Source organism: Diabrotica virgifera, chromosome 3, assembly GCF_917563875.1.
Source record: "Diabrotica virgifera virgifera chromosome 3, PGI_DIABVI_V3a".
NCBI lineage: Eukaryota > Metazoa > Arthropoda > Insecta > Coleoptera > Chrysomelidae > Diabrotica > Diabrotica virgifera.
In genome coordinates this window covers 101,785,569-101,929,747 of record NC_065445.1, presented here as the reverse complement: position 1 = coordinate 101,929,747, position 144,179 = coordinate 101,785,569, and the positions used below count along the sequence as shown (strand labels likewise).

Sequence of the window (144,179 nt, the reverse complement as noted above, 5' to 3'; positions counted from 1 at the left end):
CGCTCAGTTAAGTGCCTTTATAGCTCACAATATTTACATAGTAGGATATAATTGCACATTAAACATAATTTTTAATTCTAAACAACTTTTCATAATAGCAATTTTCCATATTCGGAATTTAAATACATAAAAAACAAAGTTTTCGTTATAATAATGCTCCCATTTTTAACTTGTTATATTTAAATTGTAATAAAACGAACTTGATAATAAATTATAATCCTAACTTCATTCCCGAAATTCCTTTAAAAATTATTCTGTTAACAAATTTCAAAATAAATACCGGGTGTCCACTTATATTTTCCCCCATTTTAACTGCCTATAACTTCTAAACGGTTCAAGATAGAAATATACGGTTTTCGCTGAAATGTTTTATTTTAGTAAAAGTTTTGTCTGAATGGATTGATTTTTTTATGTCGCTTTCAAATACAAAATAAAAAATGGCGGATTTTTGAAAAAAACTTTGTTGAGTTTTTTTTAATGGAACACCCAGTATATTTTTTTTTGTAAATTGAAAGAAAGGTCATTCACCTATCCAGCGATATAAAGTTTTTCAAAATCGGTTGTCAAATCACTGAGTAATTAATTTTTAAAATGAGGGGTGCAACGTGGATATCACATACCTAAATAACATAACTGAGCAAAATGATATTATGTTATGTGATTTCCACATTGCATCTCTCATTTTAAAAATTAATTGCTCAGTTATTTGGCAACCGATTTTAAAAAATTTTATATCGCTGGATAGGTAAATGACCGTTTTTTCAAAACACAAAAAATATACTGGGTGTTTTAATAAAAAAAGTCAACGTTTTTTTTTCAAAAATCCGCCATTTTTTATTTAAAAGCGATATAAAAATGGTCATTTACCTAAAAACTTGAAAAAACGGTCATTTATCTATCCAGCGATATAAAATTTTTTAAAATCGGTTGTCAAATGACTGAGCAATTAATTTTTAAAATGAGAGATGCATTGTGGAAATCACATAACTTGCTTAGTTATGTTATTTAGGTATGTGATATCCACGTTGCACTTCTCATTTTAAAAATTTGAAACTCAGTGATTTGAAAACCGATTTTGAAAAACTTTATATCACTAAATAGGTGAATGACCTTTCTTTCAATTTACAAAAGAATATACTGGGTGTTCCATTAAAAAAAGTCAACAAAGTTTTTTTCAAAAATCCGCCATTTTTTATTTCATATTTGAAAGCGATATAAAAAAATTCCATCCATTCAGACAAAACTTTTACTAAAATAAAACATTTCAGTGAAAACCGCACATTTCTATCTTGAGCCGTTTAGAAGTTATAGGCAGTTAAAATGGGGGAAAATATAAGTGGACACCCGGTATATAAATAGCGTATGTTTTAATTTTCACTTTTTCCTAAAAACTCGAAAGGGTTTGGTAAGAGGAGGATGGTGGATCGAATTAATCAACGGCTTTAGTTACAACTTACTTTATTGCCTACAAACTACATATCTAACTTCCCTATCTAACTACGCTACATTGTTACACGACGCTTCTCCATTGCTTGCAATGTTCTCTTCATCAAGTCTCTCATCCTACTACTTGTTACGCCTGCGCGACCCTAACACTGCGCGCTAGACACTATACACTGTACACACTACCAAACGCTACACACAAACCTAAATCATATACAATATAAGATGTAATTCCTAACAGGGTTCTCTTATTGTTAAGTTGGAGTCAGAGTTCGGTGCTAGCCACCGAAGGAGCAACACGTACGAGCGGAGCGGAGCAGAGCAGCGACAACGCCAAAGAAGTGGGAGTGGCTTGACTGGGGACTTATTAGTTCTGCCCTGAATGTAAGCAGGGTAAACAGTTGAGCGCTTCTTACTCTCTGAGGCGAGAAGAGTACGAGGAGCCAAACGGTGGACGAAGTGTACGATTAGCAGGAATTTTCATTCCAACCACGAATGTAAGCGTGGTAGCGAAATCGTGCACTTCTAAGCCCTAGGCTAGAAGCAGAGACAAAGGCCGTTCTACTGGATGTGGTGAACTTAGGGAATTTGATTTTATTGGATTCTCTGAGACGCCACAGCTAGAGTTCGGTCAGCAGAAGAAGAAATAGTGGGCTCGACGTGAGCCCACTACGGGATACCTACTGTGCCTCCGTAAGGGATGGGTGCAATTTAAAACATTGCACCTCGACACTGCATAGGTGTTGTTTATTTATCAACACTGTTGCAGCCCCGGCCCCTAGGTCAGTAGGTTGAGAACAGCAAGCGGAACCCGTACCTAGTTCTGTCTGGGTACGTGAACAACCGAGCGTGGTGCAGGGAGCCAACCCTGAAGTCGAGCTGGCGTCGGGCCAGTCGGCAGAAAAAAAGGCTTCGTCAAAACTAGGACAGTTCGCCCCCCAACCCCACAAGATTGATAGAGCTAGGTCTCAATCATTGCCCCGTTCTATGGCACATTCCCTGCCAATATATGAGGGCTCACGCAAAGTGGGCCCAAACCCTTTTCAGGAAATCAGCTCTGACACTGAGGGATACTCATCCGTGGATGACGCGAAAAGCGAGAAAGATGGCTTCAAACTCCCCAGGAGCGAGAGGAAAAAGGAGAAATCCAAAAAGAAGAGAGAGGAGACTAAGAAGGGCGGCGAAGAACCCAAGAAAGACGGTAAAAAACCAGAAGTAGAGCCCATGGTAGAAGACGAGGCCGTGCAGGCAAACAGAGGCACTACCAAACGTGCCAAAGAGAGTGACAGCGAAGATAAAGAAGACAAGAAAGAGAAGATAAAAAAGAAGAATGGCAATGAAGACACTTCAACCTTGATAGAGATGCTGAAAAAGATGTTGGCAGATCAAGAAGTAAAAAACGAGCAACTCACAATCGAAAACGAGAGACTAAAATACCAAATGATGGAAATGTCAAAAAAGATGGACGCCATGATGGAGCTCATGAAGCAGTCAAAACAACCGACGCCAGCCCCCGAAACCACTAAGCAAAAGCTACAGCCACTCCCTGAAGCATTAAAGCCAAAACCATCCGCAGGTGAGAGACTGACGAACATCCGAGGTGCAAAACCAAAAACCAAAGAAGATTTCCCAAAATTGAAATCCCAAATTTCAAAAGAAGATGCGACGTCATGGGAAAACCTAGCAAAAAATGCCATGAGGGCTGCTTCCCCCCCAGCACAAGATACCTACAACCTGCCCCGAGGTCAAATCCCACCAATCCATCCAGCCACGAGCGCAGGTGGAGGTGCGCCTCCGCCAAGACGTCCCAGTGTCTCAGAGTCGGAACAGATGGTAACAAACCAAGAAGAAGAAGCTGCCGTGTTGCCTGAAAAACAGGCAACATACCAACGTAAGCCGCCTGTAATAAAATTACAGAGCGTAAGCGAGACAGGGGCAATCCTAAATATAGCCCAAAAGCAAAATGTGGTCACGGTAAACAGGATCTCCAAGAGTGGTAGGGAAACCCTCATCCAGGCGAAAAGCCCGGAAGATTACCGCAAAATGACCCACATAATAGAGGAATATGCGAAGTCCATGAAAGACAGAAGATTACAGTGGATAGCCTTCCCATTTGAGGAAGAAGTAAAACCCAAAGTGGTAATAAGAGGGCTACCCACAAATACCACAGAGGCAGACATAAAGAACGAAATGGCAGCTCAATACAACATTGACTGCCAAGCAGCCAAAAATATGTCCTCAAGAACCGGACCAAGAAGACAATTGCCGATGTTTGTTGTGACTCTGAGCCAGGGGGACGTCGAGGCGGCGAGGCGTATAACCAACCTGTGCCACATGAAGGTCGTGGTAGAGGACCTACGCAAGGCAACAGGACCCACGCAGTGCTTCAACTGCCAAGGATTCCACCATGCCCAGAACGCGTGCCATAAGGATCCCAGGTGCGTCAAATGCGGCGAAGACCATTCCACAAAGCAGTGCCAACGTGCCAGAAAAGACAAAGCGACATGCGCCAACTGCAAAGGCAGCCATCCAGCCAGCTACAGAGGATGCCCTAGGTGCCCAACATGGGGAAGACCACCACCAAAGAGGCCACAGCAACCAACACAGCAAAGACGACCACAAGCAACCGGCGTCTCCTACGCCCAAGCCACCCAGAGTACGCAGAACAACATAGCGATCCCCCACGACGAAGACTACCTAGTCAACTTGGTCACCAACATAGTGACTAAGGTAGTCAAAGAAGTGATACTGGGCACCAGGGAGGCACAGAAGTAATGCTGGCAGACAAGGGATACTTGCGGATAGGCTCCTGGAACCCGGGCAGCATAGCAACAAATCAAAACATCATGGATGAACTCGCCAACAGATACGAGATGGACATCGTAGCAATCCAGGAGACCAAACTGACAAACAACTTCAGTCTAAAGTTCCCTGGGTACGATGTATATAGGAACGACCTCACAAGAAGATCAGGAGGAACGGCCATCCTAGTCAAGAAGGGAATCAAACACACCAGATTCACGACCCCACCACTGGTAAACATGGAGGCAACAACAATAGAAGTGAAAATGAGGCAAGGCGCAGTCAGAATAACATCAGCCTATGTAAGACCGCAAGACCCACTAATGGACGACGACCTCGATGCGTTCCTAAACATCGCTGAGACATCCATAATAATAGGAGACCTAAATGCAAGATCCCCCAACTGGAACGATAGAGCTACGAACAGAAACGGACGACTACTAAATAGCTACATAGAAAATAACGAAGATACACTGGCAATGGGCCCAGAAGAACCAACACACTTCCCAGGAAATGGACTTCCCACCCATATCGACATCGTTGTGGCCAAAAACCTAGGACTACAAGCAGAACTAATCACGCTGAACGAAGGTACAACAGATCACAACCCCATTCTACTGGAAATAGGAACATGGGAAGAAACAAACCCGCCGAAAAGAATAAAAAAGAAAATAAAGTGGACAAATTATAAAAGATTAGTGAGTGAAGGAATAAATATAGTGCCAGTTATAAATGACCCGCAACAAATAGAAGAAAAAGTCCTAGAACTAGAAAACATCATCCAAGAAGCAATCAGAAACAGCACAACAGAGGAAGAAGTCGAGATCCACACGGGAAGGTTCAAAGACATACCACAAGAAATACAAGACCTGATAAGGGAAAAAAATAGAGCGAAGCAAATAGCCAGAAGAACAAGAAACCGAGTAGACAAAACCTGGGCAAATACACTAAACAGAGAGGTCAAAACGGCTCTGCAACACCACCGCAGCGAAAAATGGGACAACTACGTACAAGAGATGGAAGAACTAGACTCAAACATGAAAAATGTTTGGAAGCTCCAGAAAATGATGAGAAGCGACAGAAAACCCATCCCACCACTCCATGGAGAAAACGGCATGGTATATAAAATTGAGGAAAAAGCAGAGGTGATGAGGTCCACGCTCGAAAGAGAATGCAGGTTAAATTTCCACCAAGACGAAGACGCAGACTTCCTGGAAGAAGTCGAAGAACAAGAAGAAAGACCAGAAGACCCAGAAGACATCATTCCACCAACATCACCGGAAGAAATTAACGAACATATTAGAAACTGTTCACCGAGAAAAGCGCCTGGTCTAGACAAAATAACAAATAGAGCCCTAAAGTATTTGCCCAGGAGAGCCATAGTGTACTTTACAAATATAGTGAACGCGATATTAAGATATAAAATATTCCCAAACAGATGGAAAGAGGCCCATGTCATCATGATCCCAAAGCCTGGCAAGAACCACACATTCCCGCAGAACTACAGGCCAATCAGCTTACTTCCAGCGATCAGCAAGATAGTGGAAAGAATCATTCTCAGCAGACTGAAAGCGGAAACAACCAGATTAGATATAATCCCAGAAGCTCAATTTGGATTCAGGGCAGAGCATTCCAGCGAGCTACAAGTACTCAGACTAACTGAGTACATAGCAGCTGGATTCAACGACAAGCAGTACACTGGAGCAGCATTCCTGGACGTAAGCAAGGCTTTCGACAGAGTATGGCACAAGGGGCTATTATACAAAATGCGGGATTATGGGTACAGCGGAGCGATGACGAGGCTAATCTCGTCGTACTTAGGCGACCGGTGCTTCAGGGTTCGGATAGGACAAGTCCTGTCCGACCTCGGAAGCCCGGAAGCTGGAGTACCCCAGGGAGCGGTCCTGTCACCTCTGCTGTACACAATATACACCGCCGATGTACCTAGAACACCAGGAACCCTTATGAGCCTCTACGCCGACGATACAGCGATAGCGGCCAAACACAGAAATGTAGACATAGCAGTGACCAACCTGCAAACAGCGCTAGAAGACATCGAGGAATGGAGCATAAAATGGAAGATAGCCATCAACTCAGAAAAGACGCAAGCGGTACTATACAAGAAGGGAAGACAACAGCCAGAAGAACAGCTAACGGTACAGGACACCCCCATCGAGTGGAAAAATGAAGCAAAATACCTAGGAGTTATCATGGACAAAGGATTAACCTTCCAAAAACACGTAGAAGCCACAGTCCAGAAGGCCAACTTCGCGAGAGCAACATTAAGAGGACTCACAGGCAGAAAAAGTAAATTAAGACTAAAAACAAGGTTAAGACTAATAAACAGCATAATATTACCGGTATTAACATACGCATCTCTCGCATGGGGACAAGTATGTAAAACCCACAAAAAGAAGATACAAGCAGTCCATAACAACAGCCTAAGAGAAGCAGCCAGAGTCCCAAGATACGTAGCAGAACGATTCCTGTTTAGAGAACTGCAACAGGTGAGAGTCACCGAAGTGATGACAGACAAGGCAAGGGTCAAATTCGCGGATCTGGAGCACCACCCAAGCCACATACTGCGAGAGATGCTAGGGTATGACGCGTTCCACCGATGGAAGCACAGACGTCCTAAACAACAAATAGTGAACTAAAGCGATAAAGTGAAAAATAAAGTAAAAGTGATAGTAGTCAGTTCGTAGCTCGAAACTCCAAGTGCCGAAGAAAACACGAAACCCAAGCGTAGGTCCAACATCACGATCAGGTAAGTAAACCAGTAGAAAATTAGAGGAAAAGGCGCAAGCCAAACAAAAAAACACAAAAAAAATAACAAAAAAGGCGTAAGCCAACAAAAAAATCACACAAAAAACAAAAAAAACCCAAAAAGATCTTGGGCTCCGAGCCATTGTACCGAGCCCAGTTGGGCCTGGTGCAATGGCTTGGGCCCCAAGCAACCAAGCAATTTTAGTTCCCGCGGATAAGTAAATAAGAGGATAAAGGCATAGAGCGCATCACGCTGGGCCTAGTTTTTGCATTCGATTAGGGCACCACAATGGAATCTTATTACCCAGGGTTCCATTGTGAAGAGCATTTGGCTACGATAGTTGTGCCCCCATCGCGCATCAGCGTGCTATGGGGGGGAAAGGGATGGCCTGGGGCATTGGAGCGAGGTGGGGTGATCCCTGTTTTACACTCGGGTCAAAACACCTCGCCCCAATGAATTGTTACACCCGAATGTACTTTTTCGATAGGGTGGACATCTCCCACAGGTCGGGTTTAATCAAATTGCTTGCTTGCTTGCTTGGGTTCTCTTATTTTCATCATCATTTGCTTAGCTTTGATGTTATAAACTTCATCTGGAGCTCACTTGATAGGTATCCTTGAGTACTTTGACAAGTGTTCAGTAAATATATTTTATAAAATGCACCGTTTTCCTGTTATTTGAGCTTGAATACTTAGATTTGGGTACTAGCCGAAAAAAATATACATTCCATCACCTATAACTCACTTTTTATTAATTCTCAAAGGTTTTTCGAATAACAAATCTCTTTTATTTTTTATTATCTTCAATTTTGGTAATCATAACTATTTTGATAAAACTTACAGTTTTTGAATTATTCACGAAAAACCGCTTTACATCATGCATTTATTTCACGAAAAATTCAAATCTTTGATCTTTAATAACTCAAAAAGTATTGATTTATTTTAATAATTAGAAGTAACAAATTTTGCTTAAAATTTGTCCCTCTATCAATTAGTGGGGTTATTTTTAATAAAATAGTTTTCACCACCGAGAAGGGGTGGCATCCACCCCCAGGGTGAAAGCGCACGTTGGCACCAAATCAGTTTTGTTTCTTGAGTTATGCTCTAACTGCTCACCAATTTTCATGCAAATCGATGGAGGTTTAACAAAATAGAAGGTGAAAACATTTAATGACTGCACCAACTTTCCCCTTTCATCCCTTATTGCTACTTCCTGTATCCACTGAGGTGTCAGCCTGAAAGGGGTCATAGTTATCAATATACAATATACCCTATTCCACGAACATACGCCTGTTTTGGATTACTTCGACAACGAATACTTTACTGTGCAAAATAAGAAGAACAAAAGTAAATTGCAAATTACATTGTTGTTTATTGGAATAATTATTAGCGCCATGTACTTTCGTACTTCTTATGTTGCACAGTAAAATATTCGTTGTCGAAGTAATCCAAAGCAGGCGTATGTTCGTGGAATGGCCCATAGACCAAAGAATACATTTCTCCCAAGAACCGACACAAACGGATTATCTATTAACTAAATTTTTATGCGCATGTGCCAGATCGGCCATTTCTCAATTTGTATGAATAGCAAATAATTTTGGTGACATTTGTCTTGTACAGGATCGGCGTTTGTTGTCACAGTTGTTTGTTTGGCTTGGCTTGGCGTTAGTATTTTGTTTTTGTATCAGTTTGTAGCTCATAATATTTTGTATAGACTTATTTTATATATATATATATTTTCTTATATAGCCTACAACTATTAATTGTTATTTTCCAACATTTATACAATTTAATTATTTTTGAGATATCTTGATTATATGAATTAATTATTTTAAGCTTTTTCATGAACTATAAACTATCGTATAAAAAATTAATTTTGTATTTATTGGGATTTCACAAAGAATTTGAATCTAAAATATCATACAAATTCTCTAACCTGTCTTTGACCTCTACTGTACCAAATGCATCTGCAGGAAGAGCACAAAGTCATATTTTATATGTGTTCATTCCACAAGCCACGTGCTGTGTTTAAAAAGTTGAGAATCCAATAGAGTCGAACCCGCTTATTAGAATCCCTGTTATAGGAATATCCCGGTTTATGGAATATAAATTCAAGTTCCAGAAACATTTCCATTTACTCCTTAATAAATTTATCTGTTTATTGGAATAGGATCTAACTAGATAATACCGCTTATTAGCATATTTTGCAGGTCAAAGAATATTTTTTTTTACAATTTACTAAAAATTTAAATTATGTTTGGTATTATGGTTTGTCGTCAACGGCCTGTAGTGCTGGATTAGATATTATTAGGGTAATAAATATTTATTACTTTGTTACGAATACCAATTCGATCTTTAGCATGGCCGACAAATGCATGGGTCATAAAAGCATGTCTACACAAAGGCACTGTTGCCTGTTATAAAATTGTTAGAAGCAGTTTATTTAGAATTCACTCAGAGAGTACCTATTTGTTTGCAAGATGCGAATTATGGCTTTGTTAAATTCGAAAAGAAGGAAAAAGAACAAGAATGTAACAATCCATTTCTTGACGCCAATAAAACTTCTATTCAACCAATGGATTAAGGATTAAGGATGACCACACGGATTAACAACGAAAAAGCTATAATTACCGATAATTTCTCAAGAAAAAAAAAGTAATTTTGTATATATGCATTTTAATAAGAAAATATTTACATATCTACATATTGCATACATTTTATATTAATTACCTAATGTATTCATTCACATACATGTAATGTAATTTGGTATTTAACACATACATAGATAAGTACTAGTTACACTACTGTATTATTGACGTAAAAAGACCTAAAACAATTTACATACACTGATTATGTAGGTACATATATTATGATATACATATTGGCATAGTATGTAATAAAACTACATATTGGCATAGTATGTAAAACTACACATTGGCATAGTATGTAAATAATATTATTACGTATATTCGGAAACACTTATTTCGACTAGCCACCAATGATCGGTTGTTAGAATATCCCGGTTATAAGAATAATTTTGCCTTGCACAAGGCTATTCCAATAAGCGGGTTCGACTGTACTCACAAAATCTTCCATAAAGTACTTTTATCAGCAAACCTAAATTAAATTTAATAAACTATGTTTCATTAAATTGTTTCTGTAGTTTGTATAAAACAATAACTTAGGTTAAATATATAAAACAATTTATGACTGACTACTTGAAATTCAGGATATTCAGGAGCAACATTATATAATTTAGCTAATTCAAAAAGTTTGATCCAATATCACTTGAAATTGTTTCAACATTCAAGTTAATGCTTGATAATTGACAATACACTCTTCATAATAGGTTTGCATTCTCTTGACTATACTTGCGTTCCAACAAAAAAAGCTAAAGGCTGCTTTCATATGGAATATAAGCTTCTGGCGATAATGATCAAAACGTTTCCATATATATATTAATTAATATATTAATTAAAAAAATTACTTTTTCTCTTTTCTCGATTGCTTATTAGTTTTTATTGTATACAGTCAAACCCGCTTATTAGAATACCTCTTAAAGGAATATCCCGGTTTAAGGAATAAAAATTTTAGGTCCCGAAACGTTTCTAGTAGCGATCAATGATCGGTTATTAGAATATCCCGGTTATAGGAATACTTTTAATCGGCACGAAGGCTATTCCAATAAGCGGGTTCGACTGTACTATATATACAAGAATAAAAAACCGCTAAACGCCGTAAAAATGAGTGGCGCATAAAATATTCCAGCTACAAAAGATCTGATATGAATATTACGTGGCGCGAAAATGGATTTTCGTTTGATGCAAAACAAAATTCTAGTTTTATTTTAAAATATTTTTCCATAATATTTGCTAAATTTGAAGTAAACGCGCCACAAAAGAGTAACTTTGATACAGTTTGAATTTTGAAACTCTTTTGTGGCGCGTTTACTTCAAATTTAGCAAATATTATGGAAAAATCTTTTAAAATAAAACTAGAATTTTGTTTTGCATCAAACGAAAATCCATTTTCGCGCCACGTAATATTCATATCAGATCTTTTGTAGCTGGAATATTTTATGCGCCACTCATTTTTACGGCGTTTAGCGGTTTTTTATTCTTGTATCAGGAGTTTTTCAAAGTTATTTATAAATTAAATGTATGAAGTTGAATACAATGTTCCTCTATTACACGTCAAGCTTTATAAATGGTCACCTTTGTTGCATTATCTCCCAAATGATCTAGTGTCCATCGAATGTACACTAGATTTTTTTTATTCGAAATAGATTGAAAAAAAAATATTGAGATGGCCGGTAAATGAAGTCGGACTGCCCGTTGCCAGATCAAATTTAGCGTCGTAACCACTACAACTACATAAACCATTTCGGGAATAATCGTTAATTGGATTATACTTTTGTAGCTTAATAACTTCTAAACGGCTTAACCGATTTTGATTAGTAAACATGAGTTTGAAACGTATTGACCAGTAATATCTGATGGATCTAAGGTCAAGTATGATAACTGAAGCTATTACAGGAATTATTGAGCTTGAGAAACCGTTTTTCCCACAGGAAATAGGTTTTATGATACTTATGAAGCCTATAACCTAAAAATTTCAAATTTTCCGGGATATGAGGTATACACCGTTAAATTCGTCTTGAGTCCTTCTACAAACGCTAAGTTATTGGCGCAATTCGTAGGTTGAAATGTTGAGTAATTGTCGAAAAACCAAAATTTTCAAAGTTTAGTTTTTCAGTTTTTCAGCTATACTGAGCCGTGTGTATGTCTGATCCTGACGGCTTAAACACCATTTGAAAGCTTAAGTCAACACTATTAATTTGATGTATTTGCGGTTCTCCTGGCTCTTCTTGATCCGAATATATATACCCCCAAAACATATGCCGTTTTGTACCTACTAAGTCCTATAGCTGGCTTATGGGTGGTCAAAAGTCACAAACTACACCGGTTCTAAATCGGCCCTGACCCCCTCTTCAAACACAGAGGAAAAATATCAAATCGGTTTAACTTTCAAACACACATACATATACAGAGTGGGCCAAATAAAAGGAGCCACCCCGATATTTGGCAGTATTTATTAGATTTTAAGAAAATAAAAAAACAGGTCAATTTTTGATCTAAGGGGGACACATTTTTACGATACAAACATCTGTCATTTGTCAACTCCCTCCTTTCCACTTCCCCCACCCCTTATTTTTAAATAGGGAATAGGGGTCGTGTGCTAGCTCATTTGAAAGGTTATTTAATTCTCTATTCAGTAATATCAACATCGACTTAAAAATGTATACAGGGTGTCCAAGAAAAATTATTTTGAATTAAATTAATTGACACAAAAAGAAGAATGTATGTAATTTATTTTACTCAGAACACATTCTACTGCTGACATAAAATAGAAAAAAATGATTTTTGATAAATAGACACTGCTTTTTGTTTAATTTTAATGTTCAAGCTTCCACCCATCTGCCTCTTGGTAGGTTGAATATTGAATTTAAGCAACAAACAGTGTTTATTTATTAAATAAACATTGTTTTCTGTTTTTTATCAGCAGTAGAATGTATTCTGAGTTAAATAAATTACATACATTCTTCTTTTTGTGTCAATTAATTCAATTTAAAATAATTTTTCTTGGACACCCTGTATAAATTTTTATGTCGATGTTAATATTACTGAATAGAGAATTGAATAACCTTTCAAATGAGCTAGCACACGACCCCTATTCCCTATTTAAAAATAAAGGGTGGGGGAAGTGGAAGGGAGGGAGTTGACAAATGACAGATGTTTGTACCGTAAAAATGTGTCCTCCTTAGATCAAAAATTGACCTGTTTTTTTATTTTCTTAAAATCTAATAAATACTGCCAAATATCGGGGTGGCTCCTTTTATTTGGCCCACTCTGTATATCCACAAACATTTTCCCTTTTTTAAATAAAAATTAAGTCACATTTCTAAGCTCTATAACTTTTGAATGGTATAACCGATTTTCAAAATTAGACATGCGTTGGAAAGGTAATGATCAGTTTTATTAGAAGCCGCAAAGGTTGGATTTAAATTTTTAAAGTTTTTGGGAGTTGTGGGGACGAGAACGAAAAACAGACCCTAAAGAGGAAGGGCCGTAAAATCTACACTCTTTGACCAAAATCGATGGTTGACATATAAATGGGTGACTTTTTTTCTGAACTTTAAGATGGGAGTTGGCCCAATTTTCAATTCAGTCAGATTTAGAAAATCGAAAATTTCGTGTATATATAGTGTTACGTGTAGGGGGTGTGGGTGTGCGCTACTGGCGAGAACTGCCGTTCTCTGGTAATGTTCAAAATTAGACATGCGTTGGAAAGGTAATGATCAGTACTGTTAGAAGCCGCAAAGGTCGGACTTAAATTTTCGAAGTTTTTGGGAGTTTTGGGGACCAGAACGAAAAACAGACCCTAAATAGGAAGGGCCGTAAAATCGACACCCTTGGACCAAAATGGATGGTTGACATATGAATAGGTGAGTCTTTTTCTGAACTTGAAGATGGGAATTGGCACAATTTTCAATTCAGTCAGATTTAGAAAATTGAAAATTTCGTGTATATAATAGTGTCGCGTGTAGGGGGGTGTATTTCTGCGCCACTGGCGAGAACTGCCGTTCTCTGGTAATTTTTTCGATATAAAACTAACAGCTTCGATAACCAATAAATCGAAAACTATTAATTTTATCAAAAAAGTGTATAATGAACATTTTTTGCTTATAATTAATATTTTTACCAGCATTTGCGGTCAAAATATAATAAAAAATTTCCACCCTCGAGATGAGGTGGCAACCACCCCATGGTAAAAGCGTCTTTCGGCATCATATAGATTTTGATCCTTGGACTATCCACTACTTGTTGTCAAATTTTCAAGCAAATCTATCCATTCTGTAAAAATTGCGAAGTGAAAAATTTCAGTTCCTGGACTAATTATACTTTTGGAGCTCTATAACTTCTGAACGGTTTACCTGATGTTGATCACTAAACATGAATTTGAAACGTATTGACAAGTAGTATCTGACGCATCCAAGATCGAGTATGATAACTGAACGTATTACAGGAATTATTGAGCTTGAAAAACCGTTTTTCCCATAAGAAATAGATTTGATTATACTTATGAAGCCTATAACTTAAAAATTCGAATTTTCCCAGATATGAGGTATACACCGTTAGACGCGTCCTGAGTTCTTCTATGAACGCTCAGTTATTGGCGCAATTCGTAGGTTGAAATTTTGAGTAATTGTCGAAAAGCCAAAATTTTCAAAGTTTAATTTTTCAGTTTTTTGGCTCTGGTGAGCAGTGTGTATGTCTCAGCTTGATCGATTAGGCGCCATTTGAAAGCTTAACTCAACCCTATTGATTTGGTGTATTTGCGGTTTTCCTGTCTTTCCTTGAACCTAAGATATATACGCCCAAAAAATATGCTATTTTGTATCTACCTAGTCCTCTAGCTGGCTTACGGGTAGTCAGAAGTCAAAAATTAGACCGGTTCTGAATCGGCCCTCACACCTTCTTGAAACACAGAAAAAAAAATTCAGATCGGTTTAACTTTTCCACACACATACATACATACATACATACATATCCACAAACATTTTCCATTTTTTAAATAAAAATTAAGTCATATTTCTGAGCTCGATAACTTTTGAATGGATTAACCGATTTTCAAAATTAAACATGCATTGGAAAAGAAATGATCTGTGCTATCAGAAGCCGTAAAGATCGGGCTTAAATTTTTGAAATTTTTGGGAGTTTTGGGGACGAGAACGAAAAACAGGCTTTAAATGGGAAGGGCCGTAAAATCCACACCCTTGGACCAAAATGGAGAGGTAACATATAGATGGACGAGTCTTTTCCTAAACTTTAAGATGGGATTTGGCCCAATTTTCAATTCAGTCAGGTTTAGAAAATCGAAACTTTCGTGTATATTGTTATATTTCTATGTGATATGAAAATTAAAATTTGATAATTATAAACAGAATTCAATTTAATATAAAATATTTTCAATTTTCTCAACCACGGGCATATAAATTTAGAACAACCTGTATACAACAAATTGTTATATTTAATTTTAAGAAGTGATTAAATAAGACTCAAGTGAAATCGTTAATAGGTCATTATCGTTGTTCGCGGAAGGATCGATCATTAGCCGATGCTAAATAAGACTAAGTGGAAATAGAGAATAGGTCATTAAAATTTGTATATAGTAGAAAGTAATTTTAGAATGGGAATTAACTATTTTCTTTGAAATCCATTAAGCATATTTAGAAAGTTTAAAAATTGGTTTTGAGGAATACTGCGAATGAGAGTTGGTGGTGGAATTTTGATTTGTGAATCTGGAAGGGATATTTAGAAAGTAGGGGAATGAATGACAAATAGAGAGCGGAATGTTTTGAGCTGTCGAGAAGTGAAGTCGAGTAGTAGACGGTAGTGTACGGAGAGTGAGAAAGCCGGTAGTTCCGTGAGTGTGGAGTATCTATCGTGGAACGAGAAGTAGGCCAGGTCGAGAGTAAAAGAACCTCCTTGAGCCAAGAGTGTCCCGGTAGCTGATAGCAGTTTCGAGAAAGGTAGAACACATCATCACGACAGACGCAGGAACGAGAGCTATTCGAGCTAGTTTTTCAAAGGAGAACATTACTGGAAGCCAGGACGAGGTTTGATCGCAGCCAAGGATAGCAGGAAACGGGTCTTGTGTGAGGACATTTTCAGTTCACCAGGAAAAGGTCAGTCTCATTTGTTTGGACATGAATGTATGGGTTTTTCGTATTAAATTCCACATAAAAAAATTGAATAACATAATCAGTAATATCAGAAAAGCTTCATCAAACTTAAATAGAGTTGTTCCTAATAACTCCTAATAGTTAAATGTTAATAAAAACTTTCAATTGAAAACCAAAAGGAAATAAGATTCCCATTTGTAAATGTTATGTTTAAGAATAATAATAAATAGCAAATATTAAGCATTGATTGCCTTTTAAATAAAATAAAAAAATATTTTGATTATAATTGTAACCCATTTGTGTATTTTTTTTACTCTTTTCTTTTCTATCCCGATTAGGAACCATTAAGAAATATTTAGAAGCCACGAAAGTAAGTAATTAATTTATAATTCGCCCTGAGATTGAAAACATATTGATATGTGATCTGGTTAATTAATTAGATTAGTATTAATACATTGATTAAATTAAGTGACATATAAGAATATTATCTCATATCAATAATCAAGATCACAACAACTGTCGTCCAACGTGGAGGGCATTGTAAAGTATTTCTAGTGGCAAATTTGAAGGATAGAAACAGTAAAGCCGGTATTTGAAAATTTATATGCCTGTGGTAAAAAGTGAGATACTTACATTTGATAACATAAAATTTTAGATCTCTTTAGGTACAAATTTTACATAACTGATTTAATATTTTATTTTTACGATATTTACATTTGATATATTTATTGACAATTTATAATATTTGGGTGAGAAAAAGTCGTCTTGGTAACATACTAGTAAAATTTTATATTTGGCGGGGACAGTACTTCTTGAAAACAAATGTCTGTGACAAGAAGCCAAAGCAAAGACAACAAAAAACAAAAAGAACATTCAGACCAAGAAGATATTTTAGACACGACAATCATGGCATCAGAACAGCAAGAATTATCAGGAATAGATAAAATATTACAAATGATGCAACTCCAGTCACAAAGAATAGAACAGAAAATGGATGAAACACAACAAAAATTGGATCAGAAAATGGATGAAACACAGAAAAAAATGGATGAAAATCAACAGGAAACAAAACAAGCCATAGAAGAAAACAACAGAAATATAGAGAGTATTAAGAAGGAAATGGTTAAAAAAATAGAAGAGATTGCAGAAAAGAGCGAGAAACAGGAGTTAGAGATTAAAGAAATCAAAATCAAAATAAAGGAGGTAACGAATTGCCAGAAAAAGGAAATAGAAAATTTGGAAAATAAGTTGGAAAATGCTATTCAAGTAGACAGAGAAGAAGTGGAAAAAAGAATCACAGAAATAGAAAAACAAGTCACCGAAAACAGGACGCAACAGAATGTCGGAGAAAGAAGAGAAATGGTTATACATAGCACAGATGACGTGAAGATAAGGTTTGGCGGGGATGTAAGAAGATTACACCCAGTGCCGTTCATAAATAGCCTGAAAAAGAAAATACAGCACATCGGAAATTTCGAAACAGCAAAAGAAACTATCAGAAACCATCTCAAATATGAAGCAAGCCTATGGTTCGATAGCAAAGAAGAAGAATTCGGCAATTGGCAACAATTTGAACAAAAATTTTTGAATTATTTCTGGGGAAAGGTCCAACAATTGGAAATTAACAAGGAACTGCAAAATGGGAAATACAATGATAGGATGGGTGTATCAGAAAGGACATATGCTTTGCAAATTTACAATAATGCAAAACATTTACAATATAATTACTCATCGGAACAATTAGTCGAACTGATTGCAAGACATTTCGAGGAAACGCTGGAAGACCATATCACATTGCAAAACTACAAAGACATAGATAGTTTATGCCAATTCCTACAAATAAGAGAATCACGTCTAAGAGAAAGAAAATCAAGAAAGTCGCGAGAAGATTACAGGCCCCGAGAAACACAAGATTACAGAGATAGAAATCAAAATAGGAGGGACTATACAAGACGAGATTTTAATCCCAGAAGGGAAAACGAAAATAGAGACAACGGAAGAGGAAATTATGAACAAAGAAATAGGCAATGGAATGAGGATAGAAATCGAGAATACCAGAATAGAAACACCACACGCTCAAATCAAGAAAACAGAAATAATGGTAGACAAAATGAACAGGGATATCGAGAAAACCGAAACAGATCCGACAGACCAAGAGAAAATAGAAGAGAAGTAAATAATACCCAGACAGATGAATATGACGGAGAGAGACAGTATGACGAAAATATAAACAACGATGAGCAACCGGCGTCTTTTCACGACGGCGCTCACTAAAAACAAAAAAACAAACAGGAATCTTTTGTCACCCCAAGGAGTTTATTAAATTGGCAGGAAACAACGAAAAGAAAAATGGAATTAATTTAAAATTTGTGGATGGATTTATCAACGAGACACCAATTAAAATTATGATAGATACTGGATCGGAAATAACATTGGTCAACAGAAAACTAATAGAAGAAGTTAACTTAACAAATTTAATTTACAAAATACCTAGGGTAAATTTAGTGGGCGCAAACAAACGGACATTGGCAACTATAAATGAAGGCATACGAGTAATGGTACGACTGGGTAAGAATATGTATGCACTACAATGTGTAATAATGCCAAATATGTCACATGACATGATAGTAGGAGTTGACGAATTGGCAGAAAAACACGTAGTGATAGATTTTAAAAATAATACGATGAAACTAACAGAAGAAAAAGAAAAGGAACAGAACAAGGAACAGGAGAAACAAAATACGGACGAATCAGGTAAAGAACAAACAGTGGAAATGAATTTGGCAACGAAGCAAGGACAAAGAAGAAAAGGGAGAAAAAGTCAGAAAAGGATAAAAGAAAATGAAACCTGTGGCTCCTCAAAAGAAGAGTTGAGCCCAGAAGAAGAAAATTTGAGAGTATCAGAAACAAAGGAAACCTGGGATTCCTCAAAAGAAGAGACGAGCTCAGGAGAAGAAGAAATAAAGCTAAAAAATGAAAGTGAAAAGAATATGATTGAAACAGTGGTATTTGAAGAGGAGGTATATGCAAACGAGGATGCGGAATGCACGGTAAACATGTGTGAAGAATCTGAAAAAAAAGACAGAAAATTGATATGTGGAGAAGGGAAAGAAAAAGAATTGCGGTTGATGTTAAGAAACTACGAAAATTTGATCAATGAGGAAAACAGAGTGGCTAAAAAGTACGAACATTCATTTGAGGTGAAAAACTTGGGAAATTTTCGATCAAAGACTTACCCGATTCCATACAAGTATCGACAAGAGGTGAAAGAAGAAATAAATAGAATGTTGGAAGATCAAATCATCGAAAGATGTGATTCACCGTATGTTAACCCGATTGTGATAGTAAAGAAAAGCAATGGAGAATTGAGATTATGTTTAGATGCCAGGAATATCAACCAGCACACTGTATCACAATATGAATCACCTCTAACCATCGAGGCCATTTTTGGAAGAATCACCGGGTCACACATATTTTCGAAAATTGACTTAAAACACAGTTTTTGGTTGATACCGTTAGCTGAAGGTGTAGAAACTACACCGCTTTTTCTATTGATGGTATTGTCTACCGGTTTAAGGTAGTGCCATTTGGATTGCAGAGTGCTTGTGCTGCACTCGTCCGAGCTCTACATACCATTTTGAATCGCCATGAAGATTTCATAGTTCATTATATCGATGATTTATTAATTTTTTCACAAGATACTCAGAGTCATCTGGAACACATAGAAATAATTCTGAAAGAATTGGACACAGCGGGATTGAAATTAAACATTGAAAAATGTCAATTTTTTCAAAAAGAAGTCATTTATTTGGGTTTTCAATTGGACACCAAAACAGTAAGATTAGCCGAAGACAGAGTCAAGCTCATAGATGAATACCCAAGACCAACGAATTTGAAAACATTGAGAGGTTTTCTTGGCACGATAAATTATTTTAAAAAGCTGATTCCCGATTTGAGCCAAAAGGAAATCCCTCTGATAAAATTGCTTAAAAAAGGAATAAAATGGAATTGGAAAGAAGAACAGGAAGAAGCTTTCGAAACATTAAAACGAGAATTCGCAAAAGGAACGAAAATATACCACCCCATTTACAATTTACCTTTTATACTCCGAACTGATGCGTCCATACAAAAATTTGCAGGAGTTCTGTCTCAAATACAAAACGACCAAGAAGTGCCGATATGTTTTATATCTCGAGTGACTAAAACACATGAGAGAAAATATAGTGTTACAGAATTGGAGTTTGCCAGTGTACTATATTGCGTAAACAAATTGAGGTTTTACTTATTGGGAGCAAAATTCACAATCGAAACAGACCATGCAGCTTTAGTACATATCATGAAGAATAGATTAGTAAATAATAGAATACATAGAGGCATTCTATTATTACAGGAGTATGATTTTGAGTTCCGATATATAAAAGGGAAAGACAACATAATAGCCGACGCTCTAACACGGGATAAGGACACTGAAAAAAAGGAAACAATTACTCTACAGGTGGGACTAATTAGAGTAATACAAGAAGAAGGGGTATAAGACGTAGATTAAAGTAAGGAAATATACAGGGAGTTGGTTTTGCCTCGAGAAAATTTATTTAAAAATGCAGATAAATTTTATCGAATACAAGGCGGGGATTTGTTATATTTCTATGTGATATGAAAATTAAAATTTGATAATTATAAACAGAATTCAATTTAATATAAAATATTTTCAATTTTCTCAACCACGGGCATATAAATTTAGAACAACCTGTATACAACAAATTGTTATATTTAATTTTAAGAAGTGATTAAATAAGACTCAAGTGAAATCGTTAATAGGTCATTATCGTTGTTCGCGGAAGGATCGATCATTAGCCGATGCTAAATAAGACTAAGTGGAAATAGAGAATAGGTCATTAAAATTTGTATATAGTAGAAAGTAATTTTAGAATGGGAATTAACTATTTTCTTTGAAATCCATTAAGCATATTTAGAAAGTTTAAAAATTGGTTTTGAGGAATACTGCGAATGAGAGTTGGTGGTGGAATTTTGATTTGTGAATCTGGAAGGGATATTTAGAAAGTAGGGGAATGAATGACAAATAGAGAGCGGAATGTTTTGAGCTGTCGAGAAGTGAAGTCGAGTAGTAGACGGTAGTGTACGGAGAGTGAGAAAGCCGGTAGTTCCGTGAGTGTGGAGTATCTATCGTGGAACGAGAAGTAGGCCAGGTCGAGAGTAAAAGAACCTCCTTGAGCCAAGAGTGTCCCGGTAGCTGATAGCAGTTTCGAGAAAGGTAGAACACAGCATCACGACAGACGCAGGAACGAGAGCTATTCGAGCTAGTTTTTCAAAGGAGAACATTACTGGAAGCCAGGACGAGGTTTGATCGCAGCCAAGGATAGCAGGAAACGGGTCTTGTGTGAGGACATTTTCAGTTCACCAGGAAAAGGTCAGTCTCATTTGTTTGGACATGAATGTATGGGTTTTTCGTATTAAATTCCACATAAAAAAATTGAATAACATAATCAATAATATCAGAAAAGCTTCATCAAACTTAAATAGAGTTGTTCCTAATAACTCCTAATAGTTAAATGTTAATAAAAACTTTCAATTGAAAACCAAAAGGAAATAAGATTCCCATTTGTAAATGTTATGTTTAAGAATAATAAGAAATAGCAAATATTAAGCATTGATTGCCTTTTAAATAAAATAAAAAAATATTTTGATTATAATTGTAACCCATTTGTGTATTTTTTTTACTCTTTTCTTTTCTATCCCGATTAGGAACCATTAAGAAATATTTAGAAGCCACGAAAGTAAGTAATTAATTTATAATTCGCCCTGAGATTGAAAACATATTGATATGTGATCTGGTTAATTAATTAGATTAGTATTAATACATTGATTAAATTAAGTGACATATAAGAATATTATCTCATATCAATAATCAAGATCACAACAATATATAGTGTCGCTTGTAGGGGTGTTGTGCGCCACTGGTGAGAACTGTCGTTCTCTGTGGATTTTTTCAGTTATTACATCTTTATATTTATAGAAATAAAATAGTACATTACTTACCCCCGGTCTTTTCACCTCCGAATAATTATTCATTAGGAAGTTTATCCGGCAGATTACATGTAAATCTGTCAAATAAACCTCCGAATAACTTTTATTCGGATGTGAAAAGACCGGGCCTTATTGGTTTTTTATTTATTTACCCCGATATTCGACTTTAAAGAATGTACTGGCTGGTTTTGGCTGGAATGTACGGAATGTTTTGGCTGGTTTCCAAGACAATAAAAATTGAAAATATTGACATTCGATTTTAACATACAGTTTCTTGTTGTTGATCACGAACATTTGTCATCCAAAAAGAATTGGATTCCGTGACGGTTACAACGGCTGTTATTTTTCGATTATTTTACGAAATAACGAATATAATGAATTAGGAAATACCTCGACAAACAAGTAATTGGTCCTAGGTTTTCACCCAAATTAATCGAAAGTAGAACTGGAAGTCGATATTGGAACTCTTCGTGTAACTTTGCGTCGATTGATCTACGATTTTACTAATTTTGTCATCTTGTTTTACATTCATATCATATTTTGAGTGACTTTAAAGCAGTACCTACGGTTGTAACTCTAAAACCGAAGTCCGATGTCAAATTTCTCATCTTTAATACCATCCATGGGTTATAAGCTTTCATGCGACACCTCATTTGTCATTCTATCTGTATTAGTAATTGAGGAGTTGTATTCGCGGTCGGACGGACAGACAGTCATGAAACCAGAAGTATATATTTGTTCTCGTCTTGCGAATGCGCGTCGAATAATATATCACTTGTGCTATTGCGGTGACTTTAAAAGAGTACTTTCGGTCGCATTTCTAAAACCGGAAGTCCTAGGTCAAATTTCCCACCTTTAGTACCATCCATGTATTATGAGCTTTCATTCGACACCTCATTTGTGATTCTACCTGGTATAGTGACGGAGGAGTTACATTTCCGGTTGGATGGACAGACAGTCTAGGTCAAATGTCTCACCTTGAGTACCATCCATTGATTATAAGCTTTCATTTGACACCTCATTTGTCATTCTACCTGGTATAGTGACTGAAGGAGTTATATTCGCGGTCGGACGGACAGACAGCTTATTAGGTCACACCAAGTCGTTCAAATTCTCACCAACTTGTTCACACTTTTTCAAAATTGGTGAAAACAACAAATTATATTTTGTATCGTTGTATCAATATAAGCCAAAAAGAATAATTAGTGAATGTCACGCCACTATAATATATTTTTTTATTGGTCTTTCAATGCTAAAATCAGGATAAAAAAGGTATTTTATCCATGGTTTTAATCAATATAATTCTCACCATTCCTTTGTGTTGTATTTGCATGCAACCTTTTGTAAATCAAAAATAATTCCACCATATTAAGAATGTCAACAAAAGCCGGCCCTGCATGCAACCTTTCTCTCAGTGCAACTAAAATTTTATTGATACACGCCAGAAATGTGCGAGACTTTTCTCAGTGTACTCGCGTGTACACTTGCCAACTCGATACTAAAATTAAGTACATGCTAACAACAAAAGAATCGCCGTCCGTGTCGGTTCTTGTGAGAGATATGTATTCTTTGCCCATAGACACATTTCACATGCCAAACTCCATATTACTTATGACGATGATTTCTCGCCTCTAGCTCTCCGTCTATTTCTACTCTCCTCTTTAAAATTCCGGCCGGAATAGGAACACTAGTCAACCGTTAGATGGCTATAGCAGCCATACCAGCGAAACTCACAGAGTATAGGCAACACTTTTTTCTTTCCAGAAAATTTCCGGTAAAAGTTATACTAGTAATCCTGTAGGTAGGTGGCGATACCAGCGAAGCTCGGAGCGGATACGACATATGGCAGAAGCTCGAAACCAGTGATGTGGGCCACATCACTGCTCCAAACAAATCACTGTGAATGAAAAGTCCTCTTCTTACATTTTTCCGACTGATAAGAAAATCTGGCCGGATGGCTCTGGCAGCAAAGGCCATTCAAATGAAGAGAAGAAGAAATATGAAAACATAACCATGACCAATCCATAGAGTTATATATTAGCATAGAGAGAGTGTGATTCAGACCGAAGTGACGACACCATCTTTTTTATTTGGATTAGTGCTGTTTCACTCTTACGCATAGTAAAGCTGCTACGGTTGTCCTCCTCTTCCGTGCCTATGTTCACACTGAATGTCATCATAGATTTTCGATACAATGTGTTAGAAAGAGATGCAGCAAACCAGTCCATGAGTTCTTGTCGTCAGGAAGCGCGGAAGGTAGGCTCTCTCTATGTTAATATATACCTCTATGGACCAATCATAACAATAACAATGTTTTCAAGGTCAACAACAACAACAGTACTGTTATTATTGTTTTTGTCTTGCGTCTTGCTCTGTATTAAAAAATATAAAATACGAAAAGACCAAGAGTTATTTCTAAGGAGATTGAGGCTTATTAAACTGTATATTTATTCATTAATTAATTGTGACTACAATTACAATGTCTGCATATATTTTATGTGGTACTTCCAGTGGAGGACTTCCAATATTATCCAGAAAAAAAGGAAATTCTGAGCCGGTAGGTAATTTTTGAATATTTTTTGCATTTCATTACTAAAAAGTACTATTTTAGCTTCCATTTTCTATAACAGGATCATTAAACGGAATCCACATGTTCGGAAAACCATTTGGCATAGAAGTTTTAGAAACCTTAACTGATGATTATGCTGTTAGTTGGAAGGAATTTGAAGACAGGTAATCTTATAAATAAAAATGCATTACTAAGTTTCTATCTAATCAGCCCTAAACATCCGTCCTAGCATATAGGCATCCTCTTCCGTCTTCCACGCCTCTATCTATCTATCTAATCAGCCCTAAACATCCATCTTTGGATATGATAGGCCTCCTCTTCCTTCTTTACCGCCTTTCTATCTTGGGTAATTTGCATCTATTTTGACCCAGCGTATTTCCTCAGGCCATCTGACCATCGCATGTGTGGCTTTCCCCTTTTTCATTTGTGGTTCCACGGTCTCTAGTGTATGTATGGCTTAGACCAGTGTTTCCCAACCGGTGGGTCACGACCCACTAGTGGGTCGCGGACAGGTTTCAGGTGGGTCGCGGCTTGGCTTTTACAGTAGCTGAATAACTTAGATATAAATATCATCATGGGTGAGGGATGGGTCGTGAATATGAAAAAATATAAGAAGGTGGGTCGCCAGACATAAAAGGTTGGAAACCACTGGCTTAGACCATCTTTTTTTTTATCCTTCTGCTGTAGGGTGTGTCCGGCGAACTTCCCTTTAAGCTTTGCTACTAGGCTTGAGACATCTTTCACTTTTGTTTTGTTACAGATCCATTCATTTCTTTTCCTGTCTGATAGTTTAATGTCCAAGATTTGTTTTTCCGTTTTCACAATTTTTCTGTCTTTGCTATTTTTTCCATATTTTCCTTAGTAAACATTCATTACAGCTGTGTATGAGGACAGGGAGTATAGGTTTTAGGTATTGCTGGTATTTTCTATTCTTTAGATTATAAGACAATTTTCTGAATGACGCCCAAGCCAATCTTATTCTTCTCTTTGTTTCTTTGGTCTGATTTTCTTTATTTAATCTAGTGATTTGTCCTAGATATATATACTCTTTTACTTGTTCTATTCTTTAGACCAGGGTTGATCTGTGAAAAACATCTATTTTTGGATGTGAGAGGTGGCATTCAGATTTTTGCAGATAAAGTTAGGTGACACCTTCAATAATAATAATTGACTTATTCCTTCTTAAATATGCCTGGAACATTAATAAAAAAATTAAAATATTTAAAAATTTTGATTTTTTTTCTACTTTCTTTACTTATAACTTTAAAACGATTCGTTTTGGAACAAAGTCTTAAAGAAATAAAATAAAGACAATTGAATTTTGTATGATATACCCTTTAAAAATGTCTGACCCTTTCTGCAATTTGACAATAAATACAAAATAAGCCTGTTGTTATTCAATTCAATGTTTTTAACCACTTTGGTGGCACTTAGTACCTTAGTAATTCGCTTAGAAAATTCTTATAACCTACTTAAACCGTCTACCAAATTTCATTAAAATCGACCTAATAGATTTCGCATAATAAATTTGCAATCTAAATTTTTTTTAAAGTTCAAGTTTTTTAAAAACTTTCTGAACAAAAAATAGACCATTTAGAAGTTGGCAAATTTTTTTACATATAAAGAGGCGCTCTATAGTCTGTTCGCTAAACTCTGACGCAACTTTCTAGATATTTTAGTCTGTAATTTTCCCAATTTTAGTAAAATTGGCAAAAAATAATTACTAAATAGCTAATAATCACTAAATAGTTAGTAATTTTGCCAATTTTTGCAAAATTGGCAAAAAACAAAAAAATTATCGACTAAAATATCTAGCCAGTTGCGTCTGAGTTTAGCGAACCGACTAGACCTATCTAATACACTTAACAGAATTAAATTTGGATTATTTAAGGGGCATCAGCAATGTTTTAAAATTATAAACAATTTTTTGGCTTATAAACAAATAGCTTTGTTTAAAAATAAAAAAATTAATTTTTAGCAATGGAAACTAACTTAACTTGCTTAAGCTTAACTTGCTATAAACTTAAATTGCTTTTTTATTTTTTGAAAGTTCAACTGCGTTTATCTCGAAAACTCTGCAGCCTACGAAAAAACTTGTAAGAATATTTTTTGCTTAGAATTACCCAAGAAATACAAAAAAATGTTTTATTTTGCGAAAAATAGCTGTTATGTAATTTCTCGGGTTCTTTATTTATAACAATCTTATCGACATCCAGATCAACTGTTACCCAAAAAATTCGTGTTCTACGGGTCAAAATACATAAAAAAACTTGGGTAAGTCCATCTAAATACAGGAGGCCATTGCATCCCCTCCTGGCGACAGCACTAATTTGGTTATAAGCCAAAAAATTGTTTATCACTTTAATACACTGCTGAGGCTGCCTAAATAATCCGATTTTAATTCTGTAAGTTGTATTAGATAGGTAGAGCGCCTGTTTATATGTAAAAAAAATTAGCCAACTTTTAAGTGGTCTACTTTTTGTTCAGAAAGTTTTTAAAAAATTTGAACTTTTTTAAAAACATTTAGATTGCAAAATTATTATACAAAATCTATTAGGTCGATCTTAATGAAATTTGGTGGACGGTTTAAGTATGTTATAAGAATTTTTTAAGTAAATTATGAAGGTTCTAAGTGCAACCGAACAAAAATGGGCTTATTTTGCCCCCCTATTTTGTATTTATAGCCATTTTGCAGAAAGGGTAGTAATTTAAGACATTTTTAACCAGTCGTATATAATACAAAATTTAATTATCTTTATTTTATTTCCCTACGACTTTGTTCCAAAATGACTCGTTTTATTATAAGCAAAGAAAGTAGAAAAAATTCGATGTTTATCGAAATTTTTAAATATTTATTTTTTTATTAATGTTCCGGGCATATTTGAGAAGGAGCATAAGTCAATTATCTTATTGAAGTTGTCACCTAACTTTATCTGCAAAAATCTGAATGCCACCTCTCACATCCACCTCAAAACAGATCCGTCCTGGTCTATCTTGTTTGTCCTACTGTAAGTATTAGTTCTTCTTGTTGATTGGTCATGGTTTTTGTTTTACTGTAATTCATCTTCAGTCCTATCTTTATCAATTGTGTAGTCTATCTAGTTTTACCATCATTCTTTGTAATACTATTTTTCTGTTATTAATACAATATCATCAGCATATCGTAAGTGATTCAGATATTGCCTGTTTATGTTTATACTATGTATCTCCTTCCCTTACTCCTCTTTTTATTTTAATAGGCTCGGTTTGTTTCATTAGCTTAATAGTTGTTGTTGCCTTATTATACTTATTTGTAATTATGTCGGTATATCTGCAGTCTATTCTGTTGTTTTGTAGAGAATTTTTTTCCCAGTAGAGATGCAGTTAAGTTGCTGTTTATTAGGTGGGAACACATTTACTTAAATATTAGCTCTGAGTTGAGTTGAGGTCGCCAGTTGCTTTTGGCGAGAACAGTCGCTTTCAGTTATATTAGTCTTCCTCTTCAGTTACTATCTTTTTTTTAACATTGATCTGCCATTATGAGATTCGTTTTATTTGACTCAATCCCACAACACAAAGACTGGATATTTTCGAGATTATATCTAAGTTGCATTGCATCTGGTACTATTTCCTGCTCTAGATGATTTTTTTTACCTCTGCATATTTGGTTCAGGTATTCTTTGCCCTGCTTCCTGGCATCTTATCCACGTTTTGTATGCTAATATGTTCGGCTCCTTCTTCATCCGTAGTAGGTTAATATAATCTTGTAAATGTGGTCAATAAGTTTATTTTGACTTTTCTTGATTATTGTACATACTTGCTTTTTAATCTTTGAAAACTTAAAAAACTTGATCTATCAAGTCGATTTTTAAAAAATAAAAATGATTGTGTAAGTAATAAATCATAACATTAAATAATTTGTAGGAGATTGCAACCCTAGCACAGGGTAAGAGTTATTTTTACATAAAGGTTGGTCCCACTCAGGATACAAAATCAACTTTGGGTTTTTGTCAAAACTTTAATTTTGTTGATTTTGAGGAGGGTACACATTTTTGATGGGATAATATTATTGTGATTTGTTATTATACACAATGTGTAAAAAAATAATAGGTACAAAAACTGTTTTTGTAGCATAATTATAATTGGAGCAGCAAGTGGATGTTCAATAGACATTTTAAACAGACTATTGGAAGATGTTTTTAATACAATAGTATTGATAGTTGGGATTAAAGAATTGAAGATGCAAAGAAATATAGAAAGATTGAAAAGAGAACTTAGAATTTGCTTTCCAGTTATTGATAGGCTTTTGGATTCGTTGGATTGTGGAGACGCTAGTAACAAACATTCCTCTGATATTGTGGGATTTACAGAAACAATTTTGTGCACAGAGAATCACTTAATACAGGTAATTGTTTTATGTATGCAGATTTGCTATAAATATATGGTTTTATTTATGTGAAGCAGAACTGTTTAAAAACTTGCAAAAATAAAATACTTAATGTTTTTCTCGCTTTATGTCTCAAAGACGCCATTTCACATAGAGCAATTAATAAACTTCTGGGATTTTTGTCATCATTAATATCCCCCATTATTAGGTTGTATGCAGTAAGTAGTTTTATTGCATTTTCTAAGTTTTCATAAAGGGTTTTCACTTACTTGTCTGAGTGCCTGTAAAACGCTTTAATTGCAAGTTTTTAGTTAAAGTTGTTACTAGTAATTCATATTTTTTATGTTAACCAAAGTATACCACAGGAGTCTTCATTGGAACCTTTAATATTTATTTCGTATATCAATGATTTATCAAATTGTATAGTTACAGATAACATGTGTTATGTATATGCTAGTGTCCGAATATAGTCTCATTTGATTTTGTTTGAATATTTTGTATGCTTTTACAGAACGCTCGCAGGTAACCAAAATGAACTCACTAGCAAATAAATTTAGAACCTGGTATAACAAAACTCTTTAAATGATATTTCTAGTCTTGCCGTTAGTACGTTATCTTTACTGATCCTCATATATTTAGTTTTTTAATATTAAGATGATAATATTATATGGGGTGTCCCAAAAGTAGCGGGACGGTCGAGTATTTCGCGAAATGAACATCTGATCGAAAAGGAAAAACTGAAAAATATGTGTTCAACATTTTTCAAAAAATCTATCGAATGATATCAAACACGGCCCCTCCACTCCATCCTCTGGAGGTGGGGTGGGGGTAACTTTAAAATCCTAAATAGGAATCCCCATTTTTTTTATTGCAGATTTGGATTCCTTACGTAAAAATAAGTAACTTTTATTCGAGACATTTTTTCGAATTGTGGATACAGGGTGAAATAGGGTAAAGCTCAATAGATCCGCTACAGTAATAGATAGCAATAAAAGTTAATAACAAAAATTGTAGCCAACTTTAAGCTTCACATTTTAAAATTAATTAGAATGTTACTGGGTGTTCCATAACATCGTGGCAGAACAAACTTATATGTTCTTTTAAATGGAACACCCTATATTTTATCTTTATTCGAAATCTTCTTAACTTCCCCATTAAAAAAATATAAAGGTCTGTTATGTTATAGAGGGTATTTACAAAGTTATAGCCAATTTTCTATGAAAATCGTAACAAGTTCAGCTCCCTGTATAAATAAAAATAAGCACAACAGCAATGGTTTATTGATTCCATATTTTTTTATTTATTGTCAAAATTTTTAGAAATGATTGACATTTTCAATTTTCTTTTTATCGAGTACAGGGTGAGTCCAAACGCAAGTACATTATTTTCTCAGTAATTTTAAATGGAACACCCTATATTTTATATCACTATTGAAAAGTAACATTATCGTATTTTAGTTTGTAAACAACATTCCCTGTGTCAAAATTTATTAGTTTTCGAGATATTTTCATTTTTCAATGGACCAGTAGCGTGGCCACCCAGATCATCAAAATTTAATAAACTGGACTGATTTTTTTGGGGTTACGTTAAGAATGAAGGTTATAAAATGTCTCCAACAACAAGGGATAAGATGAAAGATAGAATACAAAGTGTATTTCGAAGTGTTCATTTACAAATGCTTCGTACTTTAAGTAACTCATGCACTCAACTCATTTTGAACACCTTATATAATTAAATATATAAAATATTTTACTAAAAGTAGCTTTTAATTTTTTCAAAAATGTTGTACTTTGTGTTCATGTTTTTTTTTTGTAAAATTTTTTACTGATACATTATTTTTTGTTCTTTATTTGTTACATTTACATACAAAAGTAGTTTTTAAGTGTTTTCAGAAAATGTTATATTTTGTGTTTGTGTTTCTTTTTGTAAAATTTATAACTAATAAATTATTTTTCTTTCTTTATTTGTTACATTTACATACAAAATTAGTTTTTAATTGTCTTAAAAATGTTGTATGTTGTGGTTGTGTTTTTTTTGGAAAATTGATTACCAATAAATTATTTTCCTTACTTCATTTGCTACATTGTTACATTGATTACCGGATTGATAATCAGTAATCTTAAATTATTAGTTTTAAAAAATTCAGTCATGGCTTACTTAAAATTTGGAAAGATTTAGACCCCTAATTAATAAAAAAATTGCTCTGAAAAATTAAAATATCTCGAAAACTAATAAATTTAGACATAGGGAATATTATACAAAAATAAAAGTACGGTAACGGCACTTTTCGATAGTGACATAAAATACAGGGTGTTCTATTTAAAATTACTGAGAAAATAATGTACTTGCGTTTTGACTCACCCACTATTCCATATACAGAAAATTAGCAATATCAACCATTTTTAAAAATTTTCACAAGCAATAAAAAAATATGGTACCAATAAACCATTGCTATTGTGCTTATTTTTATTTATACAGGGAGCTGAACTTGTTACGATTTTCATAGAAAATTGGTTATAACTTTGTAAATACCTTGTATAACATAACAGACATTTATATTTTTGTAATGGTAAAGTTAAGAAGATTTTGAATATAAGATAAAATATAGGGTGTTTCATTTAAAAAAATATAAGTTTGGTCTGACACGATGTTATCGAACAATTTTAAAATGTGAAGCTCAAAGGTGGCTAAAATTTTTGTTATTAACTTTTATTGCTATCTGTTACTATAGCGGATCTATTGAGCTTTACCCCACTAATCAATCACCCTGTAGATGGTGCTATAATCAGAAAAAAACCATTTATCCTGATGCAACAAGTAAATTATAGAAACGGTCTAATATGTCGAGAAATACACTTCCGAATGAAAAACCAAAAAATATGTGTTTAATATTTTTCAAAAACCTATCCAATAACACTAAACACGACCCCCTACTCCATTCCATAGAGGTGGGGTGGGAGTAACTTTAAAATCATAAATAGGAACCCCCATTTTTTATTGCAGATTTGGATTCCTCATGAAAAAATAAGGAATAATTATTCGAGACATTTTTTTAAGAGTTTTTGGTAAATGGCGCTGTAATTGGATAAATACGATTTATTAGCGCCATCTATCAACAAATCTAAACAATGTCTCGAATAAATAATGCTACTTACTTTTTAATGAGGTATTCAAATCTACAATAAAAACTGGGGGTTCCTGTTCCTAGTTATCCACACCCCACCTCCATGGGATGGAGTGGGGGGTCGTGTTTAGTGTTATTCGATAGGTTTTTGAAAAATAATAAACATTTTTGGTTTTTCATTCGGAAGTGAATTTCTCGAGATATTAGACCGTTTGTATAATTTACTAGTGTAATTAACTATCCTAATTGGGATATAAGCCACAATTTAACTTGAAAACAATAATTGTATTACCGTTTCACCTTCCACTAGGTTTACTAGAAATTACCTAGGTCAGCGGTTCTCAATCTGTGGTACATGTACCACTGGTGGTACATATTATTTGAGGTGATACACAAAATGCAAAAACAGCTAAAATCAGTGCCACTATTATAGTTAATTAGATAGCCTAGCTAGATAGGTATTTCAGTAGTTAGGTGGTACCAAAAATAATAAAAAGTATTTGGTGGTACATGACTCAAAAAGATTGAAAACCATTGACCTAGGGTATCAGAATAAATAGTTTTTCCGATTATAGCGCCATCTATCCACAATTTAAAAAAATGTCTTCAATAAAGGTTACTTATTTGTGCGTAAGCAAACCGAATCTGCAATAAAAAATGTGGATTCCTATTTAGGATTTTAAAGTTACCAATTGAAAAGCATTGAAAAAGTATTTTTCAGTTTTTTGATCAGATGTATATTTCGTGAGATATTCCATATATACCCTATATATGTATTAGGGGAGTGCAATTAGAACGAAAACATGCATTGTTTCGAAAAAATTCAAACAAGCGTATATTTTTCTAAAACTTTTTTTGTTAGTTTATATACATGTTGAAGTAAAAAGTTCTACTCGCAGATTTGGCCGCTAATTATTTATTAATTGTTTAAACAAAAATAACTGTCAAAGTTTAAATACATAATTCAAAGTTTCTCTTCGAATTTTGTGATTTAACCACAGATTATTTAATGTAGATAAAATTTGTTCAGTCCATTCTTGTATCGACATATCGAAGTAATTTGGTACAGCAAAAAACATCCTGTTCGGGACTGTGACAAGCCCTGTCCAGGAAAACTAATACACAGGTACGCAAATAATGATAAATATATTTTTCAAAATATGTTTCCATCCGAGATAAATACAGAGTTTAGTAATAATTCAATAACCAACCCACAAATGTATCAACAAGTCAACACACAAGGGCAACTAGCCATGAATGTACAAACCACGCCATATCTAATATCGATGTCGCAACCAGCACCAACTAAACCAATGCCACCTAACTTGTACCCTCCACTACCACAGACACAAATTCCATTAGTGCCGATCACATATCATAGTTCTTCTTCAAATTATCAATTACAACGATTGCCATCCACCAGTGAAGAAGAGGAAGAAAACAACGAACCAGCTAGCAGCAACGATTGGCAAGAAATTAGAAGCTCAAAAAGAAGAAAAATCAGAAAAACAACAGACAATTCAAACAGTACAAATATTATTGTAACAGAAAATAGATTTGAAGTAATCCCTCCCAAGGAGAACAACACAACAAACCCTCCACCAATTTTCATACACGGTGTACAAGACTATCAAAAAATGGTACAAAAAATTAAGGATGTAGCAGAAAGGGAAGAATATCATACAAAAAGTTTAACTAACAATGTCGTAAAATTAAGTTGTGGCACGCCAGATACATATGGAAAAATGGTTAGATATTTTAATGAACATAACATTTATCACCATACATATCAGTTAAAACAGGATCGAGCCTATAGAGTTCTAATAAAATACCTTCACCACTCTACTAACACCGAGGATATAAAAAACGAACTCCTAAAACTGGGTCATAAAGTTCGAAATATAATAAATGCACAACACAGAATTACTAAAGAGCCACTTAATTTGTTCTTCGTGGATCTCGAACCGGCAGCAAATAACAAAGATATTTATAACTTAAGGGGGCTACAGAATAGAGTTATTGAAATTGAACCTCCCCGAACAACCAAAAATCACATAATACAATGCATGAGATGCCAATCGTACGGTCACTCCAAGTCATATTGCAATAAACCATTTGTATGCGTCAAATGCGGAGGAGCCCACAATACCACAACTTGTAAGAAGACTAGAGAAACTCCAGCAAAATGTGCATTATGTGGTGGGGATCGCCCCGCAAATTATAAAGGATGTGAACTTGTGAACATTACCAAAAAATTTATAATATTAATAACAGGTATCATAACAGAGGAAACGCATTAAATCCAGCAATAAATCAAATACATACACAACCCAGAATATATACACAACCCAGGATTCAGAATCAGTATGAAAGTTACGCTCAAGCTGCAGCAAATAATCAGAACAATAACGAAGATACAGCGAGTATACTTACCAAATTTCTAGAAGAGTTTAAAAATTTATTTAACCAGCTAATGCAACAAAACAGTATGGCGCTCAACATGATTTCCATGCTAGTAAATAAAGTAAACTAACAATGTCTAAGTTCATAAGAATTGCCCAATGGAATGCCAATGGTCTTCCTAATCATAAAGAAGATATAAAACTATTTCTGGAACAAAATTTCATTGACATACTACTAGTAAGTGAAACCCATTTTACAGACAGAACCTACTTCAAGATACCTAAGTATAAATTATATTACACAAATCACCCAGATGGTACAGCCCACGGAGGTTCAGCCATATTGATAAGAGAAACTATAAAACATTATGAAATGCTAAAATACGAAACAAATCACATTCAAGCAACATCGATAAAAATACAAACTCTTCCATATGATATAACTGTCACAGCAATTTATTGTCCGCCCAGGCATAGACTTACAAAAGAAGATCTTCTACCCTTTTTCGAAACTCTAGGGCCAAAATTTATAGCAGGTGGAGATTACAACTGTAAACATACGCTATGGGGTTCACGCCTAACAACCACCAAAGGCAGAGAGCTAGCAAAAGTTATCCAGGATAAAAGCTACTCATTCCTATCGACGGGATCACCGACATATTGGCCAACCGATCCAAATAAAACACCAGACCTATTGGATTTCTTTATTACAAACGGAATATCTCAATCATATACAGATGTAGTACCAAGTTTTGATTTATCATCAGATCATAGTCCCATAATTGCCACAATTAGCACAACGGTGATAATCAAAAAACCAACACCTCGACTGCATAACTTCAAAACAAACTGGGACACATACCGACTAATCATAGAACAGGAAGTAAATCTACTAGTGAGATTGCAAACTCCCGAACAAATAGAAACAGAAACTAATAATCTAATCAACTTACTTCAAAATGCTGCCAAACAGTCTACCCCTCAACCTGGACAAAAAAAAATTTCAACCAACATTCCTCTTGAAATAAAAAGACTAGTAGCAGAAAAACGAAGAGCCAGATCAATTTGGCAAAGAACTCACAGACCAGACGACAGGACAATTTATAATAACAAAACAAGAAACTTAAAAACAGCTCTAGAACAGATGAGAAACAACTCATTTGAAAACTATGTAATAAACCTTTCGCGTCAAGATAACTCTATCTGGAAACCAATCAAAAACAAAAATAAACCAATAAATACTTCACCTCCAATTCGGAAAAACTCATTACCACCAGGACCATGGGCAAAAAGCAACAAAGAAAAAGCTGATTTATTTGCTGAACATCTAACTGAAGTCTTCAAGCCACACGACAATGACCAAGTACAAGAAGTAGAGCAGGAACTAGCCTTACCAATTAATCAACGAGAGCGACTAACTTTAATTACACCGAAGGAGATCAAAGATGAAATTAATCATTTGAATGAAAAGAAGGCACCAGGCACTGATCTCATAACAGCAACAATGCTAAAACAACTTCCTAAAAAAGGTATAATGAAGTTATTGTACATATTAAATGCAATCTTAAGACTTAATTATTGGCCTATATCACTAAAAATTGCCCAAGTAATTATGATACCGAAACCTGGTAAAGCTTTAACGGATGTTTCATCATACCGCCCAATAAGTCTACTGCCAATAATGTCAAAACTTCTTGAAAAGCTGTTACTTAAAAGAATTATGAGCGACCTAGAATTCCAAAACTGGATCCCAGAACACCAATTTGGATTCCGGCAAGGTCATTCTACAGTGCAACAATGCCATCGCATATCAAATGTAATTAATAGAGCTTTGGACAATAAACAGTATTGCACAGCAGCCTTTCTGGACATCAGCCAAGCATTTGATAAGGTATGGCACCCAGGATTACTTTATAAAATCAAAAAATCCCTACCCAACAAATACTTTGACTTATTAAAATCATATCTAAATCACTATTTTTCTAAATCACTATTCTCACAGAGAATTTGAAACTAAAGTGGAGGATGAACTATCAAACCGTAACAAAATTCAATCAGGAGTCCCACAAGGTAGTATATTGGGTCCACTTCTTTATGTACTGTACACATCCGATTTACCAACCTCTCCACAAACCACCATTGGAACTTTCGCTGATGACACAGCAATATTTGCAACTGAAGAGGATCCAAGAGCTGCAGTATTAAAACTTCAAGAACACCTAGATCAAATTGGACAGTGGTTAAAGAAATGGAAGATAAAAGCTAACGAAACTAAGTCAACACATATAACTTTTACACTAAGGACAGACCAATGCCCAAATATTAGCCTTAATCAAGTCAACATACCACAACAGAACATCGTCAAATACCTGGGGCTTCATCTTGATTCTAAATTAAACTGGAAACAACACATTTTAAAGAAGAAGAAACAAATTGAGTTGAGAGTGAAAGAAATTAATTGGCTTATAGGTAAAAAATCTCGTCATCAAACCTATATGGACGTACGGTATAGAACTATGGAGTTGTGCCAGCAAATCAAACACAAAAATTATCCAAAGAACTCAATCAAAAATTCTACGCACCATCGCAAATGCCCCGTGGTACATTTCCAACCAAACCCTTCATACAGACCTAAACATCCCGTTAGTCAGCACAGTAATTCAAGAAAGAGCCAACAGACATCACGAGAAATTGGAAGACCACCCCAACCAATTAATATTACCATTACTGCAGCCACTAAACAACAGAAGATTGCGAAGATTATGGCCCATAGATCTTCGCTGAAACTGAGGTGAAACCGCTGGGTGATGTACCTCATAACGCCATTTTAGTGTACAATAATACATTGATATATGTTATTGTACTTGTTATCAAATTAGCTTATAGAATATGTAATTCTGATTGTTAATAAATGCTTAAAAAAAAATTGAATAAACAATAACAATTGTTTTGTATAAATCATTTTAAAAATATCGTTGAGTTCATCATTTTACTTTGATCAAATATGTTTCTATTTTGTTTTTGATTATACTGAATACGAATATGGCATTACAATTTGAAAATTCTTATACGGAAGCTCTTATACAGTATGTCTGCGTAGCTAGGAACCACACGGAAAACTTTTTTATTATCAATTTTACGAAAAAAAGTTATTATTTATAAAATGCTCTACCTGGTCAAAAATGTAAGATACAACCATCAGATATTAAACTTTTTCAATTTTATACGAGGTATGTAAAAAATATGAATTTTTCTAAGAGTTAAGTGCCCGAACACTGAAACATATTTTTTAATTCTAAACGACTTTTCTTAATAACAATTTTCGATATTGTGAAATATAAAGGTACTTTACTCTTGAGTGAAATTCATATTTTTTATATACCTCGTATAAAATTAATAGAATTTGATATTTGATGGTTGCATCTTAGATTATATACGATGCAGAGTATTTTATAAAGAATAACTTTTTTTCATAAAACTGATAATAAAGAAGTTATCAATAGGTTCCAAGTTACGCAGACATACTGTATAAGAGCTAAAAAAAATTTTTTTTGTTGAATATTTATTATTGTTGAAGCTTATTATTAAATGTATTTTAGGTAAGTTTTACAGAAAAAAGTTTTGATCACTTTGTATAAACATTTTTGTAGCTGGTAATTTTCGGTTTTTGTATTACATTTTTGTTAACTTTCTTAATTTTCTCAAAAAGAAATAGTTTATTTCATTTATAAAGTAAAATAATTTAGTGCATTTTAAAGATTACATCCTAAGCTTTAAAAAAGCGTCTATAAAACTGTAATAACTCTGTTCAAACTTGAGTAATACCGTCTTAAAGTGGTGGTAATTCTTTAAAACTACGAAGTTTTCAAAAATTACATTTTTTGAGACGTCGTTTCATCTGAATTAAATTTTTGAGATTTTTTTTTAATGAAACATCGTTTAGTGAGATGTTTGAAATGTAAGTTGTGCAAAATTGAGAGTCTTATAAGAAAATTTGTATTAGTTACATATTTTTAAATCATTTTTAAACAAAATTCATGTAAGTCTCACTTTCCGTCCACACCGTGCCTATGCCCATACATTTTATTTCTTTTTATCGTAACCATAAGATAGCTTAAGTATTCTTCTTTCTTGTCCATCTTGTAAAATTTCATTTGATTCATTAGTTAAAGAATTACATTAAAATGACTCAACCGTGCACTTCGCCGTACGCTAGTTTACAGTGCGCCAATGTTTGTGAGAAGGGTGCCTTTAGCGTTATAAATAAAAAATTATAGAAGCTACAGGTTTAACTTTAGAAAAATCTTTATAGAAGGTTTATTTTTTGTAAAATTTCCTGAATTTTTCAATAGTCAAGTTAGTTTTTTTCTAAAATTTATATTTTCGGAGTTATTTAAAAAAGCATCTAATTTCGCAGTTCATTTGTTTAATAAAAAATGAAGCACCCACTTCTGGAGTAGAACTTTTTGATATGTTGTTTATTAAACATTTCTTAATGAAATTATAAAAAGTTTTATCTTGTTTTATTTTTGTCCGAAGTGAAAATCTATATGCGCTCCCCTGTATAATCTGTGTTGCAGATGTCATTTAGTCGTTCTCTGTTTACTAAAACACTTTCATCCATCCCATCTAGTGCCTCTGTGAAGAGTTCGTAAGAGTATATTAAATAATAATAGTGACAAAATACACCCTTGTCTCCACATTTAACCTTTATATATCCTAACAATTCCAATACACTAACTAATTCCAATAAAGATTTATATTGATTAGAAGATCTGGATGTGATACACCTATTGTTTTAAGAATTATTTATATTAATTTTTCATGTCTAATGCAGTAGAACGCCTTTCTGCAATCTATTAACTATATGTAAAGAAAACTATTTTTATGCGGTTCTACCTTATAAATATCAATATTTATTATTATTTATCTTTATACACGAATTAAACCTTCCCATGGTTATAGAATTATAGTTAGTTCTAAGAAATACCTTTCAGTGATTAAACATTGTTTCTTGGTAACATTTTAGAGAGCGATATGACTTTCAGTGAAAATATTTCAAAATGTAATGTAAACATCTACTCAATTAGAAATGTTTAAAAATTTATCATTATACTCCGTTTGAAAATTATTGATAGCACAGTTTTTACGATGCAAGCACAGAATAACTAACCACACAGAAGCGAATCTGACTGTCGTTTCCATTGATTTTGTGGGGACCGAAATATTTGACCTTGTGCACCAGTTACAGAATAGAACTTGATGTTCTGAGGCATCTAAGGAATAGACCATTCCAAATGATGTGATTTTTTGACAAGTAGTTATTAATTAAATATGAAATTTAACTGTAAAATAAAACATACAGTGCTAGTCAAAAGTCCGTACCCCCCCTCGTATTTTTTGAACGGTTATACCTATAATAGTGAAATTTGGAGGGAGGAAATTAACGGACCTAAGCTTTTTACCTAGTCATGACAGGTGACGTAATTATGACAGATGACTTTACAGCGCCAGTGTGACAGATAATTTTAATCTTATGGCAAGTGATACCTCGTTTGAAATGTATTGAAAATACCTATGCAGTCATACTAATTTTGTTTGAGTTTATGCTAATTTTGATGAATTAATGAAATAAATATAAAATTTTAGTTTCGCATTTAATTAATAAAAATTGAAAAATTGAAAAACGTCAACTTTTTTGACAAAAAAACCATAGGCGGACATTTGAATTTTTATTAGTTAAATGCGCAACTACAATATTATATTTATTTAATTTATTCACCAAAATCAAAATAAACTAAAACCCAAAAAAATTAGTATGACTGAATAGGTATTTTGAATACCGTTCAAACGAGGTATCACTTGCCATAAGGTCCCATTTAAAAGTATCTGTCACAGTGGCGCTGTTAAGTCATCTGTCACTATTACGTCACCTGTCATGACTAGTTAAGAAGCTTACGTCCGTTTATTTCCTCCCTCTAAATTTCACTATTATAGGTATAACCGTTCAAAAGATACGAGGGGGGTACGGACTTTTGACTAGCACTGTATATAAATATAAAATTTAATTAAAAGCAACTGTCACTGTCAGTCGCAAAAGTGAGGTTGCACCAGTTACGTGACGCATGAGCATGAAAATTGTGTTACCGTTAGTTATTCTGTGATGCCGGTTATTTGTATTGTATGTTGCATTGTACTCGAAGTCATTAACTTCGAATACAGTGCAACATAAAAAAACTATGTTGTACCTGCATTGTAAAAACTGTGCTATCAATAATTTTCAAACGGAGATTAGTTGATTAGTTGCATTAATTTTCTTGTTTAGATTGTTCTAGATTCGTTTACTGAATGTGTCGACTCGATGTTTAGTTGCATATTGGTTGATGGAAAAATAGTAGCTGCAACAGAAAGTTGGTGGTCCTTGCATCCAGATGAATTAAGACTTTTATCTTTATTTGCCGTATCAGAAAATGCAACCGATTCCAAGGATATACCTGTGTTTTTGCCTCACAAGAGTCCTACAGTAAGTACTGATATTTTATGCAATGATTATTGTTTATCTCATCTCATATCTTCACCATGTGATCGTGCAAAATACTAGTGACTCGAGGGTAGTGGTGTTCATCTATTCACAAGGTTTACATATATTTATAAAATACTTGGATAATACAAAGTATAATGTAGTAGGGGAGGAAAGTATGCTAAATTTGCAGTTACTCGAGCGCTATGGGGACCTACCATTTCCAATAATTGTTTTTTCTGATTATAGCTCCATCTATCCATAATTAGGAAAAAGTCTCCAATAAAAATTACTTATTTTTATGCAAGGAATTCAAATCTGCAATAAAAAATGGGGGCTTATATTTAATATTTTATAGTAACCCCCCACCCCATCTCCGTCGGAGGTCGTGTTTGGTGTCATTCGATAGATTTTTCAAAAATATTGAATATAGTCGATTCGCTTTTTCGATACACAACGTTAGTAATTTCGTGACGTTAGTAATTTCTTTTTTGGGAAGTTCAGTTGCTAGACGTGACTGGAAATTACTACACAACCGAACATACCTGCTCTTAGCCAATATTATTAATAGTAAACAGACATAACTAACATAAACCTTACACCAATCAATTATTATTTATTTACATCATTATAATGTATTGACTATTTCATTCATAGGAGATGCTGACCAATAAAAAGCTACAGAAATAAAAATTAAAGTGATAATTTTTGATAATATCCCGTCGTCAAGCATTACGTCAGATGCCCTTCGTTACTATACAAAAATGAACATTCAGTGACACTAATGACAATTAATGTTTTACAACTTGTCACAGAGAACACCGAGAAACACGTTTAGCAAATATGCAGGTGAAGATATCAATAAAATATTAGTTAAAATTATTTAAAAAGACAGTTTTATTCATGAAATAATCTCAGCGAATTACCCCCGATCTCTAAAATTATTATCGACTTTTTGCCCTCGTGCCACTTTGATATAATTTCACTCCCCTTCGGGTCGTGAAATTAAAACTGTCAAAGTGTCACTCGGGAAACAAATCGATAATTTTAGAGCTCTCGTGCAATTACTACTGATAACAAATGAGAAAATTATTTATTGTACAAAATAAAAATATTTTGTAGCAATAAACTCCACAAAGTTTTATGAGATTAGTATACACTCCCACTATTTCTAATAATTCTTCTTTTAATGAAAGATTAAGTTGACTTGAGCAATTAATAGTGTGAAGTAGGAATTGTTGGGTTGTATGTCTCCTATTGCGGATTTGTCAAAGTGAATCTCGTCAGAGCGAATTCAGTACCTAAACGTGTATTTTGAAGTTTTGCGATTTGATGTTTAGCCTCTTGTTTTGATTCAGGATCATGGTGATAGTCTCAAGGCTCTTCCATATAGACCTGGATCCCGCGTAAGAAAAAAAAGTTGATTAATAGCAAGCTGAAAATTTGTTAATAGCTTAACGGTGTCTAGTCGGACAAACATTGATGCACGGGAACACTGAAACAGGGGAAGTTTTAACGGTGGAGCATGATAAACGTGTCGTCCTGACAAGTTTATGATGGTGAAAAATAGCAAGTTGTTTTTAAGTTTATTCAATAGCCAACGTTATATAATATATGAAAAAATGTTTGTCCGACAAAAGTGTTGGGCATTTTAACGAGTCCGACACGTAGAACATGTCACATCACAGGAACTATGTTGGTGATGAATAGCAGTCTGATTTTTGCATGAGAGTTTAATGAAAGGTTAAAAAAGCAATTGGAAGTTCTGTCGGACAAAATGAATGGGAAATTTTCCTAGTCGGACATTCTAAACATGTAAGATATAGACAAAAATGTTGGTGATAAATAGCAAGCTAATTTTGATTTGTTTATGTACAAATTATATTTTGTAACGCAAAAAGTTATATGTCGGACAAAAAGTTTGGGCAAATCGAAGGAAATAAATAAAAAACATTTTTTCAGAATGACTTAGTCACATATTGATAAAGCTATTTTAGTTGTATATTATTATTTATATTCACATATTTGCATGTGCATATAATATATACATGCACACTCCAAAAACAGTGAGGTAAGTATCAATGCATGTATATATTGCAAAACAATTATTTTTTTGGGTGGAGTTTGTTCTAGATATTCTCAAAATGACAATAAAAAATGTCAAAGAACATATGAAAGCAATCTCTTAGGGTTTTCTAATTAGGCGCATCAGAAAGTACGGAAAATTTCCTACAAAAAACGTTGTATACATTTTTTACCATACTCAAATCTTAACCCTGTAAACGACATTGAAAAATGTGAAGAGTAAAACTTCGGTGCTTTTAAGAATAGACGTAAATATGACACATTATGCTTAGAAGTATGTATTAGAAGGCTGCATTTGTCAGTTGACACTTTGTGCTATACAAAGTAGTATTTGAAAGTACATGGTCTCTGAGTTTCTGTTTGCCACGTGTGTTGGAAATTAAAATTTATATTAACTATGGAGTGTTTTTGTGTCTATTTTTGAGTGTCAACAGTTTAAATTTTAAGTCGCCAAATCAAAAGTGAAACCATTCATGGAAAATTTTTGAGTAATTTTCGAACATTTTACAAAGTTAGTAAAATACTTGGTCATCAATTCAATGAGGTTCAGTTGCCAGATAATTGTGAAAGTTCTATTGAATATCATTCTTCGTGCTATAATGCTTTGCTTGATTGAAAAAGGGTACCTAAATAAATTATTACTAAAATTGTATAACGTAATTTTTCTCAACTTTCTACAAATGAAATAATAATGTAATTAATATGTCACATGGCAAGAAATAATTTGCTGCCAAAATAAATCGATTAGTTTAAATTTGAAGTTACGATTGCAATTTATTATGAATTATTGTCAAAAGTGACAGTTTTTCTTAAATGGAAATGTATTCATAGACATAAGGGTAGACAGGGAATACAGTGCAAAAAGTCGATAGGTGGTCTATCTATCTCTTTTAACCAAGCGATCCCGCGCATGTGGCAGACAAAGATAGCTAGACCACTCAATCCATAATATAATTTGCCTGATCTACTATAAATGTATTACAGTGAGGTATCTAAATGATGTTGACATAAATCGAAAGATATCGATTGTAATTGATTGCAGGTACTTTTGACATAGAATAATCACCCCTTATTGAAATTTCAAAAATTATTTTTTTTAAATTGTCCGACTACAAAATCTACCCCTTATTTTTTTCCGACAACAGTCATTCTTGGTAAGGAATAATTTACTTAATTAAATTTCGTCTTTGTCGGAAAGCTATTTATCACCAGCATTTTTGTCTATATCTTACCTGTTTAGAATGTCCGACTACGAAAACTTCCCATTAATTTTGTCGGACAGAACTTCCAATTGCTTTTTTAACCTTTCATTTAACTCTCATGCAAAAATCAGACTGCTATTCATCACCAACATAATTCCTGTGATGTGACATGTTCTACGTGTCGGACTCGTTAAAATGCCCAACGTTTTTGTCGGACAAACATTTTCGCATATATTACATAACGTTGGCTATCGAATAAACTTAAAAACAACTTGCTATTTTTCACAATCATAAACTTGTCAGGACGACACGTTTATCATGCTCCACAGTTAAAACTTCCCCTGTTCCAGTGTTCCCGTGCATCAAAGTTTGTCCGACTAGACACCGTTAAGCTATTAACAAATTTTCAGCTTGCTGTTAATCAACTTTTCTTTCTTACGCGGGATCCAGGTCTAATAGTGATGAATCGATGCACAAAATCTATTTTTTCCTTTCGAAAACGTTCTGCATATTGCTAAGAAAGTCGCATTCAAATGTGTTTTAGAATTCCGTTGTTAGAGAATGATGTACCTACCCATTGTGAACACAGCTTTCTGGTGTCCAATACCTTATTCAAAATACTGCTTACACTGCCCAATGAGATCCTGTATTTTTTCTACGATTTCTGGTGTTGTTGCTGTTTTTGGTCTTCAAGGCTTGTACGATGTACGACCACTTCTCAATTAAGCAACCTTTTCACTGCGGGAACAGGACATATACGTAAAATAATTTCGTGCCCGTACAACGGGAACCGGGTAAATACGCGTAACCTTTTTCGGTATTCGCTGCGGCAACCGTATGAATCAGATTGTTTGCGTATTGTATGTTGCGTATAGAAGAGAGTTAGGCATATTATATCAAAATTTACAATACATTTCAAATTTTTATACTTTACTGCGGGAGCCGTACAAATCCGCACCTTTTTATACAGGCACGCACTCTGGAGAATTTACTTGTAAAATCTTAGGATTTCTCTTCGCCGTATTTATATAGGAAAGTGTTTGCCAGCTTATTTCATTTTAGTTTAAGAATTCAATTGTGTGAATTACAGCTTCTAATAACGCGATATTGACTTTGAAAAAAGTACAAGAGCGTTATGACCGGTAATTTGATAAATAATCTAATAAAAATAATAGTAAATAATCTGAGATTTTTGGGTTGAATTTTAAAAATTTGTGTTTGTAGCATTTAGCATCCAAATGATTGCAAATTAGGGCCAAAAATTGAAAAACATGTATCCGGTTTTGCCACTCCTAATAAAAGTCGGAAAAATCTTCAAAAACAAAATTACAAACAGTTGAACAAGGTCTGTTACGTCAGCAAATTATTAATTTTCAAGAATCTAACAGCAACAAATGACAACAACAACAATAGTTACTTCTACAAAATTGCAATTACAGTCCTGAATACACTGTATTGATACACTGCGCGAACCGTATTTATTCGCCATAGTACTACATCGACTGACTGCGGCAACCGGATTGATCAGTACAGGCATGAAACAGCCGTACCAGAGACCATACTACTCTTATAACTAGCCGCAGTGAAAAGGTTAAGCAAGCTATCTTTCTAACGAATTAATTCACGACGAAGAGTTCTTATATACTTTCACATTCGTTCATAAATGTCCTGTGCTTTTAAACCTTACAAAAATAAATCAAAAATAATTCAATCACTGAACGATACTTTATTGTTTCCATTGTAAAAACATACTGTGAGACCCCGATATGTCGATACTAAAGGGCTTGCAAACAAAAAATGCTTTTTCAGATTGAAATGAAACTTCACACACATGAGAAGTGTACGAACATAACAAAATAAAATTAGGCTAGTAGCAACTAGTAGGGTATTGAAATGAAACTTAACACACATGAGAAGTGTACGAACATAACAAAATAAAAGTAGGCTAGTAGCAACACCCTCTCTTATCGAACTGCAAAAAATGCCAAAAAACATATCCCCCGAGGTTTCCGAAAGGAGTACCTACATCCCAGGCTGGACGGAAGAAAGCCAAAAACTATATGACGAATTTTTAAAATCAGAAGATCCCGTGTGACAACTTATTGAAGTCACTGGATTCAACTAGACAATAAATGGAAGTCTACCGTACAACATATTGATTTTTCTGGTCCAGTCGGAAGGCATGGGGACTGATCCGCAAACTGGTCGAAGCAAGCAGAGCACAACACTTAATAAATCAACAATTGAGCCAAATAAGATAGCCAATGGAATAATTGGGAACTCTCGAGCTCCATCTGAGAAAACTCATACATCGACCGTAAGAAGAGCTCTTAAACAACTTAAAGCAAATACCCCCGCAACATCAAAATACTCACGTGCCTTCTCATTGGATGACATAAACGAAGCGCTTAACCAAACCAAAACAGGAAAAGCAGCTGGCATCGATGGAATGTATTCTGAGTTTATAGTCCACACTGGTACAAAAACACGACAGTAGCTTAAAAAATTATTTAGCGATATTGTGACTACAGCTGTGCTACCCCCAGAATTCAAAAGAACAAAAATTATCGCAATCCAAAAGTCTGGTAAAGACAACAAGCTGCCTGAAAGTTACCGGCCTATCGCCTTACTCAGTTACTGTTATAAATTACTAGAACGTCTCTTATATAACCGAATAAGTAACACCATTGAGGAAGCTGTACCAATTGAGCAAGCTGGATGTAGAAGAGGACGAAGCTGCTGTGACCAAGTGCTGTCCTTAACTACATTTATCGAAGTTGGCTTTGAAATAAGTGAAAAATCTGCCATAACATTTATAGATCTAAAGGCTGCCTATGACACTGTGTGGAGAGGGGGCCTTATTTATAAGTTGATGAAAATCATACTCTGCCTCAAAACTTGTCAGCTGATAAACAATCTACTAACTAACAGACTGTTTCAGGTATACATAAATTATTACACGGAGTAACGTTAGAAAACTTAACAATGGCTTACCTCAAGGCTCAGTGCTAGCTCCTTTATTATTGAACCTTTATATGGCAGATAATATATCTGTAACAAAATCGAGAAAATTCGCTTATGCTGACGATCTGCAGATTTGCTTTGGTTTTTTCAGTGGCAGAATATTGTGCACAACTCAGACAAACATAAGTTTGGAAATATGATTCAAAACTCGATGATGCGCAGTGGTTCTTGTTTACTAGCGTTACCATGGAAACGGCCAGTTTGCTGATCGCCAGTGTCGTAGTTAGAAGTGCATTACGTATCGCAGAGAGTGTTTAACTTATTGGTTTGATCGTGTTGGATATTTTAATAATAGTTTTTAGCTTAGTGTTTGGTATATTAGCAGTAGTAATTAGTGTATTAAGACATAGTGTATCTCTAGTGTGTTAAGTTAAGTCATTAGTTATTTAACAATATGCCTCATAAAAAGATAGGAATCAAAGGGCTGGGATTGAATAGCCAAGCAAAGGCAGCACATTTCAAAACAACCGAAAACCTGTTAATACCTTTAAGTAAATTGACGTAAGTATTGTTAATGACATTTTATTTTCTTGATATTACTGTTACTATTATTCTTATTTTCTTATTATAATTGTATTTATGAAGTTTCATCAGATTCTTCTTCTTCTTTAGCCCATTTCTATCCACCTTTGGACATAAGCCTTCCACAAATCTTTTCATATCTGTCTGTCCTTGGCTATGCTTTTCCAATGAGTCCCTGCAGCTTTTACAATATCGTCCTTCCATCGCATCTGAGATCTTGCTCTTCCTCTTCTTCCTGTCCACGGTCTCCTGTTTTGTATTTCAGCATTCCATCTTTTATCTTCCTGTCTCGCATTGTGGCCTGCAAATCTCCACTTTAACCCTGAATATGCTCAGTTACATTTTTTACGTTTGTTTTCTCTCTTATCTATCTGTTTGGTTTTTTTGTCTTGAAGTGTTATTCCCAACATGGAATAAAACATGAATTAATACAATAGATATTTTCTGTGAGTCATTTCTATTTTGTTTATGTTGGCCTTTGTTAATGTCCATGTTTATGAGCCATACGTCCTAACAGGAAGGATGCTCTGATCAAATACACGAGTTTTTAGGCACTGTTTCTTCTTTTGCAATTTTTTTCGCAATATTTTCGTTTAGTAACATTTAACATTGGTAATTGTAGGGATAGGATTCTAGCAGCGACGGGTATAAGCAAAAACGCCTTATCCAAAATAAGAAAAGAAGGTAGAGACGTAAATAAAAGTGGAGCGACTAGTTTATCTTTTAAAAGTCCAAAAAGAAAACGTCGTTCCAAAAAAATTGAATTGAGCAGTGGACAAGTGAAAAATATTATATACGACTTCTACAGCATCGAGAAAAGATCCCCTACAATTAATGGTAAATAGTCTAAAAGTCAAAAAATTATTAGTTAATGGGAAATTGATACCTATATTTTTTATGGTAAATAAAATAGAGTAAGTAAAATTATAAAACAATTGTTTGTACCCGTTTAGAACGAAATAAAAGTTTTTTCGTAAACACACTGATATAGATACATTTTTAACAAAAATGGTAGATAGATACAATTCTTTTACAATATTATTTATGATTTCCAGGGTCAAAGGAAACATTAAGGAAAACGATAATTGGATTAGGCTTTAGGTAACATAGTAAAAGTAATTATTCAGCTTAAAAAATAAAATTGTATAATGGGTAATGTATTTTAAATTGATATTTTGTTGACGTCGTTTTAGTTCAACTTTCTACAATTTACAGTTATGAAGAATGTTTTTTCAAAAGTACCAAGTATTTATAATCGATAATTTATTTAGATTTCGATTTCCGAAAAACTGTAAACAAAAAATAAATCTCTCCAAGGTTACATACGATTCTACATAATTTTTATTTTTCTCAAATGAATTGTTCTCACGTCTGTATGTTTTAATACATTTAAAATTTAAACCATCATACTTTTGAAAAGATATTTTTCAAATTATCTCGAACAAATTACAGGTGGAGAAAAACCGAAGACAATAGGAGTGTCCTAATGGAAAGTTACGACATTCGTTTAAAACGAACAGAGTATTTAAAGCAGCTGATTAAATTTCGATCTGAGGGTAGAAACATAATTTATACTGATGAAACTTATATACACAGCAGCCATACTCCACCATATTACTGGGGAGATCAAAGTGGAAAAACGTTCAAGAAACCAATTTCTAAGGGTAAAAGGCTGATTATTGTTCATGCTGGAGGAGAGACTGGATTTGTACCTAACGCTCTGTTAATTTTTAAATCAGGTACATGTTTATAATTAAAAAGTTAATTTTAATAACAATAACAATGATGTAAGCCATAATTACTTTTATTTTCATAATAAACCAAATTCTACTGTTAAAAAAATTTCACAAAAGGCTGTCTATGAAACTAATAACAAGGCAAAGGTCGTTCGGCAAAAAGCTTTTGATAACGGAACATTTAGTAAAGATAATAGTATACAATTATTATTGTAATTCGCCGAGAAATTCTCTAAAAAAAATTGTACAATAATTTCATGATATTTTTGCTTTCAGGATCCAAGAGTGGTGACTATCATGACGATATGAACCACCTTAATTTTATGAAGTGGGTCAGAAGTCAGCTCTTACCCAACTTACCCAAAAATTTGGTCCTGGTAGTTGACAATGTAACAATGGAAAAAATGTGACGTCTGCCAGCCGTAAGGATATTATGGTTAAGTGGTTAAAGAAAAAAAGCATCCCTTTTCCAGTAAACTTAACCAAGCCGGAATTGTACAAAATTATACAAGTCCATAAACCACGGTTTCCACCTGTTTATGTATTAGATCATGAGCTTGAACAACACGGGCACAAAGTACTTCGCTTGCCTGCCTATCATCCGGAGTTAAACCCTATAGAAAAAATATGAGCTTTGGTAAAAGGTAGGGTGGCCAGTCATAATACAACATTCAACATAAATGATGTTGAAAATATGTATAACGAAAAAAATTTTCAGAAGTGTTAATACAAGAATGGGCTAGCATATGTAAACACGTAAATAAATATGAAGACACTCTAATAAAAAAAGAGCATTTGTTAGACGCTACGCTGGAAAACCTAAAAATTTTTATTAATACTGATTCATCAGAAGAAAGCTTTTCTGAGGATGAGGACAGTGATTCAAATTCCGGAATAGATATCTTAGAATCATCCGAAGAATCGTAATTAAAACTTTGTTTAGAATCATTGTTTAGAAAATAAATACATTAGAATTAGTAAAAATAAACACTTGTTTAATTTTTTTTATTGTTGAAATCCTTCCTTCCTTCCTTGCTGATAATGTTATTAAATAATTGTAAGTATTGAGGAATTTGTCATATATTAAAGTACTCCTAATATTTTGCTCATTATTTTATCAAATGCAACTGATTATAAGCCTCATAATTATTAAAAACTATGAAAATAAAAAGAAACAAATTCATTCTTCGCTTTAATTAAATATAATTTAGGTACTATTATAATTTACTTATAAAAAATTATTTCAAATCTGCCTGTTTCCGTCCGCCACTGGTAGAAATGGTTTGCTTGTCTGCGCGAAACGCTACGTCGCAATCCCAAACTTATGTTCGTCCGACTCTACAAACAAAATCGATTTCCAACTTAATCAAACCATGAGAGTAATCATTGGAACAATAAAATCAACCCCAGTGAGATGGCCGCCTAATTTGAGCTATTGCTCCACCAGATCTACGCCGTACAGCAGCATTCAAGTCAAGTCAAATTTATTCATCACATGCGACATTATACAAAGTTGTACATGTATGAGACAAGTAAAAGTTACAGACATATATAATGTACATATTAAAAGTATATAAATTAATAAATACGACAAAACATACTTAAAAGTTATTTGTAGAATATGGCTCTAGCTCACAAATGTATTGATGTACACACCTCCGAAAGTTTGGCTGATGTAAATTCATTCGTATATCTATTGGCAATTTGTTAAAGAAACTTATGGCTGCATAATGTGTGCTACCTCCCAACAAAACAGAACGATGCTGTGGAAGCATAAAGTGATTGTCTCTGAATCTTGTTGAATAAATATGGTTAAATTGAAATTTATTGAATTCATAAATTTTGCAATGTAAATACATTATACACGAAAATATATACAGACCAGGAATTGTAAGAATATTATTTTGTCTAAAGATACCTCTACAAGAATCTCTAAATTTCATTTTATATATTATCCTAATAGCTCTTTTCTGAAGTACGAATATCTGCTCTAATTCAGAGGTACAACCCCAGACTTCAATGCTATATTTGGCTATTGAGTAAAAATGGGCAAAGTATACTGTTTTTAATATTGATGTATTAAAGAGACGTGAAAGAATTCTCAATGCATAACATGCGCTACTTAATCTGGATTTCAAATTAGAAATGTGGTTTGACCATTTAAAATTACTGTCTAACAGGACCCCCAGCAACTTCGTGCAGTCTGTTTTATCTATTGCTGCTTGTATAGTGGCTTGATGGTGAAAATCATATACTTTGATTTCTCTTCATTTAAAACTAGTTTGTTGGATAAAAAATAACTGTTGATGGTGGATAATATCTGTGTAGTTTTATTTTGCAAATTTTGATTGGATGTTGCTGTGACTAGAATGTTGGTATCATCCGCATAACTGATGATGTTAACTCCACTCAGTGAATTAGTTATCAAAGCTATATCATTAATATATACTATAAAAAGTAGAGGACCCAATACACTACCCTGAGGGACACCATAATGGATATCCAACGTGTTTGATTCGTATTTAAGTCCATTAGATGTTATCTTTAGTTTTTGTCTTCTATTTTCTAGGTAGGAAGTAAACCATTTTAGAACTACACCACGAATACCAATTCCCTCAAGTTTTATTAGCAACAAATTATGATCCAAAGTATCAAAAGCCTTGGACAAATCGAGAAATAAACCACATGCCTTCTCTCGTCTGTCCAAAGCATCCAACACTAAGCTGACGAAATTTGCAAGAGCTGTAGTTGTAGACTTAGAAGATGTAAAACCATGTTGAAAATTATGCAAGACACTATGCTTTTTTAGGAATGCGTTTATTCTAGTATAAACCAGAGTTTCAATTATCTTTGAAAACACAGATAAGAGACTTATGGGACGGTAGTTGTTAAGGTCATCTTTATCACCACTTTTGAATAAAGGGATTACAATAGATAGTTTAAACATACTAGGAAATATTCCTTGTTGAAAAGAGGCATTACAAATATCCGTCAGTGGATCTGCGAAAGCGTGAATGCATTGTTTTAATAACTCAGGGGAAATCTGATCAAAACCACAACTGTGTTTGGATTTAAAACTTCCGACTACACTAGTTATTTCCTGTGGGTTAGTTGGATATAAAAACATAGAACATCTATTACGGTTTTTTGATGCTGATGTAAACCCACCTATTTTAATAGGATCCAAAGCAGCAAGTAACTTTGGAGCCATTTCAACAAAATGGTGGTTAAATTTGTCTGCTAAATTATTATTATTATCACTAGGTCCTTTTGAGTTGTTTTGTTTCCCGACTGTTAAGTTTACTAAATGCCAAATACATTTTATTTTATTTGATGATTCGTTTAACTGTCTCATGAAGTGACTACTTTTAGCTGCTTTTAATTTAATCGAATATTCTGTCTTTGCCAAATGAAGGACTGGCCTAAGATTACTATTTTGCTGACAGATCGTTTCTAAAAGTTTTAGCTGATCCCTTAAATTGTACAGTTCCTGCGTAAACCAATTCGAACGTGTACATTTTTTAGGTTTACATTTAAGTAGTGGAAAATGGGACCGAAAGTAATTTTGGATAGTGTTTAAAAAAGCTAATGATTTATCCTCAGCAGAAATTGTATTAAATACCTCTGACCAATTTGTTGACTCAAGGGTTTGAACAAAACGATTTATGTTCCTTTCACTATATGAACGGATGAATATATAGGCATCATTGTTTGTGTTAATGCTACATTGGAACAATTGCGCACGATGATCAGAGATAAAACCTTCCACAACCATTGTTTTTTGTTGGTGATTTATGTTTGTAGCAATATAATCAATTTGAGTTTTACTAGTTGCAGTTACTCTTGTATAATCATTTACAGTTACGGTTAAGCCATAAGAATCTAAAACATTTACCAAGTTCTGCTTACTTAGTGAATTTGATTTGAAATCTATATTAAAATCACCTGTTAATATTATAGCCTTACCTTCGGAGACCAGCACATCAAGTATTAGATCCAGTTTTGACATAAAAACATCAATAGAGCCACGTCCAGGCAGATAAATACACAACACAACACAATTAAAAAGGCAATAGTCTATTTCAACAGCACTCACTTCAAAATTATATTTCTCAGATTGAGAACATATATTAGAACGTTCCTTCCAAACCACACCTTCTTTCACATAGATTGAAGACCCTCCATGTTCCCCTTGGTCACGGCAGAAAGATGAAGCCAGAGAAAATCCATTTATATGGTGTAGTTCTAGTTGTTCTTTAGATTTCCAGTGCTCAGTTAAACAGACACATACATTATGTAGACCTTCGCACTGCAGGAAGAACTCTAGTTTTTCAATGCTTGTTGATACACATTGTATATTTTGATGAAGTAAGCCAAAACTTTTTTGATTGATAGTTGAAGCATTTTTACCAACTGTGTCAAAATTAGGAGAATTGAATACTTCTAACTTATCCAATTTAAAACCAGTCTTCTGACTAACACTTGGGATATTTAATAATGTAATATCTGGATCAAAAACTAAGCTTCTTCTGTCTGTTTCTTCTTGTGGTAAAAAAAACGGCTAACAACAGCTCCATGAGGCCAAACTTCGGGATTCATGGCCTTGTTGAAGTTCCCTGAACATATATTTACTTTGAACGATGAGTAAATTGTTGGATGTTTCGATTGAATCATTTCACATGTTGCTTCAGGAAAATTCACTTTAATTAACTCGGTTAGAGAGTCAGTTGTAGTTTCTTTATTAATTCTTGTATCATGTAGAGTTGAAATTTTTGGAACACCCTTAACCTCATCGCTATTTCTATTGCTACCTACTATAATTTTTCTTCGTCCGTTAAACTGATGTCGCCTACGCCTAATAGTTTTCCATTCTTGATCATTTTCTGCTTCATTTATAGGTATTTCATCGTTAGTAGGTTTTTCGTCCTCTACTAAATTAATGAACTGATCCATTTTTAATCTGCTTTGTTCAAAAAGCAGTCCTTTCGAAATATCTGTTTTTGTTATTGTTTGGGAATTCCCTTGTTTATTTACGTCAGGTTTTTTCTGAGTAATTATCAGTTCACTTTTTGCTGCTCTGCCCATAAAGTTTTGTTTGTGTTCTTCTTTCTTTTTTTCGGCAATATTTAAATTGGTCTTATAATGTGTTTTGGAGTTCGCAATAGTACTAGTAGATGGCGTTGTATGTATCTTTGGTGAATCTGAATTCTCTTTTAATTGTTTTAGGAGAAAAATTAGATCTTCTTGTTCTTGGCACCTTTTTTCTAGATGATATGTAAGTTTACTTACAGCGTCAAGTTCCTTTTTAATGGTAATGGTCCTGTCTGATAACGTGTCACAGTGAGAACAGGTTATGGTATCTACCAAATCACAAGATTTATTGTCGCTCTTGCTGTTTATAAATTCACCAATTTTATTTATGTAGGTAATCACTTGTGGATTTGCAACATTCACTGGTACTTTTAACGTCACAATTATGTCGATTAGTTCATTTTTCTTTAATTTATTTAACTCATTCGTTAACGTGGTTGTATCACGCGCCGCCATCTTTTCAATGTGAGACAGTGCATTAGTGAGACAGTAGCAGAACATTGTAGCCAACGTACAATTACCAATCCATCAAGACATACCAAACATCTGGTATGCATCAGAGCACCAGCGACTGAGATCTAGAAATCCTCCAATCAGATTTGCCCGAAAAATTGGTGATTCATATGATATACATAGGCAATGATCAATAAGATGGATGCCAACAATAGCAGCAGACTATATTCAGATATCCACCTCAACTCAGGGTTTCATCGGATCAAATCTGCCCCAGTCCACCTGGGAGAGGCTTAATCGCATACGTACCGGACATGGTAAATGTACTGATTCTCTGTTCAAATGGGGTCGTGCGGAAAGTCCACAGTGCGATTGCGGATCACCTAGACAGACCATAAGCCATCGTATTTCAGACTGCCTAAATTTTACCTACCGTGGAAACCTCCAGGACTTTGTGGAATGTACTCGAGAAGCAATTGAATGGCTATGTAAATTGGATATTAATGTTTAGGTTCGTTCATTATATTTGTGTTTGATTAATATATTATATTTGTGTATTTATCGTACTGTAAAAGTCCATACGCTAAATAAAAAACTGCAAAACTTATTGAACTGCCTAGTATATGACGTCAAAATGAGTGACGCACTGAAAGAAGGGTTTGGTTTGAACTTTAACAAATACTCATAATAAATGTTCTACTATTATATTGGAAAACATTATTAATATATTTTATTTAATTTGGTAAAATATTTTCAAATTATTTTAATAAAATATAGAAAAACATTTCAGGTTGCCTTTCGTTTCGTTGTTTGCACACTAATACCGGAAGTACAAATTTGTTGCCTATGCGGTCCAAGTCCACCTCTAAATGAAATAGAACTATCAGCAACGCAGTGTTTCAGAAATTCAACAGATATTTTAAATTCTGCTGCACAGTGTGTTCCTAGGAACTTTCCAGTATCGTATATCATCGACACTAACATATTAGGGTAAGTAAAGTCATTAAAAATATTTACTATAAATTTTCTTTGTCCATTTTTGGCGTATTTAACTTATTATTATTTAACTTAGTCCATTTACTCACGGTTTGTGCTCAATATTTAAAAGAACCGCTTGGATTGACATGAAATTGGCTTATTTTGCAATTTACATAATGAATCTAATAAATTGAGAATCTCTCAATATGAATGTAGGGATTCTTTAAAGAGAATCGTAATAAAAGTTCGTGTGATGTTTAACAGTTCTAATTAAGGGGGGGTATGGTTTGAAATATTTAATTTTTTTTATTATTTCAAATAAAAGTGCATACTTCCAAGAATACTCTCTGAAAATTTCAAAATAATCGGAGTAAAATTACCAGAGATACAGGGTGTTGAATATGCCTACCTTCGACTCGCGTTGCCGCGGCTTCGCGCCAGCACGCTTGAGCGTAGTAAGAAACGTTAAACAACTGTTTGCCTTCTCTTTTGTAGATTACTCCTCGATTTAAAAAACATATTCCAATGTGCATCACTTTACGATTTGGCAGACAAATAAGAAGATGAAGATGCAGTTGTCAAAACTTTAAACGCATTTTTCTCAAAACTGCTTTTTCAAATGCGGTAGACATTGTAACTAAAAAACTACTGGGCCGATCTACCTGATATTTTGCACATATTTTCCTTAGACATTTCATGAGGTAACAACGTCGAGATATTTTTCTTTTTTTGCTTATTTTTTGTTCAACAATAATAAGTCTGTTGATTTTCACAAAATTTTTACCAAAAATTTCATTTTTTAGAATTCTGAGTGATACCAAAAATTCAAAAATCATTAAAAATAAAAAAACTCGACGTTGTGACCTCGTGAAACTCATAAGCTAATTAAATCTTTTTGAATTTTTTGTTTCGTATGATCGAGTGACGAGTTCTGATGTCCACCGCAAAATCCATTCTTTTGTGAGCTGCCTGTCAAAATTTGTCACCAATGGCTTATTTTCCAATATTTTGGATTGAATTTTTTTCTAAGCATTCTTTGAATTGTACTTAATATGCTTATTTAATTTAAAAACAAAATATTTGTACCAAAGCTTCGAAAAAAATTCACAAAAATGTACTTGATATGTTGATTTCAAACCATACCCCCTCCTTAATAAAATAGATAACTAAATTATTGATACTACTAAATTGACGAAATGTAAAAGTGCTTGTGTAATTGCGACTAAAATTTTATGAGTTCTTGTTCTTACAAAAGAAATGTATTTAGAGATAAGTAATTGCGTCTAATCAATATAATACCCGTCTTAATTCGTCTTTTTCTAAGTAGGTATTATCCATAAGTTCCGTCGCGTTTATGGTGTTAAAATCGACTGACTATACAACCCCTACGATAAAACAAATTCTGTTAAATACATCTAATCCCTCTTTTCCGTTTTCCAATGAAAACCAAACTATTAAAATTAGTTCAAAGTTGCGAATGATATTCTTACTTAATTAGGCCTTAAAGATTCAACGTTAGCAGTATTTCGGACCGGCTACCGTAGTAATGCCATTTCGTTCCAACCATCTGTGCCAACGTAGGTCCATATGTGAGAGACTCTTATCCCGTTCTCGTACTAATAATTAAGAAAAATGATATACAGGTGAATTTAAAATATAAGGTAAACTATTTACAATTCTACATGAATATGTCAACGACAGAGTATCTTAAAATAGGGTATGAGAAAGAAGATCCAGATTTAGAAATTAGAACCACAAAAACATGTAAAGAATATAAATATCTCGGATCTATAACTGTACCTCAGAGCGCTAAACTGTATTAACTCCATTTTTTGAAAAATTGTATTATTTCACTTTCTACGTAACAGACTTCACATCTTTCATATGCGATACGATATTAAATCCTATTTAATGTGGTTCCAAAGATAGTCAACGTTAAAGTGTATTAAGTCCCTCCGTAGTTCCGAACTAAACAGTCGATTACACGATTACACTTAATACTCAGCAAAATAAAAGTATTATCAGTAGAATTAGTGGAGTTAATATGACTTGCACATATGTAAGAAGTATTAACTCCATGGAACGATGTAAAACCGCGGTGTGCTACTGGTAGTCAGTATTCTGTGGAAAATAAATGGAAGTAGAAGTAAATGACTTTTTAGGACTTTAGGACTTTAAGACTACAACAACAACTGGTCCAACTGTTCACCTTTTATTATAAGGAAAAAAACTCAGATGTCAGATGTTGTCCACTATGAAGTATGTAGCGATAATTTAGGATTACTTTTTTCAAAACTAATTTTAGTTCGGAAACATTCAAATCTGTTGATCTTAACAGAAATCCTAGGCGTGTTGTTTCACGATAAGCCAAATGAATTTCATAATTTTTATAAAATAAGAAAAACTAGTTTGTCCTGAAAGTGGGTTTGGCCGGTAACATATATATTAATCTACAGGCATAAGGTTTCAGCTCAAAACATTCTAAATCCGCTTTAAAATACCAGTGGAATGTTGACGTAAGAATCAAACCCTGATTCCAATTCAAATAAAATGTTACTACTTATTTTTACGTAAGGAATCCAAATCTGCAATAAAAAAATGGGGGCTCCTATTTACGATTTTAAAGTAACCCCCACCCCACCTCCAAAGAGTGAAGTGGAGGGTCGTATTTGATGTTATTCGATAGGTTCTTGAAAAATATTAAACACGTATTTTTTGGTTTTTTATTTGGAAGTGTATTTCTCGAGATATTAGGTAGGCCGTTTCTATAATTTACCTATGGTATTACGATACATGGGTTTTCCCGATTATAGGGCCATTTATCCACAATTCGAAAAAATATGTCGAATAAAAGTTGCTTATTTTTACGTAAACAATCCAAATCTGCAATAACAAATGGGTGTTTCCATTTAAGATTTTAAAGTTACCCCCCACCCCACCTTCAGGGGGTGGATTGAGGGGGTCGTTTTTAGTGTCATTCGATAGATTTTTGGAAAATATTAAACATATATTTTTCAGTTTTTCGCTCCAATCTTCATTTTGCGAATTATTGGATCGTCCCGCGAATTATTCGATCGTCCCAGGCGACGAGTTCCACCCTGGGCAACAGGTACTTCGGAGGCGATCGTCGTCATGAAATTCGTGTTCAGTGACCTCCAAAACCCCCAAGTATAAAAATTGAACTCATTTTCGTCAATATTTTCTTGAGTTCTAAATTTTTCATTTTCCATCTTTTCGAGATGCACTTTGAAAATGCATTTTTTGTACATAAAAATTTTTGCCGGAGATCAATTTAGTTCACAAAATTGCCTGACACTCTCTCGCCTGGAATGCAAAAAGTTGCATGACGATTCATCTTACTGCACAAAATTCCTAGGTTTTGGGCTTTCTAGTGCTTCGTTGCTTCGCCTATATAGCAAGATGACCATTTTAGTTCGGAAGCAGGTCGTTGGTAGATCGTAGAGTGTTGTTTTGTATGTACCGGGTGTCCCAATAAGAATGGCTCTCGGCCATATCTCAGGAAACGTTTATAGTAGAGCTTTGAAATAAAACATTTTATAACAAATGTTGCTTCAGGAAAAGCCTGGAAATTATTTTTATAATTGTGGGACCACCGCTAGAGGGCGTAATTGAATATCAAAAATTAAAAAATCTAAATTTTACAAAATTTTCCTAATGAAGGGGCACTGGAAATCCAATCGTCGTATTCTTCATAAAATTCTACGCATATTTGATTTGACAAGTTTAGGTCTACCTTTGGAAATAAGAGGTGGGGGTGAGGGTGAACCTTGTTATGAAAAACTGGCTGTGAGTCCGGTTCTGCTTAATCAAATTTTGCAAACTTGGTCTTGTTGAAGACAGATTTTTTTCATCAATGTAAAAGTTATGATTTCGAACCAACTTACTGAGTAATATGACAGCTAGAAGGCGTTATTTAATTTTTTTCAGAAATCTAGTGTTCCTTGGAAAATATTAAATACAAACATGCATTTTTAATACCATATTACAAAATTAGACCAAATTAGCAACAGAATAGCGAATACCTCATGTTAATACCTTTTTTCTATCTCGAGATATCTTACAAAACGTGCAAATTTAAAAACATAACTGTTACTGTCACCGGTAAACGAAATTCATTAAAAGTAGTGTGCTATGGAAACAACAAAGAAACATTTTCCAGCTGTCAACGTATATTAGGACTTTTCAACGCTTCTCATTTGTTTCGAGCCTCGTTCATATCTCGTATATTAATATTTATTATACACGGATTATACGGCATATGACAGAGGCTCGAAACAAATGAGAAGCGTTGAAAAGCCCTATTACAAAGAAATAAAAACAACTATTTAGTGATGACATAAACGTTCAAATTTTTGCCCATCATTTTCGTTGCAAACATTTACTCTTTCAAGAGTAGATTGAACAGCAGTCTCAATTTCTGCTCTCGATATGCTTTGAACGGCGTTTAGTATTCTCTGGATAATGTATTCGAGAGTAGTGTATGATGGGCAATAATTTGAATATTTAGGTCGTCACTAAGTAGTTCTTTTTGTTCTGTGTTATATTTAATTTTAATAGTATTGTTTCTCTTTATATTGTTGTTTTAATTAATTATATTTTTATACGTTGACATCTGGAAAATGTTATTTTGTTTTTTTCCACAGCACACTACTTTTCATTAACTTAGTTTACCGGTGATAGTAACAGTTATGTATAAAATTTACACGTTTCTCGAGATATGTTGAGATAAAAAAAAGGTATCGACATGCGGTTTTTGCTATTCTATTGCTAATTTAATCTAATTTTATAAAGTATGATTAAAAATGCATACTTGTATTTAATATTTTCCAAAGAAAACTAGATTTCTGAAAAAAATTAAATAACGCCTCCCAGCTGGCTTACTACTTATTAGGATGGTTCAAAATTATCACGCTTACATTGAAGAAAAAGATCTGTCTTCAACAAGACCCAGTTTTCAAAATTTGATTTAGCAGAACCGGACTTACAGCCATTTTTTCATAACAAGGTTCCTACTCACCCCCACCTCTTATTTGCAAAGGTAGAGTTAAACTTGTTAAATCAAATATGCGCAGAATTTGATGAAGAATACAATAATAGGATTTCCAGTGCCCCTTCATTAGGAAAATTTTGTAAAATATAGATTTTTTTATTTTTGATATTCAATTACGCCCTCTAGCGGTGGACCCACAATTATGAAAATAATTTCCAGGCTTTTCCTGAGGCAACTTTTGTTATAAAATTTTTTATTTCAAAGCTCTACTATAAACGGTTTCTGAGATATTGCCGAGAGCCATTCTTATTGGGACACCCGGTACATATTAAGATCAGAATATTTTGTTCAACATGATTTTATAAAAATAGAAGGGTTCCTATGCGGTGAAATGTAAATAAAAATGGTCAACCTTAGTTTTAGCACATAGGACATATCCTGCTTTAAAGGTCAAAAAAAATATGTAAATTACATAATTATTCAATTGCCAAAAAAATCAGCCGCCGCTCTATAGCTTAAAGCCGAACTACCGAAACTGGCCGTTTCACTATATTCCTTACTTAGACTATACCATATTTTTACCGTGGCACACTGGACTATTATGTTGCATATCTTTCGGATGACATGATTTTCGTCCAATCAGCACATTGTGCTCCGTTTGTAAACAATATTTATTTGTAAATATTCAATTCTTGTCCAGTCAACAAGGTGTTGTTGATTTTTATTGTACAGCTACGGTCACTGAATAGTTTACACCTTCATAGATGGTAATACTGTAAGATCGCCGTGTTGTACGAATTTCTTAAATGTCAAAGTGCTTGTCAAAAATTATTAATTGCTACTTTAAGTGATTAATTTCAATTGTTTTGTTAATTTCATTTCAACAATTATTGTTTTGTTAATTTCAATTCAACAATTGTTAATTGTTTAGTTCCATTTTGTACAATAGATTAATTTCTTATTTTGATTTTTTAATTTTAATTAATCTATTCTGGGTCCGCCACTGGTAATTAACGTCACCTTGACGTAAAATGTACGTTTAAACGAGTTAAAAGTTCAAAAAATTGAATTGAAAAAAGACACATTCACACCCAAGAAAGTCACTAGAAAAATCACCAAATACATCTTTTGTTTTGGTTGATCATGTCGGCCTTCGACGGTAATCCATAAATATTATGATATGTATTATCATATTCATACGTCGCTAAAGAGTTTTAAAAACAACTGCTTTTTATATAAAAGCAGACTAAAAATCTAAAATTTAAAGAAATAACGCAGAAAACACAAAAAATCGCCGATATATGTAACTTAGTTAACTTCTGAAATGCCAATAGTGTCAAAATTTCATAACTGCCAATATGTAGTGTCAAAATTTCATAACAGTGAAGAGTAAACTTGCGTGAAGTTACAAACAAGCATTTTTCTTCTTCTTCGGCCTGTTTGGATCCACTCCTGGACAAAGGCCTCCCAATGAGTTCTCCATTCTTCTCTGTTTTGTGCTATTTGGTGCCAGTTTCTCCCCATTTTTACTTTGATGTCTAGCCATCCTTTTTGTGGTCTTCCCCTACTACAACTGTGCTCGCGTGGTCTCCAATGTACAATGTTTCTCGTCCACCTTTCGATGTTTTGTAGTGCCACGTGTCCTACCAAGTTCCATTTCATTTGCGCAATTCTTCCAATTACATCTTCCACCTTCGACCTTCGCACGTCCTCATTTCGTATATGCTCCCTCAGAGATACTCCTTACATAGCTCATTCGATCGCCCTCTTTGTCGTTCTCAATCTATTGACTGATACCTCTAACAAGCATTACGGCGGGGTAATCAATTTGAATTACTCCTCCTGGTTTAAAACACAGCATACATATGTAAGGGTGTAAACTATTCAATGTTCGTAGCTGTACTTAATAACGTATACCAATCCATCCATCCATCCAATGGCACTACAGCCCAAATCGAGCCCTGGCACTACAGTCCTTCAACAAGCTTCTCCAACCATTTCGATTTACCGCTGTTCTTTTCCATGAACGCGTTCCCAGGAAGTTCCTGGTATCCTCATCGACTTCGTCTTCCCATCTCTTTTTAGGTCTTCGAACAGGTCTTTTTCCCTGCATTCTTGCATTTAGCAATTTTCTGGGGATTCTATTCTCATGCATGCGGACCACGTGCCCTGCCCACCGTAATCTCTGCAGTTTAGTGTATTGTGCTAGAGCTGGTTCGCTATATTGCTCGTATATTTCTCTATTATACCTACATAATTCGCCAGTTGTTATTTTCACTTATTGGGCCCAGTATCCTACGTAATATTAACACATCTAATGCATTGGCAGATTTCTGTGTCACCACCCATGTTTCACAGCCATAACTTACTATAGGCCTGATTATTGTTCTATAGACCCGGAGTTTTGTTTTCCGGTGTACGTCTCGCGATTTGAATATGTGGCCCATCGCGAAATAGGCTTTATTTGCCAGCACAAGCCTTCTATTTATTTCCCATTCTTCTTCATTGTTTGCGACCAGATCCATTCCTAGGTACGTGAATCTATTTACATGTTCTATATCGTCAATAAAGTGTTGTTGAGTAGTTTTGTATGAGTAGTTTTGTTTTATTTGTATTTATTGCTAGCCCTACTGCTTCTGCACTCTATTTCAACTCAACGTAGGTTTCTTCCGCTGCATTCTTTGTTCTGCTCATTATGTTTATATCATCTGCGTATGCTGCTAATTGGGTAGATTTGTTTGTAAGTATGTTATTTCCGCTCACCGTCAACCGTCTAATTACATATTCAACAAGATTAAAAAGCGTTGGAGCCAGTCCGTCGCCTTGTTTCGGTCCTTGCGTTATCGTAAACGCATCAGTGATCTGTCCTTGAATACATACCTGTGCTTCTGTTTCTGTCATTGTCATTTGCACTAGTCGTATTAATTTTGATGGTATGCCAAATTCTTCCAATATATTAGGTAGAATTGTTCTATCTATTGAATCATAGGCTTGTTTAAAATCTACAAAGAGATTGTAAACGTCCATTTCATATTCCCATGCTTTGGCTAGTATTTGTTTAACTGTAAATAGTTGGTCAATGGTAGATCTATTTTGCCTAAACCCTGCTTGATATTCCCCGATGATTTTTTCCGTGAGAGGCTGAAGTCTTCGACTAAGGATGAAAGAGATGCCTCTATAATTCTGACACAACAGTTTGTCTCTTTTTTTATGAATAGGGCAGATTATACTTTTCTTCCATTGTTGGGGGATTTCTTCTTCTATCCATATCTTTCGTATTAGCTGGTACATCTGTTGTGTCAATACCAATACGAGATAGTAATTTATTATATTGTTTTTTTACAGACAACTTCTAGTAAATACGGCCACTAAGAAATATATGATATCGAAGAGTCCACAGCAATCATCAAAGAAAACCGCAGCTAGTTCTCACCGCTTGGATATACTACGAACATTCTTCTACAGAGCTGTCTTAAATAATTTAATCAATTGCAAAGATTCTTACGACAAACTCAATAATTCAAATTCATCTGATGAATCATTTAGCTCAGAGCCGAATGAAAATATTGGGATAGAAACTTATTGGTGTTCAGAGTATCACAAATGCCATGCTCTTAAAATCGGAAGTAATGTTTTGTGTGTCTTATATAATTCGACAGTTCCTACACATGCTCTTAAGGCAATTACAGAAAAAACTCTAAAACTTTTAATTTCTGACAAACAAGTTTGTTGGTAATAATTTTATATGTAGCTTTAAAATTTTTCCTAAGTACTGATTTTTATCCAGTTTAATGTGTATATACTATGTATATTATATATTTTAATAAAATTATTTTATTATATCTCAAATCTTTTTAGTGAATCGCATACTTTCAATGTGGAATAATAATATATCCAACTTGTTTTCTTGTGCAAGTAGTGATTAAAAGAATGGACATGTTTGTTGTTGAAATTTATTTATTCAAATTCGAGCATACATACAGTATGACATGATGCAAATGAAAGGAATAAAGTTATTTCGTAAACCGGCAACTTTAAGGAAAAATCCCGAAACAGGTCGATTTTTATTTTTAAATTATGATATTTTAATAATTGACGTAATCGATGATTTTTTAATGGGAATAGGGATCGTGTGCTAGCTCATTTGAAAGGTTATCCAATTCTCTCATAATTATTTATACAGGGTGTCCAAAAAAAATTTTAATTAAATTATTTGACAAAAAAAAAGAATGTATGTAATTTATTTAATTCAAAATACATTTTATTGTTGCCCGAAAGTAGAAAAACATGTTTATTTCACAAATAGACATAGCTTTTCGATTAAATTCCATGTTCAAACCAGCTCCCGGCCAGCTACCCATCTCGTGGAAGTTTGAACATTTAATTTAAGCAAAAAGCAATGTTTATTTGTGAATTAAACATTTTTTTCTGATGTCTGACAGCATTAAAACGTATTCTGAATTAAATAAATTACATACATTCTTATTTTTTTTGTCAAATAATTTAATTTAAAAAAAATTTTTGGACACCCTGTATAAATAATTATGTAAATGTTTATACTACTGAATAGAGAATTGAACAACCTTTCAAATGAGCTAGCACGCGACCCCTATTCTCATTTAAAAAAATCATCGATTACGTCATCGCGCCCAGATGGATGAGGTCACTAGTATGACATATATGCCAAAATATAATTCAAAAATAAAAATCGACCTGGTTCGGGATTTTTCCTTAAAGTCACCGATTTACGAAACAACGAATTTATTCCTTTCATTTGCACCATAATGTATACAGGGTGAGGCAGATAAATGGCCTATTAGAAATATCTCGAGAACTAAAGGTAAGATAATCATGAAAATTGAAATACAGGGGTTTTGAGGTGTGAACTATTTAATGAAAATATTTTGATCTCTTTGCTACTTCCGGTTATACCGGAAGTTGATTGTAACTTCGTTTTTTCAAATGGGACACCCTGTATATTTTTACATTTTTGGTTTCTGCTCGATGTCTTCTTTCTTAAAATATGAGATTTTGTAATATTATACAGGGTAGTTTAAAAGATAATTACGGTTTTTTATAAATTTTGTAGCAAACTTCACACCCTGTATAATTGTACTGGTTGATATCAAAAACTACATTTATGTTCAAGTGATTTTTGATATAGTTTATTATTATTAAAAATTATTAATTTAACGAAATGTTTAATTTTAGTATACAGGGTTGGTCGAAACTCGGAATGAGTATTATCTGAGTTTTCTTAAATGGAACACCCTGTATTTTAGTATTGTAATGAAATGATATTTTATAGTACTTTTTTATTTCTTAAGCATTCCCTATACCTTAATGCTTTAATTTGTAAGTTATTCGTAGTTCTTTAAGCCAAACATTAATTGCAACAAAAATTACGTGAAATTTTATTAGGTTTGCCGTGAAAATATTCAATCATAAATAATTTTTCGAAAATAAATACATATTAATCTCGACTGACCCTTAATTTATTAATACTGGTTGATATATCAAAATAACTACGCAGTTAAGATTGTTGGTGTGTTCAATATTAATAAAAACATACAATATTCTATCTAGTTGGCTATGACTTTGACAGTAAATATGCTTAAACATTTGCTTTGCTTAAATATTCTACTATTTTTGAAGTTCCAGTTGCTTTGCTATCATTGCTAATATGAATTTTTCTAATGAGGAACTGATTCTGATGTTTTTTTGTTCTAGGCGAGCATAACAAATAAAAATGTGCTACTAGCAATAAGAATTTATGATCAGCAATTCCATGATAGATGACAAACAAAAAGAGAAACTTTTCAAAATTTACTAGAGCGGTTTCGACGAACTGGAAGTTTAGATTACGAGAAATCTGATCGAACAAAAACTATTTTAAATGATTAAAATGAATTAAATGTTAGTGTCACTGAGAATCTGGATATTAGTATGAACGTTCTCGTAATCTAAGTGTCTAGTACGTCGAAACTATTTTAGTAAACTTTGAAAAGTTTCTTTTCTAAACTTTGAGAAGTTTCTCTTCTTGGCTGTCATCTATCAGGGAGATGCATATGATAAATTCTTATTGCTAGTAGTACATTTTTGTTATACTCTCCTAAAACAAAAACTTTACTAATCAGTTCCCCATTACAAAAATTTATATTAGTAATGGTAACAAAGCAACTGGAACTATAAAAATAATATAATGTCTAATGTTTAATCAAGTTTAGTGTCAAAGCCATAGCCAACTGGGTAGAATATGGTTTGTTTTTATTTAAATGGTTTAATGGTAACCATAATGGTTAAGGATCATTCTAGATTAACATGTACTTATTTTCAAAAAATTATTTATGATTGATTATTTTCACGGCAAACTTAATAAAATTTCACGTAATTTTTTTGCAATTAATTTTTGGCTTAAAGAACTACGAATACCATACAAATTAAAGCAGTTAGGTATAGGGAATGCTTAAGAAATAAAAAAGTACTATAAAATACCATTTCATTACAATACTAAAATACAGAGTGTTCCATTTAAGAAAACATAGATAATACTCATTCCGTGTTTCGAACAGCCCTGTATACTAAAATTAAACATTTCGCTATATTAATATTTTTTAGTAATAATAGACTATATTAAAAATCACTTAAACATAAATTGAATTTTTGATATAAAATCAGGACAATTCTACAGGGTGACCAGTTTGCTACAAAATTTATAAAAAAAGGTAATTAATTATCTTTTAAACTACCCTGTATAATATTACAAAACCTCATATTTTAAGAAAGAAGACATCGAGCAGAATCCAAAAATGTAAAAATATACAGGGTGTCCCATTAAAGAAAACGAAGTTATAATCAACTTCCGGTATAACCGGAAGTAGCAAAGACACTAAAATATTTTCATTAAATAGTTCATACCTCAAAACCCCTGTATTCCAATTTTCATGATTCTCTTACCTTTAGTTCTCGAGATATTTCTAATAGGCCCTTTATCTGCCTCACCCTATATGTGTATCTACTTAACAAAGATCGCAAATAAATACTCCTCCTTCAAAGGTGGTGCAGAGTAGTAATGTAACGAATATTCGTATTCGCATATTTTTGCATATTCGCATTCGCATTCGTATTCGCAAGATTTGTGCGAATGTTTTGCGAATATGAACATCAGAAAAAAGAGGGTAATATTAGGTTAATAAAATCAAAATCTATTTACATCTTATATTTTTTTATTAAGAAAAGGTAACTTAACCTCGTATAATCACATTATCAGCCTTCACTTTATTTTATTATTTGGTAGTATGTAATAAAGCTTAAGATTCAGATTGATTTAAACTAAATATCAATTAACTTCTCATTAGAACTTTAGAAAACATTACAAAAATACAAACAAAATTTTAAAAAACTGAATATTTGCATTCGTATCCGCATTCGCGAATGTCGGTAGCAGATATTCGCATTTGTGTTTGCGAATGTTCAAAAAATGACATTCGTTACATCACTAGTGCAGAGTTTATGAGCCCACTTCTGATAAATGTTGCACTGGATCCACACTTCCTTGCTCTCGGAGTTGCTGTATGGTTCGGTGCATATGAGACACTAAACATCGTCCTCAGGTTGGATGGAGATCTTGTGGAGGTTTCAGTATGATGAATTTTTGTTTGCAATATTTATTCTCACTTTTTTCGGTGTTCGTCAAATTCCTCTTTGGCACATTCTTATTAGTCGTTTTTATTTTCTTTGTTTTCTAGTTCCGTTTTGAAAGGTGAGTTTGTGAGTACTTATGATTTTTGGCATCTGGTCCGGCGTTTAACTTCAGTAGATCTTTTAGCTCTAGGAAAGGGTAAGATTTCCTTAGGAGACACTGTAAAAAATTCCCCGCTGTAAGATGCCTGTGGTAATTTTTTTCCATGATTAGAGATATTGCTAGCACATCTCTACTGCAGGAGGACTGCGGTGAACTTTCTTCTGTGTCTTCTATGGATGTAATTGAGTTTTCTGTAGGATGCAACTATACTTCAGTTTGATTACTTGTGTCCATATTTTGAGGGGTTTCCGAGGAGGTTTCTTTTTCGATTAAGCGGACTTCAGATGGAAAAAAGTCCGGGTCAGAGAGAATTAATTGGGCAAATGCCACATTTTTGAAACCCAGAGGTGAAATTTTGAGAGATGAAACTCTTTTTAAAGGCAGTTCTTTGAAATTCTGAAAAGTATCCACTGCAATTTCAAACGCCCCCTTAAACGATCTGAACACCGTCACATCGAGTGGTTGAAGTTTATGCGTGGTTTGTGGTGGAATAGATAACATGATGACGCCGTTTTCTCTGGTAACTAAAAATAGAGTTCAAATTTAAATGTATAAAATCGGCTCAGCTTTACTTTCGATCTCCGATAATGAAACACCAAATTAAAGATGAAACTTTATTTCTCTAACACACTATACCCAGGAGTCCTCAAATTACTACTGATCGACAAAGCTTTACTGCGCGACTGGTCTGACGGTTAATCTGATAATTAATCATTCCGAAACCACATGTCTCTTCAAAATGATTCGAATGAATGAATTTAAAGCCACATCTTGACTGTTTGAATTGACTCGAATGAATGTATTTAAAGCCACATCTTGACTGTTTGAATCATGGACGTCTTTATTTATACGTCCATGGTTTGAATTGACTCGAATGAATGTATTTAAAGCCACATCTTGGCTGTTTGAATTTACTCAAATGAATGGTTATAAATGTATCCTTTTCTCGGTGGCACTAGTATTGAAGTCAGGGCCCACACGACTAACGAACAAAGCTTTTTATTCAGTCATCAAAATAATGTGCCATAGCCTAAATTATTGTTTACGATTTGTAATAATCAACTAAATTAGCAGGTCGCACCTGTAATTATATATATATATATCGGTTTTAAAACGTTCTCCTACGTCTTCCGATGCCTAGTCGCCATTCACTTCGGTCCATCCAAAGGTCTTCATCCAATTCTCTTTCTCTCATTTCTCGATTTATGCCTTCTCTCCAACTCAGGCGAGGTCTTCCTCTTTTTCGTCTACCATGAGGGGTCCACGTTAGGATTTGTTTCGGGAGTCGTTCTTCGGACATTCTTTGTACGTGTCCATACCATCTAAGCTGTTTGGTACTAATGTCATCTACTATTGTGTGTTTCACATTCATTATTTCCCTAATTCTGTTGTTGGTTACCCTTTCTAATCTTGATTTTCCTGCTGAGCGCCTCCAGAAATCCATTTCTGTTGCTTCAAGTTTTCTCTTGTATCTTTCTTTTATTTGCCATACTTCACTGCTGTAAGTGATTATACTCTTAACAATTGTATTGTATATTCTATGTTTGTTGTTGTTTGATATTGACTGGTCCCAGAGGATGCTATTGAGAAGGGTAATTGCTTTTCTTCCCTGGTTGTTTCTTTCTTCTATCGTCCGGTCTACGCTTCCTTCTTGTGTGATGGTCATACCAAGGTATTTATATGCGTCGCAATGTTTAATAATTTCGCCATTCCCCAGTGTAAGGTCCTGCTGTGTCCCACCGATACACATATATTCGGTCTTCTTTATGTTTATTTCCAAACCACCTTTTTTGTACTCCTCTATTAATTTCCTTGTCATATATTCTATATCATCGTAGTCTTGCGCTAGTACAAGTTGGTCGTCTGCAAATGACAAAGTGTATATTGTATTGTTGCTGATCGGTAATCCCATGTTTTTGCATTTGCGTTTCCAAAGTTTTAGAGTTTGTTCGAGGTAGATCTTAAATAATGTCGGTGAAAGGCAGCACCCTTGTTTTAGGCCTTTGCTAATTTGGAATCCTCTCGATAGCCTGCTTCCAACTTTCACCCTTGATGCAGTTTTGGTATACAATTGTTTCGTCGCTGTTATTAAATTTGCGCTTATATTGGTTTTCTCTAATGCTTCCCATAGTTTGTTTTGTGGGATGCTATCATACGCTTTTCTTAAGTCCACATATAACAGATGCACCTCCTGGTTGACGGCCAGTTTCTTCTCAATAATCTGTGTAATACAAAACAGATGGTCAACCGTTGATTATAAGCAATTAAAATTAAAAGCACAGGGTGCTGTTTGGATGGTCTCGAACTATTTTTATAAAAAAACTTCCATTTTTATAAAAAAGTCATTCTTAAAAGATGTAAGCATTGATCCACCCAGACTCACTGTACCAAGCGGCGCTATCAACTGGTCCAGAGTCCAACATTCTCTCTCCTAGTTTTTTCGTCTTTCCGAAAATGATTCCAGTTCAATATACCTGTGAGCTATTAAAGTTGGTTGGATGAAAATTAAAGGATTTTTTTACCGATCATAATGCTTCCCCAAAAATGGCACTTCCTCTTTTATATTTGTGAACAGATCTGGCAGTTTCCGTTCCTGCTTGTCATCCTCGCCCTCTAAGTAGACGAATTTTAGTTTGAAAATAGCATACTTTGCCAATTTCCAATGTTCCAGTTTTGGTGTGAAGACACCAATTTACGTGATCAACCTTGTGTTGCCTGGTTAACTCGGGATCCCGTAACTTTCTCTTGCTATATAGTTCCTGGGCACATTCTTCTTCTCTTATTCTCTTCTTTATCATTTCAACTGAAATACTTACATCTATTCACGAACTCAAGCGACTGTAGGTGACAGTGCAGTTGCATGAAAATGGCCGATGTAATTGGGATAACGTATTTTGATATAATTAATATTTATATTAATATAATTAATATTGATGTAATTAATTAATATACTTAAATTAATTAATTAATATACTTAAATAAATTATTCATTAAATGAACACACCCGACAAGCATTCAACCGACGTTGATACTTTTTTTGTACATAGATTAACGGATGATTTGTTTGCATTTTCATCCCAATTTCTCTAGTTCCAAATAAGCGGCAGCACCCTCGCTTGACTACGCGAATAGCTTCCAAAAGCTGCTGGTCTCAAATACATGAGAGAGAGAGAGAGAAATTTATCGTTTCTAAAATGAGTTACATTTATAAAACACAACATGACATAGTACAAGCACAGCACAAGATACATTAAAATACTAATTATAAAATTTACATAATAAAAAACTATCAATTAGCGCAACTGTGGTCAAAAAAATTACTCGATACCATAGTATCTAACACATAATAACTTTTGGATTGCCCTTCATAATACAAAAATATTTCTTGAAGATCCTACACTTTCTTTCCAGTGTAAATAAATGATTTTTTACATAATGTAGAAGAGGGAATTGGAACTGGAAACTGTCCGAATATCCTCTTTATGTTTTTTAAAAATTAAGCACTATTTCAAGGATATATCGCCGCTGCCTACGAAAAGTATAACTCCGAAAAATGCCGGTTAGAGTAGAACTTTCAATCAACGCCGCGAAAAACATTTTCGATTATATGATTGTGAAAATTATAATCCCTAATAAAGTGTTAGCGAAAAAAATTATTTTTTGAGGAGTATCAGCAAAAAACATCATTTCTGTTTGTGGGTCCACGAAAATTATAATTACTAAAAGTTCTCAGAAATAATTGTTTTCGTCGGCAGAAACAGCAACAGAAACGGAAATAATTGTTTTCGTCGGCATCTATTATGAACTAAATTTTTTCGTTATAAATATTTTGGGAGTTATAATCTTTGCGGACACGCATATAAAAAAAATTGTATCGCCAACACTTATCAAAGAGTTATTATTTTCACTGGAAATGTATTAGGAATCACATTAATCATAGGTACCAGCGATATATGCAAGGAAGTGTCAAGATACAATGTTTCCGGAACAAAGGCCTGCATGATGTACCAAACTTGACCTTGCATAAATATCTGCTCTCTTTTGTAGCATAAATAATTACACTTTTATAAAAAAGAATTTTTTATAATAAAACGTTTTTATTATTTATAGGACCCAATATAAAATTATTTTGTTGTTTCAATTTCTATGCCATAAAAGAATTTTGTAATCGACTTTAAACTCATATAAATCAAAGAAAACTCCGATCCACCACCTTATAAAATTAAAGCTCAGAGCACGCATATTTAACGCAAAAAAGCTCACAGCATAAAATCCACAGAATATAACACTGCGCTAATATCTGAAACTGCTAGAGCTAATTACATAAAAATCTTAGACGAAGTGTTACCAAACATCTATGAAAATTTAAGTATAGAAGAGCATTGGACTAAATGTAAAAAAGCCATGCACACAGCGGCTGAAACTATATTGAAACCTATCAAGACCAGAAGAAACGAAGACTGGTTCGACGAAGAGTGTAGACATATTAACCAACAACAAAATGAAGCATATAAGAGACTCCAGCAGCGCAGAACGAGATCAACTCTCGAAGATTAAGAAAACCTTAGAAGAGAAGAAAAGAGAATATTTAGAAGAAAATTCTACCAACAGATAAAGAGATGCAGAAAAGAATTCAAACCCAGAATAATAGCCTGTAAAGATCGGGACGGCTCTATAATTAGTAACAAGGAGCAGATACTAAACAGATGGGCTAAACTTTTCGAAGAACTTTTTAGTGACCGAAGAAGAAATTAGAGAAGCCATCTTACCACTGAAAAATAATATAGCCCCCGGTTCGGATAATCTCCCTGTTGAACTTTCAAAAACGGCAGCGACATGCGACACCCTATTGAAACAAATACATAAATTGATAACTGCAATTTGGCAACAGAAAGAAACACCCACAGACTGGAAGTTGGGTGTACTGTGTCCTCTACACAAAAAGGAAGACATGATGGTATGTGATAATTATAGAGGCATCACTCTACTCAATATGGCATAAAAAGTGTTGTCCAACGTATTGTACAAAAGACTCCTCCCCTATGCCGAAGAAATAGTAGGAGGATATCACTGCGGTTTCTGGAGGACCAGAAAATTTTCGCGAGACGAACTGCCACGGCGATATAACGAGAACCAACACATTGGTGTGGTGCGAGGATATCTCGCAGCGATAGTTAATATTGCATTATATTTTGTTAACGCAGCCGGCTGCGTTTTCTGTTGTAATATGGTCTTTCAACCAATTATGGGATATATCAGATTTTTATTAACATCCTTAGTGCTCTCAACTTGTGCAAACACACGCTAAACACAGTTACTCGAAATAACATAGTGTAGTTTACCTCCGAGGTCCAGATTATAATTCCAAAAATTACACTAGTATAAAAAATTACTTTTTATAATACCACGGTTGTTTAAAATAGCATATATAATAATTAACTTATAAAATATGAATTTTAAGTACATATATTAACTTTTAATTATGACATAATAAGTGTAATACATTGTATTAAAAAAATTAAAAAAAGGTAAGCAACAGCCAGGTTTCGAACTCAGGACCTCTCGATCTCCGGTCTAACGCTCTACCACTGAGCTACCATCTATCGATGTCTTAACTTACGTTAAAATGGAATTCAAATGTCATAGCATTAGTAACAATCGATTTATCCATATAATAGCAGTTAAATATTGCATTGTTAGCCATCTCTGAAAATTTCAGGTACCTAGGTAGCCTAGAACTATTTTTAAAATGGATTACAAAATTTGCGGAGACCGTGACACCAACCAAGCCAAGTATATAAAAATGTTTTAATTAAAATTATGCTTAAATAATGAAGAGAACAGCTACCCCAAAATGCAATACCGTATCTCAAATTAGATTCAATCAAGGCCACAAACATTTTTGAAGTGAAAACTTCTTTAGGGACGTTGTGCGATTTTTGGATAGGGGAAAAGCATTGAATTCGCGACCGTCATCGCTTATGCTATATATTATGTGTATGTACATATATATATATATATATATATATATATATATATATATATATATATATATATATATATAGATACAAGTTTTTGTATATTGTCAGTCAATAATACCAAACTACTTTATATATATATATATATATATATATATATATATATATATATATATATATATATATATATATATATATATATATATATATATATATATATATATAAAATGATGTTGGATAATCGAGTACAAATATAAAAATAAATAAGCAAAATCATTGGCTAATACTCGTAAAGTGAATGCGAATTTAGTTGGAAATATATAAAATGATGAAAGGTCATCATTCCATACATTTCTGTGCAACTATATACACCGGTGTTTCGGCCTATTTGGGCTTCGTCAGTATAGTGTAGCAAGTTAAAAAAGTTGTTTGTTAACTTGTAAAAGGATTACTACAGGAGCAAGGTTACCAATTTTGGTCAGGTTGTTAGAAGACCCGCAGTCGCAAGGCTACAACTAACATTGCCAAGGAGGTAAAGCTACCTGAGGAAATGAAAAGCCATAACATTATTAAATAAAATGATGTTGGATAATCGAGTACAAATATAAAAATAAATAAGCAAAATCATTAGCTAATACTCGTAAAGTGAATGCGAATTTAGTTGGAAATATATAAAATGATGAAAGGTCATCATTCCATACATTTCTGTGCAACTATATACACCGGTGTTTCGGCCTATTTGGGCTTCGTCAGTATAGTGTAGCAAGTTAAAAAAGTTGTTTGTTAACTTGTAAAAGGATTACTACAGGAGCAAGGTTACCAATTTTGGTCAGGTTGTTAGAAGACCCGCAGTCGCAAGGCTACAACTAACATTGCCAAGGAGGTAAAGCTACCTGAGGAAATGAAAAGCCATAACATTATTAAATAAAATGATGTTGGATAATCGAGTACAAATATAAAAATAAATAAGCAAAATCATTGGCTAATACTCGTAAAGTGAATGCGAATTTAGTATATTTTATATATTAATAATTACCAAAATTGGTAACCTTGCTCCTGTAGTAATCCTTTTACAAGTTAACAAACAACTTTTTTAACTTGCTACACTATACTGACGAAGCCCAAATAGGCCGAAACACCGGTGTATATAGTTGCACAGAAATGTATGGAATGATGACCTTTCATCATTTTATATATTTCCAACTAAATTCGCATTCACTTTACGAGTATTAGCCAATGATTTTGCTTATTTATTTTTATATTTGTACTCGATTATCCAACATCATTTTATTTAATAATGTTATGGCTTTTCATTTCCTCAGGTAGCTTTACCTCCTTGGCAATGTTAGTTGTAGCCTTGCGACTGCGGGTCTTCTAACAACCTGACCAAAATTGGTAACCTTGCTCCTGTAGTAATCCTTTTACAAGTTAACAAACAACTTTTTTAACTTGCTACACTATACTGACGAAGCCCAAATAGGCCGAAACACCGGTGTATATAGTTGCACAGAAATGTATGGAATGATGACCTTTCATCATTTTATATATTTCCAACTAAATTCGCATTCACTTTACGAGTATTAGCCAATGATTTTGCTTATTTATTTTTATATATATATATATATATATATATATATATATATATATATATATATATATATATATATATATATATATATATATATATATATATATATAAATGGTGTAGACGTATTTAAATTTACAATAAATGTAAAACCTATTCTAGGATGGGGAAAATGGATTGATTTCGCGACCGCCATCGCTTCGGCGAAATAAATTTTGTAGATATATAGGTATATTATGTGTATGTATATATAAAGTGTATAGAAGTATTAAATTTAAAATAAATGTAAAACCTATTTTAGGATGGGGAAAAAGGATTTATTTCGCGACCGTCATCTCTCCTGCGAAATAAATTTTGTACATATCTATATTATGTGTATATATACATAAATTGTATAGAAGTATTTAAATTTAAAATAATGTAAAACCTATTTTTGGATGGGGAAAAAGGATTTATTTCGCGACCGTCATCTCTTCGGCGAAATAAATTTTGTACGTATATTTATTATGTGTATGTATATATAAATTGTGTAGGAGTATTTAAATTTAAAATAAATGTAAAATCTATTTTGGAATGGGGAAAAAGGATTGATTTCGCGACCGTCATCGCTTCGACAAAATAAATTTTGTACGTATATTATTATAATGTACGTTTAATAATAGTAATATTAAGTGAAAACTTCTTTAAGGACATTGTGCACTTTTTGATGGGGAAAAGTATTGAATTAGCGACCGTCATTGCTTCGACGAAATAAATTTTTGAAGTGAAAACTTCTTTAGGAACATTGTGCACTTTTTAGATGGGGATAAAGTGTTGAATTAGCGACCGTCGGCACTTCGGCGAAATAAACTTTTGAAGTGAAAACTTCTGTAGAAACATAGTGCCCTTTTTAAATGGCGAAAAAGTATTGAATTAGCGACAGTTATCCCGACCGTCATTGCTTCGACGCAATACATTTTTGAAGTTAAAACTTCTTTAGGGAGGTTGTGCACTTTTTAGATGGGGAAAAAGTATTGAATTAGCGACCGTCATTTTCGACGAAATAGTGCTTTGAAGTGAAAACTTCTTTAGAGACGTTTTGCCCTTTTTAGATGGGGAAAAAGTATTGAATTAGCGACCGTCGTTGCTTCGACAAAAATAAATTTTTGAAGTGAAAACTTCTTTAGGGACGTTGTGCCCTTTTGAGATGGGGGAAAAGTATTGAATTAGCGACCGTCATTGCTTCGACGACAATAAATTTTTGAAGTGAAAACTTTTTTAGGGACGTTGTGCCCTTTTTAGATGGGGAAAAAGTATTGAATTAGCGACCGTGATCGCAACCGTCGTCATTGCTACGACGAAATAATTTTTAAGTGAAAACTACTTTAGGGACGTTGTGCTCTTTTTAGATAGGCAAACAGCATTGAATTAGGGAACGTCATTGCTTCGACGAAATAATTTTTGAAGTGAAAACTTCTTTAGGGACGTTGTGCCCTTTTGAGATGGGGGAAAAGTATTGAATTAGCGACCGTCATTGCTTCGACGACAATAAATTTTTGAAGTGAAAACTTTTTTAGGGACGTTGTGCCCTTTTTAGATGGGGAAAAAGTATTGAATTAGCGACCGTGATCGCAACCGTCGTCATTGCTACGACGAAATAATTTTTAAGTGAAAACTACTTTAGGGACGTTGTGCTCTTTTTAGATAGGGAAACAGCATTGAATTAGGGAACGTCATTGCTTCGACGAAATAATTTTTTTAAGTGAAAACTTCTTTAGGGACGTTGTGCCCTTTTTAGACGGAGAAAAAGTATTGAATTAGCGACCGTCATCGCGACCGTCATTTTTCAAAGCGAAACTTTTTTAGGGACGTTATACACTTTTTAGATGGGGAAAAAGTGTTGAATTAGCGACCGTCATCGCTTCGGCGAAATAAATTTTTGAAATGAAAATTTCTTGAGGAACGTTGTGCACTTTTTGGATGGGGAAGAACTATTGAATTAGCAACCGTCATCGCTTCGGCGAAATAAATTTTTGAAGTGAAAACTTCTTTAGGGACGTTGTGCACTTTTTAGATGGGGAATAAGTATTAAATTAGCGACCGTCATTGCTTCGACGAAATAAATGTTTGAAGTGAAAACTTCTTTAGGGACGTTGTGCACTTTTTAGATGGGGAAAAGTATGGAGAGTGCGACCGTCATCACTTTGCCGAACTAAATTTCGTACGTATACATATTATGTGTATGTACATGATACTAAAAATAACCAGATAGTATCTTCCCGTAGCCCAAATACGTCCGAGTTCGCGCATGATGACGTAACTGGAGACCAATTTGAATTCAAGTTAAATGGGATTTGTATGCATTCTGTCATGAAATTATTCAGTTAGCAAAATAATATTAAACGACTTTTTTGTATTATTTGTTTATAAAAGACATCTCACTTTTACAAAGATAAAATATAAAATACACTTATCTTACAACCGCGAACGATTCAAACTAATCGGACGTAACGTCCGAATCGGACGTTACGAACCATTACGAACGTGCCGATCTCCAGTTGCGTCACGACCAGAAACATATAAAGAGGATAGACTTGGCTAGGGATATGCCACTCAATGCATCGAGGTGTAACGCCGACATTGGATTGAGTGGTCTAGCTATCTTTGTCAGTCACATGCGCGGGATCGTTTGGTTAAAAGAGATAGATAGACCACCGATCGACTGTTTACATTCTGTTTCCGCGTTACACTTTTTTGGTGAGTATGCCGAGTCTAGGCTTAATATGTCAATGGTCACGACACCCCCTCCCTTCAGGATGCGCAATATATTATCTGTATGTATACATAAGTAGCATATAACGTACGAAACGCGTATATAATACAGGTATAGCACTTCTTTTTGGATGGGTAAAAAGCATTGAGCTCGTAATTTATATACTATAAGAAGTTTTCACTTCTGTCGGCACTCCCATGAGTGCTTTAATTTTTTTTTGCAATCTTGAAATCCAAATGGTGTGCAACTCATTTGACAGCAAAGCATCCTGATAATATCTTTTTGCTTAAATAAACAGTATGTTGCTCAAATTTAAGTTTATTATTAATATAGGGACCTAAAAATTTGTTTACGGTGTCAGAACAAATGCCTTCATTATCCAGAGTTATGTTGTTTGGTGATTCCATATAAGTTTGGTTGTGTATACATGGTTAAAGCTTACAATAAATTTCTCACTTGTGAAGTTCTTCTCTACTGCTTGCAACAAATTTCACACTTGTACGGTTTTCGTCCGGTGTGCACTCTTAAATGTTTTTTAAACTATGTAGGTACATGTTTAGAGCTTACAACAAATTTATCACTTCTGAAGTTCTTCTCCAGTGTGTACTCTCAAATGTTTTTTAAAAATATGTGCATGGCAAAATTGCTTACAATAAATTTCACACTTGTACGGTTTTTCTTCTGCGTGAATTCTCTGGTAAACCGCTTAAAACAAATTTCACACTTGTACTGTTTTTATCCAGTGTGCACTCTCAAATGTTTTTTTAAACCATGTGCATGGCTAAATTGCTTACAACAAATTTCACAGTTGTGCGGTTTTTTCCAGGGTGTAATCTCAAGTGCTTTTTTACATTATGTGATTGATTAAATGGCTTGCAACAAAGTTTACACCTGTACCGTTTTTCTTCAGTGTGGATTCTCAAAAATGTGCTTTTAAATTACTTGCGTGGTTAAATTTTTTACAACAAATTTCACAGTTGTTCAGTTTTTCTTCAGTGTGTACTCTCAAATGGATTTTCAGCTTATCCATTCGAGAAAATTGCTTAGATGAAGTGAGGGCGAAGTGGCTTTCTTTATAGTATTCGTTATTAAAATGTGGTTTGGGATGTACAAAAACCTCATTGTCGAGTTCACAATGTATGTTTAATTATAAGACAAAATAATAGTTTTGTTTCCTTCCTTCAAAAAGAAGAATCTAGTTTGTCCTGAACGCGATAGGATAGACTAGTTTGGCCTGATATTAATACGGACAGCGCAGGATAAACTAGTACGGCCTAGTGTAAACATTATAGTACACCTACAAAGCAAAAATAATAGATAAACTGAATAAAATACTCTGTAATTGGAAAATATTCATTTTTATTAAAACAATAATGGTTCGTCGTTAAAACGATCGGCAATTATTACTACAAACAATCATATTATAAAAAATAATCACTGTTTATTTTATATAAACGCAATAATAATACCTCAATTATAAAAATTATGCTTTATTTTTTTAAGGAGTTCTTTCGATTTTTAAAATTCTCACGATTCGATTTTTAAAATCGAATGAGAATAGCTGTGAGAACGTATGTTTCAATTTTAATCTGTCAACTTTTGTTGATTCGACAAAATATTGATCGAGTCAAAGTTTATCGTTCAGTTACGAGTCATCGACATTTTTCAGATGAGCTGAATCGCGTTTGAAGCGTATGAACATTTGCGGGTCGACTTGAATCACTCCGTATCTATATAGTCAATCAGTAAGTTTGGTTTGTGTATACATGGTTAAAGCTTACAATAAATTTTTCACTTGTGAAGTTCTTCTCCAGTGTGTACTCTCAAATGTTTTTTTAAACTATGTGCATGGCAAAATTGCTTACAACAAATTTCACACTTATATGGTTTTTCATCAGCGTGGATTCTCAAATGTGCTTTTAAATTACTTGCTCGGTTAAATTTCTTACAACAAATTTCACAGTTGATCAATTTTTCTCCAGTGTGTACTTTCAAATGTGTTTTTAAATTACATGATTGGTTAAATTGCTTAGAACAAATTTCACACTTGAACGGTTTTTCTCCAGTGTGCACTCTCAAATGTTTTTTTAAACTATATGCATGACTAAATGGCTTACAACAAATTTCACATTTGTACGGTTTTTCTTCAGTGTGAAGTTTCAAATGTGTTTTAAAATTACTTGCTTGGTTAAATTGCTTACAACAAATTTCACACTTATAAGGCGTTTCTCCACTATGTACTCTCAAATGTATTGTTAAAGTACCTGCTTCGGTAAACTGCTTGAAACAAATTTGACATTTGTGAGGTTTTTCTCCAGTGTGCACTCTCAAATGTCTTTTTAAACTAGGTGAATGCTTAAATTGCTGACAACAAATGTCACACTCATAAGGCTTGTCTCCAGTGTGGATTCTCAAATGTGTTTTTAAATTACTTGCTTGGTTAAATTGCTTTAAACAAATTTTACACTTGTGAGGTTTTTCCCCAGTGTGCGTTCTCAAATGCATTTTCAAAATATCCATTCGAGAAAACTGCTTAAAACAAATTTCACATTTGTAAAATCTTTGCCCAGTCCCATCTTCCAGTATCTTCCATTCTGCATGTGGACCTGTATATTTTTCTTCATGAGATAAGTGTAACGTTTCCCCAATTTTCATTTTATTCTCCATCTGGGGACAATCTAAAATACAAAACAACTATAAACATTTTTGTCCATTTTCATGGACAAATAGAAAAAATGGAAGACAATTTCAAAAACAACGAAATTAGAGGGGCTTACGAATACCTAAAAAATATAAAAAGTGGGTATAAACCTCAAATAAGTCTATGTAAAGATGAAAGTGGGCAAATAATCAGTGACCAACAGAAAGTCACAGAAACCTGGAAGCAATATTTTCAGACCCTACTTGGGACACAAGTAGACATGGAAGATGAAATGGGTACGAACTACATAGAAGATAATGAACTAGAGAATGGAGTAGAAGCTCCAACCATAGAGGAAATTCTGGAAGCTATTAAGGCCCAGAAAAACAATAAAGCCCCGGGAGTTGACGAAATACCAGCAGAATTGCATAAGGTAGGTGGGGACCACCTATGGCAAGTCACATCCACGCGCTCATCAAAGACATATGGCAAGAAGAGAAAATACCCGACGACTGGAAGAAAAGTATAGTGTGCCCGATCTATAAAAAAGGAGACAAACTCCAGTGCAAAAACTACCGTGGAATTTCTCTACTATGAACAGCATATAAAGTCCTCACGTATATTATGAACCAGCGGCTCTAACCACTAGCAGAAAATATCAGAGTATCAGACGGGCTTCCGACGGGGAAGATCGACACTGGATCAAATATTTACAGTCAAACAGATCTTGAGCAAATCATGGAAACACGACATTGATGTTCACAACGTGTTTGTAGACTTCAAACAGGCATACGACTCAGTCAAAAGGAACAAACTCTACAATATATGGGCAATATACTGACTGTAGATTCCTTCGACGGAGCGTCGGGGCATGTGACATCATCTGTCCCTCTCCAACACATTGACAGAACGCTCTCTCTCTCTAACACATTAATTTCCCTATGTGGGGCCATTCCGTCATAACTAATCTACTTCCATTGTGGCTTTAATGAGTCTAATTAGCTTGTGTGGTATTGCCAATTCAACCCATATATTGTAGAGTTTGTTCCTTTTGACTGAGTCGTATGCCTGTTTGAAGTCTACAAACACGTTGTGAACATCAATGTGTTTCCATGATTTGCTCAAGATCTGTTTGACTGTAAATATTTGATCCAGTGTCGATCTTCCCCGTCGCATATTCTGATATTTTCTGCTAGTGGTTGGAGCCGCTGGTTTATAATATACGTGAGGACTTTATATGCTGTTCATAGTAGAGAAATTCCACGGTAGTTTTTGCACTGGAGTTTGTCTCCTTTTTTATAGATCGGGCATGCTATACTTTCCTTCCAGTCGTCGGGAGGTATTTTCTCTTCTTGCCATATGTCTTTGATGAGCGCGTGGATGTGACTTGCTATAGGTGGTCCCCACCTACTTTATACAATTCTGCTGGTATTTCGTCAACTCCCGGGGCTTTATTGTTTTTCTGGGCCTTAATAGTTTCCAGAATATCCTCTATGGTTGGAGCAACTTTTATCCGCTAGACGTCATCCGCCATTGTTCCATAAAATTTTTATAAAGTATGTAGCTACCAAATCTTCTTTTCCGCAACTGTTAAATCTTCTGTTTCGCAGTTATCACTGTCAAATCTTCTGTTTCAAAGTTGTCAAATATTCTTCTTCTTTTTCCAAATATACCAAATCTTTTCGTTTATAATGTTATCTACCATTGTGTTTCAGATATCGATCGCCATTTTTTATCCGAACTAATTTACAAATGAAGAGATTGCAATATTTTAAGTCAGGATGGCCGAGTGGTTAAGGCGTTAGATGTATAGAAAAGCTCTAATTCCTGAAAAGAAGCGTGGGTTGGAATCACACACCTATATTTGTAGTTGGTATATTTAAAAATTAAAAATATTTCTGCTGAGAATATGATCCTCTTCAAGTACTAGATATCAATTATTTGCAATTTACAGATAAACGATGCATTTATTTATTACTAAAAATTATATTCAAATATACCTCAACACATGCAAAATAGGATTCTTTCTAAGAAGTCCCATTTTCCGAGGGAGTCCCATTAGTATCTATCAGACAAACGATGAATTTATTTATTACTAAAAATTATATTCAAAAATACCTCAACGTATGCAGAATGGTATTTTCCGAGGGAGTCCCATGTTTATCTATAATATTAGCGTCGAATGTATTTTATATGCAAATGAAAATTACTGCAACTAACACATACAGAATGGTATTTTCCGAGAATCCCATTTTTATCTCTAATATTACCATCGAATGCATTTTACATGCATACGGCAGAAAAGCATTCGATATGAATCAGATATGAGATCTTCATTAGATAGTAGAGTATCAGAGCTGTCAAAGACTTTGTTCGAATTGGATGAACGTTTATCTGCAGCAGTAAAAGAAATCCAAGCTACACTTGCTATATTTAACACATATTTACACCCTTTAGTCCAATGAGTTAAAGCTTTATTATTAGTGAGTGAAAGATTTAAACAAAAACAATGGTGATTACCAGAGAAATCCGAGAAGAAATAGAACAAGCTGTAAATTCAGCTATTAGTAAGTGTATAAAAAGCGATACTCTTATCAGTGATATTTCAAAGCAAGTTTCTCAGTCAGTTATAAATACAATTGAACAGAAACTAAAAACGATTGAGGAATCAGTGGCGGAGTTGAAGCGAATATATGAATTGAAAATTGAAAACTTTGAAAATGAAATGCTGAAATTGGAAGATAAAGTTACCAACGCCGATTTAGTAGAAAGCAAAATGGAAATGAAAATGGACCAGATAGACCAATCCATGCGAGCAACTAGCCTGAGAATATTTGGTATGAAAGAGAAACCTCAAGAAAATACGTCCCAAGAAATTATAAATATACTCAGCAAAAAAATGTCTATTACCCTGTCAGATAACGATATTGTGTCGTGCTATAGAATTGGTAAGATGCAACAGAATAAAGTTAGAGGCATTTTCTTAAAATTAAACTATTTTACTACTAAAAAACTTATTTATGGAAAAAAAAAGTTATTGAAAGGCACTGGTATAGTTATACGTGAAGATTTAACCCCCTTAAGAGTCAAGATGCTGAACCACGCTATAGAAAAATTTGGTTTAACAAATGTTTGGTCTGATAATGGTAAACTTCATATTACTAAGGACGGTAAAGTGATGATTGCAAGAAATAAAGACGAATTTGAAAAATTAGTTAATTAGTTATATCTGCATATTGTTCAGGTATTTATTTTGATTCAATTAGGTTGTGGTAATTTATTGTTTTTATTTTCTTTTTATATTTTTATATATATTTTTTTGTTCTTATCTACTTATTTCTACAAAATATGAACCAGAATGAAGTGTTCTATCTGTTCAGTATTAACTGCTTTTGTGTTGATTTTATTTTATATACTTTTCTCTCACGTACTACATAATTGCAGTAACCAGTTTAGCACTTGTAAGATAATTTTTCTTTTATTCTCTTTTTGTTATTTCGGGAGTTCAGACGTAGAAATCTGAATGATGATTGATTATTTGGATAATTTAGATAATGATGAGATAAACACAATGGTGTTTAACAATTTTGAGGATAGCATGCAGAACAGGACTGACGGCGATAGATACTCTTTGGGCATCGTTCACTTTAATATAAGAAGTATGCAAAAAAATTTTCAGGAACTTCTAGTGTACATTGAAATGTCCAAAAACATGTTTGATGTTATAATTTTGTCAGAAACTAGAGAAATAACTGATCTTAGTAACTATATAATACCAGGTTTTACTATTCATTATAATGAATCATTAGCTAATAAATGTGATGGTGTTGTTGTTTATATTAGGAATAATTTAGGTGCCTCGGTAAATATATTACCCATCAATGAAAGTAAATTTTTAAGGGTTACCTTTTCTAGTAAAAAGTTATCTAATACAATTTGCAAAATAGGTATAACGGCTTTTTATAGGCTTCCATCAACAGATATTAAACAATTTTTAGGGGATTTGGGTGAATATTTTGGAACAATACAAAAACAAAATATTGAAATATTTGCAGGTGATATTAATATTGATTTAAAAAAAAGAGATGAAGTTTATACAAACAGTTATTTGAATATATTAAATTCTAATGGTTTTGTTTCCTATATAAACAAGCCAACGAGAGTAACAATAAATACAAAATCAATCACTGATCATATATTTATAAAAACACAAGCTAATCTAAAACAGCAAATTAGTATTGATCCGTTCGTTTTTCACACTGACATGACTGATCACTTCACTCCAGCCGTTTTGGTAAATAATGAAACTAAAAAAACCGCTACACCTGAATCTCCAGTCATAATTAAAAACCTTAATATCGGAAAACTACAACAGCTTCTAAAAAATGAACATTGGAATGATATTTATATAAACAAAATAGATTCTCAAGTTGCATATGATACATTTATAAATAACTTAAATAATTACATACAAACCTCTACGGAGGTAAAAAGTATGAATAAAAAAATATCAAAAATAAAACCCTGGATAACGGTGGGGCTGGTATCGTCAATCAAACGACGAGATTTTCTTAAAAAGAAATTATTAAAACAATTTTCACCAGCACTTAATGCTGAATATAAAAATTATAGAAACAAACTTAATAGTCTACTAAAAAAAACCAAGAATGACTTTTATCAAAATAAAATTCATGAAGCTGGTGGAAACACAAAAAAAATGTGGAATATTATAAATGATATCTCTGGTCGGAATCAAAAATCTAAAAACATTGAACACATATCAATTGTTAATGACAATATAACTGTAAGTAATAACAAAGAAAAAGCAGATATGTTTAATAATTTCTTTTCTAATATTGGTGCTGATATGGCAAATAGAATACCGGTGACAAGTATACCTGATAATTTTATTGCTAATGATAAGGTTGAATCTAGCTTATTCTTAAAACCAGTAACTAAAAATGAAGTAACAATACTAATATCAAAGTTAAAAAATAACTGTGCTCCTGGACCAGATAAATTGTATGCTAAAACAATAAAAAATATCCATGATCTAATCTCACAGCCTTTAACTCATATTATAAATTTGTGTTTTCAAAGTGGTAAAATACCACTACAATGGAAAGAATCTACAGTCACCCCCATTTTTAAATCCGAAAATTCGAGTAAACTGAACAACTATAGGCCCATTTCTTTAATAAATAATTTTGCTAAAATATTTGAAATGGCCCTAAAAGAAAGGTTGCTTGAATTTTTTCATATAAATAAGGTTATTTCAGATACAGTCGGAAAAATGAAAGAATACCCATGAACGACCATATAAAACACGCTATATTTTCCTGTCACCGTGTCACAAAAAAAATTGCCCAGTGCAAGTACATGTAATAATAATAATTACATGTACTTGCGCTGGCCAATTTTTTGTGTGACACGGTGACAGGAAAATACAGCGTGTTTTATATGTTCGTTCATGGGTATTCTTTCATTTTTCCTACTGTAAGCAATTTGGTTTTGTAAAAAAATCAAGTACAGAAAGGGCTGTAGTTGACCTACTGGAGAAAGTGATAGGAGCTGTGGATGAATCATTGAAATGCTTAGTGGTTTTCCTTGATTTAGCTAAGGCGTTTGACACGGTCTCTCATAAAATTCTCTTAGATAAACTAAGTAATTATGGGGTTAGGGGAATTGCACTAAATCTAATAGCAGATTATTTGTCGGAAAGAGCTCAACGAGTAAAAATTGGCCCAGAATTGAGTTCTGAAACTACAATAAAATTCGGAGTACCACAAGGAACAGTATTAGGACCACTTTTGTTTAATATTTATCTGAACAATATCACAAGAATTAATAGTTTCAACGGCCACATTGTGTGTTATGCCGATGGCACAGCAATTGAGTTGAGAATTGAGTTCTGAAACTACAATAAAATTCGGAGTACCACAAGGAACAGTATTAGGACCACTTTTGTTTAATATTTATCTGAACAATATCACAAGAATTAATAGTTTCAACGGCCACATTGTGTGTTATGCCGATGGCACAGCAATATTATTTATGGGGAAAACATGGGAGGAGGTTAAAACCAGCTCTGAAATGAACCTAAAACAGCTAAACTTATGGCTAAAATTTAACAAACTGACATTAAATATTAATAAAACAAAATATATCGCCTTTAGCCCAACAATTGTTGACCAACCTACAAATTTTCATATAAAATTGCATTTCGCAAAATGTCAAGGACAAAATTGTGACTGTTCTTCAATAGAAAAAGTTTTCTCTATAAAGTATTTAGGTGTCTTCATAGATCAACATTTACGTTGGTCAGACCATATCACTCATGTCAGTAAACGAATAAGGGCTCTAATGCATAAATTTTATATCTTAAGAGATATTCTACCCAGGAAAAAATTAATCATGGTTTATAACTCGCTTGCAGAATCAGTCTTAAGATATTGTATTGTAGCATGAGGTGGCGCGTTTAACAAAACTCTTAACATTTTAGAAACAGTTCAAAATACTCTATTAAAAATAATTTTTAAAAAAAGAAAACTGCATCCAACAAAAAAATTATATGATGAATCCGAGATATTTAGTGTTAAATCCCTCTACATATACAACTGTGTTTTAAATGTTTATATAAACTCAAAAAAATTTAAATTTCAAAGCAACCGATTAACTCGATCAGTAACAAATATGGATATTAGTATTCAGCAGTTCAAAAAATCAGTAACACAAAGATCCCTAATGTTCTTTGGACCTAAATTTTATAACATAATTCCTATACATATCAAACAAGAACCTAAATTATTCAAATTTAAAAAATACATAAAAACCTATCTAAAAACCCACTTACAATTATTTTTGGACGCAATGTCTTAATGTATGAACGACAGCATAATCAGAGTAAAATTTGGGTGTATATTGGTATTATAATTAACAAAGTATTCAGCAGCTAGAGAGGTTTACCGTCCGTCTTGTTCTGTTGCATTATCTCTTCGATAGTTAGGTATGTTACTTCTTATTTCCAACCTTAATACTACTTTTATGTACAATTGATACAGTTTCGATTGACGTAGTACAGTGCAAGACAGGCAACTCTTGCCTAGGCATGGTGCTGAGTCAGTCGATACTAATAATAATATAGGATCTAAATGTAAAATGTTTTACACACATATTTTTGAATAAAAATTTGAATTTGAATTTAGAAGGTAGAAATGCCATCATCCATGGAAAAGGTGCAACTAGTTAACGAGCTACACAAACCTGCTCGAAAAAATTATCCGAAACGACGTACAATCATTAAAGGCTTAGACGATTTATGGCAGGTGGACTTGGCTGAAATGCGATCTCATTCTCATAACAATAGAAATTTTAAATTAATTTTAGTTGTTATTGATTATTTTTCGAAATATCTGTGGACTCGTCCATTAAAGACAAAGACGGGTGAGGAGCTGACTCAAGCATTTTCGGATATCCTCGCACATAGTAAACGAACACCGAAAAATCTGCAGTCGGATCAGGGAACTGAATTTTACAAGTTTCAAAATTTAATGAAAAAACCTAAAATAAATCATTAATCTGTTTTCACTACCATGAAAGCAGCCATGGCTGAACACGTGATTCGAACGTTGAAATCCAAACTTTACAAGTATTTCAACTTACACGGCACTTACAAGTGGATTGACATATTACCCAAAGTTACGTCTGAATACAACAATACAAAGAATTCAAAAACGGGGTACAAACCATCACAAGTGAACAAAACCAATGAAAAGGAGATTTCAAAAAACAAGATTACGCATTTAAAAATCGCAGGCCCCCGAAAATTTAAAGTTGGTGACGTTGTATGCATCAGCAAAACCAAAATGTTATTCGACAAGGGATACAGGGTTAAAGTTGGTGACGTTGTACGTATCAGCAAAACCAAAATGTTATTCGACAAGGGATACGTTCCAAGTTGGACAACAGAATTATTCAAAGTTACCAAAATCAATATTACCAACCCTGCAACGTACATGCTCGAAGACATGCAAGGTGCACCGATCAAAGGAGCCTTTTACGATGAAGAGTTACAGAAAACAGCCAATCCTGATATTTACTTAATTGAAAAAGTTTTACGCCGTAAAGATAAAAAATGTACGTCAAATGGCTTGGCCTTTATGCAAAACATAATAGTTGTGATTTATAATGATGCTGTCATCTAAAAAGGCGGGAACAAAAGTATGCAAAATTGAGGAGAAACATGTAAAAACACGTTTTCGTTCTCAGTTTGTTGCAGTCAGTGAGCTAGTAAAAATGTATTCCCAAGATACTGGATACTCAAGCTGCAGCGAGTATGATGTCACCCTTTCACTATCATCCGAAACATCAATCGTATGTGAAGACTACGATCATGAGCTGGATGCTCTTCAAGAGAAGTACGAAGAAGCAGCCAAAAACGAGACCCATTACCTGCTGTACACTCAGTTTTTAAATGGATCATAACAACTTGGATGTGGTCTAAGTCCAGCCAGAACATACACTCCTACTGTAATTATGTGGAAATCACCATGGCAGAATATATTTTTCAGTACCTATGAATGGGAACAATTAATTACCCAACTCAATGAGAATAGTTTTTTCTATGAGAACGTGAATTTTCCTGATGATTCTGTTGAAATTCAGTGCGGTGACTATTGCAGAATTCGAGAAATAATCTACAACATGAAATTCCTTGAAATAACCAAGCTCGACATAACCTTTTGTCTCTCAGAACTGCAAGTGAACACCCTTTTGGAAGCAAATAGTGAACTTTTAACACCATATCTGACAATACTAGAGACTATTGAATTTCCAAATTTTTATTATAACACGCTTAATATTGTTCGCGATAGTTTTAGTAATCAAAATTATACGTTTTCAGACGCCATTCAAAAATTGTATACATTTACACGGGAAGTATATACTTTACAACATATAGCGTAAGGGCAACTTATATTTTTCTGTAAACATAGGATCGCTAATGATCTTGAAAGAATTTAATAAAGCTTGTAAAAATATATATCTGATGTTTTATTTTATGAAACTAAAGAAATTAAAAGAGGAGCATTTTTGCTGCACACACCGCGGGTAATCATATAAGCTCGGCTGGTGGGGTCAAAGTGTTCTTAAGCGCCAACTTTTACTTATATCACAGTGATGTTTTCTTATTTGAACCAGTATCATTCGAGATGCATATCAATAAAGTTGTTCTGCTCATTGCAACCAGCATAAGTTTTGCTTAGGTGGAAATTTTACTGAGACAAATGCGGTGTCATGGTGAGAACAATATGGTTACATCACCACAAGTGAAACTGCAAACACTGATATTACTGAAACACTAGAACATTTTCAAGAAAGATATATGGTATTTCCACAAGCAACCCCTGAAGCTTTGACAGTCACTAAAAGAGTATTTTAAATATGGGAAGAAGCATCAAAATTTAAGTTTACTTATCTGAGAACTCCAAATCCGGATATAACTATAACAGTACATAGTTCCAAAAGAGCACTATTTTCGATACAATTGTCAGGGTAACGACGAATGTCCTTTTAAATTTACAAGTGGTGTATTAGCACATCCTTATTTTCCACCTACATATGGATGCACAGAAATTCATATGAATAGCAATCTAACATGGGATTTCAGTTTGAATTCTACAGCAGAAGGTCGAACAAATTTCTTTGCAGTCCTTCTCCATGAAGTTGGTCACGCTTTAGGTTTAGCACAAAATAGCGATAAGAAAGCTGTAATATATCCGTTTTATGAAACTTTTCCTACCCACATAACTGGTGATGATTACAGGGGTTTAGAAAAGTTATATGGACCTAAAAGTAAATCCGCATCTATTCCAACTCAACCTGGTGTTACTAGGAGTATTTCACCAACTTTAAAGACAACAACAACAGAAAGGTCTAGGAGTATGACAACCACGGCAGCTAGGACTAATAAATCAAAGCAAAATGTAATAACGAATGTATGTGAATTGGAATATCCAGATTTAATATTTTTAGCAGACGATCCATCATTTCCAGCATACCGAATGTATATAGTAAGTAAGGATCTGGTATGGAAATATGACTTAAATAATGAAAAGATACCCACCAATGCTGAACAATTTATAAGATATTTTCCAAGGGAAATTACGAACGTAACACATGTTTTTCAAAGTACCAATGGAGATTTGATTAGTGTAAGCAGAAATCGTATATACGCAGCAGCATTTCCTAGGTTAAGAATTCATACAGATAACATGGTACCTGAAGTAAATAACGCAAGAAGTATTAACGGTTTATTTCAAACAAATTCAGGAAAAAAATTTGTTTGTTTTGATGGCTCATTTATTGAATTTAATGATAAAGACATTATCTCTAGAGAACGCATAAGTGACGTTTTTCCAGTTACAACAGCATTTAATTACATTGATGGGCATATATATTTCTTAAAGCAAAACATTTATTACAAGTTTAATGAATTTACAAGAAGTGTCGTTGAAAAAGGTACTTTTAACTGCAATATGTTAGGGTTCCCTTGTCCTGATAATGGATTAACCCATTAGCGCCCAGCGTTACTATATGGTAACGTAAAACACATGATTTTTAAAAATTCTGCGGTATGCCCATGGAACTAAGCCACATATTTTGAAAACTATCGTTTCTAGGAATGCTTCAGGCACGAATAAAACGTAACGGATTCGTATCTTGTGTCTTCTCTCAACCGTCGAGAGATAATCATATGACAGTGTGGTTTAAGTTTATAGAAAAAGATGGACGTCTGTTTTGCGTAAGCAATTTTTGATGATAGTCTTCTAGTAACTATATTTGCATATTTTTAAAAATCTAGGTTTATTATACCCCAACTTATTATAAATTGTTGTATTTTATCAACAATTAAATGTAGCGAATTTGGTAGGAATAGTCAAAGTACACCGTTACCATATGGTTGCGGTGGGCGCTTACGGAGTCATAATCTTATTTTTTTTAAGTCGTGGATTTTCGTTAGCAGAAGCGATAGTGTTACTGGTGCGATGGAAAGATAACTCTTTTGTTACAATGGCATCTACAAGTTGTAGTGGTTCAGCATTGGCACGGTAAGAAGATTTTCTCGTGAAGAAAAACGCCACATTCAAGCAAGTCGGCCTCACTGTATTGCTGAATACAATAAAAATATGGAGGGTACCGACTTGATGGATCAAGGTGTTTGAACCTACCAATACTGATGGCCAATTGTAACATGGTTGTTGGATGTTGCAGTCCATAATTCATGGAATTTATATAAAAAAAAAATAAAAAAAGATGTTGAGCCTTGCTATCGTTTAGGAGAGAATTGGCCCAAGTTCTTCTCGCAAGATATATAAGTCCTCCCTTATATACAGGAAGCCCTAGTCTACATAGACAGAACTTGCCAGATCTTCTTCGTTTTGATCGCTTCGACCATTTCGTTACATCAAGCAGTAGAAGGCGATGTGCTGGTGACGGATGTGCAACAGCTGGACGAACAATGTGCCAAAAATGCAACGTTGGTTTGTGTGTTACTTGTTTTATAGGATACCACACCAGACGATGAAAATATTCTCTAATAAATATTTAAAAAAATTAAAAATTTTGATTTCAACAATCCTAAAAATTCCTTAAGCGCCAAGCGTTACCATATGGTAACACCATATAATTTTTTTAAAAAAAGACATGAAACCGAAAAACTTGTTTTTGTTGGATTAAATTATTGACATTTTTATCTAATTAACCCTAAAATAAAGATTTTCAAATAAAAAAAACTTGGGCGCTAATGGGTTAATAAAACAACTGAAATCCTTATTATCCAAAGTAAATTTATTTTATGAATGATTAATGTCTAAATGGGGATGTATTGGGAAAATGTAAATGAAAATAAAGAATATTTTATAATAAAGTCTTTTTATTTACAGACATACATGTACAAAGTTTAATATATGTATATACAGATATAAAACATTAACTAGGATAGGAATGAACAATTTTTTATATATTTTTTTAATTTGTTTGTCGAAAAAAAGTTAATTATTTTTAAAAGAGTCAATACCTACATCGTCTTTGGAGTTTGTTCGTAACCGCCGACCAGTTCACATCGTTCTAGAACACTGGTTTTCGGCAAAATAACTACGTAGGTATTCTGAGTTTTTACTATACTATTAATACAGTTCAGTGAATAAAAAGTGGATTGGCAACAATAAACTGTGTTATAAATTTGAAGAAAAGACTTCTGAAGTAAGTTGAAATTAATAATTATTGTATTGACACCGACATACTATCAAAACTGCTATCCTATCAAAATGTCTGATTGCCATGCGTGTGGGAAGACGATACCATCTAATGACAGCAGTTCTCTGGTCTGTTTACAATGTAAACGGCCGTGGCATGGAGTTTGTGCCGAACCGCAGCCTACTGATGGAGATTCTACTACACTTCGCAGTTGGAAATGTTTTCGATGTATTTCACCAAGCGGTGATATTGAAACCTCCCACTTTAATGCTATAATGGCCCAGTTTACAATCCTTAATGGCGCTTTAACTGATTGCAAAACGCAAATTAATAATTTAGTAAGCGCTCAGTCACAAATAATAAGTACATGTGTTGCTGACATTTCAGACTTACGCAAAGAAAATCAAAGCCTTAATAACAATTTAAAGGCTTTAGAAAATAAGGTTATTAAACTGGAAAGCAAAAATGTGCCAACTACGAGTGAAAGCGTATTTCAAGAGTCATATGAAAGGCTTAAAAGATCTGAAAATATAATAATAACGGGCGTACCAGAAAGCAATAATACCGAAGATGATATTTCTAAAGCATCAGAGATCTTAGAAAATGTAATACCAAAAAACCACTTTCAGATCAAATCAGCTGCTCGATTAGGAAAAATAGATTTAAACAAACGTCGAGTGTTCCGCATCTCTTTAAATTCACGGGATCAGGTATTGTCAATATTAAAAAATAAATATAAGGGTCCAAAAGATAAGTATCCCAGGGTAAACATTATATCGGACTCCACACCCCAACAATTACAGCTTTTATCCGAGGTCAGAAATGAGCTCACAAGAAGAAAAGATCAAGGTGAAGAAAACCTAACAATAAAATATGTTAAGGGACAACCAACCATTGTTATTGATGGCAACCCGACTATAATCTCAACACAATCTGACCGTCCAAAACGCAATCGGGAAGAAGACAGTTCCCCTATTCATAATACAAAAACGGGTAATAAATTGGCTAATTCATCAAAAAACTAAAAACAATTATTTTTTGGAACTGTCACGGTTATTCAAATCTAGAAAATTACTTAAGAGACCACTTTGATTTTGATTTGTTATGCGTCAGTGAAACCTGGCTTGTGTCAAATCCAATATGTTTAAACGAACAATATAAAATAATTTCCATACCTGCTGTCAAAGAAAAGTCGTTAGGTAGACCAAGTGGGGGTCTCTGTGTTGTATATAAAAAAACTTTAGATCTAATTGTTCTCCATCAGTGTTCATGGTGGTTGTTTATGTTAATAGATGCACCTTGTGAAAAATATATAGTATGCAACTTAAATTTTAAGCCGTCATTTGATATTGAACATATGTTAAATCTGTTCCAATGTACCCTGAATGAGATAACAAATAATTACTCTGACTGCGCTATCATAATTGGAGGTGATTTTAATAGCCGTCTCGGGACGTTGGGTCGGATGAAATAATTAGTAATACAAGTTTATATGAAACTAGGTTAAGCCGCGATATTATTAAAAACAAAAGGGGCACAACTCTACTTGATTTTATGAATAACAATTCCTTCAACCTGCTTAACGGCAGAACTTCTAGCGATCGTCCAGCGAAATTTACATGTATCACACCTCAAGGTTGCAGCACTGTCGACCTGGTGTGGGTAAATAGTCTTTACCTTTCAAACGTTTTTGATTTGGAAGTTGGTGATAACGATTATTTATCAGATCATTTTCCGGTTTGTCTGAAACTTCATCAACAATATTCTACTGCTATAGATAATGTGAGCGCTCCTAGTTCATTCACTAAAAAATTATTATTGTGGGATGATGATAAAGCATTATCGTTTAAATTGTGCATGAGGTCGTCCCCTAATGTCAGATTTATTAATGACGTACAACTTTCATATGACAATTTTTACAGAACTATTGTAGAATGTTGTGAAAGTTTAGATTTAATTAAACATGTAACTATAAAAACCAATGATAGTAGAAGAAGTTTAAATAAACCCTGGTTTGATCTAGATTGTACTAATGGAAAAACAAATTTAAAATTACTATTAACCGAATGTAGGAAACAAAACTTTACCGCAAATGTTAGAGCCAACTATATTGAACGGAAAAAAGAGTATAAAAAATTAATTAAGTACAAAAAAAGAACATACGAAACCAACATAATTACCAAATTATCTAACGTAAACGATTCAAAGGAATTTTGGCTAACGGTAAAGCAGGCGCGTGGCTATAACAAACGTTTTTCACTAAGCATTGAAATTTCGGAAAACTTTTACAATCAGTTGTACGCCAACCGCCTAACTGACAGCTCTGTCTTTATAGATGTCCGTCATCCTTACTTAGATGCAACAATTACGACTTCTGAAGTGTACGCAGCACTTAACAAGTGCAAAAATAAAAAATCTCCCGGCTTGGACATTATTCCTTATGAAGTATATAAAAGTCTTCCTCATAATTGGGTGCTTTATATGTCATCTCTGTTTAATAAGATTTTTGAAACCGGAACCATTCCTAAAAGTTGGTGTGAAATTCTTCTTTCGATGCTTCATAAAAGTGGACCTCCTGATGAACCCACAAATTATAGAGGTCTGGCACTATTAAATTGCTCACTTAAAATTTTTACCAACATACTTCAGTCTAGACTTTCCTCTTGGTGCGAGGTATACCATATTCTACCTGAATCTCAAGCGGCTTTCAGACCAGGCCGCGGTTGTATTGACAATGTTTACACCTTGAGCTCTATTATTCAGTTTCACATAAGACATAAAAAACGTTCTCCATCTTTGTTGACTTTAAAAGAGCATTTGACTCGGTAAATCACGCATTACTCTGGCAAAAATTATACCGTTCTGGTGTGAATCGAGGATCCTACAAATCGTTAAAAATTTATACCAAACTGCTTATTTCAAAGTAAATGCTTCAAATGGTCTGTCTAGGTCATTTGATGTTACGGCTGGTGTACTACAGGGTGAAACTTTAAGCCCATTACTTTTTTCCTTATTTATTGCGGATATTGAAACATTCTTCTACGGAAATGGTGCTCGAGGTGTAAGCATTGATTCAAAAAATGAAATTCTGCTACTCCTGTATGCTGATGACCTAGTTATATTAGCTGACTCTGAAGCGGATGTTGGAAGAAAACTAAAATTACTTGAATCCTACACTAAATCCAACGATCTCACTGTTAATACCACAAAAACAAAAATACTCATATTTTCAAAAGGTGGCCATACCACAAACAACATTAATTTTTTTACAACAATAATCCAGTGATCTCAACCAATGCATACAACTATTTGGGAGTGACATTTACTAAATCATCACTTTTTCGCGAAATGTCTTATACAACCATCGATAAAGCCAAGCAAGCAGTTGGATCAATTCTTCCAATTTTAACATCTAGTAAAATAGACTCGTGGTCACCAAGAATCAAACTCTTTGAGTCACTGGCATTGAGTGTGATGTCAAACTGCGCTCCCGTTTGGGCACTTAGATACACTGAAGCTCTCGAAAAAGTACAAACTACTTATTTAAAACGAATTCTGTTACTCCCAAAAAACACCCCTGACTATGCAACGCGGTTAGAAACGGGACGTGTAAAATATTCGTATAATCTTTTTAAAATGACTTTGAGTTGGTTACACAAAAAATTCTGCTTATGGACGATAAACGGTATCCCAAACTAATCGTCCCTACGATTAGTAGGTTTAGCAGATGAAGCATATAATTGGGCAGCACAGGTTAAAGGTATGTTTGATTTCATTGATTGTACAGATATATGGATTAATCTCAGTCTTACTTCGCTTAATAAAAATAAGAAAATGTTACTGCTAAAATTTTATAACAAATTGCATGAAATGGACATAACTTTATCTCAGAGGTCTTCTTTTCTGTCTTTCTACCCTACATTTAAAGTATATAGAAACCCAAACCCTTACCTATTACTTAAACTGCCAATACAGGTCACGCGGACTATAACCCAACTGAGACTGTGTAATAAATTTCGAATTTCATTCACCTATAAGGGATGTTACTATTCTATCGATCCAGATAATATTTGCACTGCCTGTAACACAAGACAACTCGAAACTATTGATCACCTTCTATTTAACTGTCCTATCTATAGCACTATGAAACCAGTAGTTATTTGTTTTCAAAGCATGGATTCACTATTAAATGCTCTTGATAATCTCACTCCCAACAACGCTAAAATCATTGCAGGGTACATATGGAACATTTTAAAACTCAGAGCGTTTATCTTGAATGAATAATTTTTCTCATATAAGTTCCATTGTGCAATTCTATATTTACCGTTTATTTATATATATGTTTACATTTTTTTTGTTTGTAATTTTTGTATCACTATTATTCGTCTCTTTGTAATGTAATTTTGTCATGTGTGTATTACTCATTTATTACCTATTTATTTTGTTATACTATCTCTGAATGTCACTATACGTATTTGTTCAAAAAATTTTATTATTGTATTGTCGAACAAACCTCTTGCTATGGAATTATTGTATTCCAAGAAGCAATAAATATTATTATTATTATTATATTTGCATATTTTTAAAAAACTAGATTTATTATACCCCAACTTATTATAAATTGTTGTATTTTATCAACAATTAAATGTAGCGAATTTGGTAGGAATAGTCAAAGTACGCCGTTACCATATGGTTGCGGTGGGCGCTTACGGAATCATAATCTTATTTTTTTTAAGTCGTGGATTTTCGTTAGCAGAAGCGATAGTGTTACTGGTGCGATGGAAAGATAACTCTTTTGTTACAATGGCATCTACAAGTTGTAGTGGTTCAGCATTGGCACGGTAAGAAGATTTTCTCGTGAAGAAAAACGCCACATTCAAGCAAGTCGGCCTCACTGTATTGCTGAATACAATAAAAATATGGAGGGTACCGACTTGATGGATCAAGGTGTTTGAACCTACCAATACTGATGGCCAATTGTAACATGGTTGTTGGATGTTGTGTGTGTGTGTTTGAAGAGTTGGCTTGGAAGCTAGTCCTTTAGCCACAGAATGGTAGTAAAGGTTATTGGTTTTTAAATAATATATCCAACTTTAAAAAGAAAGTTACATATTAGCTCAAATATTTCTCTACTGTCTAAAGAAAGTAAATGGGTGATGTTTATGGGAGTCTGAATTTTAAGATCTGTTAATTTTAAATAGAGCTGATCTGTTTCAGACTTATGTTTACCGCACTTGAAAAGAATATGGTTGATGTCACATTGTGATATATTATCACATAAGCATAACCCAGAAGGGATAATATTTAACTTAGCTAAGTGAGCTGGGAATGCGCCGTGATTGGTTTTTAGACGAGTTATTGTCGCTGTAGTCTTTTTCGACATTGCGTATTTAAAAATATAGGAAATATCTTGTGGTAAGGTAGGGTGGATAGTATAATACTGATTATTTGAGTTCGCTGCTATTTTTTTCCATTTTTCTTTCCATTTTATTAAAGTTGTGTTATTATAATGTAGCTGTAAGTCATCCAGTGCGAATATAGGTAAATATAATCCAGCATGGGTAGCATCCTTAGCAAGCTGGTCAACCATTACATTTCCCTTGATGCCGGTATGACTTTTTACCCAAATAACTGTAATATCTTTATTATATATTTTATTTTTGATGGCACACAGAATACTGTTTCTTTTATGTTGTGTCATATTTGAGTTTAATTCTTTAATGACCGATAATGAATCTAATAATATAACTGCTTTATTTAATTTGTGTGAATTTAACCAATCTAACGCTTTTTCTATTGCTACCGCTTCAGCGGTATATATTGAACAATGTGATGGAAGTTTAATTTTCAAGGATTCGCTTTTATGTGGAATGTAAACTGCACAGCCTGTGGCACCATCCTCTTTTTTGGAACCATCAGTATACATTATAACGTGATCATTATAGTCACTCAATATGGATTTAAGTAAGACAGAATTTATTTCTGTAGATTCTGTGAACTTTGGTATGACTTTTGGTTTATTTAACATTACCTGAAAATCACCTCTATATATTGGTAATCTTTTTTCCCTACCATAGATGTTAGAATAATCGTAGGTTTCTAAGAAAGCATCAGCAAGTGGGGGAAAATTTTTTATGCGCCAATAATTATTTGAAAGATTTTCAGTTGATAACTCATACAGTTGTCTAAGTAGATTATTATTGTTTAATCTTAACTTCAAAATATGTTTAATTGCCATCATTTCTCGACGATTTTGAAGAGGCATTTCGTTACTTTCAGCAAGTAGAACAGGGCTAGGAGTAGACTTCATAGTGCCCAAGCATATTCTTAGACATTTGAACTGAATGCGGTCTACAGTCAATAAATGTGTTTTACTGGCAGCACCATACAGAATGCAACCATAGTCTACAATAGATCGCACGTAGGCTCTGTAAAACATCAGTGCAACTTTAGGGTCAGCACCCCATCTACGATTAGTGACACATTTAAGGATATTAATACCTTTTTCACTTCTGCTTTTTATATATTTAACATGTTTTGACCATAAAAGTTTCGGATCAAGAAGAATGCCAAGATATTTGTATTCTTTGACAATAGGTATATCATATCCAGACAGTTTTATTTTGTCAGGCGTACGAATCCTATGTCTAGTGAATATCATTATGGCTGATTTGTCAGGGGAAATGGTCAGCGCATGATTTGTTACCCAATTATTAACCTTATGCATGATGAAGTCCAGAGCCTCCAGGCAATCAGTATACGAGTTACGCTCTGTATAGATGCATATGTCATCGGCGTATTGAATGCAATTATTTGAATTATCAAAAATGCCATGAATACTTGCTGAAAATATGTTGCACAATAGCGGACTTAAAACTGATCCTTGTGGTAGACCTGTATGAGCTATTCTAGGACCATGTAGTTGGTTTAAATGATCTTTAATATATATAACACGATTATTATAAAGATGAACAATATTAGAAGCTATATTTTGAGGTAAATATCATAAAGTTTTTTATGCAACATGGTTAAATCAACAGAATCATATGCCCCCTTTAGGTCTAAAAACAAACAAGCAAGATAGTTGTTGCTGGAAAACGTCATTTGAACGTCTGTGACTAAATGTGATATTGCATCAAGTGTTCCAACACCAGACCTAAATCCATATTGTGTACTTGGGAGAATACTATAATGTTCTATAAGCCATTCTAACCTAGTCTTAATCAGTCTTTCGAATGTCTTACATATGCAAGACATTAATGATATCGGTCTATAAGAAGAGGAGAGTGTTTTATCTTTATTAGGTTTGAGAATTAAACAGATAACTATTTCTTTCATATGATCTACATATTTTCCATTGAAAAGCCAATCGTTGAAAACTGTTAGTAGACTTTGTTTACCTATAAGAGGTAATTCATATATAATGTTATAAGTAATTTGATCGCGCCCCGGAGCTGAGGAATTAGAAGACTTGAGTGCAGCCTCAAACTCTTCCATATCAAAACTTTTCTCGAAAATATTGTATTTATAAGTTTGACTGTTATTCTGAATAGGAAGATCAACATATGGCGGAGCAAATTTGTCGAGTAACTGTTCTATTAGTTCATTTGATAGAGGATATCTTCTTGAGTGATAATTTTTATTCACTAGTTTATTAACAAAATTCCAAATTTTACTGATGTGAGTGTTTTTGTTTAAAGTATTGACAAAGTTAATCCATGAATTTTTTTGTTTGTTTGTAAACAAAAGTTTACTTTTGGCTTGAATATGTTTATATTTAATATAGTTTTCAAAATTCGATACTTTTTTATAATTTTTGTATGCAAGTTTCCGAGAATTTATCATATCTTTACATTCATTATCCCACCAGACTGGAGTTCTAGTTTTTGGCTGAAAAGAGTTTTTGATATTCATAGAATATGAGGCAGCATCGTCAATTGTCTTTAAAAGGAAGTCAAAACGATCCTCAGAAGTGATATTATCAAATATATTTTCAGCCAATATTTTTTCTATATGACATTTAAAGATATTCCAGTTTGCCGAAGACTCTTTCCATTTAGAGGAAGGAATTATTGTGCATGGTTGATATTCAAGATCAATATTGATTAGTATAGGTAAGTGAGTTGAACCCAGGGTATCAGGGACAGGATCACATGTAGTGTATCCAATTAGATTGGATGTAACGAGGGACAGATCTACCATTGATAGAAGTTCATTGGGTCTTGTTACTTTGGTCGGTCTACCGTCGTTTAGCAAAACTAAATTACCGTTATCTAACGCGTCCACTATACACTTACCCTGAGCGGAATCTTTCAAGGAACCCCACCTACTGTGGTGTCCATTGAAATCCCCACCAACAAAAACCTTACCGCTAAATTGACTAAAAAGTTTTTCCCAATCTCTACAAGTAACTATTACTTTAGGAGGTTTATAAATGCAAACAACTACTAGTTTTATTTGTTCTATAAAAACTGCACACGTTTCAATACCTTTATTAAAGTTTTTAGTTACTTTAACCTCAGTAAAACAAAGATTATTTGATATGAGGATGGCTACACCACCAAAACCATCAGGTCTATCAGTTCTGACAATGTAATAACCTGTTAAAGCAAAATTTTTATTTTGAGAAAGCCATGTTTCATTAAGTAAAATGACATCAACTACATTGTTTTCAAGATAACTAAGTAAACTAGGTTTATGTTTATTTATAGATTGACAGTTCCACTGAAGTATGCTAAACGTCCTATTATTTCCCATCACTTTCAGTATTTATTAGGTTGCCTAACATTTTTTCAATTTCTTCCTTTGTATTTTTTTGTAAATTAGGTAAAAATATTTTAGGGTTAATTTTCTTGATAATATTTTCTATCAAAGCTGGGATTTCATTAATTATTTTACACTCTATTTTTTCTTTGTAAGCCATAAACTCGTCCCGGTAGGGATTGGGGATTATGGGTTGGGATATGGTATTTTTAGTTTTGTGAGATCTTGGAAAAGTTGGAGGTTTCTCGGTCGCAGTAGGAGAGACAGCTTTACGCTTGTTTCCTGATCTTTTAAAAGCAGGTACATATGATTGATTTTGATTTGAGCCTTCATGGACATTGGGAGTTAAGGAGGGAAAATTTTCTATAGTATTTAAAATATCGAATCTATTATTTGTAGTTATCTTGGCGTATGACGGATTATTAGCTATGGCTTCTGCCTCTTTAAAAGTAGTATTTTCAAAAGCCATGATTGATTTTATTTTGTATTGATGTTTAAATGTAGGACACTGTTTAGAGAGAGAGTTGTGTTCAGAGGAGTTGCAATGTAAACAGAATAGTGAGTTAGTACATGTTTCATTATTATCGTGTATTTGACTACAGTTTTTGCAACGATTTGTTGTTGATTTGCATTGCCGAGCAGTATGGCCGAACCGAAAGCAAAAAAAAGCACTGAACAACTGGGTATATATACTGTTCAACATTAAATCTAACCAAGTCTAATTTAACAGTCTTAGGAATGCTATTTCCTTCAAAAGTTAATATTACCATCTGGCGAGGAACAAGAATTGTTTCGTTATCAGAATCGATTATTTTCCTTTTCAACCTTTTTACTTCGATAACTTTTTTATCCGAAACAATATTTTCCAAAATATACTTTTCTTCCAAAAACGTATCACATTCTCTGATTATTCCCTTTTTTTGGACAAAAAATGATGGAATATACGCAACAAGTTTATTGCTCTTAATAAGCTCGTGATCGACTAGAGAATTTGCGCAAGTATAAGTTTTAAAGATTACCTTCACCTTATTTCTACCTACAGCTTTTATGTCTTGTACATCATGTTTGAAAAACTGATTCTTAAATAAATAGTGACCGAAGCGGACTGCCGTTAAACGAGTCAACTGTTTATCTATCGACTCACAAAAAACATAGTAAGGGCCTGAATCATTTGGTTTATACCTATGATTTAAATTTATATATGTTTTTTCTTCCGTATCCATTGAGGATGTATTACTCTGGGGTGGTTCAGCACCACCCCCCGAGTCACTCATAATAGTAAATATTTAGATCCTACCTTATACTTGTAGGTTGTTGGATGTTGCAGTCCATAATTCATGGAATTTATATAAAAAAAAATAAAAAAAGATGTTGAGCCTTGCTATCGTTTAGGAGAGAATTGGCCCAAGTTCTTCTCGCAAGATATATAAGTCCTCCCTTATATACAGGAAGCCCTAGTCTAAATAGACAGAACTTGCCAGATCTTCTTCGTTTTGATCGCTTCGACCATTTCGTTACACCAAGCGAAGGCGATGTGCTGGTGACGGATGTACAACAGCTGGACGAACAATGTGCCAAAAATGCAACGTTGGTTTGTGTGTTACTTGTTTTATAGGATACAACACCAGACGATGAAAATGTTCTCAAATAAATATTTAAAAAAATTAAAAATTTTGATTTCAACAATCCTAAAAATTCCTTAAGCGCCAAGCGTTACCATATGGTAACACCATATAATTTAAAAAAAAACATGAAACCGAAAAACTTGTTTTTTTTTTATTAAATTATTGACATTTTTATCTAATTAACCCTAAAATAAAGATTTTCAAATAAAAAAAACTTGGGCGCTAATGGGTTAATAAAACAACTGAAATCCTTATTATCCAAAGTAAATTTATTTTATGAATGATTAATGTCTAAATGGGGATGTATTGGGAAAATGTAAATGAAAATAAAGAATATTTTATAATAAAGTCTTTTTATTTACACACATACATGTACAAAGTTTAATATATGTATATACAGATATAAAACATTAACTATGATAGGAATGAACAATTTTTTATATATTTTTTTTTAATTTGTTTGTCGAAAAAAAGTTAATTATTTTTAAAAGAGTCAATACCTACATCGTCTTTTAATTCAAATAGTACTCTTTTAAAGCAGCTGTGACAGCAATACTTTTTTTCTTGGTATACATCCTCAATTATATCATGAGCATCGTACGTCTCGTGAGAATGATCATAGCTAACAAATATATATTTGTTTAAAGTTTTATGTGTATGTTTAAATTTAGAAAAACATATTTTACATACGTTAAGACGATATTGTTGAAGCCAATATCCACTTGACCATAGGCAATAACTAGAATAGTCTTCGAAAACATAATCCCAATCTGATCTCCCTAATATCTCTCTCTCGTTCCATCCCTCCTTGTGGAGTATTGGGCGCTTATGCGTTTTTTGGCCAAAAGTGTAAGATTGCTGTCTGGCCGGGACAGCGCAATCTCCCTAATATAGTGTTAATTAAATGCTGGTCTATTTCTTTGGAACATGTAATAAATTGAATTCCTTTATACGAAGGTTCAAGATCTTTTTCAGCTTGTTTTAAAATAGCACGCCATTTAAATGAAGGAAATTTTTTGACAATCTGCTGCCGATATTATTATATCGCAAAGTTTTCTAACAGCTAATGTTGTTATTGTCCTTTTCATGATCATTTTTCAGTGCGTAACAAATGATAGGAAAAAGGGTAAGTCCGTGATAATACACATTTATGACAATTATTCTAACATGACATTTTAGTTAAATCTGACAGTTGTCACATTTTATTTTCAATTTGGAATAAAAACAAATCAAATGTGTTTCTTGCATTTATAAAATGGTATTTTCTTTGATTTGTATAGTCTTATAAATTGTACAGATTATATTTGTAATATTATTATCTAATTAAAAAATATATATTTTTTATTATGGCGCCATCTATCGACAACTAGAATAACTAGAATAAATGTTATAAAAATGTCACCGACGAAATGTAATCACCGACGTGCCTTTTTTTCTGTCACATACAATTTAATGCGTTAGAAAGAAATCGAAAAACTGTGACGCACTGAAAGATAATCATGAGAAATACTGTAACGTTGGAGTGTTCATCTATAACAAAACAACCCTATTCTAAAATAATGTAATGACCCCACGGAAGTGTATCAAAACTGTTTCGAATTAAATGGCGATTATCATTATGCGGACTTAAACCAATTTTTCTTTGTTCGATAGAATAGACGTTATGCGCATACGATCTAATACAGCGTTGTGTAGCTGTTTTTTCTTTAAAATTTTTCAAACATTCAACATAATCCTCAAATTTAATTTTATTTTTAACATTATATTTAACTCCTTTAGATTTTTAACGATCTTCCCACCCTGCACCTTGTAACTATACATTTTACTTCGAAGCCCAACAAAATGTGTCATAATTTTACCGTTTTCATCTTTCATTAGACCCGGCACCTTTTTGATTTTTTGCGGTATTTTATGTATTATGTTATTTTTAGAATAATCTGAAGTATCAAATTTACTAGAGTCAGCTTTAATTACCTCCTCATATACATCCTCACACTGTAACTCGTAGACTAAACTATCGGTGTCCATGTACATAAGCTTACACCTATCTGCTCCCATTTTTGGTAACATATAGGTGTAATGAAAATCATACATGACTATCTTAGAGAGGTCTAGAATTGTCTGCCCTACATATAGAGGTTTATTAAACGTTATTTCAAGCTTTTTTAATTCGGTAACCACCAGATTTTTCTCTAAAATTGTGCAACTATGGAATCTAAAACTCGAAATTAAATATGCTGCGCCATAGCGACCACCCCAAGATTTCACGGCTTTGCAAATACGGTGTTTTTTAAATTTTCCATAGTTTTACCGAACACAGCATTGTTTATTAATTTATACAAATTTTTATCGAAATCTGTCTCAGCTGCTATTTCGAGTATTTAGCTCGATGTAGGGCTTCAACCAGGCTTCCTGTTTAAATTGTAAAATTTTATGAATTTTCGTTAACTTTAATCCATTAGCTAGCATTTGTTTTAAATTTTTATAGTGAACAGTATATTCTTTTTTATCGTTAAGTGTTGCCATTACTTTCGGTAATTTTACTCCGCCGCTGGGTGGTACGCTGCGTTCGGCTGCAAACGGAAAATCTTTATGTTTATCATGCAATTCTTGTGGGTATGATACATCAACTTGTAGGATATACCCTACGTCAGAGTTGTCGGGTATTGATGTCACACCAAACGATGATACATCATCCACCCATTTGAATCTTCCGTAGGGTAAGAGCTGCTCCATTGCAAAACCATACAAATTGTTTACATCCAGGTGCATAAGGTATTTGGACGGCTTTTTAGGATCGTAATCAGACATTTATTGTTAGCTTCAGAAAATCGGTTGCTACATACGGATATTCCACCTCTTATGGCGTTCTCGTAAAACAGCACCATGTCTGGATCCTTTAGTGTTCTAGCCTACATCCCGTATACTTAAGCATACAGTCCCACGTATATCCAGGCATTGTATAGTACCACGCAGGATCCAGACCATAGGTAGAAAAACATTTTTTGCGTAATTGTTCGAAAACGTCCGCAAGAAGCAGAATATCTGTTTTTAATATTTTAATATTCCCCTATATATTGAATGTTAAACTGATGCCAAACAGACTGCGAATGAGGGTACTTCTCATCACTTATATTCCCATCATTTAATTTATTATTATAAAAATGTTCAATTGGAGGTAAAGAAGTTTCATCTAATTTTGACAAACTATCTATGTAATCATAGCAAAAAACTCCTTTACGCGTTAACAAATTAAATTTCTCATTCTCTAAGCCTTAAAATTCCCTCCTTAAAATTTTCTTTTCTGAATCGACTAAAATTGAATCTAATTCATCAAGAGAAGCCCCCATAAATCGAAAAGAGTCTATAAATCGTAATGTAATGATATTTGTATCTGAATGCAGCGTAAAGGAGATGTATTTACCTTTGTTAATGGGAAGTACATCAAGTAACCTTTTTTGCATAAATTTGAAATCATAAAATGACTGTCATATGCTGACAAGTTGTGAAAAACGATGGGCACTACAAACAATTTTCTAAAGTTAAGATTGCATGCTTGGTGTGCGAAGCCCCTAAATGCCCCATTGAAATGGTCGTGGTCTTTAACAATAATGTCTTTGGATGAAAAACTTTTACTGCAAATGTGACAAGATGTTGCTGTACTTGCATTTGGTTTTTCAATAATAGGCACTACTGTTTTTAGTTTCGAAGCAACACAATTAGAAACGTCCACCATACGACCTGCAAACCAATCCATACAATCTGCACCTCGATAACTATCAAAATAAGAAAGACTATCATCATAACAACATTTTACATAGTAGCCTGCGCTGTACGGAAAATGTTTTTAATATTTTAAAGTTCTAGTTAAATTTACGTTGCTTTGGTTATAATTTTCTAATTGACACTCAAAATCTGCATAAACGACAAAATGAGTAGTTTGCTGGTATGTAAAGTTTTTAAATTCGACGTGGCTCTCTTTTGGAATATTAATCTTATGTTTATTAAATTTAGAACACACTTTTTCATGCTCAACAAATTTATGTTGCTGATGAAAATAATTCATACATCTATCGCAAATAAATTTTTTGTAATTGTTCTTATTTAATTGCCTACTAACAAGATACGACAAATTTTTAATTTAACAATAGTGGTATTTAATCTCTTCGTTACAATCATTTTCTTCAGTTGGTGGAGCATCATAATCATTTAAGCGCGGATAATAATGATTTTGAATTAAAAGTAAATTAACGTGTGTGTCCCGTTTATTTTCCGTCAATCTGGCTGGTACTACTGTGTAAAACGATGTTTTCTCTGTTTCAATTAATTCTAGAGCGTAAACATTGACTGAAATGTTATTTAATTTTTCAAATTTTGAAATTTGTGATAATGGCATAGGACTAGCTAAATTCTCTGTTTGTAAAACTTCCGTAAAATACTTACGATACCCCAGTAAAAGCAGTTCTGATCCGTATTTTTTACATTAATACAAGCTATTTTTTAAATTGGTTCTGTGAGTCTAATGTAAGATGAACCGTTCCCAAGTTGAAATTTATTGATAGTAACAGCCAAAGAAATAATTTTATTTAATGCAAATCCCGAATCTTTTTCGGCAAATTTCGATAATTCGTCTAAAAGTTTATCTACTACATTTCCCTGGAACCATTCGTATATTTGAGTTGATATATCAATAACATAATTTTTAGTATTAAAATATTTAATCTCCACAATCTCATTATCTCCTGATTTTCTAATAAACTCCCCACAAAATGCTGTATTTACTTTAAGCGCAGAGTGAGTTTTTAAAATTTTACCGATTTTATTTTTAAAAACAACTACGCAATCTCCTAAAAACTGATTCAAATCCTTATGTCGTAAATTAGCTATAATTCCGGTTTTGATTCTACTTTGAAAGCTTGATTGTACATTTTCCCATTTAACCCTCTGCCCCAACTTTAGGTGAAGACCTGCCCCAATATGTCTATTTAAAATTAGCTTTCTAAAATGTTTAAAATGACCCAAATTTGTTTCTATTTTTCTATAAGTCCCTACAGATAATTTATTCTGTTTTCTACTACGGATTACCCTTTTACATAATCTAATTTGTTTTTGTAATCTATTTAACCACACTTCCACATCACTGATTGTAAAATTATCAAATAAAATTTTTCGTAACTTTCTAATTGCTAGTACAACACCGTCCGTTTGTTTAATGATATTATCAATATTATTCAGAGACATTTTATTTTATAAAAGAATACTTTACGACAAACAAATGAGAAAAAAATTAAAAATTGCTCACCCATATCCTTTTTTCTGACAGTTAATTTTCCGTTATCCTAAATGATAATAGGGGTCTTGCCTTTCTCACATCCACTTCCCCTTCAAATATTAGGCAGTATTTTTCTCCGCACAGCGTGTTTATGGCAGGTTGGTATACTTCGGTCACCCGTGGAGGCAGAAAAACTACTTCCAGCCCCAAATCAAGGAGAACTGTTTCTCCAAATTGCCCGTTGACCACTTTTGCTGAGTGCATGGGAAATGGTTTCCCTATTGGTAGTTCTTTTAGCTCCTTAATGGGTTTCCTTTCTGCAACGGAAGATGCGGAATTAATTTGTGCTAGATACATCTGAAAATATCAACTTTCTATACACATCTATATGTATTTATAAAATCAAACTAAAACTGTTAGGAAAATCAAAATAAATATTAAAAAAGAAATAATATGTATACAGTTACGAACAAAACGTGTTAAGAAAATAGAGCGATATATTAAAAAAGAAAGAATATGTATACTGTGTGAATAAAATCGAAATTTCTATCGAAGAACGCCAAAATAACATTTTTATCGAAATAGTATGAATACTACATAACAATAGAGAAATAGAAATACAGTGGAACCCCGAAAAGTCGGCCCCGATAACTCGGAAGTCCGGCTAACCCGGACCGATTTTCATCAGATAAACATTTTGATTTTCAGTACATATTTTGTATTTTGACAATGACACCCGTTCTGGGCGTCGAAATGTTAATAAAATTATTTTTTCAATTTAATTGTGGCTTATTTCTCATCAAAATAGTTAATTATCAGATAAACATTTCAACAATAAAAATGTATGTATGTAATATAATATTTGAGAGATAATGTGTATTTGTGTAATTTGAACTATAGATAGTAAAAATGACTCATGGGCACAAGCCGGCAGAAACAACAGGCACATGTCTGTATTATTCCTTTATTTTTTATTTCAAACTGTGTTAGCATTATTTAAGAAAGACTATTTAAAAAATTATTTTTTAATCAATGGTCTTAGTTTTCACTGTTCTTAATCCATAATAACAAAACATCCATCCGATTGTGAATGTATGAATGAATACAGTATTGTGGTATTGTTCGCTTCGGTTTGCTTTGATTAGGTTTGTGTTTGCGTGTTTTTAGTAATTAAGATGTGTAGGTACTGTGCATATTTATATATATTTTATGTTATTTCAATTCTAACGGAGTTTATCTGCAAGTATACCGTATTTTATTAATTTTTACTATATTCTCCGGCTAACCCGGATTTTCGATAACCCGGATCGGCCGCGGTCCCGATTAATCCGAGTTATCGAGGTTCCACAGTAATATGTATACTGTACGAACGATCGACCCTTCAATTTTTGATTGGTTTGCATACACAACGACATACATTTAGAAATTCAAACTAAAAACTATTGACATGAGATAATCGCAAAACGAAAAATGTATAATGTACGAATGTCTGGTCCTTCAATTTTTATTGGTTTGCATACACAACTGTATATAAAATTCAAACTAAAACTATCGGCATTAGATAATAGTGAAAATCTATAAAACTTTAATTCGACCAATAACATGCTATGGCAGTGAAGCCTGGGTCCTGAAAGAAACATCCAAAAACAAACTCGACGCATTCGAAAGGAAAGTACTGAGGAGAATACTAGGACCTGTGAGGGAAAACGGAATCTTCAGAAGTCGATACAACAACGAACTTTATCAACTTTATAAGGAAACACCCCTGTCAGACTTTATTAGAATACAAAGATTGCGATGGGCCGGACATGTGATAAGAATGGGAGAGGATAGGCTACCAAAAAGAGCACTGAATGCTAGAATGCAGGGAAAGAGACCGGTTGGAAAGCCAAGAAAGCGCAGGGAAGACACAGTAAACAGCGACGCACAAGCCCTTTTAGGAGTCCGTGTATGGAGAAGAGCAGCCACAGCCAAGCAAGGGTGGAGGCAAAAAATATAGGAGGCCAAGGCTCAATTTGGGCTGTAGTGCCGTAGACGAAGAAGAAGAATTAGATAATAGCAAAAACGAAAAATCAAAATACATATTAAAATAGAGAAGACGTATAGCGAATACAACTGAAATTTCTCTCGAAGTACACTAAAATAGCATTTTTATCGAAATAGTGTGTATACTGCATGAAAATAGAGAAATAATATGTATAATGTACGAATAAAACAAATAAGACGAAAATCGAGAAAACTATGTGTACTCCTACAAAGAATGCAAAAACAAAAACAATTTATGTACAAGTTAAAAAACAAAATCATAAAAAAACCTACCTCGGTATATTAGAGTCACTACACAAACAACTTTTTTCGTTACTGCTAAGCAAGGCACAATAAATGCAAAACCCTTGTGCATCCTATTTTATATTGTAGCTTCATTGACGTCACGTGCATCTATAATTACACATTCTCCAGTTTATTCTTGAAAGTCGTGTTGGTTCATGAATAATTATGTAATAGCAAATACTTACTAAAGCACAGATGCGGCAGCGTCCGGAAATTCCAATTGCATGTAAAATGCATTCGATGTTAATATTACAGATAAAAATGAAATTCTCGGAAAATACTGTATGTGTATGTGTTAGTTGCAGTAATTTTCATTTGCATATAAAATACATTCGACGCTAATATTATTATAGATAAACATGGGACTCCCTCGGAAAATACCATTCTGCATACGTTGAGGTATATTTGAATATAATTTTTAGTAATAAATAAATGCATCGTTTATCTGTAAATTGCAAATAATTGATATCTAGTACTTGAAGAGGATCATATTCTCAGCAGAAATATTTTTAATTTTTAAATATACCAACTACAAATATAGGTGTGTGATTCGAACCCACGCTTCTTTTCAGGAATTAGAGCTTTTCTGTACATCTAACGCCTTAACCACTCGGCCATCCTGACTTAAAATATTGCGATCTCTTCATTTGTAAATTAATTAGAATAAAAAATGGCGAACGATATCTGACACACAATGGTAGATAACATTATAAACGAAAATATTTGGTATATTTGGAAAAAGAAGAAGATGTGACAACTGTGAAACAGAAGATTTGACAGATGACAGTTGCGGAAAAGAAGATTTGGTAGCTACATAATTTATAAAAATATTATGGAACAATGGCGGATGACTACTGACTACTAGTGACTTCTAGCGGATAAAAGTTGAACTATAAGTCAGTAGATTCCTTCGGCGGCGCGTCGGGGTATGTGACATCATCAGTCTCTCTCCAACACATCGATAGAACGCTCTCTCTCTAACACATTGATTTCCCTATGTGGGACCATTCCGGCATAACTAATCTACTAATAATGGATGAAACTCAGGCATGTGTACGAATACAAAACCACCGGGCAGACTTTTTCAAAATTTCGCAGGGAGTAAAGCAGGGAGATGGGCTGGCCCCAACTTTGTTTAACCTGGCACTGGAGTATGCGGTTAGGCAAATGCAAACTGGACGAAGAAACCTACTGACCAACCGAACGGTCCAACTAGCCGCTTATGCCGATGATATTAATATTATGAGTAAAACATCAACAGGAGCACAGGAAACATACGCAGAGTTAAAAATGCAAACAAAAAGACCTAGGTCTGGAAATTAACACAGAAAAAACAAAAATAATGATACAGGCGAGAAGAAATATAGTCCCACAAAACATTATACATGAAGGTGACATTGAAACGGTTGGAAAGTTTACATACCTGGGAGTAGAACTATATGCCAACGGATCAGAAGATGGAGAAATACGGAAGAGAATAACGCAAACAGAGCTTATTTTGCCTTCCCCCATATATTTCGGTCTAAAAATCTCCACCGAAATACAAAGATGAGAATCTATGAAACCTTAATTTGACCAATAGCATGCTATGGCAGTGAAGCATGGGTCCTGAAAGAAACATCCAAAAACAAACTCGACACATTCGAAAGGAAAGTACTGAGGAGAATACTAGGACCTGTGAGGGAAAACGGAATCTTCAGAAGTTGACACAACAACGAACTTTATCAACTTTATAAGGAAACACCCCTGTCAGACTTCATTAGAATACAAAGATTGTAATGGGCCGGGCCGGACATGTGATAAGAATGGGAGAGGATATTTTACCAAAAAGAGCACTGAATGCTAGAATGCAGGGAAAGAGACCGGTTGGAAAGCCAACAAAGCAATGAGAAGACACAGTAAACAGTGACGCACAAGCCCTTTTAGGAGTCCGTGTATGGAGAAGAGCAGCCACAGACAAGCAAGGGTGGAGGCAAAAAATAAAGCAGGCCAAGGCTCAATTTGGGCTGTAGGGCTGTAGAAGAATAAACATTTTACTTTAATGGGAAAATTATTGCAGAAATATAAGTACATAATAAATAAAGTAAAACTATAGCTCAATTTGACATTTCTACGTGTATTCCACCATAAGATACTCATTACAGCTTATTGCCAGTTGGCAACACTTGTTTGCACTGTTTTTGACAATTATTGTAATGAAAAAATTAATACAAACAAGAAGGTTATTGCAACCTGTTGAAACTTCAGAGAACTGAGCTCAAGGTAATCACAGGTGTGATCATCAGATGTGTACAAATCAGATCTGTAAAATGAACAAAAATATGGAAACAACACCATGCAGATTACGTAAAAATGTCAAGGAGACAGGCGACCATATTGCCAGTAACTACAGGGTTTACGCCTTCTGTTCTAAAATTGTGACGATATACACTTTCATTCACTTCGATCAACTTCCATCAGCATTTTAATACTTAATGTGTTTCCACAATAGCTGAGTTGAAATGGTCTCAGGCCATCATAGACAAACATAGAAGTAAGGTATATGCGAGAGATCTTAAAAATCAACATCTGGAAATGTGTATAAAGCCGTTTGACCCCTTTGAATTTGACATTTTTTATGGTTAAATATATTTCTATTAGAAATCATATTTCTTTCAAAGGACCCCGCAACACTCCTTATGGAAAAGTGGTCCCGGTCAAAAAATTTAACGAAACTTTGGTCAATGATAGTTCTCAGTACGTAGATTAAAAAAGTTTATGGCACCTAGGTCTGAAAAACTATTATTCTCGAACTACAGCATTCTGAAGTTCTTAAATTCAGGTACTCGGTTTACGCTAAGTGCACTAATCACGGTCAAGTAAATGAAAATATCTATTATTGAAAGAAGAGAGATTCATTTTGTTCATGCATATTTGCGTGTTGCATATGAATTCGTGGTTAAAAATAGATGCAGCGTATTTTAGTCTTCAGAAAACCTCCGAAAAGTACTCAGAACACTGAAGAAGTGCGACAGAAAATGTGTTGCTACAGCGAAACAAGATTTATCATGTTTTCATGAATGGTTCAGACTTATCCAATAGCAGCATAGCTGCAGTTCTGCCTTATGTTTAGAAAACTACTGAAGAGCGGCGGATCTAGGGGGAATAGGGTATTTCCCCCCGTAACACGGAATTAAAGAAAAAATTGTTTGAACAAGAAATCAAACCAAAGTGTAAAGAAAAACGAGAAGCCCACTTAATGTACAGATCACAACAAACGCCAGAAGCTTGCAATAACTACAAAAGAATAAGAAACGAGACTAAAGCATCAGAAAAGAAGAGCAAGACGAATACTGGCGGGTTTTCTCATCAAGAATGACAGCCGACTAATACGGACTACAAAGGCAAATATGGAGATTGATTAGAACGCAGAGAAAAGAAATAAGCGAATTAACAGAAACAGATGTTGATATCTGGACCTCCTATCTCACTCAATTGTTTAAAACAGGAGAAGACCAGACCTTACCAGAAACTCCATAGATAACAACCGAAAATGTAATTCTTACAATGGAAGAAATTACTAAAGCATTAGAAAAACTGAAAAACCGTAAATCTCCAGGACCAGACAAGATTCCGAACTAAATGCTGAAATATGGTGGAATCACATTAACTGAACAACTAAGGATATTCGAACAAAAAATTCTTTCGGGGCATACAATATCTAACAGCTGGCGCGCTAGTACAACAATCTTAATGTTTAAAAAGGGTGATAAAACAGTACCCGAAAACTACAGAGGAATAAACCTGCTTAGTACTGCTCTGAAATTGACCTCAAAAGTCATAACCGTCAAAATCAACAACTAAATAGATCTAGCAGATGAACACAAGGCTTTAGATCCGGACGATCCTCTAACGATGCAGTTTTTATCGTCAGCCAAGTCATGGAAAAATCACTAGAATACAACTTACAAGCTTACTGTTGCTTCATAGATTTACAAAAGGCATTCGACTGTGTTGAGCTGAATGATGTAATTCACCTGTTATACAGTAAGCGCCACCCTACTAGATACATAGGAACATTGAGCTATTACAGTCCTGAACCCTTCACTTGTTGCAATGTTTATTTTTATGTCTAGTGACGTTTAGAACATCACAGAATGTATAGAAACGGATTATTAACATAGAAAGTTGACAAATAATAATCAGTTGTATTAAATATAGCTGATCTAATTTTGACGTTTATAGTTGTCATTTTGTTAAAGTGTTAAAAGTTTTAAAGTATTGTAATATTCTCGGTGTTTGAATAAAGTTATTTTAAAGCAGAGTAATAATACTAGTTTTCTACAACCACTATCCAAATGCACTTTTCTGCACAGTTTTATGTTAAGAAACTTGACATTTTCTCACAGTACTTGACACTCGTGTGCAGAAACTTGACATTAGTGTGCAGAAAAATGACGTTTCTGTACCGGAAAGTTCTTTTCTGTACAGTACGATTACATTCCGCAAAAAATATAATTATAACATGTTCTGATGAAATTGTTTTATTTGAGATATTAGATTTGATAGTACTTTTCAAAAAAGAACCGATTTAACTACATCTCATGTCTGAGAAATCTGGAAAATTCGCTAATTTAACACATTATTTTTGAACTTTAAATTTACTATTCTACAAATGACTACCTCATTCTGAGTAGCTTTATATCTTCTGTTTACATCTGTGGTTAAAGTGTAGACAAATATACCGATTGAGCAATTTCTCATGGTTGGTATGGGCCTTTAATGAGAGCGACAAAGAGACATGTATTTATTATACATTTAAAACGGTCTAGAAGATATACGCCGGCAAAGCGAGGTAGCGCCAACAACCCACTTCGTGTCGTAGGTAGGGCTTTCTCAGCACAGCGTTGCCAAAGTAGATCTAAAAAAGAAAATAACAAAGTAGAAAAAATTATAATATTTAACTTTTTGTAAACGAATATAATAAACAAATTATTTAAAAGAAAAAAACTTAAGTAAAAAAATATTGTTTTCACCAATTTATAAAAAAGGGTGAAAAAGGTTGAATTATATTTCAACGTTTTCACATTTTTTTAAAATGGATAAAAACAATATTTTTTTACTTAAGTTTTTTTCTTTTAAATAATTTGTCTATTATATTCGTTTACAAAATGGTAAATATTATAATTTTTCTACTTTTTTATTTTCTTTTTTAAATCTACTTTGGCAACGCTGTGATGAGAAAGCCCTACCTACGACACGAAGTGGGTTGTTGGTGCTACCTCGCTTTGCCGGCGTATATCTTCTAGACCGTTTTAAATGTATAATAAATACATGTCTCTTTGTCGCTCTCATTAAAGGCCCACACCAACCATGAGAAATTGCTCAATCGGTATAACCTGTAAGACAGGTATTATACTTAATTATCGTATAGAAATTAAATTATGAATGTTACAACTGTTTTATTTTATAATTTTATTCTTAATAAACATTTTATAATTATCAATTAACCAATAAGAATTTAGAAACCTTAGCAAGATACGTCGAATGAATTAAGTTTGGTGGAAATCTGTGTCTGCATAAATATAACGTCAAATGTGACATTATTTTATAATAATTATTTAAAATAGTTTAAATTCAAACAAATTAAGGCAGTGCATTAATTTTTTAACTGATTTCTGCATAATTTGCTTCGGTATAAGGAATTTAAATTGACTAGTATTAATTAAATACAGTTTAAAATTTATAATTTATTATTATAATAAATCTTCGTTTGGAAATTGTGATTTTTATTTTTAGCAAAAACTGTGGTTGTAGAAAAAAGTATAGTGTGTACACGTGCAGAAAGGTAATTTCTCACTTGTTTGAATTGTGGCACTCGCTTGCGCTCATACCGCAACTTTTCAAATTCGTGAGAAATTAGTACCTTTCTGCACTTGTTGCACAATATACTATAATTAATGTATTTTTTGTACGGAGAAACAATTATTTTGAATAGTTTCTTTACAGTAACATGACAGGGATGAAAGTCACATCTGAAAACAGACCGGATTAGCCCATAAGCATACGCAATTAGGTACCTACCCATGTATCTAGTAGGGTGGTGCTTACTGTATAAACGAAACATACCATCAGATATTATCAATACAGTAAAATCTCGATAGAACGGACCTCTATTTAACGGACTTCGGATATAACGGACAAAAAATCAGATCAAATGTAAAAAAATTGAATCCAAAAAAATATGAAAAATCGAATTCTAGAAGGAGAAACAACAAGGACAGAATCTCGGCACTGCTTTGTGCTAACGCCGATGGATCGCATGGATTGACTACTATAATTTGGTAAATGTCGTAAACCTAGTGTTTTCAAAGATATAATCATCAAAAAGTATCATATGCCCGTTTCATATTATAGCTTTAATAGGGCATGGTTCACCAGAGATATTTTCAAAAATGGGGTTTTAAAGGATTTGCACCTGCAGTGAGAAAATTCCAAGAGAAGAAACTGGTAATACGGCCTAAAGGGGTGAAATGTTTATTGACTTTAGACAAAACTCCTCCTAATCCCCGTGAAAGTACAGTAATACCCCGCACTTACGCGATAGGTGGGACCGAGCGATAACCACGTAAGTCAAATTCGCATAAGTCGGGGTGTAAATTCGCATATGTATGTATATACATTATTTTTAATTGGGACCGGAAGCTGAAAAATAGCATATAAAAATATAAAATTGTCAATTTAATTTATTTTGATGTAGAAGGCTTCATAAAATCTAACAAAGAGACAAGAGATTTGTTTTCTCTCGCAAAGTTTCTTCATAGCAGGCTAATAATTTTTTTATCCCTTGTTTGGTAGAAGAAATGCAATCTTTGTTATAGTTTATATTTTATAAAATTTGTAAGCCCTTTTCAATTAAACTGAGACCGTCAGCCAAGTTTCCAACCGTTATTTGATCTTCAGTTTAAAATGGATCCAAACAATCAAACTCTTCAATGTCTTGTTCTTCCTCATGCATTTCTATGAGGTCATCAAGAGTTAGCTCCCGATTGTAGAAATTTAACAGTTCTTCAACGTCATCACTATAAACAACTTCTTTAATCGCATTACTAATTTCATAAAAATAACAAACACCCACTCGCAGACAAAACTGTAGATAAGAAATACCTAATATGTACAAAATAAATTTTAGTGATGTACTGATTTCGTGCGAAAAGTCCAAATATCTACATTTGATGAGCAATAATATGTGGGCGGTAATTCTATTTCATCGATAATCGAGTGATTGTCTGGCGCTCAAATGATTAATCGACAAGATTTGAAAATCGCGTAACTCTGGATTCGTGTAAGTCAGGGTAGCGTCAGTCGAGGTATTACTGTATTCTAAATTCAGAAGATGGCAACTTTAATTGTATGTTTTGTCAAAAAATACATTGCTTATGGGCCAATCCAAGCCAAGTGGTCCCAAGGTGGTTGCTTCACTATTTTTAATATTTTTTATTTTTCTACCTTTTAAAGTTCAGTCTATAGAGAGTACAAAATTGCATTCATTTTATTTTTAAAAAATTTAGTTTGCCGATGACGGCCCTTTTTGTTAAAGCGTATCGATCATTTTCACGGAAAAAATGGCTTCGCTCTTTAGCCAATATTTTTACTGAGGTTTGTCCTAGAACAATAAATCAAAAACCAAACTTTTTCGAAAAGCATGCTCTAAAAAATTGCCTGAGCATTATTTAATTTCAAACTGCCCTTAAGGGCTTAAATGAACCTCAAAGTATGAAAAGGTAAATTGATAAAAAGCCATTTTCAGCATTTTTTACAGCATAAGGCAAGCCGATAATGGTTTGTATTTTTTTTTAAAGACATACGTACATTAGGGTGGTTCGAAAAAAACTTTTTTTCTTATTTCAGATCGCTATAGTGCGCAAAAGTTGCCATTGGTATAGACTTAAGCACTTATTAATATTTTTTTATTAATTTGTCTTCCGGTCGCGCAATGCCATCGAAGTTAGCAAAAATTGTGAAAAACCTTAATTTTTCAAAAAAATTTTTAAACAGGCCAGATGGTTTTAATTGCGTTCCTATACCATGAATTAACTACTAAAAGTATGTAAAATCAATATAAATGCACTTATTATACATTTGTTTCATATCTTCCGGTCGCGCAACGTAATACAAAATGAGTAAAATTAGTAGTTTTTGCAAAATTTCAAAGTTTGACTGATTAGTACAATTTAATCATACGACTTTTAGAGATGCTATAGTTTAATTCAATTACAATAATATATTTAAAATCCAAGCATCTAAGATACATTTTAATATTCAATTGGAATTAGGTCGCGCAGCTTCGTCAAAAACAGCAGACTACCGAGGGGCGAGGCGAAAGTGACGAATGCCAGCGAAGCTCGCGCAGCCACAAATAGAGATACATGTGGGAAGACCTCTACAATGGAGTATTTGTCTTCTCCATTACAACGAACTGCCATTCCGCCACCTTTTCTAACACTTAGATGGAAATACAACAGGCACTATAGGATATCCGGACCGATTGGAAAGGCACTACCTGATTGTGAAAGACTACCAGTTGTTGTTGATTTTAATCGTTGGCATCGCTGAGCGCTGTAATAATGTGGTTCTAATATAGCCGTCTCTGGAATTGTGTCCACACACTTTACTTGAAGCTACGGTCACTAGCTTAACACATCTTTCAACTGCCTGTGTATGGCATGGCAAAATATCTATACTCATAACAGTCTTGAAGTCATTGCTCACATACTGTTTTATCTCTTCATTAGTCAATGTTCTTAGCAGTAGAGGGGAGTCAGTGCACTGGTGTTACATTTGATAATTTCGTAATACTATTTAACTTCAAAGTTTAAGTGGTGGTTTAAAGATTCTGATAGAGTCACTTTCAGATATTGCTTGCTTTTCCTTCATGATACGCCTAAAGCCCAGCTCTCGGATATGGTTTCTGTCATCAGTTACCATAGCCAAAAGTAAATTTTCGGGATGGGCAAAATAAGCATTCGGTTGTAAAACGGGATCAACAACTTGAAGAAGTTCTACTGGTAAGTACCTTGAATATTCAATGATTTTGTAATCATGTCTAGGCCCATCTGTGAATTTGTGGTTTATTTTTGTGGCAAACCACATAGGCATATTGTAACATTTGAGAATGAAAGTGACAATTTCTCTCAGATTTTCAGAAGGGTTGGACACACTGATGTAGAAACGCAAAACTAGGTTTGCAGTAGTAAGCCATCTTGAATGTGACGTTGGGATAGGATCACGTACCCACTACAAAGTCTTCTGAATAATGTCCTGACTTGATGACATCTGATATCTCAATCAAGTACAATTGTTGGTGCTTAAGAGTTGACAAGCTTAAGAATACGCTTGTCAACTTTTGGAATCTCACAATCAATAGGATTAAAATCAATAAGTGGTAGTCTTTCACAATCAGGTAGGGCCTTTCCAATTGGTCCGGAATATCCTATTGGGCCTGTTGTATTTTCATCTAAGTGTTGGAAAAGGTGCTGGAATGGCAGTTAGTTGTAATGGAGAAGACAAATACTCCATTGTAGAGGTATTCCCACATGTATCTTTATTTGTGGTAGCGCGCGCTTCGCTGGCATTCGTCACTTTCGCCTCGTCTCTCGGTAGTCTGCTGTTTTTGACGAAGCTGCGCGACCGAATTCCACTTGAATATAAAAATTTATCTTATATGCTTGGATTTTAAATATATTATCGTAATTAAATTAAACTATACCATCTCTAAAAGTCGTATGATTAAATTGTACCAAACAGTCAAACTTTGAAATTTTGCAAAAATTACTAATTTTACTCATTTTGTATTATGTTGCGCGACCGGAAAATATGAAACAAATGTATAATAAGTGCATGTATATTGATTTTACATACTTTTAGTAGTTAATTCATGGTATAGGAACGCAATTAAAACCATCTGGCCTGTTAAAAAAATATATGAAAAATTCAGGTTTTTCACAATTTTTGCTAACTTCGATGGCATTGCGCGACCGGAAACAAATTAATAAAAAAATAATAATTAGTGCTTTTTTCAAGTCTATACCAATGGCAACTTTTGCGCACTATAGCGATCTGAAATAAGAAAAAAAGTTTTTTTCGAAGCACCCTAACGTACATACTTTAAATAAAAAAAGTTTAAGCTTTGAGACTCTAGTAAATTTTTTCAAAAAAATCTCAAAAATGTAATTTTTTGAAAAATCTCAAAGTTTGACCCCTTATATCTCTGATGGGCACAGATGAAAAAAATTGAAATTTGGAGGAATGTTAGCCCCTAGCAGGTAGAATAAGGAATAAAAATTTGGAGTTGCAGACTTACGTCATATAGGAGTTACAGGCCTGAAAAAAATGGTCAAAAACCAAAATGGTCAAAATTTGAGCGTTTGTGGGCAGGGTAATTAAAATTCAAATAAACTGACTAATGAAATAAAAATTAATGTCCTTTCACCAGATTTCACAATGAATATAAATTTCTACAGGGTGGGCCAAAGAAAAGAGTCCACATCGATATTTGGCAATAGTTACTTATTGGATTTTAAGGAAATGCCGAAATAGGTCCATTTTTATTATATTTCAACTTGGTCACCCTGTATAAATAATGATCATAATGTTTATATTACTGAATAGAAAATTGAACACGCTTTCAAATGAAATACCACAAGACCCCTATTCCCATTTAAAAAAATCATCAATTACGTCATCACACTCTAATGGATGACGTCACGTAGTATGAAATATATCCCAAAAAGTTGCAATATAATAAAAATAAAATGGACCTATTTCGGCATTTCCTTAAAATCTAATAGGTAACTATTGCCAAATATCGAGGTGGACTCTTTTCTTTAGTCCACCCTGTATAAATTTGTATTCATTGTGAAATCTGGTGAAAATACATTAATTTTTATTTCATTAGACAGTTTATTTGAATTTTAATTACCTACCCTGCCCGAAAACGCTCAAATTTTGACAATTTTGATTTTACCATCTTTTCAGACCTGTAACTCCTATGTGACGTAAGTCTGCAACTCCAAATTTTTGCTCCTTATTCTACTTGCTAGGGACTAACATTCAGTCAAATTTCAAATTTTTTCATCCGTGCCCATCAGAGATATAAGGGGTCAAACTTTGAGATTTTCCAAAAAAATTATATTTTTGAAATTTTTTTTGAAAAAATTTACTCAAGTCTCAAAGCTTAAACTTTTTTTATTTAAAGTATGTACGTATGTCTTATCCAGAAAAAAATTACAAACCATTATCGACTTGCCTTATGGTGTTAAAAAAATGCTGAAAATGGAATTTTATCAGTTTATCTTTTCAAACTTCGAGGTTCATTTAAGGCCTTAAGGGTAGTTTGAAATTAAATAATGCTATAGGCCGTTTTTTTAGAGCATACTTTTCTAAAAATTTTGGGTTTTGAATTTATTGTTCTAGGACAAACCTCAGTGAAAATAATGGCTAAAGAGTGAAGCCATGTTTTCCGTGAAAATAATCGATACGCTTTAACAAAAATGGCCGTCATCGGCAAACTAAAAAATAAAATAAATGGGATTTTGTAGTCTCTATAGACTGAAGTTTAAAAGGTAGAAAAATATATTAAAAATAGTCAAGCAACCAACTTAATTTATATTGGACCACTTGGCATGGATTGACCCTTATTCAACCCATGAAACAGTGAATAATTTTGTCAACCAAATGAGTATATTGCAAGTTTTTAGATGAAGTAGAAAAGTAAAGAAGTAGTGAACACAACTTTATTCCTTTTTTAACTTATAGATTTGTACACTGTATCTACTAAATACAGTACCTACAAAATTTCGAAAAAAAAAATTTTGATTCATTTTAACCCTATTTTTATACAACGGACTTTCGGCTTTAACGAGCATCCCGTCCACCAATTAGTTCGTTATATCGAGGTTTTACTGTACTATCGAAAACATATACAGCAGAAATAACATACAGGCCAGAATTAATACCAAACAAACACAGATGTTACCAGTGGAAAGAGGCATACGTCAAGGAGATTCATTGAGCCAATTGCTGTTTAACCTCATCATGGATGAAATTATTCATAAAGTCAAAACCTGAGTATAGGGTACAGAATGGGCGAAGAAATTATCTCTGTAGTATGCTATGCATAGTGATGTAAGAAGAGAATATTCTCGAGATCGAGAATATTCTCGGCAAGAATTTTCTATATTTACTTAATCTTCTTCTTCTCGTTGTCCTTATGCCCTATAAGAGCGTCGGACTTTGGTATCACCTATCCATCTTTTACCCATTTCTTCCATGCCTTCAGGTCTCCTGCCATTTCCTTCATCGGTTGCACTGTTTTCCCTCTCTTTGTCCCGATTTCCTCGATCTGCTCCATCCACCCCTTTCTAGGTCTGCCCCTTCTTCTTTTCCCCTGTCTTTTGGCATCTGTCACCTTCTTTACTAGTCTGTTCTCGTTCATCCTAGTTATATGTCCAAACCAATTCAGTTTTCTTTTTTCAATTTTTTCTCTATTGGTTCCTGACTTAGCACGTTTCTGATGTTTTCATTCCTTTCCCTGTCCATCTTCGTCTTTCCAGCTATTTTTCTCAGCTGCTTCATTTCTGCTGCATTTATGGCACTTTCATGTCTTTTATTTGTGACCCATGTCTCGCTTGCATATAGAAGAGTTGGTACTGTGATTGTATTATATACATGTATTTTTGTTTCCTGGCTGATTTCCCGTTTTCCCAGTATTGTATTATTAATCACATAGTATATTTTCGTAGCTTTCTTTGTCCTATTTGCAATTTCTGGGTCTAGCTTTCCGTCATTCGATATTATCGTGCCCAGGTACTCGTAGGCCATCACCCTCTCCAATTCTTGTCCTTTACAGAACACTCGTGTTTCGCCTTCAATCTCCTGCTCCTGCTGACCTATATTCATAAAGTCAAAAACCTGAGTATAGGGTACAGAATGGTCGAAGAAATTATCTCTGTAGTATGCTATGCATAGTGATGTAAGAAGAGAATATTCTCAGCAGAATATTCTTGAGAACAAGAATATTCTCGGCGAGAATTTTCTATATTTACAAAAACCGAAATAAAAATAAAAACTAGATATGGGTTAAATTATTATAATTTAAAAGATGGGTATATTGTTTTTGCCGATTCACCTAGTACATTTTTTGCATCCCAAACATTATTATTCCTGAAGCCCAAACACCTATTTGCTGCTCTGCTCATGCAATGCTTTTTCTCTTTGGGTGGCCAGGGAATCACAAAATTTTAGATAAAATCCCTGAAAATTGAAGTAGCCGGGGCTGGGAAATCTCATGAAACACTAGCTAGGGTGTTTACAGTGTCAGTATTTATTGTTTTGGTGCTATGTTAGTGTTTGGTGCTATAGTGCAAATATTTAGAATGGTGTTCATTTAGGCAGAGAATAGCAAGTTAAGGGAACTAAATTTATAGATAATTTAGCAACTTTAAAATATGGTTGAAATAAGACTCAGTTATCGCCGGCCCTGCACAGACCTCAGGCAAAGCTGTAATATAGAGAACATAAATGACGACACTGAAAAGAAAAAAAGAATGGTATAGTCATATAAGCAGAATGGGAGAAGAAAGGCTGGTAAAGATAGCACGAGACAGATTAGCAAACCGTTTAAGGAGTATAGGAAGGCCAAGGAAGAGATGGAGTGACAACTTGGATATCTGATGAGGAGGCATCCGAAGATGGAACAGGCCTATTAAGGAAGCCGGAAGAAAAACATTTAAAAAATCTACAAGTAGTTGTAGATCTCTAACCTCCATTAATAATAAATTCACTTTAATTAATCAATGTTATGTACTTACTTTCTTCATTTGTTGTTTGCTTTTCTTCAAGTAGAGTCAATTTATATTCATCTTGTTCTTGTTCTGCTTTAGTCTTTACAGGAAACTCTTTAAAATCTAAATAATTAAATTCCTGGTATGAACCTTCTCTTTTAGGTTCTTCCTTAATTTCTATTTTGAAGGCATTCAAAGGATGAACACTTGTTTCATTATCTATTTCTATTTTAAAAGTTTTCTCACTAGTTTCTTGTTTTATTTCCATGTAAAAATTTGATTTAACAAGGCCAAATAAACAAAAATTTTATTTTTATATAAACAAAAGTTTTCGTTGACAGTTTAAATATTTAACAGTTGACAGTTTGACAGTGACAAATATTGCTTTGAGAGTTTTACCTATTAGTACACTGAGAAAAGTGTCAAACATTTCTGGAGTGTATCACCAAAATTATAGTTGCACTGAGAAAAAGGTTGCATGCGCAGGGCCGGCTTTTGTTAGCATTCTGGTGGAATTGTTTTTGATCTACAAAAAGTTTTTTTACGGTGAAGGTAAGTAGGTACGGTGAATTTTTGCAGTTAGGTACCTAGTGTCATGTGGAGTGTGTGTTGAATAAGTGTCTTGTTACTTTGCAAAGTCGACGTCATTGTCTTTGCAAAGAGACGCTAATTGTATCCCAACGTCTCCGGTGAGTACCGATTCACAAGGACAGAAACTATTTTCATTTAGATTTACAAAAAGTTGTTTGATACATGGTTGATTTGTATCATAGATGAAAATACCTTTTTGTTTATCCTGATTTTGGCATTGATAGAATAATTAAATACAGTGATGAGCGCGCTAACCGGTAAAATAGCTCAAAAGATGGAAAACATATTAAATTGTGAGGTAAAAAGAAATAAAACTAGTAGAGGTGTTAAAATTAGCGATAGTAACATATACATTGACATTATATTGATTGTTTCCCACCTCTAGCCGTATCAGAGGAGTATGTCAACTAAAACTGTCACTGTGACAGTGGCATTTCTCAAACTCGGCCGATACGTCTAAAGGTGGGAAACAATCAATACAATGTCAATTTTTAAGTTATTATCGCTAAATTTAACACCTCTGCTAGGTTCATCCCTTTTTGTCTCACAACTTAAGAGGCTACAGTAGCGATCAACAGGTAGCAACAAACGCGTTCCAAGATTGCGGCTCTAATTTTGAATATTCTGTCGAGATATTTGGCACACATATTCGTAATATAATAAAGAATGGCGGTACAGAGCCCAATTTCAGAAATATGTTAGCACGTGGAAATTACTCTATAACTAAATAAAATATTGAAAAAAAGGAGCCTGTACAGCCATCAAGAAGAAAAAAAAACTTTCTTCAAATAAACTTTTTTATCCCATGCCTAGATTTTGTTAATCTTGGAACTACTAAAATTTTTTATTTCTAACAAGAAATCAAACATATTATAACTAAATAACTAATTAGGCAACATAGAGAAATTATCACTGTCATTTTGACAAACCTGCGTCAGATTTTCTCTAATCTGTTCTGTCATCTTTATGGATATCTTTTCAGTGCAGTAGTGTGTTAATTTAAGAATTCGTTTTTGTTGTTTCGTAGGAAAGTAGTGTTTATTGATAGTTAATTTATTATATATTTGTTGTTGTTGTATAAGTTGTTGGCCTCTTTGAAAGAATAGATTGTTGTTAATTGTGAGTTTGAGTTATATGTAGGTAGGTAAGTGTATTTTACGTAAAAATATTTCGAATTCTAATGCGAGTATATGAAGTTTTAGGAGGATTTTTTATTCTAAAAATATTATCAATAGTTTAACAAAATGGAAAAATTAATCAAACGAAAAATAAAGTGAAACCTTTCAAGAAAAAGTCCATTAAAAACCGTGCCAAAATTATGCGAAAATCGAAATTTGTTTCGCTTCACAACAAAAAATGATTATTTATTATTGTTTTATTATTAGATATTTCATGCAAATACCTTTCTAAATACCTATCTTAACATAAAATTTTCACCCATTTTGGTTTATTTTTATAAATATCTATTTATTAATAATAAAATCGTTTTCTATTACTTCCATTTAGCGCGACTATGATATTGTCAAAATATTAATCTTAGATAATGTCAAAGATTACCACTGTTGCCAAAGTTTATGAAACTATCTCCCGAAGTTATATTTTGTTGCTACCTGTTGATCGCTACTGTTTACTCTTTTAATATGTTTTCCATGTTTTGCGTTATTTTGCCGGTTATTAGCCCGCTCATCACTGTATATGGTACGCGCGACATTCACTGATTCTTTTTGGCTTGTGTTAATACAAGATAAATTTCGTTCGTCGAGGTATTTCCTAATAAATTGCATTTCGTAATATAATCGAAAAATAACACAGCAGTTGTAATTGCCACAAACTCAGAAGTTCCAATTCTCTTTGAGTGACAAATGTTCGTGATCGACAAAAAGAAACTTTTATTGAAATCAAATAATGTCAATGTCAACATTGTTATTGTCTTGGAAACATGGTAAATGTACAATTTTCTTTTAACCCTTTTCTTTGGCAAACCAAAATAAAAATGTGAAAAGTGTGTTTTCTTTCTATTAATGCCCTTCTAGAATTATTTAAAAATTTATGAAATATATATTTCACCCTTAACTAAGTACCAAATTTGAATTTATTACAAATTTGTTACATTGCCAAATAAGCGAAGTTTTCTGATAGTCTAATAAACAAAAAAACAACTAAAGAGTATACTCTCTATTTATAGGATAATTGCACAATATAAAGCAATCACCAAAATGAAAAATAAAAAAATATGAAAAAATATTTTAAGAAACGCTTTTCTTTAGTTACGAGTGACTAGTATTGCAAATATAAAAAAATCAACTAAAAAGCAAAAAATAAAAATAAATTCACTAACTCGAAACAACTATTCACTAACAACTATAAATTCACTAACAATTCATAAACTCGAAGGATTATTCGAAAAAAACTGTTAGACAGATTAAATATACAAAAATCTCACATATTCGTTAAAACATTGAAAAAGTCTAATACATTCGTTAAAGAAAAGCGTGGGGCGCGTCTTCATTGAATAAACATTTTCATAATGTTCAGTTTTGTTTAAAAATGAGATTTCCAAAATTTCACGCTTTAAAAACTCATAATAACTTAGAAGTACAAATTTAAAGTCCTCCGTGATATACTTAAACTAGTTCAAACGACCCGTGACGTCACATGGTTTAACTTTATGGTTATATTTATATTTATGGTTATATTTAGATATATTCTTCTTCTTATTCTTTAATTTATTGGCCTCCACCTACTTGGGTATTTGTCCAGCTCATCGTCGCGGATTAAGGGAAACTATTTATATTTCAATGACATTTATCGTATGTCATTGTTATATTATATATACCAGTTTGCTGAGATTGGAGCTTTGATATAGTTTTTGAAGGAACGGAAAAAGGTTTAATATAGAAAATAAAAGAAAACACTATAAGTGTTGTTTAGTTCCATTTTAGTACAAGTTTTCTATGAATTTAAAATTGTTCAAACGATCAAACGAATTTTCTACTGACGTTTATAATGTCTAATTTAAAATTATATACAATTTTGTTTACTTTGTGGGTGCAGAATGTAAACACACAACCATATGACGTCACTAAAATAGTTCAAACGATCAAACGAATTTTCTACTGACGTTTATAATGTCTAATTTAAAATTATATACAATTTTGTTTACTTTGTTGGTGCAGAATGTAAACACACAACCATATGACGTCACGATGCGTTTTGGACTAGCAATAATTTGAATTTTGATCAACGAACTGTCAACACTGATGGAATCGCTATGAAACGAATTTAATGGCGCCAGGATGAGATAGAAGATAATCAGGTAAAGGAGGGAAGATAATCGCCATCTTTCGTAAACAAGCTAGTCGGTACGTTGTAGTTGTAGCAAATTTTACCTGACAAATTCTCTGTCTCTCTCGTCTCTCTAGAACCAGTAGAACCTCTCTCTTGTATGTTGGCGCCAATCTCGCTTCACTGTTGGAATGGGACGGGGCCATTCCATCAGTGTTGACAGTTCGTTGATTTTGATTCGTCTTTAGGGGCCAAACGGAATACAAAAACAATTTTTATCTTTGATACATGTCTTAAATTATGTTCTGTTGTGATTTATAACATTTTTTCGAATTTAAAATTTTATGCAAGTTCCCTATTATATTAGTCCTGGTTACTGGATAATTGTCAAGGCCATAGCCCAAAAATGGAATAAGAAGAAAAAGTAAGAATTAGGTTATGTTATTAAAAGGTAAACATTGTATGTAGTAAATAAAAATTATTAAAATGCAGTACAAGTAAAATACAATTAATTACATTCATTTTGATAATTGCATACCATATCAATATTGTGGAGCAACAATATTGCCCGATTTCATAATGACAACCTAAATTACACTTTAACTGAGATTCATTTTAGACTAAAGTGCACAAAGTACATAAAGTTACTGACTTCTGCTTTATTATTATGGAAATCTACTTTTCTCTTTGTATTAATTTGTGCTTAGAAGTTGGAAACGAAAAGAACTTAAATTGAAAATTTTTTGTTATATTTTTACAATTTATAACACAGCATTTCCCAAATCCCATTTTCTTCAATGACAGTAGGTATGAACATGGTATGAAATATGTCAATATGACAATTTCAATTTTTAATTGACAATATGAATTATTTAAGAAATATGCTATGAAAGTTACAAGATTTCTCCGCTACTCACGCACGATCTTTTCTCGTGCAAGTACCTACTTGCACAGAGCGAATAGCAGATTTCGTGACATAAAATAATGGTAATCGGCGAAAACGAAGAAAATAAAATGAATATAAAATGTAAAAACACTCAACTGGAAACTGGCATATTATGATTATCTTGAAAGTCTAATTACCAATGATGAAAAAATAGACCTCAAAATGACAAACAAAACAAAAAATCGAACAAAGTGTATGCGTCAGTTCTGAGAAAAAAAGAATTGCCCCAAGAAACAAAATTAAAATATATAATACGATTGTGATACCGACGATACTATTTCATTATATGAGTGAAAATTGGACATTGCAGAAAAGGCATAATAATAAGATAATCGCAATTGAGATGAAACATCTACGAACTATAGTCGGAAAAACCAAATGGGATAGAATAAGAAATGAGACAATAAGAGGTATAACCAAACAGGAGCCAAAAATGTACAAAATAATAAAGAGACAGTGAAACTGGAATGTACATCTAATGATAATGAAACTCAGTAGACTAGCGAGAAAAATTCACTAAAGAAGAAATATCACAAAAAAAATGGAAGACCGAGAAAAAAATGGATACAAAAAATAGTATCTAGATGCGGGAAATATTAAACAAAAACGTTTGAAGAAATGAAAATAATAGCAAAAGACAGAAAATAATAAAAGAGATGGGTGAATATGTAGCATAACTAAATCCAAATCCAACACCTGAAATTTTATAAAGAAGTGGAGAAAGAAAGAGAAAAGAATAATCGTTTTCGTAAAATTAATAAAAAAAAGTTTCCCATATGGTTATGGGACTAACTTACCTGGACACACTGTATATACATAGATACAAAATCTTAATTTCAAAAACAATTTAATAAGATCATAACCAGGGCTCGAGTGACTATTGCCGAATGGAAACAAGTTTGAGAAAAAATAAAATTAACCAACATTATTATCACAAGAGAGTGAGAATAAATTGACAATAATGAGACAATTTTTCGACAACTTGTTGCCTGGCAATAGATAGATACGAGAGCCCGGAGGGCTCGAGTGGCTATTGCCGAATGGAAACAAATTTGAGAAAAAAATTGGAGCATTATTTTCTTATTATTCTTACGATCGTCTAATTACCTATTTGTGTTGTGCTTGTGACAATTTGACATTAGATGCAGAACTAAAAGTTTATTATGGTTCATTTTCTTAAATGTGACAGTTTTAAAAACTAGGGAACTCGCTGTAATTAAATAGAAACAAACAATCTACTTAAAAATATTCCCAGTACAGTGAACTGTCCCTTGAACAGACAGTAGTCGTTCCTCATAAAGTGTACGTTTAAAGAAGGTGTCCGTTGAAGAGAAAAAAAATATGTTAACTTATTTTTTTTAGAAATAAGTGCATGTTTGTATGTATACAGGGTGAGTCATGAGGAACTGTACATACTCCTACCTCGTATAGAGGCTCCTATGGGGAATAACGAATGACCATTAAAAAGTGTCTGCTCCCATTGTTTAATAATATACAGGGCGAGTTTCGCATTTTGACAGAAATTTGTATTCGTCATAATTGTTGAACGGTCAGATCGATGTGTCTCTTATTTTGGTCAATCGTTACACTATTACCACCTAATCAACTGATTTATTCAAACTAGAAAAAATCAGGTCCGGCTTCAAAAAAATTAGTTCGTTTGGGTCTTAGAAAAAATTTCACCCTGTATACGCTTTTTGAAAACTATAATATGAATTTTACAAATTAGAGAAATAAGCAATTAAAATGGCATATTTATTTTTTTCCCCACACGATTACTTATTTTTTTATAAAAAAATCTTTGACTATGAATTAAAAGTTTGGTAAAGTGAACCATAGATTTAAAAAAAAATAACTTTTATTACAAAAATAAATTTTTTTTTGAACAAATATTTAATTTATGTTACCACCCAATCAACTAATTTATACAAACTAGAAAAAAATCAGGCCCGGATTTAAAAAATTAGTTCATTTTAGTCTTAGAAAAAATTTCACCCTGTATAAGCTTTCTGAAATTTCTAATATGAATTTTAGAAATTAGACAAACAGGCAATTAAAATGGCTTATTTATTTTTCCCCACACGATTACTTAATTTTTTATTAAAAAATCAAATTTGTCAAAATCGGAATTTTAACCCAAAAATGAAAAAAAAAATCACGGTTTAACTCGCTACAACTCTGTTCCGGTTTAATATTTTTTTTTGCTGAAATTTTTACAGCACATGTCTCCTACCATTGTGAAGACTATGAAAATTGTTGTAGACTTTCAGTCTTCTTCTCATAAAAGTTATGAATGTTTAAAAATGAAAGGTGCATATTCGTTAATTGCAAAGTTAAATCGCAAAAATTAAGGGAAAAAATTTAAAATTTATCTATTTGATCACGTCTGTGTTAAACTATAGAGTCCAAAGAGAAATGTTATGGGTTTTAGATCTAGACGTGGTATAGAAAAAAAAATGTTAAAGCTTTTAATTTTAAGAAAAACGTTGTTTAATTTTTTTTTATTTTTATGGTTAAATTCCGATTTTGACAAATTTGATTTTTTAATAAAAAAATAGGTAATTGTGTGGGGAAAAAATAAATACGCCATTTTAATTGCCTATTTGTCTAATTTGTAAAATTCATACAAGAGTTTTCGAAAAGCCTATACAGGGTGAAATTTTTTCTAGGACCAAAACGAATTAATTTTTTAAATCCGGGCCTGATTTTTTTCTAGTTTGAATAAATCAGGTGATTGGGTGATAACATAAATTAAATATTTGTTAAAAAAAAAATTAATTTTTGTAATAAAAGTTTTTTTTTTAAAATCTGGTTTCTAGTAAATATGGTTCACTTTACCAAACTTTTAATTATTCACAGTCAAATTTGATTTTTTTATAAAAAATTAAGTAATCGTGTGGGGAAAAAAATAAATATGCTGTTTTAATTTCCTATTTGTCTAATTTCTAAAACTCATATTAGAGTTTTCAAAAAGCGTATACAGGGTGAAATTTTTTCTAAGACTAAAATGAACTAATTTTTTAAATCCGGGCCTGATTTTTTTTAGTTTGTTTAAATTAGTTGATTGGGTGGTAACATAAATTAAATATTTTTTCAAAAAAATTAATTTTTGTAATAAAAGTTATTTTTTTAAATCTATGGTTCACTTTACCAAACTTTTAAGTCATAGTCAAATTTGATTTTTTTATAAAAAATTAAGTATTCGTGCGAGGAAAAAAATAAATATGTCATTTTAATTGCTTATTTGTCTTATTTATAAAATTCATATTATAGTTTTCAAAAAGCGTATACAGGGTGAAATTTTTTCTAAGACCCAAACGAACTAATTTTTTTGAAGCCGGACCTGATTTCTTTCTAGTTTGAATAAATCAGTTGATAAGGTGGTAATAGTGTAACGATCGACCAAAATAAGAGACACATCGATCTGACCGTTCAAAAATTATGCCGAATACAAATTTCTGTCAAAATGCGAAACTCGCCCAGTATATTATTAAACAATGGGAGCAGACACTTTTTAATGGTCATTTGTTATTCCCCATAGGAGCCTCTATACGAGGTAGGAGTATGTACAGTTCCTCATGACTCACCCTGTATATAAAAAGAGATAAGTACTAGTTTTTAATATTACATAACACAAGTTGTGGATGACCACGCAGCATTGCCTATAAACATTGATTATTGAACTTTTCGATTTTCTCTCTGCATTATTCTATCAAAATATCATATTGGTACAAAATAAAATTGTGATCCTATCTTTAGAAGCCTTACCTCCAATGCAACTTTCTCCTTTCAAGGTATAAGTTTTCTTGGGCAATGCTCTAAACTCTAAAAAATAATCCCGTCTCATCTGCGTTAATAATGTCTCGCGGAGAGTAGGTACGTACCTATATATACTTACTGTCATTAAAATTTTTGGCAGTTTTTCCTTCCAGTTAAAAACTACTAATAAATCTACAGCAGCTGCTTCGGCATATACAGATTTGAAGGAAATATTGTGTCGCTTACAAAATTTCTCGAACCATCCACCAGAAGTTTTCATATCAACGCTTAGTTCCCTTGCAACTTTTAATGCCTTTTCTTGAATAATTTTACCAGAAACAGGAATATTTTTAGATCGCACTTCACAAAACCAATCGAAAACAATTATTTATAGGTCTAATGCAGTACCATTGGTTTTCAAAAATTTTCTTTTTGCTTCCAGGTTTCCGTTCTCAGAAAACTGGTTGATTAAATCACTTTTATTTTTCAAAATTTCACTGGCTTGAGGTTTTCCAATTCCAACTTTTTCAGCCAACTGTCTAACACTTAACTTATGCTTCTCTCCATAATGAACCATATCGACTTTTTCTTTCAAACTTAAAAAAATCTAATAGGCACAAAATTTATTATGAAATTTAATGCGAAAATATATTTTTGAAGAAAACACTCATAAAAATACAAGGACATTTATTAGATATGCTTAATCAGACATTCCGGTTAAAATTCTTAAATCCTTGTTCCAGTCAAAACACAATTAACAATTTCCTGGTGTCGTATTTTTTTCCACCAACAAAAACATTAAATTTTTATTACTTATGTAGTGTTGATAACGTGAACAGTATCTATCAAATATCAGGTCGTGGACATCTGTATTGATTTGAAATAATAAATGTATTACATATATACATATAGTTTTAGACTGTAAAATATTTGGAAAAAAATGTTAATTTTTCTCATTTACTGTCCGCATTTACACATCATTTACTGTCAGCGTCCGTTGTTGAGAGTGTCCGATGAAGGGAGTTTAAGGGTACAGGTTCATATATCGCCGAATAATTTTTGTTTTAAAAATCGTCCGTATAGAGGGGGTGTCCGGCGAAGAGAGGTGTCCGTTAAGAGAGAGTTTACTGTATAATAATCTAGGTAGAATATTCCCGGTATAATAATAATCTGAGTGGGCAGAATTAAATACATGATGAAAAATCTTAATACACGATTGGAAGTTAAAATCATTAAAAAATAACCAACATTAATATTACAAGAGAGTGAGAAAAAATTGACAATAATGTGACAATTTTTCGAAAACTTGTTGCCTGGCAATAGACACGAGAGCCCTGAGGGTTCGAGTGACTATTGTCGAATGGAAACAAAATTGAGAAAAAAATTGGAGCATTATTTTCATATTTATTCTTACTATCGTGTGATATTCAACAGGTTATTTTTTAATACTTACATACATACAAAATTCAAGTCTTCGTATAAAAACCTTCAGTGATATTTATCCCAGTTATTGTGACACACATTTTTCAACTTGTCAAAGTAAAAATCACATTTTAGCAAATATTCAGTCGAAGGTATCAATAAAATATTGGTTAAAATTATAAATACAGTCTTATTCATGAAATAATCTTACCGAAGTTCACTCGAGCTCTTAAAGTTGCCGATTTGTGTTGTCTTCGTGACAATTTGACATTATCATGGTTCATTTTATTGAATGTGACAGTTGTCAAAACTAGGAAACTCGTTGTAGTTAAACAGAAACAATCTACCTAAAAATATTCCCAGTATAATAATCTATGTAGAATATTCACGGTATAATAATAATCTGATTGGGCAGAATTAAACACGCGAAGAAAAATCTTACTGCACAATTGGAGGTTAAAATCACCGGTAAGATTTTCATACAATTTACTTTGCACAGATCTGTAAATTATTTGTTTTGCGTATATCCACCTGCAATAATACTATCTCAAAGTGAAGGAATAATAAAAAAAAGAAGATCTATTAATGACATAATATGCAGATAACACCGTGATTATGGCAAGCTTTGCTGAACAACTCAAATTACTACTAAACAAAACATACAGTTTTTGTGAAAAATATGGATTAAAAAAGAATATAAAAAAGACCAAGTACATGATAATAACTAAGAAAACAAACATACAATCAAATATACATTTGGGAAATGTACCAAAATAGAAATGGTTGATAAATACAAATACCTAGGAAACAGAGAAAAATCCATACTGGATTTCAGAGAAAAATTATCAAACAATGGAAATAAGAACCAGGATAGAAAAAGCAAGAAATGCGTTGGTAAAAATGAAAACAATTCTTTGCACCAAAACCTTAGATTAGAACTGAGAGTAAGAGCTTTGAGATGCTACGTGTTCTCGATACTGCAATATGGACTTGAAAGCTGGACATTGAAGCAAGAACACATAAATAAGCTATTCATTTGAAATGTGGTGTTACATAAGGATGCTTAGAATAGCATGGACACAGAAGAAAACGAACACGGAAGTATTGCGAGAAATGGGCAAAGAATTCGAAATAATAAACACAATAAAAATAAGAAAGTTACAATATCTGGGACACGTAATGAGGGACAGCCATATGAAATGCTAAGACTGATAATACAGGAAAAGATAAGAGGCGGAAGGAATATAGGAAGAAGGAGAGTGTCATGGTTGACGAATTTAAGGGACTGGTTTAAATGCAGTTCTATAGAACTCTTTACAGTAGCAGTAGATAGAGTAAAGATAGTGATGATGATATCCAACCTCCGATTAGGAGACGGTACTTAAAGAAGAAGACCTGCAATAAATACTGAAATCAAAATAAATATTTGAACGGTATACAAATCTCCTGATTGTATATAATATATTAAAAATTTTTTACGATATGATTAAACAGCCCATATATAAAATAAACCAAATCCCACATATCTACTGTAAACCAAACTGTTATGAAAGTATATCCCTAACCTACACCAATCCGTTACGCCCATGCCGGTATCCTCAATCGTGATTTTCTTGAATCGAGCTACTAGCAGTTGACTCATTTTTTAGTGGGATCAGTAATGCGGAGCAAGCCGTGGCAAATGTAACTCGAATGACTCGCGGCTATTTTGAAATGACTGATTCCTTAATTTCAATATTTTCTGTACATCTTTTGCTATAGATAACCTCAAAAGAAAACATCGAGTAGCGTCAAATCTGGAGACTAAGGAGGCCAAAAAATTTCAGAAATATGTATTTCCTTACATTTTTAACCTACTATATAATTATTAATGTATTTAAATGTATCTATCGCTAGTATGTTACAAACATGGACCTAGACCTTAACAAATCGAGAGGTTACTCTATATTACTTGAATTTTTAGCGATTTTTAATTTGTGAAAATTTGTTTATCAATTTTTATCGAAACGGCAGAGCCTTCATATTTTTAATAAATACAAGTGATGTTCGGTATAGGCAGTGACGGTTTAAGGAATCATGGGGCCCTAGGCGACCATAAGAAGTAGGCCCCTTTATATCGACTATTTACTTAAAACAAATTTACAGATATTTATGTTGTTTTGGGAAGTAGTTCTTCTTCTTCTTCGTCTAGCCATTCACGTCCACATCTGAACATAAGACTCTTCAAGTCTTCCTTTCCATTGTTTTTTGTTGTACGCTACTTGTAGGCAATTTTTCCCGGCAGTTCGTTTTAGATCATCTGTCTATCTCATAGGAGATCTGCCTCTGGGTCTTTTGTGTTGGTATGGTCTCCAGGTTAGAATTGTTCTGTGCCATTTGTTTAGATCACTCCTAGCTACATGTCCAGCGTATTCCCATTTCAATTTTAATGATTTTTGTACCAAGTAAGTACCAAGGGAAGTAGTTACTCCAAAAATAAATTACGACAATGTAAAAAAGATCATTTTTCTTTTTTTACATTTCGCAACAACTTCTCATTAATATTCCATAGCTAATATGACAAAGAAAAAAGGGATATTGTGTCGATATGTAATTTTGCACTGGGTATGAGTGCCACCCCTTCGGGGGTGAAAAAACATATATTCAAAATAATGGATAACTGATTAATTCTAAGTAACTTTTGTTCTATCGAGTTTTTCACTAAATCAATACTTTTTGAGTTATTTGCGAGTGAATATGTTCATTTTTCAACAAAAAAAAAAAACACCTTTTCAGACGGTTTTTCTCAAATAACTCAAAAATTAAGTATTTTATCGAAAAAATATTCTTAGAAAAAATATACCGTATACGAAATTTAAAAAAAAAGGTGTATGAAGTATGTAGACCCAGTATAAGCAGAACTGGAGCTAATGAAAAGTAGATTCTTATTCCACAAATTCCAAATCAAATATTTCAACGTAAATTTCAAAGTAAAAAATCATCACAACTTTTTTAAAGTGTTAAAAAAGTTTTACTTATTTTTGTTTTTTTTTTAAACAAGTTTCAAGTATCAAAATTAAGCAAGTAAAGCTTAAAATAATGTTGATTCCTTTTTTTGGCACAAAAATCTTGAAAATTTATGAAAATCTTGAAATAACTTATAAGTAAGTATATTATTTTTTATATATATGATCTGTAAGTTTCACCGGTACACAGTGCTTATATTTCAAAACATTGGGATTTAAAGTAAAACAAATTTTTTAAAATTTAAAAAAAAAGTGTCTTTTTTCAAAATAACTTAAAAATTATTAGTGGTACCAAAAATCTTAAAGAGTAAAAAATATAGGTTTTGATTTTCTGAATATTTCAGATTTTTGCTTTTTTGGAAGATAAAAATTGGTTAAGATATGACTGTTCAAAATTTGCATACCTTGGGTAGAGAATTTTTCATTTATTAAAAATTAATAAATGAAAATAGTTTCTATCCTTGTGGGATCGGTACTCACCGCGGAGAGACCGCAGACGTTCGGACACAAGTAGCGTCTCTTTGCAAAAACAATGACGACTTTGCTAAGTAACAAGACATTTACTCAACACACACACTACCCACTACACTAGGTACCTGATTGGAAAAATCCACTGTACCATGCAAATGGCCATTAGTTGTCGAGGCATTAAGCTAAATAGAAAAAATTGCATACACTCGTGATTAGTGACTTGTTCAAGCCCTTTCTACTATAGCCTTTTTATAAATAAGCACTTTATACCGATAAAACTTACAGAGCATATAAACTACATAAGTTAAGTAGCTTGTGAAGCGGTAAGGATTAATTTCATTTGGTATGCTAATTAGGGGGTTATTTTCACCAGTTTTTTCACCCAAAAAATGGGAACAATTTTATTCTGAGCGTATCTTGCTACTTTTTATGATATAATTTTTTTAAAAAGCAAGAATAATGCTTTTTTAAAACATTTCAACAAGTTATGAGTTTTCCATGAAAAGTGCTTCATTTTTTGATTATTTCAAGTTGAAATATTCGATTTGGAATTTGACGAATAAGAACCTACTTTTCATTAGCTACAACTCTGCTTCTACTGGGTCTACAGGCTGCACACATAACCATTTTTTCAATTTTTTAAAAGCTATATTTTTGCTAAGAATATTTTTTCGATAAAATACTTACTTTTTGAGTTATTTGCGAAAAACCGTCTAAAAACGTGTTATTTCTTGTTGAAAAATGAAGATATTCACTTGCAAATAACTCGAAATGTATTGACTTGATGAAAAAACTCTATTGAACAAAAGTTGCCTAGAATTGGTCAGTTTATCCACTTCCGGACGTATTTTGACGGTATATTTTTTCACCCCCGAGAAATGGTGGACTCGACCGTAGAGCAAAAACACACATTGGCACAATATCACTTTTCTATTTGACATGTTAGGTATGCTTATACCAAATTTCATATCAATCCAAGCTCTTGTTTCAATTCCAAAGGTTCTTTAAAATCCGGAGGTTTTGCAATATTTTACCGTGAGCGAATGGACTATAAGGCCCATCGGTGGGTAGAAATTAAAAAAAAAACATACCATACCAAAATAATTACCAGCTGTTATCAAAATTTGCTTGCAAAATTGATTACCAAATTGAGGGAATGATTAGAACATGGAATATAAAAATGCCTTTGAAGATAACTGCTTAATTTGTCTTGAAGTCGGTTGTATTTTTCTGATATTTGACAAAAGACAAAGCAAAAAACTAAGTTTGATTGGAAATCATAAATTAATCATTTTCTTTTTTTTGTGTCTCAGTTAGCCCTATTTGATTTTTTTAACATTTTAATTTTTTTAAATAACCGCTTAAATAATTAAATATTAATTAATGCATTTGTGTGGGATGCGGGCCCCATCAAGTGCCCGGGCCCTAGGCGGCCGCCTAGTCCGCCTAATGGTTAATCCGGCACTGGATATAGGCAATTTGAAAAAAAAATGCAATTTTTTTCAATTCTCCTTCCTTCGATGCCGTGTACGTATTCAGACGTTGGCCGTCATAATGTTTACGAGTTTTTGAAACCTTTTTCTATCGGCTGCCGTGCTGTGCGAAATACTTCTACTGTGGAACCACACTCTTGTCTAATATTTCGCAACAATGAAAGTTTCTTTTGACCAATCCATCTCTTTGTCTCCACTTTTCCTTGTATTATAAGGCGAAGTAGATGGTATTTAGGTACTCTAATTTTATAGCCAATAAATTCTGTTTTTCTCCTCTTTATGATGTTTAATGAGCAGACGTTCTGAATTCATTAATTGAAGAACATCTTCATTGGAAGTGTGCGAATATTAGAAGTGTGCGAATCCCACGATATCTTTTGGATTCGTCGATAGCACCACAATTAGAATGTTTCTAATCATTTGTTTAGCATTGTGGTTTTTAACGTCCATGTCTCACAACCATACAATAAGATAGACAACATATAACATTTCAGAACCTTTTTGCGAATATTTGCATAGAACTGATTTTACTTGCTGTTACATAGAACTGGTTTCCAGGTCATAAAAGCCTTACGTCATAATTCGATTTTGGTTTATTATCTCATCAGAGCCAGAATTTACATTTTACCAGCTGCCAAGGTATTTAAAATGGTTTGCCCGTTCTATCTCCTATCCATGAAGAAAAAGCAGACCTTGATCTACCTATATCAATCTTTCCAACTGCCATCCACTTTGTCTTTAAGATATTGATTTTAAGGCTCCACCGATAACTTGCTTCACCAAGTAGATTTACTAATTGAATTGAAAAAGACTGTATGATTTGTACACACTTCTAAGTAGGTCAAACCGGCAAACATGTGTATTTTCTTAGAAAAATTGATAGTGTGTAATTTTTTTTTATTAATTAGCTAAGTACTTTCAGCACATTACGTGCTATCATCAGAGCTTCGTCCTATAGGTATAAATCCTTCATAGAACAGTAATTGCCCATCAACACATTAAAATGTATATATGTTACAGTTCAAGTTGATTATCCAGTTGGAGTTGACTCCAACTAGTTGGAGTCAACTCTAACGGCTGGTTTCAGTAAAAGTTGATTATATATATAAAATGAAGATTTATATTCAACATTTACTAGTAAAAGTAGACTCCAACTAGGAAAAGTATACTCTTCCCAATGCCATTTAGTAAAAGTTGATTCTGATTCACACAAACAGCCGATTCTAGAAATTAAATGTTACTGAATATGTTCAAATTAGTCTAGGCTGTATCGTCGCCCCCGTTAGGTAAATTACTCCGATTCGAATTTTTTGCACAAACTTACTCAAAAAGAGGTCCTTATAACAAATCTACTGGGTGCCAGGCAGTACCTTGATCGATAAATTGTTTAAAGACTTTTTTTAGACAAATTTACAAAAATAATTTTTTCTCTTCGAACAATTTTTTTTAGATCATTTGGGTTATTCTGAGCAAAAAACGTATTTTGTGATTTTTCTCTAAAATCGATTGTTGTCGAGTTATACGCGATTTAAAATTTGAAAAATGCGAAAATAGCCATTTTCAAGGCTTAATATCTCGGTTAAAATCCATTATTATGAAAGTCAGAAAGTGACCAAATCAAAGTTTATAGCCCCCTCTACAAGATCCAGCAGAAATTTTTGTCACTAGTTTATTACTAAGCGTTATCTTTAATTATTAACAATGAGCGCTAAGTGCGTATTAGGCGGCCGTCAATGGTGAGTGCTAAAGAGATGCACCATTCCAGCCGTCCAATAGTGAATCTCACTCGCACTCACATTGACGGCCGCCTCAATACACCGTTAGCGCTCATTGTTGATAATTAAAAATAATATCTTAATAATGAAATAATGACAAAAATTTTTTCAGGATCTTATAGAGGTAGCTTTAATCTTTGATTTTTTTAGTTTCTGACTTTCATAATATATAATATCGTATGGCATTTTTGCCTTTCGGACAGTTCCGGCGCCAATTACATCTTTAACCCTGTTTCAAGTAACTAGTGACGATGTACACTGGCCCAGGGGGACCGACGGCTTAACATGCTCTCCGAGGTACGGTGAGACGGGTCGTGTCATTATTGGAAATGAAAATGGTTTGTCTTTAGCAGGGCTCGAACCCACGTGCACTGGCGTATGAGCCAGCGATTATGCCGTTACTCCACGGCCGCTCGCTCGACTTTCACAATAATTATCTTTAACCGAGTTATTAAACCTTGAAAATGGTTATTTTGGCGTTTTTCAAATTTTAAGTCGCTAATAACTCGACAACAGTCAATTTTAAAGAAAAAAAGGCCCAACGGATCTAAAAAAAATTTGTACCAAGTTAAAAAATTACACACACCGGTAAAATTAGCCGAACACCTTAAAAATGGGACATGTTTGATGTCTCGAATTTCCTAAACCTGTTGTCCGATTTGAGTGATTCTTTTAGTAAGTTATAGCCTTATTAGTTAAGAATATCGGTGTAATAATATTGTTGCTAGACAGGTACATGTCGTTTTATACCGGGTGTTACAATCATACTGTGTTTTTTTCTTAAAGTTCTGAACACCCTGTGAAATATTCTAGTATATATAATATTTTAAAATTAAAACTCAATTGTAGACTTAGGCTTTCTTAACATTTTCTTTTTTGATTCATCTGCTTATGTTGGAAAATAAAAAAGTTATGTGCTTTAACAACTAGCCATGTTTTTTATCAATAAATCCTCATAGTAGGGGAGGAAAGTATGCTAAATTTGCAGTTTGTAAAGATGTCTCCTATTTAAGATTTTAAAGTAACCCCCCAGCCCACCTCCGTCAGGGTCGTGTTTTACGATCTGATGTTCATTTCGCGAAATATCGCAGGGTTCGTATTTAAAAATTTTAATTTACCCCCTCCCCTCTCCGTGGGGTGTCACGAACCTCCTCGGAGGTGGGGTGGTGGATTTAATGTAAAATCTCAAATAGAAGCCCCCAATTTTTATTGCAGATTTGGATTCTTTACGTAAAAATAAGCAACTTTTATTCGACACATTTTTTCTAATTATGGATAGATAGCGCTATAATCGGAGAAAAATGATTGTTTCAAATGGAAAATTAAATTAAAAAATGAAAAGTCCCCCACTTTATGGAAAATTTAACTTAACCTTTTTCTGATTTTAGCACATACTCTTCACAATCCAATAGGTTCCCATAAAGCTCGAGTAACTGCAAATTTAGTATACTTTCCTCCCCTACTATGAGGATTTATTGATGAAAAACATGGATAGTTGTTAACGCACATAACTTTTTTATTATCTCACATAAGTAAATGAATCAAAAAGAAAAATGTTAAGAAAGCCTAAATCTACAATCGACTGTTAATTTTAATATTTTACATGTGCTAGAATATTCCGCAGGGTGTTCCAAACTTTAAGAAAAAAATACAGCATGATTTGTACACCCGGTATAAAATGATATTTACCTATCTAGCAACAATATTATTACAACGAG

General features: G+C 33.4%; 2 protein-coding genes across 3 annotated transcripts; one reads left to right on the top strand and one right to left on the bottom strand.

Annotated features, from left to right (window-relative positions):
* Positions 1-24,112: 24,112 nt before the first annotated feature.
* LOC126881238 (protein fuzzy homolog) lies at positions 24,113-64,680 on the top strand. Its single transcript, XM_050645388.1, has 6 exons — positions 24,113-24,359; positions 24,414-24,535; positions 28,482-28,755; positions 40,589-40,786; positions 55,687-55,886; positions 64,231-64,680. Exons 1-6 carry the CDS (start codon positions 24,282-24,284, stop codon positions 64,619-64,621), a joined length of 1,263 nt encoding a protein of 420 aa, XP_050501345.1. The 5' UTR covers positions 24,113-24,281; the 3' UTR covers positions 64,622-64,680.
* Positions 64,681-80,432: 15,752 nt separating this feature from the next.
* LOC126881239 (zinc finger protein 239-like) lies at positions 80,433-126,047 on the bottom strand. Of its 2 annotated transcripts, none has more exons than XM_050645390.1 (2): positions 125,742-126,047; positions 80,433-81,682 (listed from the first exon to the last, which is right to left on the bottom strand). In XM_050645390.1, exons 1-2 carry the CDS (start codon positions 125,980-125,982, stop codon positions 80,796-80,798), a joined length of 1,128 nt encoding a protein of 375 aa, XP_050501347.1. In that variant the 5' UTR covers positions 125,983-126,047; the 3' UTR covers positions 80,433-80,795. The 2 variants fall into 2 exon arrangements, with proteins under 2 accessions (XP_050501347.1, XP_050501348.1); XM_050645391.1 differs by lacking the exon at positions 80,433-81,682 and adding an exon at positions 104,700-109,877.
* Between the last annotated feature and the right edge of the window lie 18,132 nt (positions 126,048-144,179).

Excerpts from the sequence above, each read along its gene's own strand:
- LOC126881238 (XM_050645388.1), top strand. The coding sequence starts at position 24,282 with ATGTCTGCATATATTTTATGTGGTACTTCCAGTGGAGGACTTCCAATA. Across the intron at positions 24,360-24,413 it reads AAAAAGGAAATTCTGAGCCG|CTTCCATTTTCTATAACAGG; the intron begins GTAGGTAATTTT and ends GTACTATTTTAG. Across the intron at positions 24,536-28,481 it reads TGGAAGGAATTTGAAGACAG|CATAATTATAATTGGAGCAG; the intron begins GTAATCTTATAA and ends CTGTTTTTGTAG.
- LOC126881239 (XM_050645390.1), bottom strand. The coding sequence starts at position 125,982 with ATGGAAATAAAACAAGAAACTAGTGAGAAAACTTTTAAAATAGAAATA. Across the intron at positions 81,683-125,741 it reads GCAAACAACAAATGAAGAAA|ATTGTCCCCAGATGGAGAAT; the intron begins GTAAGTACATAA and ends TTTGTATTTTAG.